This window comes from Trachemys scripta, chromosome 11 (assembly GCF_013100865.1).
Source record: "Trachemys scripta elegans isolate TJP31775 chromosome 11, CAS_Tse_1.0, whole genome shotgun sequence".
Lineage (NCBI taxonomy): Eukaryota > Metazoa > Chordata > Testudines > Emydidae > Trachemys > Trachemys scripta.
Window position 1 is genome coordinate 15,096,505 of NC_048308.1, and position 144,179 is coordinate 15,240,683.

The following is a 144,179-nucleotide window of genomic DNA, read 5'->3' on the forward strand; positions in this document are numbered from 1 at the left end:
ATTAGCCCTGTTGAAATAGTGGGATTGGGGAGGAGGGCTGCAGGCACCACCAGACTCAAGTCCCAGTAATTAGGATCTTTTTAAATGGCAGGATCAGTTTCCATATAAATATGGATTAAGCATTAAATGCAGAAGTGGATACTGCTTGGTTCTGTTTTTGAAGCGTCCAAATGCAAGAGCAGACAGAAGTAGCTGTCTCATAGCAGTACATTTTGTGAATCATGTACTCATTGTGGTAGCTAAGTAGATGCATTTTTTCCACTGGTAAAAAGCAAGTAGCTCTTCTTACAATAAAAAAATCCCCTAAAATAAGTAGGAAAATAATAACAATAAGACCTGTTTTAAAAAGTTTGGCAGTGTCCTTTTATTAATTATTTATAGCACTGAGCAATGTGCCATATGCTTCACATTAGACATAGAAAGACAATTTCCCTACCCCCTACACCCAAAAAAACTGTACAGTCTAAGAGGTCAGGGGGTCAATTATGGCAGCTTTGCCATAAGCCCCGTGTTTTATCACCACCATCCGCAAATCTCAAAGTGTTGTGGCCTCCTTGCAAATTGAGCACCACCTTGATTGATCTCTGGCAAAGTGCTAAGGTGGCCTAGTTGTATATTCAGTTTATATCCATCACTGGCAATTTTCTCACACCACCAAAGCTTTTGACACCCACATGATTGCCAGCCATGCAGGCACATTTCTCGGTACACATGCTTTGAAATTAATTGAGCTGTTATTCTAATAATATGTCCATCCCAAGAAAACCCCTAAAACCAAACCAGTGCTGATGAAGGCAGTTGCTGGGTTCGGTTTTGAATATCCTAATTTCTAATCCTGTCCTGCCACTTGATATGGAGCAGCCGATGAAAATGACAAGAATCATCCATCTGATGTTCCTCAGACCTCCTCTGTGCCCACATTTTACTTTTGTACATTAGAGTTGGTGCAACTATGGTTCTACACATCTACAGCTTCATAGCAAGCTTGATGTCCCTCCATGGGGGAGGAATGGTTACTGGGTTCAGATAACAGTTCTAGGGAGGATTTGGAGGTGGGAGAGAGCCTGGCCTGGTTTCTGTCTCATTCAGGGCCTCCTGAAGGTATGGTTCAATGGGACCATGTGCAATGGCTTGGGGATGGGGAACCTATGCCAAGTGTCTTTCCTACCTCACTGCTACAGCTGCTTTTGTAGTTCCCATGTGTTCTCAGGACAACGTCTGCTGCTGCTTCTTTAGCAGCATTGTGAGTTCGGCCTTAGAACATTTGGGTGCTGCCAACATTTTCCGGAAGAAGGCAAGTAAAGGGAAGGTAAAATTGAAGTTTTTAATGGTTAATATCTCAGCAAAAGCAGAATGGAATTTCATGGGACAAAGAAAAGACACTTCTATAGCCTGAGGGCTGTCCTCCTTTCAAATATCATAGAAGACCGTGCCTCAGGGAGCAAAACAGAATCCCTTGCAGTACTTACTTGATCACATTTTGCTGTAGGGACTTTTGTCCAGGAAAAACAGTGAAAGCATGATAACTGACTAATAGCTCTATAGCATCCAATATCCTAACATAATGCCTCTGATTAGTCTACATAAGCCATTTTAGCTGAAATGGAGAAGAAATAATCAAAAAGCTGCTATAAGAGTATATTGATTATTTATTTTCAATAGTAGTGCCATTTACTAGTAAATGTAAAATCAAACCCATAAGCACTTACTTTAATGCAGTCTATGGAAAATGTCCAGTAGTTTTCTTCTGTTGGTCTAAGCATTCTCTGTGGGTTGACAGCACAAAGACTAGAAAAAAGTATAGTAGCTTATGTGGAAAGTGATACAAATGTAGCAAATAATTCCATTGCAGTCCTTTTCTATCAGTTTATGTGTTGTTTCTCTGGTCTGAGTCTATATTAAAAATGACATTGCAGAAGAGCAATGATATTGCATTTTCTGTTTTACTAAATTACAATGGAATTTACATGCAAAAAGCCAAACGCACAGATTTTATCTTTATACTGAGATGTTTACAAATAGAATATGTGTAATTTGCAGCATTTTCCTTAGTACCTTGTGATATACTGTAGGTTCCTCTTTTTGGAATACACTGCAAAGTAAGGGTTGGAATCCTGCAGCTCTTGCTCAGGCAAAACCTCCATTAAAGCCAATGAGAGTTTTTCTAGGGAAAAGCCTGCAGAATTAGCCCCTTCAGCTGTGAGTTGAGTTCTCATTTTTTCTTTAATCAATTCTTCAAAGTTTTGAGCACTCTTGCCCCAATACAGCAAAGAATATAAGCATGTGCCCACCTTTTCAGCTTTAAGTCCCATATGATTGTATAGTAACAGCATGATTTTGGTGTTCAGTGCCAAAACCCAGATGGACCAAGCTGGACATAGTTGCTGGATATGTGTTTTTGTGGTACTGTTGCACCATGATACAGTGGTATCTAGACTATTTTGGTGGACAGGGAGAAGTTACATATATACTAACTTTAGATGGTAAAAATGGATGGTATATATACAAAAATTATATAGATTCAGAAGGTATTGGTGCCAAATTAGAGATTTTGTATACCGGATGTGTTCCAGACCAGATTTTTTTGCTTTGATCTGCCGGAGTGCGCAGCCCCACCCCGCCGGAGCACTGCTTTACCGCGTTATATCCGAATTCATGTTATATCAGGTCGCGTTATATAGGGGCAGAAGTGTACATACAAAATTTTTACCACTCACAAATTAACCTTGGTGCAGGGATATGTTCCCAAAAGAATAAATTCCCTTGCTAATCTACAGCTTTTCTGTTTGTATTATTCTTCTGCAATCTCAATTATTTGCAATAGGGGAAAACTCCTGGGGATCTGTTTGACTCTGTATGTGCCTGAGATCTCCAGACAGAATGTGTAGTTTGTGATCACTGAAATCAAAGGAACAATGGAAATGGATTCAAATGCAGTCCTAAAGCCAGGAATATTTCACAGCACCAGCAAAGCAGATGTTCTTTTGCTGGAACATTTGAAAATAAAATACCTTCCTTTTTATTATTAGTTTACAAAAAAACATGTATATACAGCTAAATATTTACACAGTGCCATTTGCATTTTGTCTTTCTAAAACAAAATTTGATGAAGCCAATAGAATAATTCTTCCAAAATATTTAAAATTAGAAATGCTTAATGTGTGTGCATACATTGGAGAGCAGGAAGGGTGTCTGATCAAATTTTACTGAAATTCAGACTATTTAAAAAAAATTGAATCTCATCTTAATATATTTATGTCCATAGTTGTTTGTCTTTAGTGACTGTGATTGGACTCTTTAGAAATCCCCATTAGTTTTCTGATCATAATCCACTTTGAACTAAAATTCCAAATGCCCAGATCCTCAAAAGTATACAGGCATCTGACTCCAATTGAAAACAATGGAAGTTAAACGTCTAAATAAAGAATCTGGGGCAGATTTCCTATATGATGCAAGCAAAGTCACTTAATCCAAACTTTTTACAGGTGGTCACTAACTGAGTATTCCTGATTTTCCTGGGTGCGTGACTAAGATACACTGGGGTCAGATTGGCAGGAGTGCTGAGCGTTCACAACTGTAAGTGAAGTAAACAGAAGCTGTGGTTTGAACATATAAAGGACTAATGCTAAGTCCTATGAAAAATCAGGTCCTATACATCTCAGATTGAGCACCCAATATTAGGTGGATACTTTTGACCTTAATCTTTCTCTATCTCAGTTCCCCTAATCTTGCAGGGGCATTGTGAAAATGAATGCATTAATACTGTATTTGTAAAGCAATCATATACTATAGTACTGAGCATCACAGAAAAGCCCATAAAGTAAATTAATAATTGTGTCTTCAGAGCAGCGTTTGAACAGTAAATAAGGCACTGGGCCACACATTGCCCAGTTCGGAGAAAACAAAATATTGGATTGCTGATCATTAAGTGAGCACTGTCCACTCTTCACACTGAATGAGGCAGAGGTTTGTAGGGAAAAAAAACAATATGTGATCATGTAATTAAAGACTGTATCATAATACACGTGTGCAAGGGAGGGGCAAATTAAGGTTGCACAGGCAACCTTAACTCTGGCATTTCTTAATTTTTGAGTACTTGACTTTGCAGCCTTAATAATGTTATTTTAACATAGTTTTGTGTATGTATGTGTATATAACTGCATATAATCTGGACATTCTGAATATAGGAACATAACTGCTTCTAGCCCATGAGTGGTAAATCATGCCATATATCACTCAAAAGATAATTTCACCTACATTTACAATAAAGTCTCAGTCCTAAATTTGTCCTGATGTCACAATTATTTTCTCTTTCTTATTCTGCTCTCTCTAATCTGTGAGTAAAAACACTTTATTAACAAAGCTTATTGGTAATTAGGCAATCTGTAATATCATGAAGAAGCAGAAAAAAAAGCAGCAACAACAGCTAGAGGTTCAAGCCAGCCAACATAGGAATGTTAGCAGCTAGAGGAAGGTGAGAAAAGGGCCCAAGACCTTGTCAGAACTGCTGGCAAAGGAGAATCTAGTGCATTGGACATTATCATTGCTATTGTATCAAAAATTGTATAGTTTAAACCAGGGGTCCCCAACGCAGTGCCCGCGGGGCATCTAAGTGCGCCCACGTACTGGCCGGTGGACGAGCATCTGCCGAAATGCCGCCGAGAAGCAGTGTCATTGCCAAAATGCTGCCGATTTTTTGGCAGCATTGTGGCAGCACCGCCTCTGGATGCTGCTGCTTCTAGGCGGCATTTCAGCAGCGACACCTATTGACGTTGCCGCTTGTCGGCAACATTTCGGCAGATGCTCGTCCGCCGCCACGGTCCCCGTGGCTCATCGTCTGGCACCCACTGGATGAAAAAGTTGGGGACCACTGCTTTAAAAGACGATCAATTATGTGCAGCCTGGAATTTCAAATGTGATTGCTTCCTTAGGTGGCAAGAGCCTAAAATATAATATGCAAGGTTTATGTTACATTTTGCTGCATAGGCTACATGCAGGACAGCTAGACATCCAATTGTGAGTTTTGGAAGAAGGCTATAAAAGTCCCAGACTCCAAATAGGGAAGTGGCGAAAAAGAAGAAGAAGTTGATGACACACTTAATCATGCAAACTGAGAAAAACTACATGTGAAGAGAATTTTCTTTTCACTTTATTCCTCATGCAATCTTCTCTCCAGTACATTTTACATAATATTTAAATAGCAAAGTTTTAATGACACTATACTCAGAATTCACCTGTGTGTTTGTTGAGACAGAAGGAATCTGCATGCCATTATATCGTTATTCCTTTAGCAATGTTGTCAGGTAACAGATAAGCCTGGCCAATTGGGATGTCCCAAAATGGCTATTAGTTCTTCTCCCTATCTCTGCAATTTTGCAGGCTGTCATGTGGTATCTTTATGGACCCTATGTGAAGCTCTTTGTTCTGTACATGGAGTTCCTTATGTGTCAGCTGCTCAGACTTGCAAGGGAGAAGACAGAAGTTCTGTCTTCCCTGATCACCTCCTCAGCTGCACAGACCTAATGCTACTCTCTTATCTCCTTGGCCTGCAATTCCTACCCTGTCACTTGATTGTTCACAAATATGTCTAATTCATAGAATTCCACAATCACAAGTACGAATTAATAAGGCTGTATGTACATAGAAGTACAATAGTAAACATAATTACAGATAACTGAACACGTTCAGGAGCTGTAACTTACAGCGACCTGTGTAATCAGAATATCAATTTCAGGGTTTGAAATTCATTGCTAGACCCTGCCACTTTCAGTGGAGCAATGGAAAATAATATGCCATTTTGAGTCCTTAGACATCACAGCAACTAAACATACATCATTACAGCATGGAGAATGAGAGACACAATGGTACACATAGCCCCTTGCACAACCTCCCTCAATTATGCTCCACTCCTAAATTTCAAAGCTGGAAAACCCACAAAACCTTGTTTCTTCCCCAATCTTGGCATAACACCACTGGACTCAATATTGTTCCACAATTAATTCCTTTTTTAAAGTAAATCTTTCTCTTTCCAATGCTAGGAAACTAGTTGTGAATGAGCTGATACTCTATCCCAGGGGTCAGCAACCTTTGGCACATGGCCCATCAGGGTATCATAGAAACATAGAATATCCCCAATATATCCCCATAGAATATCCCCAATATATCCCCATAGAATATCCCCAATATATCCCCATAGAATCATAGAATATCTCCAATGGGAGCTGTGGGAAGCGGCAGTCAGCATGTCCTGCAGCCCACACCTCTTCCTGCAGCTCCCATTGGCCGGGAACAGCGAATCATGGCCACTGGGAGCTGTGGAGGCCGTGCCTGCGGACAGTCAATATAAACAAAACGTCTCACGGCCCGCCAGCAGATCACCCTGATGGGCTGTGTGCTGAAGGTTGCGACCCTGCTCTATCCCATCCGCAACAAAGAACAGAGACTCTGAATTAGTGTCCAAGCATGCCCCTTTCCTGAGATTGGCCTTTATTGATAACGGAAAAAAATAATAATACGATATAACCCCAGCGTAAGGTTCCTCCACAAACTTGTTTTACTGTGAAAAAGAAAGGAGTATCTATCGCTACTGTTATGGTGCGAATTTGAAAATTACGTAAGTCAGAGCTGCATTGGGTCAGCTTTGACTTTCATAGCTGATATTTATGTGACATTTGCTGATTTTTTTCAAGAAGAATGCACATGCGAAATTCTGAAATGCTACTGGTTGATCTGGGAATAGCTATAGCAGCAGTCACAGAGGAGGTATATGGTTTAAAGGAGTTGTGGGTGGTAAAACAGCGGGGGATCCTCGGACCTCATTCAGTATGGTCATGTTCAAAGTGCTCATGTTTAGAGCAACAGTGCAACAAATAATGAACACAAAGATAACTAGAATCCTCTCTGTCGTGTTCTTACAAAGGGTAAAATTCACCCCTATGCAGAAAGCCAGCACAAACGCTATGTAGCACTTAAGACCTCAAATTTTCATTCAAATTAATTAAATGTAGTGCTTTTACTTTTATGCTGCCACCATGTGATTGCTCATAGCAAATATTCTGTTTGTTGCTCATGTATAAAGTTACTGTCAGTGAATAAACAGAGATGCTGCTGGAATGCTCCCAGCACAGCAGAAGGGTGCATGATTCTTTGCTTTTGGCTGTCTCCTATTTATAAAAAATAAACCCCACTCTGTCCATACTGGGAGCAGACTCATATTAGTAACAACCATGTTTCCAGTTTGGCTAGGATCAGACAATCAACATCTTCTTATGCAGCAGAATGGCTCCTTGTGAGTATTCTGAATTATGTCTTCCTATTTCACTGGCAAAAATAAGCTTGCACTACTACTTGCTTGGTTAGTCTTGCAGAGCCTAAACAGCTACGAAAGTCTGAGCTAGAGACTATTGCCACCCATGCATCAACAGAATTGCAGAATCTTTATTACTACCGTAGTTATGATGCACAAGCAAGCAAGACTCCATCTTGACTTTCAAGATACTTTCAAGTTTCCAGGTAGAGCTTCCAGTCAGAAAAAAAGTGATTTGGCTTGTAAAGTGAGCAAAACTGACATAGGCTCATTAAAGGACTAGTAATATACAACCTTATGATCACGGCCAGATTTACACCTTACGCGCTCTAGGCACAGCATTTTCAGCACCCAACCGGCCTACAGCAATCTTTGTGTTTTCCATAAAAAATTAAACTCTCCCCTGTCTCTGCCCCCGCAGCCCCAGAACTGGCTCTGTTCCTCCCCGCCGTAGCCCCTCAAAGCAGGGATGCCCACCCCTAGCCCCCCTCTCCTGGGGCGGAGCAGCCGGGGTGGCCAGAGCACAGCCTCCCCAGGAAGGCACAAGACCCTCTGCCACATACGGTGCTCCCAGCCCGAGTGCAACCTACCTGCCTCAGGCAAGGCGCAAGGGGGAGACTGTACCTCTCCCCACGGCAAGTGGTCCATGGGTGTCTTCCGTCCCTCCTGCAGCCCGGCACGGCAGCTGCGCTCCGGTTCTGCCTCTGCAAGTGAATGGGGCATTGGCTACGTCCCTCCCTCTACCTCCCCAGCATGGGGCAGAGGCAGTGGGGCGGCCGAGATTGGGAAGGGACTGGGACGCTCCTAGCACCTTCAGCAGCTACTCCACCCAGCTGCGACTCACAGTGCCCCCAGGCGGGCTGACTCGGATGCTTACCCTGCTCCAGCCCCACACGCTGGGCAGCCACCAACCCATATCAGGACCCTGGCCACCCACTGTAAGGCAGGATGAAGGGACGTAGCAGGATGAAGGGAGCATCTCTTTCCTAGGGAAAGTCACTTTTAACTGCATATGTATTAACTTTTTAATTTTTAACCTACTTTTAACTTTTAGGCGCCCCTAGAACGCCAGTGCCCCTAGGCACGTGCCGACTGTGCCTAATTGGAAATCCGGCCCTGCTTTTGATGGTATTTTTAGTGTCAATTTTAAGAATATAATGTCAGCGTTAGCACACATGTTCCTGAAGGATTCTAGGTGATTTCTTTGAACAGTGTTCCCAAAGCTATTTTGGTGATTAACTGTGTAAGAATATTTCATAAAATCATACTACGGAGTACTTAGAAGGAGGTAGCCTATGTCATAGTTGGGCTAGGACAGTTCTCAGAACAAAATTTCTGGTGGAATTTTTTTTTTCAGGGAAATTGTGCTAATACCCTCCTAGCAATAATTATATTTACATATGGTTGAGGCTAGAATAGTGTTGCTCCCAATCTTAACAAGATCTTAGAAGTTCCTTTTTTATTTTGGTATGATGATGAGAAAAGAAAGGAAGATACATTTCAAGGCTGTGTCTGCACTACAAAATCTAACCATATTTGGCAATGGGTGTCAAACATGGCTTCCCATTAGCCACACCCTAATTCCCTTCAATTAATGTTGACAGTACTGTAATTGTACTGTGAAAAGGGTCAATCAAGTTCAACATCCATTGTAAGAAATCATGGTTAACCCCTGATAGAAATGTTTTGTCAAAACAGGAGTTGAACTCAGTTTATCCTGTCTACATCAACTGGAAAACTGTTTTCACCACTGTCTGAGTGGGTAGAAACAGCCATATTTGATACTAGTTGTGAAACATAGCAGTATTTTCTAATGTAGACTCAGCCATATCGCTGAGGCCTTTTAAAAATTAGATATTCTAAATCATATTCTTACATGCTGCATAGTAAAAATAACGTTAAATATGGTAAAATACCCACAACAGAAAGGGTTTGCATCCCCACTTGTACCAAAAATAAATACAAAAATGAAAGGAAATCTGGCCCACAGACTGCAGGTAGCCCTATTTTATGCTCATTCCCACAAACTGTGGTTTTTATAGATAGCTTGGTAAATTTTGGATTCAAAGTATTGTGAATGTCTGATTCATTTTTAGTTTTGCATGGTTACGCTTTTGGTTGGTTTTTAAAGTTCTTTTTATTATCATTCTTTATATATTGAAAATAATTGGATGGCAGCAATTTCACTATATTTTCAGTCGTGGAAAATCTATTACCAGTTAGGATACTTGTTTTTCTTACATACTGTAAATCAAGAGAGTAAGGCGACCCAGGCGACAAGTGTGAGTCACTTTGTAATAATACTATTGGCTAATGTTTGTTAACTGTGTTCCATAGCATACACAGCAAACTCTCAATCTTAGTTTCAGTTTCTACAGCTTTGAAGATTGAATATCAAGAAAGCTAATTTTGATTTCTAATACCCGTGCTTTATGCCTCGGAGAAAGCTACATAGCCAAAATTGTTTGTGTTGTCTGCTTCTTGTATGTATTGTAACATTTTTCTTGGTTGCATTTCATGGTGAGCAGTGGTTGTTAGCACATATTTAAGTGCTTTACTGAACACAGATGGAATTATTCACATGCTTAGTGCTTTGCTGTATTGTGGCCTATAGCATCGTGGCCTATACCATTGCTGAACATGCTGACCACACCTCCTTCCTTCTTCCAGCCAGGGAAGAAGTTAGATGATCAAAACTTAATCTTAGACAGTAGCACTGTCATCAGTATTCTCCTTCCCCTGTCATTTCTCCCTTCTTATTCTTTAAGGACTAGATCCACAGCCTATTGAAAAGAATGGGAGTATTTTTCTACATGGATGAAATTCAGAGGACAAGTAGGAGGCCTATGTACAGGGGTAAATTTCACTCACAGGATATGGCTTCATTGCAAGTTAACCTGGGCTCTTACCCATGTTTTAGCCCAAATCCCCCTTCCATACACACAGAAAACCCTGACCCAGGGCTGGAGGTGCTGTAAGTCTGGGCTAGCTTACCTGGCTGGGGCTAGAACTCTGGCTGGAACCTGTCCACTTTGCAGTGAGGACCATCCAATGCCTTTTCCACAATTTCCTGCAAAGGACAGAAAATTGACAGGGAAAGAATCCTGGAGTGCATCAGCAGAAAGAATCATGGGATATGTCCCCAGACATACATGGACAAGTGCAGAAACAGCGAGGACACAGGAACGGCTTTGCTGTGGGGATTCTTACATCTGGGCTACGCTAATCTGGGTGCTCAGACCTGACTGCCAATCACCCAGATTAACTGTGCAGTGAAGATATACCCTAATGGCCTGATCCAACTCCCACCGAAGACAACTGCAGAACTCTCATGAATAGAATCTACAGGAATAAAACCCATCGTTTTTTATTAAGATAATTTTTTTGTCATTCCAGTTTCTAAAACTCACTATTTATAAGGTGTTTCCATTCATACAAAGATTATAGTGTTGTGATATAGAAATACTTTTACCTTGGCTGGATATGGAGTACTGTTTTTGTTTTTATATGTTTATATCTCTAAAATGTAATCAAATGTTATTCACAATTAAATATGAAGTACACAAAAATGCAGTACAGAAAATACTTGGAATGTACATGAAAAGAAGGCAATTTCACCACTACAAAGAATGATATTTCCCACTCTTTAATTCATACTCAGCTAAAACTGAAATAATTTTCTAAAGAAGAAATGAAGCATTCAAACAAATTTTAATGCAGTTTAGACATAAGATCATCATGTGAGATTTTATGATGGGAAGCAAATAAGTTCACTACCAGCTAAAAATGCAGTCAAAGTCCTGTGACATCTCTAAGGTGCAAAAAAATACAATAACCCTTTAAAAAAATTATAGGCTTCTTCCCACATTGATCTATTTTTTTCAGACCCCTGAAGAACCACAACTTAAGTGTCTCATCCTGTGAAGGGGAAAAGTTTGGCACTGCAACTCAAAAACTGTAGTTTTCTACTCTTTGCATGCCTCAGACAGAATTTTTTAAAACAAAACATTCACAGGTTTGTTTTACCCCTGTTCCTGCTGCTGCAAGGTGGTGCAAATTGCATACTCTTGTGAAACCCTGACAAGGGAACACACATCTGTGGAAGGACAGGTGTTCTCATCATTGATGCCTCCGCTGGGGTTTCTGTCATGAGAAGGGCAGCTTTAATTTATGGCTGAGGTTCTGTACGGTGGCTACTCAGAAGATGCTGAGAAAACGCTAGAGCAACGTTATCTCCAGATGCCTGGCTATGCCCTCATACTTGCCAATGCCACTCACTTTAGCCACTGTATTCCACCAGCTACAGGGCACCTAGCAGAATAGGACCTGTGGGTATCTTATGCCCTACCTTTCCACCACCAAGGTCCAGGACACCAGGGGCCTTCCACCACTAGTGGTCAGCTATGGGAGCTTCAAAACAGTGATACAAAGCTACTACAGTGCAGCTATTTGGTCCCCTACTCTTTTTCCTTAGAGTGTATGCAGCTTGATTGTGATATAGTTGGAATATTCATCTATTGTTTTAATATATATTATCAGTAATAAATTTCAAATGATCTATAGTATGAAATAGTAACGATGACATTAAGCATCACTATCAACAGACAGTATGTCTAGTGATTAGATCAGGGACTATGACTCTTAACTCCTAGGCTCTATTCCTGGCTATGCTACTTATTGACCTTAGGTGAGTCACACATGCTTCCTGAACCTGAGTTTTTCCTTCTGTAAAAAAATGTAGTAAGGATCTATGCAAAACTGGGAAAAATGCTTTATTAAAGTAGATGCACATTTTTTGTCAGATCATTTTACATTGTTTTCATGTTCTCACAGTTTCACAAAAAGCACCTTTTCAGGAGTCCAAATTTTTTCCAGATTGCCTTGGGAAATTCACTTCTAACTCACAGTGTGCATTCAAAATTTTGAGCAGTCAAAATTTCATGTGAAAGTACCATCCCAGTCATTTTTTGTAATTTTGTCTTGAAGGAAGAACACAGTGGAGGATGGAGCAACACACAAATCATTCAGCCACACATTTTAACTACTTAGATTATAATTATTGTGGATGTAACTGAGAACATAATTTGTTGCATTCATCTGTATTATTCAGATTGTAATCAGATCAGGGACTGTCTCTTACTATGTGTCTATATAGCACCTACTGCAATTGGGCTCTATCTTGTTTGGCACCTGTTGGTGCCACTCTAGTACAAATTAATAATAATAAGTACAGAAGTTTTACCTAAGTAGGAAGTAAAGGATCAGGTGAATAAAATGACAGTTTGACTGATATTGAAACTTTCTTAAAATGTCATTTCTTTTTCTTTTTTCTTTCTACAAAGCGGTTTTATTTTGTATATAGGAAATAATTCAAGGTGCACAATAACATTAATCCAGGAGGCTATTTTGATCAAATGGTTACTTTACAGCTTTTAATTTAAAATGTATATAATTGTAATCATTAAACTGTAGGAAAGACAGAATAGATTACTGTTTCAATAGCTTGTGAAGTGTGGATGATCCTGACGTTCACTTTTACCAGCATGCAATATGCATGAAATATTAATTAGGCTTTTGAAAAATTGTCAGTAGCAATTCCTCCCACCCATGTGCAAAATTTGAAATGATTTCCTAGAAGATTTTACAATTGCCTTTGCCTTCCCACTCAATTTGCTATAGTTGAATTTCTTAATAAATTACGTTTATATGTTACTGTTTTTTTAATCATGTACAAGATGTTAGTTTCCATTAGTCACTTTCCAATTCAACTGTGTGAGGTTATTATCACAGTGTTCATGCTATAAGCCCAGGTCCTTTCTACAGTACACCAGTATTAATCTGGAGTGACTAGAATGAGTTATCTATTGAGAAAAGAATCTGGCTCTATATCTAACTCTATGCAGGTGTACTTTTTAAAAAAGGACAGACACTTTGTATTTTTAATAGTTTTTGATGTTTCCTTTGTGTTTTGTCTAGAAGGTGCGTTGGCTAGTGGACAACCTATATATTTGAAAGCTAAACTTTAGGTATCAGGCACACTGGCATTTGTACTGATAATTAAACAGATGAGTCTTGTAATATTTTGAGGGGGGAGTTGTTTCTTTGGTTTTTACGTGCAATTACTTTAAATGTGTGGTGACTTGCAGCTCCTGTGAGATTTTGCATCAGAGCCTATAGGAGTGTAAATAAGATAACCATAATTGCAAAGAAAATATTCACACCATACACTTCTGAAAGGATTATGAAAAGGGCCTATGTACTGGTTCCCGTCTCTTTTTCTCTCTTCCATCAAAGTTACTTGGTTCATTCTTTTGCTGAAAGGTGGTCAAAGCAGACTAAAGAGCCAGTCAGAGCTTCTACTGGGAGCCAGAGGTATTGAGTGCTGCTCCGTGGGAGTTCATAACACAACAGTGCCAACAGTGCTACGGTAGCACAGGCAGCTAATCAAATATCTCAGAGTTCAAGTGAAACCAGGACAAAAACCTGGGTTCACTAGAACTGGTAGGAATTAAAAAACTTTCCCTCCAAAGCAGGACTCCTGATAGATTCAGGGTATATGGTGTCATCCTAATTACATTTCACAAATACAGAGGGCAGATTCTCTGGTCCACTAAAGCCCCCTTTTGCCATGTAAACATTGTAAACCAGCAGTACAATGAATGGATAGCCAATGGAGAATTCTCCCAGCACAGGGGAATTCTTAGATTCATAGATTCCAAGGCCAGAAGGGATCATTGTGATCATCTAGTTTGACCTCCTATGTAACATAGGCCATAGAACTACCCCAAAATAATTCCTAGACCAAATTTTTAAAAAACATATCCAATCTTGATTTTAAAATGGTCAGTGATGAAGAATCCACCTCAACCCTTGGTAAATTGTTCCAGTTCATTACTGGTTAATTACTTTTACTTTTAAAAATGTACACCTTACTTCCTGTCAGAATTTGTCTAGCTTCTACCATCTGCCATTGGATTGTGTTATACCTTTCTCTGCTTGATTAAAGAACCATTATTCAATATTTGTTCCCATGTAGGTACCTACAAGTCTATAATCAAGTCACCCCTTAACCTTCTCTTTATTAAGGTAAATAGACTGAACTCCTTGAGTGTATGGATGTAAAACATGTTTTCTAATCTCCAATTTATCAACATCCTTCTTGAATTGTGGACACCAGAACTAGACACAGTATTCTAGCAGCAGCTGCACTAGTGCCAAATACAGAGGTAAAATAACCTCTCTACTCCTGTTTATATGTCCGAGGATTGCATTAGCTCTTTTGGCCACAGCATCACACTAGGAGCAATGGGAACTTTGCCAGCAGAAGCAACTCTGTTGCTTCTTGTGCTCGCCATCCCCCTAGCTGGCTTAAAGATTGTGTCAGAGGGAAAGCGTTGACAAGACTGGTCGTAGGGGATGAGGCATGGTGGATTAGAACTCCACTATACCTAATCCAGCATGTCAGGGCTGATTCTGTGAAGTCCACTTATGCTAGGCAGCTCTGAATCAGGGAACTACAACTGTTCCTCTATGGCCCTCCCATTCAATTCTGTCTGGAGTTTGGAGAGGAAAGAAGAGGCTACATCCTCTAGTGTCTGAACTCTTGGAACTATTCTTCCGATGGATAAAACTGCTGTTTGCTACTGTCTACTTCCCATTCTTTCAGGATCGTCTAGAATTTAGGCTCATTCTCATTGTTAACATTTTAGTATAGTACTGAAACAGGGCGTAGAACTGCTTGTTGACATGACAGCTTTCAGAGAAGATATTAAGGCATTGTTCCTTTTGCCTATCTTAGTTGGTATCCAAGTAGAAATCATGGATCATATGAAACTTGAGTAGGAGATAAGACTAATGTCCTAGCCAACTTTCCATCTCACAATAAGAAAGGTTCTAATGTTCCTTGCTTGCATGAGCTATTGCTGAGTACATGAAGACTGCTCCCCTTAGCTGTTGCAGTTCTAGTATTTAAAGCATTGAAATATCTTGATTACAAAAAGTGCTATATCAGTGTGTCAGAAAAACAGACTTCAGTTTTAAATCTCTCTTTATGACATTATGTTATTGTTTCTGCTCTCCCTACATCTCTGTTAATACTCTATTTGCTTCCTTGTACTTAGAAGTCCTCTGACCAAGCATTGTTCACCTTCGCTAGTTTAACTGGAACATTTTTATTAGGGGATTCTCTTTCAATGTGCTAATGGCCCAGGTCTGCAAACTCTTTAATACCAATTAGGTCTTAAGTACATTGAAATCATCAGGACCACTCAGTCGCAAACACTATCCCTGATAAGTATTTTCAGCAAGTTTGTAAAGCACATTATTTTATGGTATCAGGAATACTGACTCAGTAAATGTTTTAAAGGCAAAACTTTTATTTATTTAACTTTATAAAGCACCTATTTTATAAATCTAATAAAGTTATATTGCTGAACCTTTGTTTTCAGCTAAGATTGTAAAGTCTTCCATTTCTTTTAGCATAAATCATAGACTGTAAGCTTTTCAGGGTAAGGACTGAGTTTGTGTTTGTACAGCATCTAGAATAATGGGACTACAGCAACAAAATTAATAATAATAATAATAATGGAATGTAGAGACTGAAAAAAAATTATTAGGTCATCTAGTCTATCTCCCACATATGGGAAGGAAGTGTATAAAAGCATACGAACTGAAGTTGTACTGTATCTCAATTTTATTTTTATTAGACTTTGGGTTATACTTTAATTATTTTTACATTTATGTATTATTTGTTAAGCTACTCCACCTCAAAAGCAATGGACAATGCCAATTGGATTATAAAACTACAAAATGCACAAAGAAATGGGCAAGTTTTAAACAATAAAATACAGTTCTTCCATATATCAGGCTATAAATGAAATCTCTGACATCAAATTGCAAAATATCAGTATACTTGTTTGTAGTATATCAGTTTGACCCTGTTATAGCTAGTCTTTGTAACATACACTACCCGTCGCAACAAACTTTCTGTCTACAGTGGACATATTTTCTTAAAATTTCCCACCATTGTCACCATATGTTCAACTTTCCTGGAGTTAGCAACAGTGGGAGAACTAGCTTTTATTGCAGAGCAGCACACAATAGCAGCTCAGACCATTTCTGAGCTGACAGATGACATGGTGACTTTAATGCAGGTGATCAGACATGCCATTGCTAGCATCAGTGCAACACCAAAGATGGTAACAACGGTGAAGAACTATCAGGAAAAAGCCTACTGCAGATGACCAAAATATCTCTCGGTGTAGTCATCTTCACAAGAAAAAGGTAATGGCATGATCACACAGCAAGGTAAACTGTAAATACTATCTTTTAGAGGGGTAGCCGTGTTAGTCTGTATCAGCAAAAAAAACGAAGAGTCCTTGTGGCACCTTAGAGACTAACAAATTTATTTGGGCATAAGCTCTGAAGTGGGTTTTAGCTAGGGTTACCATATTTAAACATGAAAAAAAGAGGACACTTCACAGGGCCTTGGCCCCGCCCCTTCTCCAAAGTCCCCGCCCCAACTCCGCCCCCTCCCCTGAGCACCCCACATTCCCCCTCCTCTCTCCCAGCCACGCGAAACAGCTGCCCGAGCAGTACCAGCTTCACGGTTTGCTGGGCAGCCCCCAGACCTTGTGCCTCTGGCCGGGCGTTTCCTCTCCCGGGCTCCGGTTGCACTGGGGAAGCGACCGGCCGAGGGCGCAGGGTCTAGAGGTCTTGGGGCTGCCCAGCAAACCGTGAAGCCGGTAGCGCTTGGGTAGCTCGGCTCCTCAGCTACACAAAGCTGCGGTGTCTGGGGGGAGCCATAGCAGCCGCAGCAGCTGCCGCCGCCACGGGGGAATCCGCCTGCTGCTCACAGCCTGCCGGAGCCGTTCTAAGATAAGCAGGGGACTGGGGCAGGGATGCTGGCAAAACAAAGCTGGGAGTATTTTTCTGGACATGTTCGGCTTTTTGGCAATTGTCCCCCCCCCCCCCCCCCCAACAGGGATTTGATGACCAAAAAGCCAGACATATCTGTGAAAATCCGGATGTATGGTAACCCTATTTTAGCCCACGAAAGCTTATGCCCAAATAAATGTGTTAGTCTCAAAGATACCACAAGGTATTGTTGTTTTTGTAAATAATATGTGCCAAACAAGTAGCTGAATGAAAAAGGATTGGATTTAGTTGGCAAAAAATTAAACAATTGTTAACATTAAAAAATGATGATTAAAATCTTTTTTTCAAAGGGATTTTTCTTTCAGCTCTCAGGGGCTGTCCATAAATGACAGAACTTTTATGGGGAGCAGGGGATTTTCAAGACTGGCGCCGACTTTTGCAACAGGGCCTAACCTTGAAACTAGCACACAAAACTGGCGGACTCCCGGCCCAATGCCTTATATACTTTACAGCCACCTAAGCGCAAATCTCGGCGGTGCTCTCCATGGGGCAGGGCCTCCATCCCCACCGAGTCACTCGCACCCTCCCACATCCTCCTCCGCCCCCTTTTCCCCTCCCACTCCTCCTCCCCCCCACTCCCGCCCAACCACGCCGCTCCCTCTCTCGGAGCGCCCCTGGCGCATAACCCTTCCCACCCCCTCCCACTCCCACCGTTCAATCGCCAGCCGCGCCCCTTCCGCCTTCTCCTCCCCCCACTTCCGCTTCCGCCCCACCAGTCACCAACCCCTGCTTTCGCCGCCGCGTCTGCGTCTCTGGGAGCGGCAGCAGGACGGCGAGTGGCTCTCCGAGCAGATCGATGGAGGCCCGGCGCGGCTGGCCGGTGGGGGGCGCTGGCTCTCGCTCGCTGGCTCTGGGATGGATTTTCCGCGGCCTAGCCTGGACTCCGGACCAGCCACCATCTTAGAGGAGAGGAGCGGGCTGTGCAGCGGGACGGAGGGGCTTTGAGGTCGGGCCCTGCCGCAGACAGGTACCGGCGAGACCGACCAAGGGCTTCCGGCCCTGAACCTAACGGGGAACCGATGCCCCGTCTCCGGGGCGCCCCCACTAAACCCTGGTCTGGAGTGTCCGTGGGGAAGGGACCAGCCTCGCCGTCCTCTCGCCCCCCCGTCCATGAGTGAGTGGGGGCGGTGCCCAGCATGCCCCGTGGTTGTATGGAGAGTTCGCCGCCTTCCCCTGACCGGCCTCCCTTTCCGGGGGGAGACTCGCCGCCACCGCCTCCCCCCACTGTCACCTGCGTGGGAGGGGGGAACCCCTTCCTTCTGCCCCGGGATCCACTGGGTGGGGGCTTAGCTTCCCCTGCACATCCACTTTTCGGGGGGGGGCTGTCTCCTCTCCCTCATCACCAGGGTGGGGTGGGAAATGGGGGCCCGTCTCTTTCTATTTCGGGGGGGGGTGCGCGCGAGGGAAGGGAGGCCATCTCCCCTCCCTCCATCCCCAGAGTAGCGAGTTGTGTGTGTGTGGGGGGGTGCTGTCTCTTCCGTTGCCTCCCGACTGTGGAGTGGGGGGTTGTGTGTGGGGGGGGGGGAGGGTCTCCTGCTTGTTTCCCCCCATCCCTAGAGTGAGTGAGTGGAGAGGGAAGGGAACAGAACCCAGCCCCTACTCTCGAAGCCTCTCTCTAGAAATGCAGCATTGTGCCTGTTCCCGAATGTACTGTAAGGCTTCCCCAGTTATGAGGGTGAGGGTACTTCTGGAGAGTACTTCTGGAGAGTGGGCTGGATTTGATCTCACCATTGCTCTATAGTTGTCTACCCCACTTCAAGCTGATTTCTTTTGATCTCTTATTAAGCAGGATTGGACAGGTGATATCCAAGAAATGATTACATACTTCTGATAATTCAGTAGTTGATATTCTTCCTTATGTGTGTGTATTAAATACATGATCCAGCATGTTATTAGGGGACAACATTGCTCAGATGAGAGGTAAAAGTGAGGTCCTGAGCAGTTATTAAAGATTCCCTAGTACTTTTCACAAGTATGGGTGAAAACAACAAAGAGTCTGGTGGCACCTTAAAGACTAACAGATTTATTTGGGCATAAGCTTTCGTGAGTAAAAACCTCACTTCTTCGGTATGGGTGAGAGCGCCTGATGTTTGGGCCAAATTCCATTTGGGTAATTTATGTTCTTCCTAACTAAAATTCCTCTATATTAATTTTACATTGTACATATCATATCCAGAATTGTTGTGTAATGTTATCAGTTGTCTGTTTTGCCACAAAGGTGTCTGCCCTTCAGTGGTGGGTGAAGTTAAATGTGTGTGAGGTTTGTCAGTTAAAGACAGTAAAGTTTTAGGATTCTTCCAGATGGAAGATGCTACCTAGACACAAGTTTTCTGTGTGATCTCTTTCTAATGCTTAAACTTGTGGAGTTCATGGTAATTGTCAGTTAATGGTGTGTTTAACTATGTAATATACCATTTCTGTTCACACTTGCAAATTACAATATAGCTGAAAATTTATGTTTCTGACACTTGTATGAGAATTTAGTATTCCTCTTATTCTTTAGATACTGGGAACCAGCTCTACTATTATTTATATACTGAACATTTTGATGTCATGGAGGTACTGTTTTCAAGTGAGTATGACCTGTTGGTGGACTCCAGGTGTTTCATGAGATAAAATAATTGAGTTTATTTTAACTAATTCAAAACAAAGTGTTTCCTGTGTGTATTTTGGTCTTCTATTTTTTAATTAATTTTTATTTGGGCAGGTGTGGTAGACTAGTGGCAATACTCAGCACCAGCACGTGAGACTTGGGTTCAGTTACCTGTGCTTTGCTTCATGATATGGGGATTTTTGCAGAGGAGTCTACTCTTTTTTATGGAGTTTTCTTTGAGTAAGGACTGTGGGATTAGGCCTTTAGTGATTGCAGTATCTCTCAGAAACTGTCCCACCCAGTCTGATTTAAATCTGATTTAAAGATTGCCATTGTCTTGCTTTGAAGGAAGTCCTCCCCACCCGCTATTCCTCTGTAGTATGGTGATCAACTGTTATGGAAGTGAATTTTTAGAGTAATAGAAACAAAGAGAGAACAACAAAGAGAGCCTGTATGTTTTTAAAATTATTTGCACAAAATGCACCGGTTTGTTTTGCTTTTGACTTTGTGCCATTGAGTTAGTCAATACAAAGACTGACCATTTCTATATAACCTTCCTGAGGTTGGTACCCTCATATTTTCTTATACGTCTGTCCTGGCTGTCTAATAGGTATTTCTAGAATTGGAAGGATGGCAGTAAAATGATTAGTCAGTCCACTTCTATTCATTGTCCGATTGTAGCTAAAACATAATTTCTGTGTCTTCATCCTACCATATGACCCACATACTTCACAGGTGTGAGTGAAATAAGAATCCACTGAGGCCAATATATTTCAAGTCTCTTTTGGCACTTGGCCTTATGAGAACAGGCAGTGTTCAATTAGTAGGTACATTTTTTTTGTTGTTTTCATATTGGCCCACATTGTGGTGTTGGTGCAAAACTGTGAAGACTGAAAAAAATTCAATCTGTTGTGATTGAGCTGCTAGACTAGCTTTTACATAGAATGCCTGCAGTATATACACTGGTTTACCATTTTTTGTGTTCATAAAGAGGCTTCTCTTATGATCAGCAAGCTATTTGATTACTTCATATTCTCACAGATCTCATATTGTTCTGTCTTCACTATTAAATTGTATTATAAATTTAGAATGGTGATAATCTGTAGAGAAACATGGTGCTAATGCGGCTTTGCTGTCAGAGATGATGGGACTTCTTGCAAATGAAATGACACTTGCAGGATTACACATACTACTCTTCTAAATACACTTTTGGCATATGTATCTTAGTAAAAATGGTGTTCTTTTGTGAATTAGCGGAAGGCCATTCCAGCCCAATGATCCAAATGTAGGTAGCCAAGTGAAAATACATTTGAGACAATTTTAAATGTCCAGGGGATGGGGTAGTATCTTTTATTGGACCAACTTCTGCTTGAAAGTTTGTTTCTCTCAGCAACAGAAGATGGTCCAATAAAAGATACTTCACCCACCTTTTCTCTCTAAGGGCTTGGCTACATGAGCGCTTTACAGCGCTGCGACTTTCTTGCTCAGGGTGTGAAAAAACACTCCCCTGAGCGCAGCAAGTTACAGCACTGTAAAGCACCAGGGTAAACAGTGCCCCAGCACTGTAAGCTAATCCCCTCGTGGAGGTGGAGTACCTGCAGCTCTGGGAGACCTCTTCCAGCGCTGGTGCACGACCACACTTGCACTTCAAAGCACTGCCATGGGAGCACTACCACGGCAGCGCTTTGAAGTTTCGAGTGTAGCCACGGCCTAATATCCTGGGACTGATGTGGCTACAACAATACTGCATACAATAAGGGCATTTATGTCTGGGAATATCAACTGTTCATGCGGAGTGTCTCTACCTAAAATTAAATGATCTAGAATATAGAATAGTTTAGTGTGTGTGTGTGGGGGGGGGGGGGGGGGGGGGGGGGGGGGCCCTGGGGGGGGGGGGGAGGAGCGAAGGCACCATTGAGTTGGGATTTTCATTCTTCACAAGGTATTGGAAAGGGGTGTTTTTAAGTTTTCATTCCTTTTTGGCTCTCTGTAGAAGGCCTGCACGTAACTGGCTGAAAAAAATGGCTCCACAAGATGACAATCTCAGCCCTAATATGGTCTAAATGGTAAGGAAAACTATTTTGTGTCTAGGCTACTATCAACCTCTCTTGAAAAGTGTTTATTAACAAAGGTGGTTCTGAAGCATATTTAACTCTTACCGTAAAGATGACATATAAAGGAATTCTGATTTTTGTTGTTGCTGTTGCAGAGAAAGGTATAAATGATCCAATGTCTGGAAGTTGAAGCTAGACAAATTCACACTGGAAATAAGGCGTACATTTTTAACAGTGAGAATAATTGAACTACTTACCAAGAGTCATGGTGTATTCTCTGTCACTGGAAGTTTTAAAATTGAGATTGGATGTTTTTCCAAAAGATATGCTCCAGGAATTAATTTGGGGAAGCTCAGTGGCCTGTGTTATACACAGCTGTTATACGTAGATGATCACAGTGGTCCCTTCTGGTCTTGGAATCTATAAATATGTCTTAGACAAGCAGTACGTTTTGTCCCAAATAACTAAGACAAGAGGGACATTCAGCACAATTTTGAAGTATATCTTTTGTTTAATTGCTTTCAGGTTTAAAAAAACAAACAAACAAACAAAAACTGTATGATCTGTTGCATGCTGCCACCTCCATCTCACAACATGCATACACCACAGGAGCCTGCACATAGTAGGGCAGGAGTTTGACACATTCTGTGAGAGCGCTGCACTACATATTTAATCTTTGTTCTTGGCCCTGATGTCAAAAGGTAGGATGCTAAATTGTCCTCGTTCCTCAGTGGGTTTCTCACTGATGATAATAGGCACTGAATGGAATTGTAAGTGCTCAGAACCTTGTAGGAATCCAGCCCAAAGGCAGGTTTGCGCAGTGATAGAGGATAGAATATGGTCCTTATGCAGTAACTACATTGTTAGCCCAAATTCTGCACTGTATTACATGGGGTACAACTCCTATGCACTTAAATGAGAGCTAAAGCTGTATAACTGTGAACAGAATCTAGGCTTAGATTTGTAAACTGTTGCATTCAAGTTCAGTGGGTTGTGGATGGAAATGGAGGGCAGTTTTGGGACCAGTGTCTGTTCTCCCCCTCTATTTGGTCACTGGTGTGGTCAGTTACAATTACTGCTATTGTGTGCGTAAATCAGATAAGCATAAAACTGCACCTAAATTATTTAGCTTTAAAGTAGTAGAGTTATCATCCTAGCTGTATGAGGCAGTTCGCACCTCTCAAATTTATTTAAGGGGTCCATCTACCATGCAGCTCAGAGGTGAATTCTCATCTTGGGTAGACGTACATGCACTAGTGTTGCAGCGATGGCATGGGTGGTGACTCGGGATAGCTGCTTGGTTGGCTAGCTAGAACTACCACCTCTGCCATTATGGCCTCACTGCTATTTTTAGCATGCCAGCTCAAGCAGAGCTGGGGCGTTTACATTTGCCTGAACTGGGAATTATACCTCCCAGCTGCAGTGTAGACATAGACTTAGACAGTATGTCAAGTCATGGTCTGCAGAGTCTGACTTTGTTATCCATCTGAAAAAATACTTAAGGTGGGCAAGATGTTTGATACCACTAGCATAGGTTAAGGTAGTTCCTGTGTATGTGTATAATTTTTTTTAACCTTTTTAAAAAGATTTTGCTTTCTGAAGTGCTAGCCCGTCTGCAACAGGGTTGCATAGTAAATGTAAAGTGACCAGTGGGTATAGTGTCCATGCTAGGTCACTGTGGGTAGCAGCCTACAGTGGATCTGGACTCTCTGACCTCCAGAATGGATAAACAAATGATGAGCTTTTCATCTTCAAAGTATGCTGAAAGTGCCTCTGAGTCTGGCTTATTAGTCATTCAGCATGTGTTCCATATCTTATTTCTGGGGGAATTCTGTGCCAAAAAATTATTCTGTGCACAATATTTTAAAATTCTGCATATTTTATTTATCAAAATTACACAATATAATCACAACAGCTTCAATTATTTTGGCAAAAAGAACAGGAGTACTTGTGGCACCTTAGAGACTAACAAATTTATTAGAGCATAAGCTTTCGTGGACTACAGCCCACTTCTTCGGATGCATACAGAGTGGAATAAATATTGAGGAGATATATATACACACATACAGAGAGCATAAACAGGTGGGAGTTGTCTTACCAACTCTGAGAGGCCAATTAAGTAAGAGGAAAAAAAAAAACTTTTGAAGTGATAATCAAGATAGCCCAGTACAGACAGTTTGATAAGAAGTGTGAGAATACTTACAAGGGGAGATAGATTCAATGTTTGTAATGGCTCAGCCATTCCCAGTCCTTATTCAGTCCTTTGTTGATTGTGTCTAGTTTGCATATCAATTCCAGCTCAGCAGTCTCATTGGAATCTGTTTTTGAAGTTTTTCTGTTGTAAGATAGCCACCCGCAGGTCTGTCATTGAATGACCAGACAGGTTAAAGTGTTCTCCCACTGGTTTTTGAGTATTATGATTCCTGATGTCAGATTTGTGTCCATTAATTCTTTTGCGTAGAGACTGTCCGGTTTGGCCAGTGTACATGGCAGAGGGGCATTGCTGGCACATGATGGCATATATCACATTGGTAGATGTGCAGGTGAACGAGCCCCTGATAGTATGGCTGATGTGATTAGGTCCTATGATGATGTCACTTGAATAGATATGTGGACAGAGTTGGCATCGGGCTTTGTTACAAGGATAGGTTTTTGTATTTTGGTATTTTCTTTCAAAATACCTGTCAGCAAGTGTGTCTGTAACAATACACACAACAACAAAGATTCAGGAAATGTTTCTGACAAATAGATTTCTTACTGGACATATTAATACAGAACTTTGAGTAATAATTAGGGCTGTCAAGCCATTAAAAAAAGTAATTGCGTTTAATCGTGCGATTTAAAAAAAGTAATGGAATACCATTTATTTAAATATCTTTGGATGTTTTCAAATATATTGATTTCATTTACAACAGAGAATACAAAGTGTACAGTGCTCACTTTATACTTATTTTTATTACAAGAATTTACACTGGAAAAAGCAAAAGAAATAGTATTTTTCAATCCACCTAATACAAGTACTGTAGTGCAGTCTCTTTATCATCAAAGTTGAACTTACAAATGTAGAATTATGTACAAAAAAACCCCTGCACTCAAAAACAAAACAATGTAAAATTTCAGAGCGTACAAGTCCACTCAGTCTTACTTCTTGTTCAGCCAATCACTAAGACAAACAAGTTTATTTCAAGGAGCTGACTGAGTGATTATCTTTGAGAAGTCATGGAAGACAGAAAAGATTCCAGAAGACTGGAAAAGGGCAAATATAGTGCCCATCTGTAAAAAGGGAAATAAGGACAACCCAGGGAATTTACAGACCAGTCAGCTTAATTTCTGTACTGGGAAAGATAATGGAGAAAATAATTAAGCAATCAATTTGCAAACATCTAGAAGATAATAAGGTGATAAGTAACAGTTAGCATGGATTTGTAAGAAACAAATCGTGTCAAACCAACCTTAAAGCTTTCTTTGACAGAGAACAAGCCTTGTGGATAGCGGGGAAGCAGTAGACGTGGTATATCTTGATTTTTAGTAAAGCTTTTGATGCTGTCCCACATTGAATTTCCCTAGTTTATTTATGAGAAGGTCATCTAGATGGAGCTACTATAAGGTGGGTGCAAAACTGGTTGGAAAACCGTTCCCCGAGAGTAGTTATCAGTGGTTCAGAGTCATGCTGTAAGGGCATAATGAGTGGTGTCCCGCAGGGATCAGTTCTGGGTCTGCTTCTGTTCAGTATCTTCATCAATGATTTAGATAATGGCATAGAGAGTACACTTATAAAGTTTGCAGACGATATGAAGCTGGGAGGGGTTGCAAGTACTTTGAAGGATAGGATTAAAATTCAGACCATTTCTCCAGTTTGTCCAGATCATTTTGAAGTAAATAGGATGAAATTTAATAAAGACAAATGCAAAGTACTCCATTTAGGAAGGAACAATCAGTTGCACACATACAAAATGGGAAATGACTGCCCAGGAAGGAGTACTGTGGAAAGGGATCTGGGGTCTTAGTGGACCACAAGCTAAATATGAGTCAACAGAGTAATGCTGTTGCAAAAAAAAGCGAACATCATTCTCAGATGTATTAGCAGGAGTGTTGTAAGCAAGACATGAGAAGTAATTCTACTCCGCTCTGATTAGGCCTCAGCTGGAGTATTGTGTCCAGTTCTGGGCGCCACATTTCAGGAAGGATGTGGACAAATTGGTGAGAGTCCAGAGAAGAGTGACAAAAATGATGAAAGGTCTAGAAAACATGACCTATGAGGAAAGATTGAAAAAATTGGTGTCAAGTATCAGGGGGTAGCCGTGTTAGTCTGTATCTACAAAAACAACAAGGAGTCTGGTGGCACCTTAAAGACTAACAGAGTTATTAGGGCATAAGCTTTCGTGAGTAAAAACCTCACTTCTTCGGATGCATCCGAAGAAGTGAGGTTTTTACTCACGAAAGCTTATGCCCTAATAACTCTGTTAGTCTTTAAGGTGCCACCAGACTCCTTGTTGTTTTTGTAGATACAGACTAACACGGCTACCCCCTGATACTTGACACCATTCTAGGCACTGATTTTTAGAGGAGCTGAGTACCACTGAATTCTGTGGGAGCTGTGTGTGCTCAAATCAGGCCAGTAAACATGCCTAACACTAGGTATCCAAGTTTGAAAACTTTGGTCTTTGAGTGCATGAGGTACATAGGATCAGGCCTGAACTGTCACACTATATAATATCCTCTCATTGTATATTCCATTATTTCATCATCCACATTTATGAATATGCTTGAATAAATCATGCTACTTACATCNGCATCCGAAGAAGTGAGGTTTTTACTCACGAAAGCTTATGCCCTAATAAATCTGTTAGTCTTTAAGGTGCCACCAGACTCCTTGTTGTTTTTGAAAAAATTGGGTTTGTTTAGTCTGGAAAAGAGAAGACTGAGAGGGGACATACCTTTTCAAGTAGGTAAAAGGTTGTTACAAGGAGAGGGAGAAGAAATTGTTTTTCTTAATCTCTGAGGATAGAACAAGAAGCAACAGGCTTAAATTGGAGCAAAGAAGGTTTAGGTTGGACATTAGGAAAAACTTCCTAACTGTCAGGGTGGCTAAGCACTGGAATAAATCGCCTAGGGAGGTTGTGGAATCTCCATCATTGGAATGTCAGGAATGGTCTAAATAATTCTTAGTCCTGCCACGAGTGCAAGGGACTGGATTAGATGACCTCTTGAGGTCCCTTCCAGTTCTATGATTCACATTTGCAGGAGATAATGCTGCCCCCTTCTTGTTTACAATGTCATTTGAAAGTTGTAGCCGGCGTCACAAGATATTTACGCTACAGATGCTCTAAAGATTCTTATGTCCCTTCATGCTTCAACCACCATTCCAGAGGACATGCGTCCATGCTGATGACGGGTTCTGCTCAATAAAAATCCAAAGAAGTGCAGACTGACGTCTGTTCATTTTCATTATCTGAGTCAGATGCCACCAGCAGAGGGTTGATTTTCTTTTTTGGTGGTTCAGGTTCTGTAGTTTCTGCATTGGAGTGTTGCTCTTTTCAGACTTCTGAAAGCATGCTCCACACCCGTCCCTCTCAGATTTTGGAAGGCACTTCAGATTCTTAAACCTTGGGTCGAGTGCTATAGCTATCTTTAGAAATGTCACATCAGTACCTACTTTGTGTTTTGTCAAATCTGCAGTGATTGTTCTTAAAATGAACAACATGTGCTGGGTCATCATCCAAGACTGCTAAAACATGAAATATATGGCAGAATTTGGGTAAAACATTGCAGGGGACATACCATTCTCCCCCACGGAGTTCAGTCACCAATTTTATTAACATTTTTTTAACGAGCAAAATCAGCATGGGGGGTAGGGGAGGGATTGTTAGGGAGTTGGGGACCCTCCCCCATGCTGATCCCTAGCCTCTCCCATTCAGTCCTTGTGTGTCCCTGCATCCCCACTCAACCACTCTTCTTCCCCCTGACCCTATGTGTCCCTGTATCCTCTCTCAGCCATCCTCTGTCATCATGTGACCCACTCCCATTCAGCCCCCACCCCAATCTTCCCACTAGCCCTTCTGAACCCCAGTCGACCCCCCATGTGACTCCCATTCAGCCCCTTTGTCATCCCTCCCCTCCCCCCAATCTTCTGTGCCTCCTCACCTGGATTCGCAGTCATGGCACTGTAGGGAACGCAGCCTCTCCTCTCTGTTGGCTGCTATAGTGAGCCAGTTGCCGGTCTGCTCTAGTGCCACAATAGTCCCTGGTGGGCAAAAGGCAGTGCCTCTCCAACAGAACGTATTTTCTGTGGGGGAAAAGAAACCCTGCAGGTCTGAGAGTCTGAACTTGCACGGTGCTGGGCAGCCAACTTTGATGGAGTTAAGTGGGAATTAAGGGTGTTGCTTGCAGGATCGAGCCCTGCATTTGTGTTGATTCTTCTTTGATTCACTTTTTCAATGTAACTTAGAGTAGTTGGAGAGCATCAGTTAAACTGTGAACAAGAAAGAACAAAAGCTCGTAGGCCTTGCTAGCTAGAGGGTACACCCGTGGCAGGTATTAAAGATGAAATGTAGAGTTGGGGGGAAAAAAAGTTTGCCCTTCACTGCTCCCTCTTTTTAACACACAATCTGTGACACTCATTGACACAAGGTATCATTAAAGCCAAGAACTTAATCGGATTCTAAAAAGGATTATGCACTTACGTGGATAAGGAGAGCATTAGGTAGGACAGAAAAAAAAATGGAGAGAGAATTCTCTATCTTTTAAAGTATAAGATGTCTGAAGTTAAAATGAAACTTTCTCTATGGACTGTTTACTCAGACTCATCAATTACAGGATTTTTCACCTTTGAAAGCATCTTCTGTCTAGCCACTGTCTGAGATAGGATGCCGGATTAGATGGACCGGTGATTGATCTAGTGTAGCAATTCCTATCATCTATGATGTGAAAAGACTCCCCAAATACAATAAACTGTTTTTTTGTTGAATATTTTTGGAGAACCTGAACCATGATGTGGAGAGAGAATGATTGTCTTTCATCAAAAAGGAACTATAAAGAGGAAAAACTTTGTTTTTGCTACAGTTTAGCCTTAAAATAGTAAACTTTAAAAATGTTTACATGCTCTTCCAAATCGTGTTTGAATCTGAAACATTTTTTAGTAAGGACATTTCAGTTATACTTAAGAATGAAGGTCTTCCCCTTCATTCATGCAATTACATATCTTTCTATAATGTAATTTAAATATTACTATTAAGCCCAAGCACAAGACACTGATATCAATACAGTCTTTGCACCAAATGTAAGACCCATAAAACAAACTCCACTGGGAGAACTAGAGGAAGGAGCCAGTGTAATTAAACTTTTTGAGAAAACTGTTTCCATTTGTGGATTATTAAGAGGGATTTAAATGAGAAGGGTTGTTCTCCCACACCTGACACTATTCTTTCACCTTCATGCTCTATATTACTAATGATTTTCAAACCTTCAAATATGGACTGAATTGTTAAGATTGTTTATATTTGTATCTGTAAGATTTAGGGCTTGGGAGTTTTGATATTGCAATTTAATTTATTGTTTTCTGTTTAGAAAACTTATTGAATGAACATGTATATGTTAAAAAGTATTTAAAATTTTATTTTTTTATTTTAGGAGACAGCTTTCATCTTGACAGTGGCAGCTTGAAGTCTATTAAAGTCCAAGCATTTATTTTGTTTTTAAAAATTATTGTGCAGGTATGTCAAATATAAATATCAGTAATTATTTTCTCAACGTTTTTTTATTTCAGCATGTTTTTCTCAATGTGGGGAAACAAAATACTGCATATTTTCACTTCCTTTTTACAAATAGTCATGGTTTAAAATCTATTTGCATATTGTGAAAGAATTGAAATAGTACAACAGTTTAAGATAGCCAAAATATCTTCTCTTCACACACTTTGCATTCGATATTAAATTTTACAGACTTTAATAATGCTTAAATACATAGTGCTATAAGGTGTCTTGTATCGAAGCTTTAGAGAAGAATCATGGGTTTGATATTGAGAATCAGAATAGATACACAGGACTCCGTCAACTTTCAGTCTAGTCAGTACTACACCTGTCTTGAGTGCAAACTGAGATTTCTCAATCACATTTTCCTATTAAGCTTTTTTTTTTTTTTCTTGTTGCAGTGTGAAACACAGAAAACAAGAAACTGGCTATATAGGGGAAGTGGAGATGCTAAATACACACATTGCAGTCAAATGCAAAAGAAAACTGAAAAGATAAATATTTTTTCTCTAATTTCTTAGAGTTATGGTGATCTTGGCTGTTACTTTTAATAAGTATTGAAAAAACCCTTCAGACAAAAGTGGTTTTGTAGTTGGTGTCACTTAAAATGACTAACCATGAGTAGAAAGCAGTATAATATGTATTAGTATATCTATAAAATATAAACCAATCGAGAGAACTTGTGATCTCCTCTGAAATATTAAAAGAGTAACTTTAGGGGGATATCCTGCCCTCCACTATTCTCTCCAGCAGATTTCAGAACAGAAGTGGGGTAGGTCTGATACAGAAGAGTAGGTCAAGAGACTCGGATGATCTGTACCAGCTGTGTGCTTTGGAGCAGCAGGGGGATCTGGGATGTGACTAGGCCGTGTGATGGCTGAGGGTCAGTGGCTCCACCGTTTAGTGGATTTACTGGTTGTTCCTAACCTAAGCAAAGCAGGCATGCAGGAGCCTTAGGCTACAGTAGCCTTCAGGCTGCAATACAAGCTTGAGAGCCACTCTTTTTTACCTGTCAACAGCCTGGGTGTGGGAGAAAATTCCTTCCCTCTGGCTTCCTTGAATTCCTCCACACACAAGTCCTGTTTGGCCTATGCATTGTGCAAAGGGCTTGGCCCTAGAATATTATTTAAGATCATCTTCCTGGCCCAATGTTTTCAACATGTATTGTCTTCACCTCTTCAGATTCCTCAATTATTTTTTCCTTCACCACCACGTTACATAAAAATTTCTGGCCCTCATCAGGTCCTTTGTAAGTGGATTCCTATCTGCTTTATCCACATTTTCTCTTTTATGTCAAGCCCTCCCTTCCATCATCCATTCCAGTCTTTATTGTCTTCCAGTCTGCTTCCATCACAAACAACTGCATGCTTTTTCCAACCTTCCTTTTTGTAGAGAACACCTATCTGATCTTCCCTGGAAATTCATTGGATTCTTCTTCAAGGGTCACTATTTATGGGGAAATTGCCAATGAATAATGGCTGCATGGATTGCCATCAGGGACTTCTGATATTTATCTTAATTAATTGTCTGTTTAAATCAACAAAAACATAACTGTCTGGCTGTGCACATATCGGGCCTATTTAAAAGCATGTTGTTTTACTGCACTTCCTTATTCTTCTTATTTGTTACACCCATTTTTTGCATATTAATTAGATTTTAAGCTCTTTGAGGCTGGGAGAGCCCTTTATTCTCTTCAGCACCTAGTGTGATGAGGCTCCCAATCCTGACAGGAGCTTCTAGGCATTATTGTAATACAAATGCATGTTAATTATTTCTGGTAGCACTAACAGTTTGCTTTCCAAACAGGTGAAGGAATGATCCATGTCTTGCTCATAATCTAAAGACAGACATACAAACAGAGGGTAGGGGAAAGGTATACAACATGTGCTGGCAACAGTATAAGTGGGGCAGGTAGCACTGCTTGTTGTTTAAGTTACCCAGCACTTCCCATTATTAGACACTGGTTTCAGTTGCTAGGTCTAGGAGCCGGCGGAGGAAGAACAGGGTGCGAAAACAGGGGATTGGGAGAACTGAGATTGGATGAGGATTGGGATGGGGGAGACCGAGACTGGCAGGACAAGAGTGGAACTGGGAACCAGTGGGGTGGAGGCAATATATGGAGGTGAGGGAAGACAGATGTGGCAAGGAGCTGAGGTGCACGGGAGAACTGGAACTGACTAAGCAAAGGGACTTGCATAAGTAATCAAGGGAGTTGAGGACACTGAGGCTGGGTGAGAAGCCTGGAGAGAGGGAGCCAGCAGGTTTGGGGAATGTGGGCAGGTGATGGGAGGTCAGAGGCAAGGGAGAGAGCCAGATCAGGGAGTGGGGGATGAAACTGGCCTGGCTGGGCAAGAAGACTGGTAACAAGGAATTGGGGTGGGGGGAGATTGGAAATGCCTTGACAAGGAGACCAGGAGTTAGAAGAGGTGGGACTAGATTTACTGGGCAAGGCAATTAATATCAGAAACCTGAGGAGCGGAGACTCAGTATAGCTTTAGTGTCTCTCACCACACCTGAGCCCCCAGCCTCTCTAGCTGGGGTCTTTTTGCCCTGCTTCATTCTCAGCTAGCCCTCACCTGGAGACATCAACAGGGTCACAACTCCATCACTCCCCAGTCTTTAGCCCTCTTTGGCTCTTCAGCTCAAAGAGCAGGAGACATCTCCCTTGGCTAGTGTCAACCTTCAGCCCTCTCTGGTCATGGCTCTCTGGCCTGCGGAAGTTTTGTAGGTGAACACCCAACTGCCTTCCTGCTTTCTACTATCAACAGCCTTATCTGGGTCCACTGCATAGCTTGGGAACTCTCTCTAATCCCTCTTTCAGGGATATTCCCTCCCTCCTTCAGTTTAGCTTTGCTTTTCTCCTGAGTGCTCTCTCTAGAATTTGGATTCTGAACTCTTCTCTTTGGCTGTCACTTTTTTAAAGCTTCCCGGGGCAACCCTGCCCTCCACATCACACCAAATTAGGGCACATAACTGGACTGAAACTGGAGAGGGGCCAGCTATTTTGTTACACTATTTCTTTCAGCAAAGGTTGTCTTGGTTTATTCCAGAGTCAGGATTTGCTACGTAAAAGTTAATGAGTTAGTAGTTCAGCTCATTAAGGAATCCTTACTAGTATAGCTTTTTATTCTAATAAATAGAAAGAAATTTTCCATGACTAAATCTCTTACACATATTCTGAGAATACATTTATTTATTTAGAAGTGCAGTTAAAAGCATAAAGCTTGCTAAATCAATATCTCTTACCAAGGTCCACTGGCGAGTACTTAACTTCTTTCTGGCAATAATAGTCCCAGGTATGAGACTTCTAACTTCCTGTTCAGAGTCTAAAGAAAATATTTTGTCATTCTAAACTAATACTTTTTTAAAATCATAAAACTTAAGGTCTTGCCGAATTTCAGGTCTACTGATGGGCAGTCTTAGTGCCTCATAAAACTGTAGATTTAGTTGTATAATAAACTTGAGTCCCCTTCTCTCACCTTGGTGAATGTACAAATGTATGTGTATTGCTGGCATGGTCAAGATAAGACTTTGTTTGGAGTAAGGCTAATGCAGCTTGTGATTTCAAAGGCATCTGTAGCAAGATATAGAAAAGATGGGTTGATTTCACTCTCTCTGCACTTTAAAAGACCTGTATGATATTTTACAATATACCTTCTTCAACTTCAGAAAAACTGTTAAAAGAATGTTTCAAGCGCTTGACTGTGAAAGCTAAAGTTAAGAATTTGCAGTGACTGCCTGGGGTTGGCCATGCAGTATTTACTCTGTTGCCATGTATATCCATCCTGTGCACTGAATGAGGCAGAGGTACTGTGGGGAAAAAATAGTATGTGATCATATAATTAAAGATGTTACGATGATGCATATGCCCAGGGCAGCAGAAATAATTTGTGTGGACAGCTGTATGTCTAGGATTTTCTGACTGGATTTTGCAGCCTAGACAATATTTTTAATGCCCTTATTTGATCAGTATGCTCCTTCCTGTGCATATAAGCAAGTATTACCATAGTTAAACATTTAAACCCTTTTATACTCTTGGTATTCTAGTAATTTGCTCATCTCTTCCTTATCCTTAAGTCCTGATAAAGTAGATCTTGTCAGTACCAACTTGGGTAGGGACTTTTTAAAATTGCCAAAGGTCCTCTGTGTGTTAACCTAAACTTGTTTGTCTTGAAATTTGTAGTAGACATGTCTGCTTGCTCTCCTGTTGATTTTTATTTTGTTTTAAATACATCTGTACATAAGTCTTCTTAATTTCCTTTTATATTACACATCTAGTTGAAAGCTAGGACAGGTTTATACTACCACTGAAGTTATTTAACTTATGTCACTCAGATGTGAAAAAGACACCCTTCTGAGCAATGCAAATTACAGTGACCTAAGCGCTGCCCATACCAGTGCTATGTTGGTATGGAGTGTCTTCACCAAACATGCAGCTGTGCCACTGTCGTACTTCTAGTGTAGACCTGCCCCTAGTCTACAGTGGTTGTTTTGATAGCTAGGTACTCAGTATTCATGCGGTATGAATAACTGATTTTTTTTATTTTATTTGTTTGATTCTGGGGAAAAAAAATAATTTCAGGTCAACCCAAACTGGAATTTTTGCTGAATTGAAAAGTTGGGGGAAAAAAAATACATTTTGGGTCAATTGAAACATTTTGTTTAGATTTGGGGCATTTTCAGCTTTTTTGTCTTATTAAAAGCAAAGGATATTTAAAAACAAAGGGTCTAGATTCACAAAACCATCGAGATTGTGGGGTCCCTCTTATACCTTTATAGCCTAGGACACTAACCTGGGATCTGGGAAACCTGTGTCAAGTCCCTGCTTCGGAACAGTGACTGTAACCTGGGTCTCTCAATAGCATATTACACAGACGTAATGTCTGTTAAATGCTACTGATGGCTTTTTTCTTACTTTCCTTTATATTTATATATACTATATTTATAGTCACTATCTATAAATCTGTATTTTGTTCTGTATTGATGTTCAATAGGTTACAAATGGTGTGGGTTTTTATCATGAACCGAATGAGCTCCCAGTGCAGTTCCTCCACTCAGCGTAAGCGAATGGCTCTTGGAATTGTCATTCTTCTACTTGTTGATGTGATATGGGTTGCCTCCTCAGAACTCACTTCAGTAAGCATTTTTTCATGCTTCTTATTTTTAAATAAGGGGGGAGAATACTATTACATAGACATTTTTGAAGCTCTGATCACATTTTTACAGAGTTTTACTTGACACATTTTTTAATCTTAAAAAAGGGTGAAAAAAAATCAGAATTCTCCAGGTAGCTAAACAGTGCTATGAGCCAGCACAATGTAAGAGCTATTGTTTTAACTATGGAGGGTATTGTTTAATCTAGAAATTGTCAGTATCTTGAACCAACAAGTATTTTTATTTTTTAGTTAGGGAGTCAAAACCTGATTTACTTATTATTATATCTGTTTAAAAAATGCCACTATTGCCACAGGGAACAGGTAATCTAATTATATCCTTAAAAATTAGTCTATATAATGAACCTGTCATTCTAGCTTTACATTTCAGATTTTATGAAACTACTGCCAGTAGCCTGTTAGGGAAAATTATTATGGCCATATTGGTTCCCATACTGAAAAATAAGCAATGTTGCTGTTAATAGACTAAACTTAAAGATCACTGTTGCTCAACTGTAGTTTTTAAACAATTCCAGCTTGTTTACAAATAAACATTGACTTAATACAGCTTTGAAACTTTATTATGAGGAAGAAAAATGCTGCTTTTAACCATCTTAATTTAAATGAAACAATCACAGAAACAGTTTCCTTACCTTGTAAAATCTTTTTTTTTTTAACTTTTCCTTTAATGTTTTAGTAGTTTAACTCAGTAATGTACTGTATTTGTGGGGTTGTTTGTTTGTTTTTGTTTCCTCTGCTGCTGCCTGATTGTGTATTTCCAGTTCCAAATGAGGTGTGTGGTTGACTAGTCAGTTTGTAGCTCTGGTGTTCGTAATTCTGAGATTCTATTGTATGTGTTTTGACTTCAAGAAAACCTGCTGGGCTGATTTGGACTTGAAAAGCACTGATTAATTGAGAAGTCACATGACTCCTCAGTAATTATGAAGACTATAACTATTTTATTTTCATTCCGCAGTATGTTTTTTCGAAGTACGAGAAGCCTTTTTTCAGTACCTTTGCAAAAACGTCCATGTTTGTTCTATACCTCTTGGGATTTATTGTTTGGAAACCATGGAGGCAACAGTGTACACGTGGATTTCGTGGAAGGCATGCAGCTTTTGTAAGTATTTTTCAATTTAATGACCTAAAGATACGCAATAATTCGAAGTTTTAAGGGGGGGGGAAATTGAGGGTTAGCGTATATTACTTTGCTGATAGATCTGTTGGCAAGGCCCCCTACTGAAGATGCCCATTATGCCAGCAAAAATTCTTTACGCAGCATAGTTAAGCCACCACCCTGAACATTGGTTCTACTGGCAAAAATAATTTTGACATTATAAGCTTCATCTACATAAGGGTTTTTTTTTTTTTTTTTTTTTGCTGTCATATCTGTCAGTTAAAGTTTTGGTTTGTTTGCTTTTTCCTCTCCTCCGTGTCTTCCCTGCCAACATAGCTATGTTGGCAAAACTTTGTCTGTAGACCTGGCCTTACAATAACATAAGCTAAACTTCAGATGTTAAGTGAATCAAATACTGATTTCATTAAAGTACCATTACAAACTGAACAGACGGAAATGGTAATTGCAGGTTGTACAATTGAGTCTATACCTGGAATTAGTACTCTAACATTATGATTTGTCATTTTTTATATCCAGTTTCTTAAGATTAATTCTGAATAGCATGTTTAGAGAGACTAAAATCAGACACTTTTTTTTTGAGATCACGTTCAGGAACTTGGTAGAAGTATGGGTAGGGTTTTATGTTGTTAAACAACTTTGTAGACAAAGACTCTGCTCACATTATGGTGGGCATATTCTACACTCAAATTTGGTGTTTGGTATTAAATTCAGTGTCTAAAGACTCTAAACTGTCATGAGAGGCCTGGTACTATGGTTACCATACGTCCGGATTTTCCCGGACATGTCCGGCATTTTGGTCCTCAAATTCATGTCCGGGGGGAATTGCCAAAAAGCCGAACATGTCCGGGAAAATGCCGGCATCCCTGCCCCAGTCCCCTGCTTACCTGAGCAGTTCCGGCAGGCTGCAAGCTGCAGGCGGATTCCCCCGCGGCGGTGGTTGCTGCTGCTGCTCCCCCCCAGACACCTCAGCTCTGTGTAGCTGAAGAGTAGAGCTGCCGGAGCGCTACCGGCTTCACGGTTTGCCGGGCAGCCTCCAGACCCTGCGCCCCCGGCCAGGCGCTTCCACAGTGTAGCCAGAGCCCGGGAGGGGAAGCGCCCGGCCAGGGGCGCAGGGTCTGGAGGTCTGAGGGCTGCCTGGCAAACCGTGAAGCCAGTAGTGCTCGGGCAGCTGTTTCGCATGGCTGGGAGAGAGGAGGGGGAATGCGGGGTGCTCAGGGGAGGGGGCGGAGTGGGGCTGGGGAAGGGGCAGGGCTAGGGCCCCGTGGAATGTCCCCCTTTTTTAAAACCTTAAATATGGTAACCCTACCTGGAACTAACATCATATGTAGAGGCATAGAAGCAATTCCAGGAGAAATTTCCAAACTAAACAAACCCAATTCTTTCAGCATTCCTTCATAGATCATGTTCTCAAGACCTTTAACCATAGTCAAGTTACCTCTCAATCTTCCTCTCAATAAACTAAATAGATTGAGATTTTTAAGGAAGGCACTTCTTCTAGCTCTCATTGCACTTTTGTGGCTCGTTTCTGAGCATTCTCTAGTTTTTCAACATGTTAAAATGTTGACACAAGAATGGTATGCAGTAGTCCTGTTTAGGAGTCACCAACACTGTATACAGAGGTAAAGTCACTTCACTGTTCCTACAGCCACAGATCTGGCAAAAAGATCTAATGTGAATGGTGTATGGAGCACACATTCAGTTGCTTGTCCACTATGTCCCCTAAATCCTTTTCAGAATCACTGTTTTCCAAGACACCATTCCCCATTGTGTAGGTTATGGACTGTGTTCCTTGCATAATTTTGCCTCTGGCCATATTAAAATACATTTGTTTGGAACAGGCCCAGGTTACCAACCCATCCAGATCAATAGGTATGACTGCTTTGTCCTCCTCATTATCCTTAGAGGCTAAGATGAACAACTTTTCTCCCTCCTCCTTATAACATCCTTTTAGATACCTGAAAACTGATATGTATTTTGGATTTTTTTTTCTTCAACAGCAAACATACAATATTTTAACAAAATAAGCATATGAATTTAATTAAACATTTTAAGTTTTTTAAAATCAGGTGTTTTTTTGTTAAAATTGTTTTTAACTAAAACAGTTAAATGAAAAAATTAAAAGAAAAAACAAATTGAATCGACTATGTCAGTGAGGTTAACACGAGAAATTTAAAATATTGGCTTCTGCAGCTAATTCAGTCATCTTCACCTTCATTTTCCTGTTTGTTCATAATCTGGAAAAGAAAAACAAGCTTTCCTGCTTTTTCAGGTCCCAAACCATTTCTCAGTTTGGAATGGATTAGTCCAAAGGAAGAAAATATTCTTTCTACACCAGCAGAAGAAGCTACTGTTGTTCAAAGTGATATTATCACTTCAACCGTCTCTGAATTCAAGTGCTTAAGTGACTTCCACCAGTTCACTGGTGTGACTTTCTTTAAAACATCATCAGCAAACACATATTTCTTGAATATGTTCATGCTCTCTCTATGTGTGTGTGTATATATATCTCCTCAATATATGTTCCATTCTATATGGATCCGAAGAAGTGGGCTGTAGCCCACGAAAGCTTATGCTCTAATAAATTTGTTAGTCTCTAAGGTGCCACAAGTGCTCCTGTTCTTTTTGCGGATACAGACTAACATGGCTGCTACTCTGAAACCTGTCATTTCTTGAATGGTTCACCCTTAGCTCTGAATTTTATTATAGTTAGCGTTATGGAGGGATGATTGCTGTTTGTCCATGTCATATCCAACTCCTCTTCTTCAGCAGTTAAGGTTTGAACCTGGTACCGAGTATTGAGAATATTTGCAAGAAAATGAACTGGAGATAGTGCTTGTCCCATTTGTTTTTTTTAATGCTTGTAATTTAACTCTGTCACTGCATATTTCTCTCTTTAAGATCTCACTCAGTTCCTTCCAAATTCCAACAGCGTCAGCAATAAAACAACTATTTCCCCGGAATTTTGTTCAAGGCTACAGAAACAGGCTTCAGGGTACTCAGCATGTGTTCAACATTTCTCTTAAGCCCAATGTTGAGAACTTTGGCTGTGACAGTGCCATCTATTTTTTCATGATTTTGTTCATCAACAGTCATCAGATTAGGTCAGTTCTTGATATAGTGCTCAAAACAGTCTGCTACTGAATTCTATCGCACGTCTTGTGGGAGCATTAGCTTGGTTCCTCCCACTTTTTTCAGAGCAGCTGCTGCAAAGTGGTTGTTATGGAAGCATTTTGCAATTTCAACAACATTAGCTTTTGTTTCTGGAACACTGAAGTCTTTGGCTAGGAGGTGCATCAAATGAGCACTGCAACCGCATGTTATTAGTTTGGGACTCTCTTCTAAATAATTTCTTCTCATCTTGGATACATTTGCAGCATTGTCTGTGTCCAAGATGCGTACTAGACATTTGATTTTTTTTTTTCAGTTTGTTATAACTTTTACTGCTACTTCTTGTAAGTATTCTGCTGTGTGTGCATTTCCTGATGTATCAGTTGTTTCTGTAAAGAAGACATTCCCTTTTTCTGTTGTCACACAAGCACATACAACAGGATCATTGTGGACATTGCTCCACCCATCAAGACTCAGGTTAACAATTTCACCCTCTAGACCTTTTGCACACTGCTCAATTTCTCTTTCATACACTTTATCCAGCAATTTGCCTGTGACATCTGCTCTGTTGGGTGGACTGTATCTTGGTCTTAATGACTGAACCATGTTAATGAAGTGTGGGTTCTCAATCATGCGGAAAGGAGAGTTTGTTCCATAAATAAACTGGGCAATTTTTTCATCAATTACCTCTTTTTGTAATCTGCTGGTTCTTATCACAAACTTATCTATGGTTGTTTCTGGATGATGGAGATTATTATTATTATTATTATTTCCTTTTTGCTACAGGTCATATACTGTGGCTATGTGATATAGATGATGTAGCTGAAACACTATCATTGGCAGATAACTTTGAAACTTTTGAAAATGATGGTGATCTTGAAGGTGGATAGTCTTCAGAATTCTGTATGTTGAGGAGGGATTCTCCTAAACAAAATAAGTCAATGCAGTTATTTAATTACTATTACCACACTGCTCATTTAGTATTATTCATTGCATTCACTGACACAGTACTACTTTAAAGATGAAATTGTAAAAGGAAGATCTGCCTATTTCAGCTATTTATTTTTTATCATCACTGCATCTAAAATGATAGTACTATAGAGTAACCACTATATATTTTGCTCAAACATGAGAATTCAAGAATAGTCCAGAAGGAAAACAGGCAGTCTTTAAGAAAGAAGTATGAAATAAAGTTTACTAACCTGAAGATCCTGCATGTTCAGACATGTTTCTTTCATCATCTTCATCACAGCTTCCTGCTGAGAAGGGACGCTTCTCATGATGTCGTTTCATTCGGGCAACCAGACCTTGCATTTCTTTGTTGCACTGTTTGCATTTTGCACTCATGCCTGTCTTACCCACAGGTAGAGGAACTTCATTAAAATATTCCTGAACTGGGTCTCTTTTATGGCCTGCTGCCATTTTAGGTTTTCCCTTCTAGTGAGAGAATGGTATGGCAGATCTCAAATCAATGAAGGCTACACTCAGAAAGACCTCAAGACTTCTGGAATATGTTGCTCAAACAGTTTCACTTTTGTTTCTACTGCCTGTCCCTCCCTTCTCACATTTATCTCCAGACTTCTTCTCCTTGTCCAGATCTATTTTGCTCCCAACAATCTTCTATTCATTGAACTTTTTGAAACTTTGCACTTTTAGAGAGAGGTAAGGGATTGAATCTGTGTACATAAATTTTCAGAGGGACAATAGGGTTGAGGTCTGTTATTTCTCACCTCCATATATTATTTATTTTTTTAAAAACATTTTTGTTGTTAACAAGCATGTTCTCTCTGGAGACACAAATCCAGTTTGAGAACTGCAAATCTAAGCATCTCTGATGGTATCTTGAATCTAGACTGAGCACTGAGTCCCATTGGGTAGATAGAAAGATTAACCTAAATAATCTATATAGAAGCCCCTGGAACCCCATAAAATTGGGTTCCTAATCCATGAACTATTGGAACTCATTTACAAAATTTTTCTTAAACATTACATTAATATATTGTCTCATACTATAGAATTAGAATTTATAACCCCTATTCCATGATGAGATATCTTTGAGCTATAACGTATCTTAGTTAAAACTATCTTTAGATAGGTTTTTCTCTCAAAAAGCATTTTATCAAAAAAATCTGATTTAAATAAAAATCCAACACTTTTTATTTTTTAAAAAATCATTGATTTTTATCTACCCTGCTTGTTACTGAAAGCTGTACTATTAGACATTTGACTGTTTTAAAACAATGCTTTGTGCACCAACCTTAACCAACCTACAAAAACAACAAAGAGTCTGGTGGCACCTTAAAGACTAACAGATTTATTTGGGCATAAGCTTTCATGAGTAAAAACCTCACTTCTTCGGATGCATAGAGTGAAAGCTACAGATGCAGGCATTATATACTGACACATGGAGAGCAGGGAGTTACTTCACAAGTGGAGAACCAGTGTTGACAAGGCCAATTCAATCAGGGTGGATGTAGTCCACTCCCAATAATAGATGAGGAGGTGTCAATTCCAGGAGAGGAAAAGCTGCTTCTGTAGTGAGCCAGCCACTCCCAATCCCTATTCAAGCCCAGATTAATGGTGTTGAATTTGCAAATGAATTTTAGTTCTGCTGTTTCTCTTTGAAGTCTGTTCCTGAAGTTTTTTTGTTCAATGACAGTGACTTTTAAATCTGTGATAGAATGACCAGGGAGATTGAAGTGTTCACTTACTGGCTTGTGTATGTTACCATTCCTGATGTCCGATTTGTGTCCATTTATTCTTTTGCGGAGGGACTGTCCGGTTTGGCCAATGTACATGGCAGAGGGGCATTGCTGGCACATGATGGCATATATGACATTAGTGGATGTGCAGGTGAATGAGCCCCTGATGGTGTGGCTGATGTGGTTGGGTCCTCTGATGCTGTTGCCAGAGTAGATATGGGGACAGAGTAGGCAACGAGGTTTGCTACAGGGATAGGTTCTTGGGTTGGTGTTTCTGTGGTGTGGTGTGTAGTTGCTGGTGAGTATTTGCTTCAGGTTGGGGGGTTGTCTGTAAGCGAGGACTGGCCTGCCTCCCAAGGTCTGTGAGAGTGTGGGATCATTTTCCAGGATAGGTTGTAGATCGTGGATAATGCGCTGGAGAGGTTTTAGCTGGGGGCTGTATGTGATGGCCAGTGGTGTTCTGTTATTGTCCTTGTTGGGCCTGTCCTGTAGTAGGTGATTTCTGGGTACCCGTCTTGCTCTGTCAATCTGTTTCCTCACTTCCCCAGGTGGGTATTGTAGTTTTACGAATGCTTGATAAAGATCTTGTAGGTGTTTGTCTCTGTCTGAGGGGTTGGAGCAAATTCGGTTGTATCTTAGGGCTTGGCTGTAGACAATGGATCGTATGATGTGTCTTGGATGGAAGCTGGAGGCATGAAGTGAGGTTTTTACTCACGAAAGCTTATGCCCAAATAAATCTGTTAGTCTTTAAGGTGCCACCAGACTCTTTGTTGTTTTTGTAGATACAGACTAACACGGCTACCCCCTGATACTTAACCAACCTAATATATTTATAGACATTAAATTCAATAATTCCTTCAGCATTTCTGATAAGAAACAGTTATATATAGATTATGTGTTAAGCCAGTAGGGAATTGCTTTTATAGAGTTCTTTGCAGAACAAGTCCTAGTTTTGCTGTTGCCGATCTTCTCTGTTGGCTTGTAAAATATTAATCAACTTTATAGTTTTTTCCTTTTCAGTATTTTGTGACTAAACTATGGTAGACTACAATGTAAACATTTTTTTACTTAGCATTTTATATTAAAATTTTATGACTTCTTAGAATTTTAAATGTAAAATCTCTAATTAGTTTGCAGATGCTGAAGGTTATTTTGCTGCTTGTACAACAGATAACACTGTAAACAGTTCTTTGGTAAGTCCCTTAATTTTTTTGTATGATTAAGACACCACTGTGTTTGTCCATTATTTCCAACCTATTTTAAAAATTGTACACTTAAATTTGCAGGCATTCAGGAAATAAGATTAGTTACATTTCTTCTTTAATCAAAATGACTGAAAAGCATTTAGTTAAAATGGCAGTAATGTGTCATGCAAGAAATAGTGCTACTCATAGTGGGAGATGTGGGATCTCTCTGAAATAAAACATTAATTGAATTTAGATTGGACTATGAAAGAAATATCAGTGTGTCATACAAGGGATGCATTCCCAGGTTCAGCTCAATTTTTGCAAAGCAAAATGTGGAGAGCCAGTGATAAATCCAAACAGCTTTCAAATCCAAAGCCGTGCAACTGTGATTCAGCTGGAGGTGAACACATTAACATTTCATGATCCCATCTTACAACTTGAAAGAGAAATGGACAGTCATTTTTTATCCTCTGAAATAAACTACAGCCAGGTTTACTATTTAGGTGATTTTTGTCAGTCTTCATTTTTAAATCTTGTTGGGACCTGCCTGCTAGCTGCTATATTTGGACTGGTCTAAAATATTAACTTAAAAAAAAAAAAGTTTACTTAGTGGATTTAAAATATATTCTAAAATAGATTGATCATGTATTTTTATATATGTACTAGAAGGTGAAATATCTTAGTAGTAGTGAAGAGACTTGGTAGAGAGATGGTGATACTGCTTAAAAATTCTGACTGTCTTGCTATTTTATGGAACTTGTTTTTCCTTCAGTATTTTGTTTCCAGGTATCCTAAGATAAGTTTGGCTAACAGTTTCAATGTCTGTTTAACTGCATATGCTACTTGTCCTGCTGCATTTCAGAGTGAACCTTTGTATGTTCCTGTAAAGTTTCATGACTTACCAAGTGAAAAGAGTGGCAGTGCTAATAGTGATACTGAAAAAAGTGAGTAAAGACTTCAGAATTTCGAAATGCTCTCTGGTACAGGGCCTATTTTTGTGTCTGTATTGCCCCTGTTGTGGTTGCAGAGCTAGCTCCACCACTATCCTGTTCCTGGTCTCTGTGAGCAAATCCCCTTAGGTGTCCGGCCTCATTCCTTTGCCTTTCCTGGGGTGGAATTTTGGGATTCTCCTCCCCCCACATACACACTTTTAGAGTTGGTCTAAACTTAAAAGTTAGGTTAACAGCTACGTTGGTCAGGGTTTAAAAAAATTTTTTTTAATGGATAGCTGTGCATATTGTCAGCTACAACAGTAATAGGTGCTATAGAAAAACCTGAGACACTGTTGTAATTAGTATTGTTTATTAAATGAAAACAAAAACAATAACTCTTGTTCGTATATAAAAGTTGCCTGTCTGATGTAACTATTAGATTCTTTGACCCATTCTCCAAACCTGGAAAGTCCTCCAGATTCCTACTGAAACTTCAAGGATCTGTGTAACGCTCCTACCCTCAGAATGGTATATTGCAACCATCCTTTTCTTACAGTTTAGCATAATTGTATGGGGTACTTTTTTGCTGAGAGACACTAGCCAGACTCTTCAACAACACAAGATAGTGTCTCTTGCCTAGGGCCTGGTTTTGTTGCCTCTGTAGCCCTGCTTGTCTAAAGAACAAGAAATCAGGTGAAATCCTGGCCCCAGGATGAAGTTATTGACTTCAGAGGGGCCAGGGCACCATCACAGGACTAGAAAATGGAAGTTCAAATCATTATCACTCTGTCACTGAGCTAATTCTTTTATTGTTAACTTAACCACTACTTGTGTCATGGAATCTTTTTATCAGTTTAATTTGGTATAGGCAACATTGTAAGATCAAAAACATAACTTTAATTTTGCCATGCATGCAAATTCATGCAGCTTTTAACATCTGATGTTAATTTCTTTAAAACAAAATTATTAGAACTTAAACTATTGTGCATTTTTAAAAATACAATGTGCATACAAAGTAGAGGGGAAAATAAAGTAACAGGCTTCATTGTCGCGTTTCAAAGGAGTTACTCTGAACAGACCATAATAATTTTTAAAACAATTATGAGATCCTTTTTCATTAGTACCCTATCAAGTGGTATAAATACTATTTTGTTAAAAAAAGAATTAAAGCAAATCTTTTGTTGGAGGGAGAAGCTTCATGTCATGATTTGTGAACTGCTGTAATCAATGGGATCAAACATCCCTTTTTTTCTTTTCTTTTCTGTGTAATAGAGTGAAAAGTTGAATGATCATGTGCCACTTTGTTTTTTCCTTAAGCTCCCAAAAAGCCTCGTGTAAGGTTCAGTAATGTTATGGAGATTCGACAACTCCCATCGAGCCATGCATTGGAAGCAAAGTTGTCTCGCATGTCATATCCAACTGTTAAGGAGCAGGAATCAATATTAAAAACTGTAGGGAAACTCACTGCAACTCAAGTAGCAAAAATCAGCTTTTTCTTTTGCTTTGTGGTATGTCCTTTGTTCTTTAAGAAAATTATTAAGTATAGCTACAAATATCGAACTGTTTTACATAGTAATGAAAATGAACTTGTATTTAACGTTGGATTGTGGTCTATTTTTTTTCAGTGTTTTTCTTATTTTATATTTATATATATATATATATGCTAAATGCAGCATAACCTTTCTTATTTGCACTTCCCTAAAATGCAATTCTGAACAGTACAGTGGGTTTTCAGGCTTGCATTTAATTGTAGCACAGGTTCTACTGCTAGGCCATTGTAAATTATGTCTTACTCCACTCTTCGGAATGGGTGTGGCAAGTCACTCACTAGTCTGGCCCGGGCAGAAATCCAGGGTTACTTAAACACCAGTTTGTTCCTTGTATAGGGGAGTGGGGCCGAGCCCTGACTGTACCCACAACTTCATGGATATAGCATGTAGAACTGCCTTTCAGTTTGGGGGTGGAGAAGGAGAAAGGACCTATAAATACAGCTGTTGCCCTGCTCTCTTTCTGTGGAACCTCTTGAAAGCTGCCACCATTTTGTCTGTCTCATCCTGTGGCATTATACACCACCATGCAGTGATGTGAAGATGTTTGGCTTGGGGCAGAGGATATCCTCAACTCTCCCCAATGAGAATAGGTAGGGCTGCAAGATGTCTTTATCCTCATCAGCAGACTGGTCAGCTTCACATACACCTCTATCCCGATATAAAGCTGTCCTCGGGAGCCAAAAAATCTTACCGCATTATAGGTGAAACCGTGGTATATTGAACTTGCTTTGATCCGCTGGAGTGCACAGCCCTGCCCCCCCGGAGCACTGCTTTACCGTGTTATATCAAAATTCGTGTTATATTGGGTCGCATTGTATCTGGGTAGAGGTGTACTTCTGCAGCAGTTCTCAGTGTCATGGAAACACAGAGGTGAGAGTGGCATGTTTCCTAAGAGTCAACACTGAAGAGGAGGGTAACAAAGCAGTGGTGGCCCTTCTAACAGTGGCCCCACTGTGCTGCTAGAGACATTTTATTTAAAATACGGTTAAGAGCAAGCCACACATAGCTCTTTGGACAGCAGGAGATACTTCACGGTATAGCAGTTCAGGAGGTGGCTTTAACTGGTGTACTGACCAGAGGACAGTGATACGACAACTGGAATTTCTTGAGATGGATGCATATATTGAGAGGATGTCCATAGAATTTAAAGGAAAACTAGTTTCATATTTCATGTATATGAAGGAGATTATAAAGTAACTATCTTTTTAAGATTTATTTTCTATTTATGCATATATATTTAAAAACTGTCTGGAATAAAATTATTCTTTTTTGTTTACAAACAAATTAAATGATACTGCTCTTGCTTTTGCAGTTGCTTCTAAAAGGTACCTCGGCTGTATCTACTGCTGTATTTTTCTTGGTCATCATTCAAAAAGTAAAATCTTTTTGAAATAATTTTTGGGAGAACTAAGAACATCTTTGGTATAACATTATTAATGAGCTCTTGCCCACTACATGATCTAATATTTACTGTTTTACAAAGTATTTTACAAACATTTAATCCTCACAGAATACCTGTTAAATAATTGATCTGTACACTGTATTATCTCTATTTTGGAGATGCTTGTTTGTTTGTGTACTTAAGATGTTATAGGACCCCAGTATATGAATCCATTTAAATGGGATGATAGTTAATTTAACCTTTTGAGATTTATGGAAATAAGTAGTTTCTCTCTGTTTTTGCAAACAGTTTGAAAATGATGACTTCAGACTAAGTTGTTTGCTTTTTGGTTGTTGCTGACTTGCAGTTGCTATTTTCACTGATTAAAAAAAATAGATGCTGGAGATAAAGTCTGCAATAATTACTTTCTTGTAGATGCCACTGAAACTGTTCATGTTGCCTGTTTTCACCTCTGCTACTTAATGCCTCTGCCTCTTCTTAATAACAATTAGAAATTGATATTGTTATTTATAAGACAAAAGGACTTGTGTGAAAGTCTTGTTCTGATTGATTTTTGTGTAAACTGGTTCAAGTGATAACTCTGGTAAATATAAAAAAATCTAAAAATTGCAGGAGTTAATACACAGGCAAAAAAGACTGTTTTAATACCTTTTGTGATTATCCATTTATTCATTAAACTACTTTCCTTGTTCTGCAGTGGTTTTTGGCAAACTTCTCTTATCAAGAAGCACTCTTACATGCACAAGTTGCCATAGTTAATATCGTATCTTCAACCTCTGGTAAGATACCAAATGTGCATTATAAGAACTACTGAAATAGCGGTTTATAAATTAGAGCTCTTTTTTTGTTATGCCAGCACTATTTCATTAAATTGACTATTATGTGTATCTTTGAGAAGCGTAAAGTTTAAAAAAACAAACATGATAGCTTAGAAGCATTCCGTATATTTTTGCAAATTATTTTACTATCTTTATGTCTTACCACTTTGCAACTTGCATTCTTTTGTCTTTATATAGCTCTGCAAGTACATTAAATTTTTATAGTTAGGATACTATTTGGACTGTAGTAGTTGCACGGAAAGCTGACCTTTTAGGTGGCTGCAACTTATTCTTTTTAAAAAAAAAAAAAAAAAAAAAAAAGAAAATCCTTCATGTACAGAAGAAATTTCAGTTTTAAAACTGAGCTACTTTTCTTGGACACGGAGCCACACCTGAAATCGATGTGCAAAATTTCCTTGGTTTTTTGTCTTTAAGCTGATCACTATTGCAGTTTCTATACACTTTTAAGTTTTAATTGGTATGAGAACAATAATAAAATTTACAGTGTAATTTTTTTTTTAAATGGGGAGGGGGAAAGCAGTATACTCCCGTAGACTATATGTAGGCCTTGGCTACCCTTGCAGCTGTACAGCACTGTGAGGTAAACCTGTCTTCGTACAGCTGTGTAGGGAAAAGCGCTGCAGTCTGTCCACACTGCCAGCTGCCAGCGCAGTGGTGTGGCCACACTTGCACCATTTGCAGCTGTGTTGGGAGCAGTGCATTATGTAGGGTTACCATATTTTAGTTTTAAAAAAGGACACTCCACGGGGCCCCGGCCCCGCCCCAACTCCGCCCCTTCCCCAAAGTCCCCGCCCCCAGCCCTGCCCCCTCCCCTGAACGTTCCACCCCCTGCTCCTCCCCTGCTTCCCGCGAATCAATGTTCACGGGAAGCCTGAAACAGGGAGGCAGCAGGTAAGCTGGGGCTGGGGCGAGGCACAGCCCAGTCCGGCCCCCTGGCCGAGCGGCTCCTGGCAGTCAGCCGGCCCAGGCCAAGAGGCTCTGGCCCCGGCGTCTCCTGCATGGCTCGGGCCCTGGGGCCCCGGCCCTCAGCCGAGCACCCCCGGCCCAGCGCCGCCGAGCACCCCCAGCCGAGCAGCCCCGGCCCTGGCCGAGCACCGCCGGGCCCTCCCTCCCTATTTTCCCAGACATGTCCAGCTTTTGGGGATTTCCTCCCGGACGGGGATTTGAGGCCCAAAAAGCCAGACATGTCCGGGAAAATCCGGACGTATGGTAACCCTACATTATGGGCAGCTATCCCAGCACTCATGTGGCTGCAACGTGCTTTTCAAAACGGGGAGGGTGGGGTGAATTGTGACAGGGAGTGTGGGGGGAGAGAGAGTGCTTTTTGGAGCGTGTCAGCTCTCTATTTTGCAAGTTCCGAACTCCTGGCCCCCTGCTCATTCATTTATTTACTCAAAGCAAGCTGCAAACTCTTTGCTTTTCTCTGTGGTATGAGCTTTGAAACCGGCACTTCCGCATTCCTGCAGTCGGTCACAACAATGGAGAGGATTGGCCAGTTGACAAGGTGATTAGTACAGCGTTTACACTCACACCCGTGAGTCGTAGCCACTCCGCTGCAGCTGTTATTCCTCTCGGAGATGTGGAGTACCTGCAGCGGTGTACCCAGGGAGATACAGCACTGTAAGTGCCCTGCCAGTGTGGACAGGGAGTGAGTTACAGCGCTGGGGGAGGCTTTACAGCGCTGTAACTTGCAAGTGTAGCCAAGGCCAAAGTGAGTATTGTGTATGTGATCTGAACTAAATGGCACAGCTGCTGTGTTGCAAAGAGCTGGTGACAGGTCTGGGCTACAATAACCCAAAGAAGGGTGGGAATGAGAGTAATTTCAATGGAGGCTCTGCTGTATACCCTGACGCTGGTCACTGGAGGCATTAAGGACATAATTCTAATTTTAGTTTTGTGAATTTTACACTTGCAGATCTCCTTTAAGGAAAAAAAATCTGCTTTTGAACTGAAAACAAAACAAAAATCTAGCACCCTTTCAAGTTTGCAACATAAAAACAAAGGTTTATTTTGCAGGGGATTCATAATTAGAACCAGTCAATTCCACTGTTTGGAGGGGTGAGAAGTAGTACCAGGCTACAGTGTTTTTAGGAAATGGTTACTCCTGCCATTGAAGTGTCTTAATTTAAAACTATATGAGCTCTTTTTTTGTATCTTTCCTATTTCTGTTGACCCAGAAACCATAATCTGTTCCTACTATGGACATCAACAAGTTCTCTAAATAGGTTTTTTTTACATGTTCAGTGAGACTGTCTAATTTTATCATAGTATGACAGACACTAATTGCTCCACAGTTTTGCTTTAACGTGTAATTAGACTGTCTTTCAAAGCTGATATTTACATTTATCACAACCCAAGAATAGTGCACCGCTTTAGTTATTGCTATTTAAAAAGTGTAATTCCAATATACACTGGTTTTGACATGGGCTGATATTTTTTTTTAAAGACTTAACTGAGTTTATTTCCTTTGCATGTTTAAATTTCAATCTTCATTTTTGTTAAATGTATTTTTACTTATCTGGGGCATAGATTTTGAGTTTCAATTTAGACACTGTAAACATGTAGCATTACAAGAAAATTAGAGACAAACTGACATACTAATTCTGTTGCAAAAATTCAGATTAAAAGTATGGAAACTAATCTGAAGTGATTAGACAACATTTAAAATAAATTTGAGATAGTGGTAGTACAGTTTATTGAACAGGTTAGTAATAAAGCTTGAAAAGATGTTACACCTTTTTATTTTCTCTTACAGGACTTTTTACCTTAATCTTAGCTGCAGTGTTTCCAAGTAACAGTGGAGATCGGTTTACCCTTTCCAAACTGTTAGCTGTCGTTTTAAGGTAGGAATATGAACTCTTAATTTCCAACACCCCTTCTCTGACTCTATCCCTAAACAAGCTGGTACTGTTTTAAGCTGTTTGAGATAGTTCAGTTTATTTGGTGAAGAATGTTATTTCAAGAGTAGCAGATCTTGGCAAGTTTTTTAAAGAAAATAAAATGTCGAAGAGTGCCTGTTTAAAATTTCACTTTTTTTGACAACTGCTCTGACCAGGAATCTCCTCCCTCTAAATATAAACCTTTCTTTAATAGAATTCCCTATATGCTAGGTGCTGAAGACTAGACACTGCTGGAACCTTGTGATGTTACTAGTCTGCTCTGGAATGACTTGTTTTTTGCTATATATTTTCACTTGAACTCATGTTTTGGGTCAGATGACTTTGGTGTGCAGCATTAGGGAGCTAATTTGAAGTTCACCTAATTTTGACTTTTTTAATGTTTGTGTCTGAAAGTTGTGTGCATGATACTTAAGTAATTTCTAAATATTTAGATGGGTTAGGAGAAATGATGCTGTGATATATGGGTAATCTGGATAGTTTCACAGTTTTGTTCCGCTATCATTCAAAACTCTCAGCTGTCAGATTTTACAGATCTGCTCTGAACTATTTTTTTTTTTTTTCTTCTCCACTCTGGGTCAGTGGAGTTTTGGCCAAGTATATAGTGTGTATACGAAAATGGTGATATGCTTCAGATTCTTTCGTTTTATTAGTCAGTTAAAGTGAATGTAGTGCTCAACTGTAATGGGCAGGACATCTTTAAGCAATTATGTTTTAGTGGTCATTTAACCTAATTTAAGATATAACCATAGGATTTGGTTATAAAATTATTAGATAATAAAAGCTAACACATTTGTCTGATAGTTAATTTTAGATTTTGTTTTAATGCAGATGGAAAGCATTAGATGTTTAATGAAACTTAATATCGTGTGGAAGCAGTAAAAGAAAGAGGGTTTAAGTGCAGCCATTTAAGTGTCAGACAGAGCAACTGTTCTGTCAAGTCTTAGCCTGATATCGCGAGACCTGTAGAAGCAGGGCTCACGTCAGAAGCGCGTGGAAAACAGCAGAATAGTCAGTGTGACCTCGCCTTGAGATAATGATGTTTGTGAAGAGAAAGTGAGAAAATACTGGAATAGATAGTAAATACCCTAAATAAAATGCAGATGTTTTTAATTAATGCACATCATTTGTGACGTGTCAGCGTTGTTCTCAAAGGCCTGATCCATAGTTCAGGGAAGTCAGTGCAAAGAATCATATTGATTTAATTGAGCTCTGGAGTAGGCCTTAAAGCACAGGTTCACCAAAAGCTGGGTTCAATCTAATTACAGATATCTAAAAACTGGTGTCTTTATTTGTTGCTGTGCGTGTGTGAGACAGATTTAAAAAAAAAAAAAAACACAAAACTGTGGTATGCCTAATAGTTGATGATGTTTTTTCCTAGCATTGGCGGTGTAGTACTTGTTAATTTCTCTGGGTCTGAGAAATCTCCAGGAAGAGGTACAATAGGTATATTAAATATTTTTTAAATTTTATACTGTAAATTGTAATACCAAGATAAATGTAACAGGTTTTTTTTTAAACTGCTCAAAACTACAGGGTGGGAGAAGGAAATGCAGTGTAAATCTATCATGTATTAGACTCTGGAAGATTGACTGCTGAAAGTGGCTTGTTTTAAGGAATGTTTTTTATTAAATACCCTTTCAATATATGCATGTAGAGGGTCATATCTTCATAAGTTTAATTCATTTTATATAGTAATGGATTCTATAATAAACTATTACAATTAGAAAATTGCCCAGTAGAGGGATTTAAGTATGATAGTCAGATTCATAACACTATGCCTAACCCATTTGTCTTAAAATAATATTTTTCAACTTTTACAGGTTCCCTATGGTCTCTTGTAGGAGCAATGCTGTATGCTGTCTATATAGTTATGATAAAAAGAAAAGTAGACAGAGAAGATAAGCTTGATATACCAATGTTCTTTGGTAAGAACAGCAATATTTTAATATAGCAATGACAATATTGAAAACAAAACTTTCGTTTATAGAATAACTGAGTCCCTTGCTCTTCAGTCCCCAATCTTATAAACACTTAAACGTGCATGTAAAGTTAAGCATATATGTGTTTACAGGTTTAGGGCCTTAATCTTTGAGTATTCTCAGTACTAGTCAGTTCTTAGGGCCTGATCCTGAGGAGTGTTGAGCAGTAGCTCTCACTGTAGTCAGTGGGAATCTCAGGTGCTTGACACATCTCTGTGTAAGGCCATCAGTGATAAAGTGAGTATACCTCTGTTGCTAATTCCTGTGATGTATTTTTATATTGAATAAAAACTGGATTGGTATGCTGAACTTTTTGTTGTAGTGCAGGTTTTGTAGTGAGCAGTTCAATATGGTCACTTCACTTTGCAATGCCATAATTTCTGAAGTCCAAATTGCAAACCAGAAGCCATATATGGTGCCATAGAGTCTTACTAACCTGCAAAAATGTAGTGTTCTGTCCCTGCCTCTGAGCAGACTTAATAGCAAAATGCTATTGTGAGTTTTCATGTTAGTAAAATTTCAAATGTACTAGTATATCATGAAATATAAATAAAAACTAAATGATGAAATAAATGACCATAGTACATTTGTGTTCAGTTGCTTGCTAATTCACAGAAATCAGTAATTTGCAATGAGTCTCCCAGTCTTTGTGCTAATTAGTGAGACTTTAAGGAACTATCTGCAAAATTAGTAATCTGCAAAAATATCTACAAAAAGTGGAAACATGGATGAATTGCTAAGGAGGCATACAAAAGAATGTTATAAGCATGTAGGGACAAAATTAGAAAAGGTAAGGCACAAAATGAGTTACACCTAGCAAAGGACATGTGGCAATAAGAGGAGGTTCTTTCAGTATGTTAGGCTCAAGAGAAAGGTGGAGAGTGTAGGTCCACTACTTAGAGGGGAAGGAGAGCTAACTAATGCCATCAACAAGGCTGAAGTTTTATGCCTCTTTTGCTCAGTCTTCATTAAAATGGTTAGTTGTGACCAGATACTCAATACAATCAATATTAACAACAAGGGGGAAGGAACGCAAGCCAAAATAGGGAAAGAACAGATTAAAGAATATTTAGATAAATTGGCAGGCCCTGATGAAATTTATGATAGGGTACTTAAGGATCTCTGGGAAATTACAGACCAGTCAGTCTAACTTTGATACCTGGAAAGATAGTAGAACAAATTATTAAACAATCAGTTTGTAAGCACCTAGAGCAAGGGTAGTCAAGACATTTGGACCTTGACAGAATATAGGCTACTCTTGACCTAGAGAATAAGAGGGTTATAAGGAATAGCCAGTATGAATATATCAAGAACAAATCATCCCAAGCCAACCTGATTTCCCTTTTTTGATAGTGTTACTGGCACAGTGGATAAGGGGAAGCAGTAGATGTGATATATCAGGATTTTTAGTAAAGCTTTTGAAATAATCCCACATGACTTTCTCATAAGCAAACAAGGGAAAAGCATTTTAGATGAAATTACTGTAAGGTGAGTACATTTAGTGGGGTTCCAGAGTCTGCTACTCTGCTACAGTTCTGAGTCTGCTACTGTTTAATATTTGCATTAATTACTTGGATAATGGAGTGGAAAGTATGTTAATAAAATTTGTGGATGACACCAAACTGGGAGGGGTTGCAAGCACTTTCGAGACCAGGCTTAGAATTCAAAACTACCTTGACAAATTGGAGAATTTGTATGAAATTCAATAAAGACAAGTGCAAAGTACTTCACTTTGGAAGGAAAACTCAAATGCACAACTATGAAAGAGGAATAGCTGGCTAAAAGGTGGTACTGCTGAAAGGGATCTAAAGTTTATAGTGAATCACAAATTGAATGAGTAAGCAATGTGTTGCATTTGTTAAAAAGACTTGTATCATTCTAGAGTGTATATATAGCAGTGTCATATGTAAGACATGGGAGGTAATTATATTATTGTGTTCAACACTCGCAAGACTTCAGTTGGAGCATTGTGTCCATTTCTGGGTGCCACACTTTTGGAAGTTGTGGATAAATTGGAGAGTCCAGAGGAGAGCAAAAAAGTTGACGAAAGCTTTAGAAAATGTGACCTATGAGGAAAGGTTTAAAAAATTGGTCATGTTTAGGCTTGAGAAAAGAAGATTGAGATGGGGGCCTGATAACGGTCTTCAAATATGTCAAGGACTATTATAAAGAGGACAGTGATCAATTGTTCTCCATGTCCACTGAAGATAGGACAAGAAGTAATGGGCTTAATCTGCAGCAAGGGAGATCTGGATAGGCAATAGAGAAAAACTTTCTATTTATATGGGTAGTTAAACTCTGAAGTAGACTTCCAAGGGAGGTGAAATCTCCATTAGAGGTTTTGGAGAACAGGTTGGACAAACACCTGTCTGGGATGGTCTAGGTTTAGTTGGTCCTGCTGTAGCACAGGGGGCTGGATTTGATGAGCTTTTGAGGTACCTTCCAGCATTACATATCTATGATTCTGTTATTTCACTTGAGAAACAGAACTGTTGTCCCAATAGATAAAGAATTTGCTGATCCTCGTGAGGTAGACCATATCTTTTATACCATCACCTTTTTCATTGGCAATACTATTAGCATTCCTGTGGCAACTCCTGCAGTTACTTTTATCAAAAAGTTAAGGTATTGAATATATATTTTAGTTGTCCTGTTTAAAGTAATTTTAACAGTTGGAAACAAGTAAAACCAGCACCATGTAGTCAGCTAGTTTTTCCAGACCTATGAGTAAGTTGTTCATTGACCACCAGTGGTTCATGCACCAAGCTTTGAAACCCAAAGTAGTAGTCATTAACTTGGAATTAAATTCCCAACCTTTTTTTCCAAAGTTTGATCTTTTAGTTCTCTTTTCACATGTAGGCACTGACAACCTATTTTCTCAGACCATATTTTATTCTTATGACCCTTGTGTAACTGTCCAAAGCACCCCTGTTTCAAATGAACAGTTGGATTCAGTCAGGAGCGCTTACTGACCAGCACCACTTTTTAAAAGTCCATGGTAGAGCTTTGTTGTTGTTTTTTTAAACTGTTTTATGCCTTGTTACTAGACCAGCTGTCATACTGTGACCCTGTGTTGGAATTGAAAAAAAGCTTCAGGAGTCCTTCTCAATAGTTATGGGACCATCTCCCATTTAGCCATTAAAAAATGATGGTGGTCGTGACACCCTAGATTCCCCATGCTCTAGATCATCCCTGTTGCTAGTGTAAATTCTTTCTTGTTGGAATCTTTAAAATGGAAGATTGCTTTACTTATGGAAAGCCAAATACGCATTCTGAACTTGGGAAACTACTAAAAGTATCGCATATTGTAAATATTTAAATATTGCTTACCATTTTCAGTTAAAGATTCCTGTATTCCTTTTCCCAGGAATAGGAATAACCTATTAAGATAGTTTTTCTGCAGCTCTTGCCAGACATTTGGACTGTAAGGGAAGCCAAGTAAGGGGAGAAGGAGGTAAATAAATAATTATGATGAAACTGAAAGGAAACTAACATTAATTTGATTTTTATTTTCAGGTTTTGTAGGCCTCTTCAATCTGCTGCTGCTATGGCCAGGTTTCTTCCTACTTCATTATACTGGATTCGAGGCCTTTGAGTTTCCCAATAAATTGGTATTGATGTGCATTGTCATTAATGGCCTTATTGGAACAGTTCTGTCAGAATTCCTCTGGCTGTGGTATGTACTGTTTACTTCATGTAAGTTGTCCTCTGATACATTACTTAAAAACTGTGAGCTGCTCCGGTGTCAGAATGATTAGGCTGTGTTTTTGTTTTCCAGTGAACGGTAAAGGCAGTCTGACTTAGAGGAAGTCATCTGATACATCATAAAGTACGGTTTAAGAGCCGTTAGCCTGATAATTGTAAAGAGAAAATGGCTTGAGATTATAGAAAGAAACTAGTGTACATATTATTTAGAACTAAGAAGAATAAACCCAGTAGTTTAATAGTTTTATAATTGGCAAACAATATAAAAATGTTATGAGGAAAGATGAAGAAATTTTGAGGATCCTGTTTATACTGAAATTGTAGTGTTCTTGTGTTGATTTCTGCTGAAACAATATACTTACGGAAAAAAAGGTGGGCATTAATCATCTTGGATTATCTGAGTTTACGTTATAACTATTATTTAAATTCCAGGCTCTTGCAATATACTGGTAATGCAAGAATCATACCCAGTAAATTAAGTACTTTCATAGTTTAAAAGTTTAACTAAATTAGATCTTTGAAAAATGATTCTACTGGTATCTTATTAGCTTGCATTAATCACTAGGAGATGAATTGTGAATCAGCAAGTCAGTAAACAAAGGAAATCTAGGATAATGTGTAATGCGGACGGGTCAGTAACAGTAGGAATTGAACCTGAGACTTCTGGGTTTAAGACCATAGTCCTCTACAGCATGAGCAGAAGAACTAGGATCAGAGGTTCTTCTTTGAGTACTTGTTCATGTCCATTCCAATCAGGTGTGGTAGACCTCAGAGAGCTGAGAGTGGTATGCCTGGCATGCCAGACTTTCCAAGCCCACCTAACAGGTAGATGTGTATCAGTCACGACAGACAACACCCCGGCGATGTTTTATATCAACAAATGAGGGGGCATGCTCCTCTCCCCTTTGCCAGGAAGCCCTCATGCTGTGGGATTCTGTGTAGAGCACTTGATACAGCTGCAAGCATCGTACCTCCCTGGAGTACAGAACGAGTTGGCGGACTATCTTAGCAGGTCATTCCACGGCCACGAGTGGTTCCTTCGCCCAGACGTCGTGAACTCAATCTTCCATCAGTGGGGCTTTCTCCAGATAGACCTGTTCGCCACGCAATGCAACAGGAAGTGTCAGCAGTTTTGCCCTTCCTGAATCACAGCCCAGGCTCCATCACAGATGCATTCCTCCTCCCCTGGGGAGGCCATCTCCTATATGCGTTCCCGCCCGTCCCTCTTGTTCACAAGGTGCTCCTCGAGATACAGGGGGAAGAAGCTTCAGTGATATTGATAGCTCCAGCTTGGTCCCACCAGCACTGGTACACATCACTCCTGGAAATGTCCGTGGAAGCCCCAGTTACCTTGCTACTCTTTCCAGACATACTAACTCAAGATCATGGCCGTCTCCAACATCCGAACCTCAAGTAAGTCCACCTCACAACATGGAAGCACCATGGCTGAACCCAATGGAGCTTTCTTGCTCTGATCAAGTCAAACAAGTTCTCCTTGGCAGCAGGAAACCCGCCACGAGAGCTACCTACCTTGCCAAGTGGAAGAAATTTTCAATCTGGTCGGCGCAGCACCATTAGTCTCCGACGCTCGCCTTGATGATACTTATACTGGACTATCTTCTCCACCTCAAGCAGCAGGGACTGACTGTGTTGTCAATTAGGGTTCACTTGGCTGCCATCTCTGCCTTCCATCCACACGCAGAAGGATGCTCAGTCTTTACCAACCCATTGGTCAGCCGTTTCCTTAAAGGTCTTGACAGGCTATACCCACAGGTCCGACAGCCTGTTCCAGCTTGGGACCTCAATTTGGTCTTATCCAGACCTTTGGAGCCGCCATTTGAGACTTTAGCAATGTGCTCCCTGCGCGCACGCTCTCTCTCATGTACAAGGTGGCATTTCTGGTAGCAATAACCTCAGCTAGGCGGGTGTCTGAGCTCAGAACCCTAACATCAAAGCCTCCTTACATGGTATTCCATAAGGACAAGGTTCAGCTCAGGCCTCACCCAGCTTTTCTCCCAAAGGTTGTCTCCCAGTTCCACATCAACCGGGACATCTTCCTCCTGGTGTTCTATCCTAAGCTGCACTTGAGTGGCAGGGAGCAAAGGCTTCACTCATTGGATGTCCGCAGAGCGCTAGCTTTCTACATCGAGAGAACTAAACCATTCCAAAAGTCTATCCAGTCATTCGTGGCAGTGGTGTACAGAATGAAAGGTCTTCATGTCTTTTCTCAATGGATTTTGTTGAGGATCACATCCTGCATCCGTGAGTGCTACAACCTGGCAGGGGAGCCTGCTCCTTCGATCACTGCGCACTCCACCAGGGCTCAGGCCTCTTCAACGGCATTCCTGGCGCAGGTCCCCACCCAGGAAATGTGCAGAGCAGTGACATGGTCCTCCATATACACTTTCACCACGTGCTACACAATCACCCAGCAGGCCACAGACAATGCATTCTTTGGAAGAGCAGTGTTCCAATGAGCGGACGACTCTGCTCCACCTCCTCAACTTGGGCTTGAGAGTCATCTGATTGGAATTGACATGAACAAGCACTTGAAGAAGAAAGAACGGTTACTTACCTTCTTGTAACTGTTGTTCTTCGAGATGTGTTCATGTCTATTCCAATACCCATCCTCCTACCCCTCTGTCGGAGTAGTCGGCAAGAAGGAACTGAGGTCGGTAGGGCCCTATATTGGGAACCATGAAGTCGCAACTCCAGGGGGTGCCCAAGCCGACCCTACGGATGCTGCTAGGGGAAAAATCTTCCTGCTGTTGTGCACGCAGTGCGAACCCACCTGATTGGAATGGTCATGAACGCATCTCGAAGAACAGTTACGAGAAGGTGAATAACCGTTTTTTGTGTAAGGGTTCTGAATTGAGTGGCCTAGTCACTGGGGGGTGACTGAGCCACACTGCAAAGGTTACACATGCACCACAGAGTATAGGCTCTTAGTATTTTGATAAGTTTTATTTTAATTATTTGACAGGATATTTTGAAATATTATACACCATCTTGCTAATAAGAGACATCTCTCTAGTGATGGTATTAAATCATTGCTGAAAAATGATGCAAGGTTGCTAAATTGGAAAAAAAAAAATAATTGCCAAAGTGTAGATTAGAAAAATATTCTTTTGTTGTAACACTAGTTTGAGCTGAAACCATTTAAATGTTGAGATCCCAGCTCCTAAATTTAAGCTAGTGATTTTGTGGCAATGCAGTGAATGAGAAATCTCATTTTGTCCCCAAACTCTCTCTAAAATATTTCTAAATCCATTTGAGTTAACATCAAACGTCCTTTTACTCATGCAAATAGTCCCAACAAGACCAGTTTTTTGTTTTTGCTTGTTTAATTACACTTTTCTGTACGTACAACGGCATAAATGCATAAGCTGAAGAGCCAAGTGGCAGATTTTGAGTCTTAATTATTTGTTTCTTCACATTTGTAGGTTTGAATTAAACTTTGTACGACTTAATTTCTGTGTGGTTGAATTACTTCTGTATTTGGAATAACTTAAAGTTGGGTCATAGAAAGTACCTACCAGTTAAGCGTTGTGAACGGGAACTGGAAATTTAGATTTGTGCATTTAATTCTGGGGGAGTGGAGAGTGCTTTTTGCTGCTTTATGCTCTATAAACAAGGCCTAAAATTTGTTTGCTTCCCCTCACTCCCCCCGTTACCCCTCTCAAGTATTTTTTCTGCCCTTTTTTTTTTTTAACTTTACAAATATCATGTCCAGTCTGTTGGTCTTTGTTTTGCTGGAAGTCGCTCTGAAAAGGACCCAGTGGCTTGGAATGGGGGTTCTCTCATTCCTTAATTGAAGAGCCAGGTGCATTAAATCTTTACCCAAAAGACTTTTCCAACTGTTTGATCAAACTGTTTGAGTTTAATAGGTGTTAACAAAAATAAAACAATTTTGTGATGTGAATAAAAATCACATCCTCTTTCAATTAACTAGGTTTCATGTGCATGGCTTCTGTGATGTCACTCCTGCTAGGGCCAGCGTACCAGCTTACCAAGCAGGTGCTTGGGGCGGCCACTTTGGAGAGGGGCGTCACGTCCAGAGCGAAGGACCTCCCACCTAATTGCCGCTGCAGATCGCGATCGCGGCTTTTTTTTTTGTTTGGCTGCTTGGGGCGGCCAAAACCCTGGAGCTGGCCCTGACTCCTGCTCATTCTCTAGTTATCCATATAATTACACGGGAAAGACTTAGTTGAATTTTTAAAAATAAAATAGATTGATATTCTTAAAGTTAAGGTCTTGTTTAAAGTTGGTAATTAGTACTGGTCAGATAACCAGGGGAGAAGGGGTTGTTTTCTGTGGGAAAACTTCAACATTTTGGCCAAAAAACTGAAAACTTTCAGTGGAAAACAGAAAATTTTGATTTGGTAATGTCACTACGGTACATCATAAGAGATGTAGTCTGTCTGGTAATTTGGCCCACAGGGAGTGGGGTGTTGAGGCACCTGGAGTACATCTCTGTTGAGGCAATGTGGTGGCATTTCTGAATAAAATCCTGGCATTTTTCAACCAGAAACTTTATTGGTGTGGGGATTGTTTGGTAGTGAGGTTTTATTTGGGGTGGGTAGGAGGGTAGGGTTTTTGGTTTTTAACAGGAGGTCAGTCTGTCGAAAGTTATTGTGGGTTTTTTGTTTGATTTTTAGTAGAAAGATCAATTTTCTGTTGAAACAGTTTTGATGGAAAATTTTGACCAGCCCTAGTAATTAGGAAGTTAAATTAAAATAGAAAAAATATATCTGGTGCCTTCTTTGTTTCTTGATGATGGAGATAAAGAAACAAAAAAGGGTAGAAGTTATTTTTTTTTCCAGATTACCCATAAAACTTCCTAATTACTGATTTTGATAGTCCGCAAGCATCCAATACCATTAGACTAATGACTAAATAGGTAGTTTAAGTTTAATGAACAGTATTGACTGAAGTGGGAAAATAAGCATTTACAGAGTTATTAAATCAGTGATTCTTTACATGACAAAGCAGAATACCTCTTATAAAGATATCTGTTGTCAAGCCTGGTTTTACATTTGGGATCATTGACTTGATGGATCATAGTGTCTAACTTACAGCCTTTCTTAATATCTTGGGTGCTGTTAACTTGATACCAAAATGGTTCAAACTAGGCAAGCCTTACTCTAGATCTTTTGTTGGGCCAATAATTCGTGAAAGAATACTTCAAATTCACAGTAATTCCATGAAATGTCTTATTTAAAATATATATAATGAATGTATATATATATATATATATATATATATATATATATATATATATATAAAAACATTCATTCATATTTTATGGCTCAGTCACTTTCACATTGAAGGTGTCCTGCAAAGGACTTTTGAAAACAAACCTTATGGCTTTACACTTAAAACAAACCTTAACTAACAGATAACCTTGATTAAATCTCTTCTGCACTTTAAAGTATTTGTCTTAATTTTTAAATAAGACTTTTATATTTTTTTAGGGGCTGCTTTCTTACCTCATCACTGATAGGCACACTTGCGCTAAGCCTTACAATACCTCTGTCCATAATAGCTGACATGTGCATGCAGAAGGTAATGTACACTTGATTACTGATAAGATTTGGGCATTATTAACAGGTCTAAGTAGGTGTCTTTTAATGCAATGCCAGTGTTAAAGCTGAATGTACACAATGTACAGTATTTTCCTATTACTGTTAATTATCAAGACTGAATTGTCTGTCATCCTTGCTGTATGTATCTTAATCTTGTTTGTTACTGCATACTTAATTTGCCTTGCTGAAATACAACTTCAATGAAAAGTAATTTAAATCACCAAACTCTCTCACTTCAGTTCCCTTCCCTGGTCTAATCATTTAACTAAACCTGTAGATCAGCATGTAACAACATCCTTAAACAGCAACTTAATAGTGTAAAATCCTTTCTGTGCCCTGTATATCTTGAAAATATTCAGTTAGTGATGTAAAAAACCTGTAGGTTAATGTCTGCAGAAGATAGACAATTTAAAGCTTAATCCTAGATTTTATGAATACGGTAAACATTAAATTAAATTTGTAAATGAAGAGGTCCCAATTAAAAAAACAAACACCTTATTTCCATGGGTATTGTGTCATATAAGTTAATAACTGTGAGAGAACACTGCATGTGATTAAAATAAATATCCAAAAATAGTGTGTTTAGAACAGAAATGAGCCACAATTTTTCATTTATATTCCCCCTCAAACTAAATTGTCTAAATTTTTGTTGACTATCCTATTACAATTAAATCATTTTTGTCATGATTTTCATATAAACTGGCTCTAGCTGGGGGTGCGGGTTCTGGGGTGGGGCTGAGGATGAGGGGTTGGGAGCACAGGAGAGTGCTCCGGGCTGGGACCAAGGGGCTCGGAGGGCAAGAGGGGGATCAGGGCTGGGGAAGGGGGTTAGGGTGCAGGAGGGGGTGAGGGTGAGCTTACCTCAAGCAGTTCCCAGAGGCAGTGGCATGTCGACCCCTCCGGCTCCTATGCGGAGGGGCAGCCAGGCCACGGTTCCTGGACAACGGGAGCTGCGGGCGCAGCGTGCGGAGCCCCTTGGCTGCCCCTATGCATAGGAGCCGGAGGGCAGACATGCCACTGCTTCTGAGAGACCCTGACCCCACTCCCCAGCTGGAGCGCGGAGCAGGGCAAGCCCTGGACCCCACTCAAGGACCAGATTGAAACGTCTGGAGGGCCGGATGCGGGCCCCAGACCGTAATCCCTCCTCCCCCCTCCTCCCCCCCCCCCGTTCTATTCAGTTGAAACTGCACAAGGAATATAGGTAGGCACAGTCACCCAAATTGTACATTGGGCAGCTCTTTGAGGGTGTACTCAATATGATGTCAATATATTTAGTTCCGGAAACCTGTGGATTTTAATATTCCAAATGTCCTGTATTAACTCAGTTTGCCAATTGCTGATCACTCCCACCACTCTCAGTGGAATGTATTTTCTTCTGAAGTGGGGTAGTTTGTAAAATCTCAAAAGGTCAAAGCTCAACCACAAACATGATAATAAAAGTACACTAAAAATTCCTTATGTACCCCACAAGAAAAATTACTTGGATCAATGTCTTGAGTGAACACACAGGTTTCAGGTAAAAATAACAGGAGTACTTGTGGCACCTTAGAGATTAACTTAGTCTCTTAGGCCTTGGCTACACTTGGGACTTCACAGCGCTGCCGTGAGTGTAGTCGCGCCACCAGCGCTGCAAGAGAGCTCTCGCAGCACTGTATGTACTCCACCTCTCCGAGGGGAATAGCTTGCAGCGCTGCAAGCGAGTGTGCAGCGCTGCAGGCTCTGATTACCCTGGTGCTTTACAGCGCTGCACTCGCTGCGCTCAGGGGGGTGTTTTTCACACCCCTGAGCGCAGCAAGTTGCAGCGCTGTACACTGCCAGTGTAGCCAAGGCCTAAGGTGCCACAAGTACTCCTGTTCTTTTTGTGGATACAGACTAACACGGCTGCTATTCTGAAACAGGTTTCAGGTGTTACTTGTGGTTGTTCAGTTTACACCACATTTTTAGCCCAGGCATTATTTTAAAAAGTAATGCATTAGCTCATTAGATAACTTATTACAATAGCTCATTAAATTGCAGTTTTTTACATTCCTTTTGAGATATTCTTTTATTTGCTTGCAGAGGGTCTGTCCCCATTCTGATACTTAAATGTGGGGAGAATAAAGCTGATCACAAAATTTTCACAGGGATGAACAATTTTGATCTTTTTCTGTGTGTATTTTTTGTCCATATTTTTGTTTCATGTTGACTTAATGTCTCTTTGGGATTTTTTAATAAACTGAAAAGCTTTGTGTTTCTTTTTTTTTTTTTTTGAACTTTAAGGGTTTCCCCCCCATCTTCTCACTTTTCCCCTCTACTGGAAAAAAGGGGTAGGAGTGTGTTGGTGGAGCGTGAGCCAACTTTACCTGACTGTGTTTGAACACTTTTCCCACTCTTTCCAATTGGAAAACCAAGTGGAGTTGTGGTGAGAAGCAGGTGTCTTTTCCTGCTGAGACTTTAGAACTCTTTCCTCCTAATCCTGCCACAGCCATTGCTCTGTGTGAAGGGGGGTGACTCTCAACTCTGCTCTTTCTAAGCTCTTTGGCACTTAGAGGCCCAAGTGTCAAAAGTCTGGAAGATGTTCCCCTTTCCAAGAGCTGCATGTCCCATGATATACATTCATTTAGTGACATAGAGAAGAATCTCCTCCTCAACAAGAGTGGACGTTATAAGGGCAACGTTAAACTCACCATGATCATGCAGCCAGATAAAAGCCCTGATTTAGAAAAGGAGCATTTACGCTTGTCGCTAAGACCATCCCCATCTGAAATGTCACTATAGTCTTGGAAAACCATTCAGATGCACAAGGATATCAATGCGTTCCTCACAATGTGTGGACAATATGATTTGCATAATAAAACTTGAAAATATAGTCTGTTTCAGTGACGTGTACTTCTGACCAACGTTCCTTGTAAACTGAATGCACATGAGGCTGTGTGTGTCACAAGTGATGCCACTCACAAATTCCTCTGTTCCTGGGGTGGGCATTGTGAAAGCTGAAGTGGTGACTAAGGGCTCCCCAGCTGTAGGGGGTGGAGGTGACAGTGGGACCCAAAGGGGCTGGAGCAGCTGCCATGGTACCCAGGAATGGACCAGGGCTGGGAGCAGTTACCCTAGGCAAGAGAGATGCAAACCCCCTCTTCCCTGTCTGGAGCCAGCTGCCTCTACCGCTGTTCTGAGTCTCCTTAGCTCCTCTCGCTCCCTAGGGAGAGCACTCACTTCTCTCCCCCTCCTATCCCTGGCACTCTAACCCCCCACTCTGTCCCACTGCCCCACATCTCTCCTGTGCCTCACTGCCTCTGACACCCTCACTCCCCCTATCTCTGACTCCCTCATTTCCCTGGTCTTCATACAGAGCACTCACCCTGCCCCCCCCCCCCCCCCCCCAACATGCTGACTTCCTTCCACTCCACAGGCAGAGCACTCCCTCCTGTGCCTGAAAGCATGAGAATAATCTTGCCCAAGGACAACAATGAACTTCTCAGTGAAGCTTGTTGTTTGCTCAGTACAAAGAAAACTTAGAGGAAACATTTCTATGGTCATGTGTCTCGTTAAAATGCAGGTCTTCCTCTAGCTTTGTTTATTGCCTTATTTTTATGCAATTACATGACATTTTTAATGGCTATTTCCCAAAATACAGTATCTTCTGGAAGCTGCGGAGCACTCTGAAGACTGGAATCAGTTTTTATTTTGTTGTTTTCCGTTATATTAGGCTGACTTTTCCCAAATCTTATTTTTTGGACATTGGGTTCAGCAACATCTGTATGTGTTGTGAAGTCTGTTGTAGTGACATTTTAGGTGGGCCAATGTTTTTGTGGTAGGTTATTTTAAAAAGGCCTTTCTTCATGTGAAATGCCAGTTGCCACAAGAAAGAAAATGACAAGCATTAAAATGTCTGAATTCAAACCTGAATAATAGTAGTGGAAGCAGACATGAAGTAAATCCTTTCTATTTGGAAGAAAGTGAAAATGTTTTCAACTTTAGGGTGCAGCTTTAGGATGTTTTCAACTTTAAGTGTACAGAAACTCCAACTAAAATAAATTATTTCATGTGAATAAGCTAAAGCCTAGGCAAAACAAGCCTAATTGTCTTGGTCTTGAAACTTAAGCAATTCATATGAAGGACACAAACAAACATTGTACCAAGAATATAAAAGTAAATGAAAAGTTCTTCAGTAAATCAAAGCAACTCTTCTCCACAAAAACAAGAAGAATTTCAGTTCAGTGCATGTAGGCTATATTTATATCTTTGAAGTGTAAAAGGCTCACAAGCTTTTTATTATTTTTCATATTCTGAGGCAATTTGTTTAAATTTAGTCGCGGCAATGGTTGAATGAACAGGAATCCTCTTTCGTAATTCCCAGAAAACTGGAACAGTTTCTTCTCTGAAGTATAAACCCAAATAGATTCTCAGCCCAGTCATTTAAATAAATAGAATTTATTCTGTATAAGTACAAAATACACAAAACCACTGCAGCATCTGAAATGGAAGAGACAGCATTAAAGCAATGTTGCATGACAGATGCGAGGCACACTAATGCAGTAGCAACAGATAGTTTCTTTTAACTTTCTAATTATTTTTATGGCACTCATCACTTAATCTGAACACTTGAACTGAATCTGTTTGGCATTTATAATATTAATAAGCCCAAAACATTTAATAACAAATCTCATTTCTTTTACTCTCAGCTCACTTGCTCTTTCTTCTTTTCCTTATCTTAATAAATCTTTTTCTACCTCTGCTTTCTCCGTCTATCTGCTGGCAACATCTGTCTTAATCCTACTCCTTTGCACATATCCACTCCTTTCCTCCCTACCTTCCCTAACCCTTTCCATCCTTCAGGCACAACACCCTCTGACCTTTTTCTTGCTCTTCTTTTCCTGCTCCTTGTGGATTTTCCTGTTGCTTTTATTTCTGACTATTCTCTCTTCACCCTCACTGAAAACTGCTGCTGCCTCTGGAGTCTGCCTTTGGATACCCTTTTATTAGCAATCTGTTGCCTCCTTCACCTCCCCATAGACATTGCCACCAAGAAAGGTGGTAATGGTGTACGGGTCTTTCCCTCTTCTGTCTTACTTTCTTTTCAGCTTCAAATTGCACACTTTCTAGTTCATTTTCTCCTCACGTGGCTGTCATCTACCATCCAGGTTTCTGTCTGCCTGTCTGACCTTGTCTGCCTGTCTCTTTCTCACACCTAATTAACATCATCCTGATTTGACCTAGGCAGGCTATGTCTGTCTTTGGTTTTAACTTGTGGCTAGATGAGTGCTGAATTCTTCCCTTCCTTACCCTTCAGTGCCTTCTGTAATTGAGCTGTTCTGGATAGAACTAGCTCAAGGGAGCATTCCCTCTGAAACTGGGTCTTCAGGTTGGCTGTGTTCCCTGGGAGGCATAAGATTTGCCTCTCTCCTAAACACAGAAGCTCTGAGGAAAAGGGGAAAAAAAGGGGAAAAGTACTAACATATAAAACACTTGCATGCTTTAGACATTACAAGTCAAACTTGTTGCAGCTATTAATAATACTAGTTATTATAAAGCACTTTTCATCCATAGAGCTCAACATGCTTTACAAAGGAAGTTGGTATCATAATCCCCATTTAACAGATGGAGAAACTGAGGCACGGAGAGTGAATTGACTTGCACAAGGTCAACCAGCAAATTAGTGGCAGTGCCAGAAATTGAACCCAGGTCCTCTTAGTCCTAGTCCAGTGGCCTATTCACCAGGTCACGCTGTCCCCCATGTTTTTAATGTACCTTTTAAGCTCGTTTATTTCAATTGTTTGAAGCTAGTCTCAGTTAGAAATTAATGTGGACACTAATCAATTCTAATAACTGCAGATATAGATTCCTAAGAATGAGGTGGTGTCCATACTCTGTCATTAAAACCCCAAGATTTCTTATCACTGTATAAGACTTTATTTTTTTCCACAAGGGGGAGCCTCGTCTATAGTTAATCAGCTTTTTCCAGCTAAAAAGAAGCTTTAAAGGGAGTAGTTCTGCTTTTTATTTTATTTTTCTTAAAAGCAACAGACCTTGTAATTTCTGTTTTGAAGCTTTACATATGTAATAGACATTCCAGATGCTCAGGCTAACTATTACTACCCTGGAGTCAGGTAAAACCTTGTTCATCTAATTTATGGCTCACTTTCAAAACAGGTGAGCAAATAACTTAATAAAATGTGCTGTATTTCCCCCACACACACACACTCAGGAAGAACAAATTCTTGTTACTTCCAAAATTATTAGTTTCTGACATGCTTTATTTGGCAGACACAAATCAGAATTTCTTTGCTAGGACCACTTCCAAGGATTTTTCTCTTCAGTTGTTGTTGTTGTTTGTTTTTTATTTCTTTAATGCACACATCTCTGTCTCTTTAAATGGGCATTTGGGGGCACAAATTGCCCTGAAATATTTGGTTTTTTTTCCAGCTAAACTGTTGGTCAGAAATTCAAATCTAGGTGGAGTAGGTACACCTCTACCTCGATATAATGCTGTCCTCGGGAGCCAAAAAATCTTACTGCGTTATAGGTGAAACCGTGTTATATTCCCCCCTCCCTCCACCCCGGAGCACTGCTGTACCGTGCTATATCCGAATTCGTGGTCTATCGGGTCGCGTTATATCGGGGTAGAGGTGTATGTTGTTTTGTAACGTTTCACTTGGGCTGTCCATACAGTTGTTTCAGGGCTTGGAAAATTCAGTTGCCCGCTCATCTTTGGCAATTAAACTTTCATGGATTAGTGCCATCAAACTTGTACAGGTTGGTGGAGAAACAAAGAGAGTGCTTCCATTTTTTCAGCATCCAGACATAATTTAGGAGAGGGGAGATGCACACCTATTTTCCAGAGGCTGATATGGAAGATGGAGTCCCCAAAAGAAGGTTTAAGGGCAGTACCCTAGTATGAATCCCAGCACATCTCTTTCCATGCCTGCGAGGAGTGTTGGCTTCTCACCTGAATGTGGATCCACATCAGCTTTTAGCTAGAAGATGTAGTTCTCTTGATATTCTGTACCTAGTACAGTTTCTAAGGCTCATGAGTGAATGAGTAAGGGTGAGATCATTTGAGAAACTAGAAAAGAGAACCATGTTACCAGGAGGAGAAGGGGAGGAAAAATGTAGGTGAAGAACCCAATGTAAGGAGGTAAGGAAAAAAGGGAATTGAACACAGTGGGTGACTGAGGACATGAACCAAGAGATCTTATAGAAAATGTTAAAATGCAAAAATTGTAACATTGGTCAGCATTCAAAGGAACTGAGACCCAACATGGTTTACAAATAGATTTTATTTTTTTTCTCCAGGTTGAAATGTCTTACACATATGCTGACACTATTGTAGCAACAATAGGAGCTAATAAATTACTAATGTAGTTGTCTTTACAATCTCGATGCAAGTTAGACACTTTTAACAATAACAATAGTAGACACTTCTCAATTTTATGGCAGTTGTCACAAATGAAAAAAATCAAATGTTAAAAGAAACTACTATTGTGCTTTGTTGGATAAATTATATTCATGCTCTAATTCCAGGTGCAGTTTTCCTGGTTATTTTTTGCAGGGGCAATCCCTGTATTTTTCTCATTTTTCATTGCAACTTTCTTATGCCATTATAACAACTGGGATCCAGTGATGGTAGGAATCAGAAGAATTTTTGCCTTTATCTGCAGAAAGCATCGAATTCAGAGGTATGATCACCTATTGTAACTTCCCTAACTTTTCTTTTCACCTTCCCTATGTATCCTACCTCTTTCAGAAGCCTCAGAACTCTCACCCTGGGCTTTTTTGCCCCCTCCCCTTCTTCCCCTCCTTTAAGAGGACCTCGTTGACTGTTTGATTAGTTACCAGTGTAATTCTTTATCTCCGTTCTTTGCCCTAATATCCAGTGAGGGCAGAGACAAAATTATAAAAATCCCTGTGACACGGTTGTCTGTCCTTTAAGGGCCAGAGGTCTGGGTCCTGCCAACCCTATTCATTAATCAGGCGCAGCTGAAGGGCGGACATGTGTTCCGTATAAAGAGCTGGTCTGTCAGGAAGGAAAGATCGGCAGAGGCTGCAGGGAGTCCATTAAAGGGGTGGCAGTGGGGAAAAAGAGCTTCCTGGGAGAAGCCCTGGGAAGAGGAACAAGGAGGAATCCTGCAACAGGCCTTGAAACAGGATGGAACGAGAGAGGCAAAGGGGAAAATCCCCTAGTACTTGTAGCCCAGTGGGGGTGGAAGAACTGTTGTTTGTTTGTTTGTTTTTGTGTTCTGTTTTTTTATCTATGTTTGGAAAATAAAACTGTGCCTGGAAAGAGATTTTGGGTATGGCAGTGGAGTTTTCATGGGCTGGGGACAAGCCACCATCTTAAAATCCCATTGTACTAAAAGAAATTTTTCTGCAGTGAATATTCTTTACAGTTTTGCTTTTGCCTAATTATTGTTACCATAGTATTTGCTATATTTCTGAGGCACCAAATGGCTATCTATAGATCTTAATTATGACCACTCTAGTACAGTATATGTAATCCACCGAAGTATTTAGTTTTTTTAATGAACACAACTCAAGATAATACGTAACTCTCCTATAGCATTACCATCCTTACTATTCATGTCTCCCTGTCACAATATAACCAGGTTAAGATTTTTCTATAATTACAAAATGAATTTGATATCTCTTTAAGAATGCCAGAGGAAAGTGAGCAGTGTGAAAGCCTCATCCCTATGCATAGTGTTTCTCAAGAAGGAGAAAACTGCTGTTCATAGGCAATAGGTATGTTTAACAAGTAAACTTCAAAAGGTATAGTGAATACATTCAAACTCTTAAGTCAATTTTTTTCCTCTTGAGGTTGTTAGCACCTTACAATGGACTTGCTAATTATTCCATTAGCTTCAGTAGTTTTACCTGTTTTATTAACTCTCATTTGCATGAATTAAAGAAGGAGCTCGTGTATGTTACCAGTCTGTCAAACAGTCATGGAAATTAACCTGTGCAGGCACAAAATTTACTCACTCGCTCTTTATCATGATTGATACTCTTCCTTGAAATACATAAATAAAGCTGCTCTCCCTGACAAGTGAGTATGTAGAATTTTGCAAAGCTAATATAACTAGAAATGCAAGATTTAGAAAAATGTGGTCATTTTTTTCCATATTCTAATAATTCCTGTTTGGCCTCAAAACAAAATGTATCCCAGCTGTACAATATATTTGCAATCTATTTTTCACCATTCCGCTTGCACAATTTCAAATACGTTTAATACTATGACTGGAAAAGGTATAGAAAATGGGAACTATAGGTCAAAATCAATACAATTCATCCCTAATGCATAGCATTAATAATTCTGTTTTCATTTTTTTCAGTTTCAAGATGGTTTCATACTCAGCGAAGAGACAATCTCCTGTAAAGTCCATAAGGAACCATATTTCAGTGCCTATTCTACATTTGGGAAAAAAAGTTTCAATTCTTTTGAAACTAAACTTTTATTTTCCTATAATTGCCTGTCTTCATCTAACTCTATCAACGAACAATTTCACTATGTGCATATCACTACAACTATAGGAAATCCCAGTCCATCTAAACAACCAACCTGCCTTATAAAACTCAACTTGAAATTACTTGATATAATCAAGAAAGCAAATGCTGGTCTGGTGATTTATTTTTTGTTTTCACATTTTTGTTAAATGCTGGACAACAAGTTGTTCAAAAATTACTTTAAAAATGAATACGTTAATAAGTCTGCAGGTCGTCATTTCTTACAGGCTCAGATGAAAAAAGCTAAATATGTAGCTTACTTGTAATAGGTACGGATTAACATTTTTGTATAAAGTCTATTTGAATATTAACACATGAAATTAGAAAAAATATCTTAATTTATTAAATAAGTACATTTTTGCAACTGTTAGAGCAGGATGTATGCAAGTTTCTGGAACATTACGTATATTGCTTTATCCCATTTTAAAAATCCTTGTAATAGGAAAGGGTGCTTTGTGTTTAAAAATCTGCTATGACCTAACAATCTGAAACTTTTAAAGACGTGTTAGTATAAAAAGGTTATGTATTTTTAAAGGCGGTAATTACCATAAATTTGGCTGGACAAGCACTTGATGTAAAAGTTCATAATTCAGGGTCAGTCTCTTTTTGAAAACTTAATAGTCAAAATTATTTAATATGCAAAATTGTAAATAATTCCAAGATGCCATGTGCACAGCTGCTTATTTGAGGGGAAAAAACCATCAAGTAAACTTCTAAATTTTGTAGTTACTCTCTTAATCTCAACTCAAATCTTCCAAGCAATTTTAAAGCTAGAGATAATCATGTTGACTTCGTTTTCCTAATGAAATTATTGTGTAATGGCTAACTTTCACTGTGACCTGAGTTTTCTTCCCTACTGCAATGCTGCTGTTCTGTTTGGTGCTGAAAGGTAACGAATTAATAAATATATTCACAAGAATCCTGAAGACAGTCATTGCCCTCTTCAAAAAGTAAAATTTGGTAACTTTGGCCAAGGGGTATTTACTAATTTATTTTGTCTTTTAGTGAATTGTCATGCTTATAAAGAGTACAGATGGACTTTCAGTCAAGGTGACTGAATCCTCCAGATAACTACAAAACCTACACTGACAGTGCAAGCTTTCTCATGCTGCTCTGCCATTTTGTCTCAACCCTGTTCTGGAGGAAGTGAGGTTTTTCTAGGGATAAATGTCCATTCAGTCTTTGATCTCTATATTACTTCCACCAAGAAGGATACTAATTGTGGAAATGGTGGTGGTGATTTGGTGATGTAAAGAAAAAAACTAGTCTAACTGGACTGCATTAAGACCACAGACTTGGAAGAATGTTTAGAAGATTAGTTTTTAATTTATTCAACCCCAAAATCAATAGCTGTAGGGAGAAGACTATTGTTAATTGAAATGTATAGGGTAAGTTAAAACATAGGCGATTACACTTGCAGGCAGATATTTATTTCTTTGTTCATTTTTATCAAATACAAATATTTTTCTGAATTTTATATCAATGGTTGGTCACTAAACTATGAACAAAACTTATCTGAGGCCAACCTTTTTCAAAGTAGGAACATGACGATAGGACCTGAGGTTGGGATTTTCAAAAGATTTACAAGCACAGTCCCATTTGAAGTCACTTAGATACTTTCAAAAATTCCATTTTTGGTCCCAATATTTAGTCACCTATCCTTTATACTCCTACTTTTGAACACTTAAGCCAGAGTTCCTGATCTCTTGCAGAAATGGAGGTCAATAAAAATTGGAAAGAAATACTGATGTACATCAAACTGAATAAAAAATAACCTTCAGTACTACTGAACTGGATTAGTTTTAAACAGTGCAACTAAAAGTGAATGTCTCTGTCTGTCAGTTACTCAAGTACCCATGAGAAGACAGGAACTTTAAATGCCGCAGTTGAACTATTTTTATATTTGATCTTGGTTAGAATTTTGGATGTTTGGCAAGAGGAGAATTTTCCTGATAAGGTTAAAAATGGTTTTTAGGAAACAAGATAACTCCAGAGAATTTAAGCGGAATCCTTACTAAGAAAAGCCATTAATTAAGGCATAGTGGCAGTGGAATGCAAATAGTTGTTCCCTTAAATAATGATTACATCTTCAGTTAATATTTGGCTTCTGTCAAGTTTGCCTAGTTAATGCTCAGCACTAAATCATGTCCTCTATAGCAGCGAGAAGGATAAGGATTGTGGCATCTGCAGAGATAAGCCAGGCAAGGCTACTTTTGCTTTCCAACAGGTGTGTTGCTCTGTTTTCAGAAGAAAACTACGGTTCCCTTTTAAATCAATTGCCCATGACCCATAGTTGTTCTGGGCTGTGACATATAACTGTGAACCAGAATCCTTATTTAACATAACAAAACATGACAAAGATGTGGAATCTATCATCAAATTCTTGGTTAGTTTATAGAGTTTTACATAGCAGTTTTAAATTGTGTAGAGAAATACATTGTGCTGGAAAAAATGAACATAAGATGAAAAAAAAATGAACATAAGAGAAAATCTTCTCTCTCTGCCTCCTAAGAACATTCAAATAACGTTATATGTTTAAACAATTCAGATGCTGGGGCCTCCTCACTAATTTTTCCAAGAAAAGGAAGAAAAAAAAAAAAGTTTTGAGAAATCAGATTTGTTTAGTATCATAAAGTGTTACATACCATAAATGACTTCAGCAGTCTTTTTATTAAAGTGTAGCATTCTGGGGAGTAGAATGTAAAATACAAAACAAATTATCTCCCTGAAAGGCCTTAGATTTTTAAACAATTGTGCCCCAGTATTACAAGAGATGTATGTATTACAGTATTAATTACTAAAGTTATATATTGTGTTACATTGTGCCTGCATTTAATAAGAGGTAATGAGATTTTCTATACCAACTTGTGATTTTTAGTATAAGAACATCTTTTGTAAGTAACTGTCTTTTTTGTTAGATAAGTGATTCATGGAGCTTTCTGTAATGGTTGCTTGGTAAAGGCACAAGAGATTTAGCTTTTGAATCTCAGGTATCTGTGCAATAGTGGCGACATGTTGAATATAATACTCTTGGTTTGTTTTTGTTTAACATGACATGGCATGCAACTGGAATCAGTTTCTTGTTACAGTAATGTGAAGAAGCTATCTCTCCTGGTAGAATTCTCTTTATCAATATGGACTACCATAACTTGTTTTTTTACTGTTTAATTGGAATGTCTTGATTTTGATTTATTTCCTGTAGGAAGTGTATACACTTAAAAAAAAAAAAAATCTTCTCATATTTTAAATTAATCATACTTTGAATGTTGCATATTTAAAGAGCAGTGATTTCCCACATATGCCTACATTATTGAAAAACAATGCCATATATATAGTGCTGTCCAAAAATTAACTCATTTATCGCAGCATCCTTATGAGGCAGCTAAATAATTATCTTCATTTTTACATATGGAGAAACTGATACAGAGCAAAGTTAAGTGATTTTTCTGACTGCCCCAAAATAAGTCTTGGAACTCAAGAGTTGAATGGGAGTAACAATTAGTCTGCTGCACTACACTGTGCAGTCCAGTAGAGGGTAAATAAGGGTTCAGTTCTCCTGGCTACATTCAGCTGGATCTGTTAATTACACAAAACTGCATTAACCCTTTTACTGCTAGTGGCTGCTGCAAACTTTAGCCTAACTCCAGAAAAGCACTTAAGCACTTACGTAACCGCTAGCACTTGAGTAAACCCATGATGGTTACATACAGATTTAGGTGCTTTACTGAACTGGGGCCTTCAGCAGTATTTTCCTTTGAAATACTAAATGCCCTTCAAAGGACAGTTAAAACCAGGGTATTGCATGTGGTACATGACATACTGTGTGTGCTGTTATGTGCATCACATACCTATTACACAGCAGACGAGAAGTTTAAAATAGTAAGAGCCTGAATACTGAGTTTCCTTGCCTTATGCAATTGCCATTCTTCCTGTTTAATTATCCCCACTGTGCCTAGGTACTGCTGTTTACTGTTGTGATTGGTTTCTGCAGACAAATGGCCTCAGTGAATAATTATTTTTGCTAGGCACTTAGTTTCATTTAGATGTAATGAAGTAGTGGCTATTTGAAAATGCCCTTTAAAAAATGCACAGTAGGGGAAAAAAAAACATCCTGGATCTTACGTAGCTACACACCTGAGCAGGCTGTAAGCATAGGTGGCAAGTTTATGTGGGCCTGTATTGCCTGTGCGCCGCTCCACCAATATTCAGGAACATGGATCCAGCTCCACCAATGTTTGGGCTTATATTTTCAGAACCGTCCTGTCCATAGGATGAACAGGGGCACCGTGCTTCGGAGGGACGTGGAGTCCAGGGCAGCCTGAGAGATTAGCAGGGAACCTGGAGCTGGCAGCAGTGAGCAACCAGTCCCCAGCCTGTCCTGCTCCGCTCTGCCCTGCCTCTTTCCACCCCTGCTCCACTCCAACCCTTCCCCCAAGCTCCTACCCCGCCTCTTCCCGCCCCTGCTCTGTCCCTGCCTCTGCTCCGCCCTCTGGTTGGACCCGTTCTGAGCACCACCAAAAATTATGCAAACCTGGCACCCATGGCTGTAAGTGCACGGCATGCATCTGTGCACATCTGATAAGTGTACAGTTTTCATTAACAAGCATTGCTAGTCACAGACCGACTAGTGTCTCTTAACTAGTGATCTGGAAACTTTTCTGTTTTCTGAATTTAACACGAAGAAGACAGGCAAATGCAGTGCAGTTCCACCCCCTCATCATTAACGCAATGCTAGTACTGAGAAATAAGCTACACAAAAATCAGAAAATAGCTGAAGTTAAGGTTTCTTTTGCACAACTGAGTTATATGACCATATTGTGGTCCTATTACTTTTTATCTCCTTTCTAGTGTAAATCCTTACTATATTATCAGTTCTGTTGAGTACTGCATAACTGTATATATAGTCTGTGCAACTTGATAAGAGTTATTGATGCAGTGAAAACCTTACCTTTTGATATTTCTCTGGGAGGTTTTTTGCCTGTTTGTTGTATTTTGTTGTTGGTTTTGGTTTGTTTTTTCCAACATTGTGTTGCAATAACACTAGTTCTTTGCACTTTATATAATATCATAGCATGATTTCTCAGGGAAATGTGGATGATCTTAAACAGCTTGTATCCAAGGATGTGATTTGAAAATGAAGCAGCAGCCCTTTGTAGGTTTTATTTGAACATTGAATATAGTTAATATTTTGTTTCCTTTGACTTAGCTCCCTCATCCTGGTTCTTTGGATAAGGCTGATATTAAAAGTATACTTTCCCATTGCTCTGATTTTTCAGAAATGTAATTCTGTTAAACTTACCCAGTTTTTCCTACATAGTTGTACTGTGCATCATCTTTACTGTATGAAATTGCATTGAAGTTAATAGGACTCTTGCTCTGATTTCAAAGCTGCTCCTCTATCCATGGTAGTATGTTGATGCCTATGCTAGGCATTCAGGGTTAAACAGCTCTGCTGTATCACATATCTAGTTGAGGTTTGTACTCTGATTTCAGCACACAGTATAACAGTGTTACCATGAATATGTTCCCTACATTCAGTGGGGTTTTGGGGGGTTGGACTAGATGATCTCCTGAGGTCCCTTCCAACCTTGATATTCTATGAAAGTCAGGTTGTCCTTCAAATTTTTTCCTCAGCGAAGTTGCTTCCCCGACTAATTTAAGCCCTCTGATGTAAATGGCAGTCTTTCCATTGTTTTCCAGTGGGTTTTGAGTCAGAATTTTATTGAAATAAGGCTCCCACAAGCAGCTTGATCTTTCTTCTTACACAGTATTTCCATGTGTAATATACCTCTGGAATATTCTTACTTTAATAGGATTTTGCATAGTATCAGCCAATGGGACTTGATGCAATAAAAAATGTAGTGACCCTAGCATTCTAACAGTTCACTCAAGCCATTATTCTCTTATACCCAAGACAATAGCAACTTTATTAGAGTCTTAGGTGTCTTTGGCTCCAATTGTTATAATGTTGGGCTCTAAATCAGTGGTGTAAGGGATCCTATCCATTTCAGTAGGATTTATCATCAGTATCAACATCAATATGCGTGCGCTCATGGACTTGAGCCTCAAGTCCCTCTTCACAGATTTCTCAGTATGGCTGCTCTGTTTGCACTTGGTTCAGTATGCAGCAGGAAATTTGCTTATTGGTTTATGCTACTGAGGTTGTATTGTGCCTGCAACTGTTTTCTTTACATTGACTGCCTATAGCCATGTGACTGACACTACTGGGGTTCTTTTAGATTTTAATAGTGTGACCCTGGTTGCATTTGGCCTTGGCCAGATGAACATCTGCACTTGCACTACCTGCAGTTTAAGGGTCCCATCTTTGCATCTGATGTTGGTCCGGCACCATGTTTTTCTTGTGATGGAAAGGTTCTTACAGAATGGCAAATGTTAGTCCTACATTTATTACTTTCCTTACCAATCCTTTTATTTCCCTTTTTAAAATTACTCAGTATATTCTTTTAGTGCCTTAAGCCTATTGGCAAGGAGTGTGGTATGAAGTCATTGCTGAATATTCTATAGAGTAAATATGGTTGTCCATTATAATAGAATGGTCTCTGATACTAGAATTCAGGGATGTTTGTACAGTTACCGATCCACAAACCTACAGTTATTTCTCAATTATACAAATACCTATTCTCAGCCTGAGGGGAATTAGCCAGTCACCATAGTGTTACATGTACACTATGCAATCCTTGTGTTCTCATTGACATAGCTCTCAACATTTTACAGCTTTAGCCAACCACCATGGCCACTTCCTTTTCCAATCCCCTCCATTCTTTTATCCTACACACTGCTACTCTATTCATTATAACCCTAACCCGCTGCCTATTGCTTTGGAGACAGGCTTGACACCCTTGCACAATAAGTAATTGAATAAAAATATTAAATGAGGTTTAAAAGCTTCCTTTCCTTCAGCTTGAGAAACAGCTGTACTAGTGGAAAGTATCTTCCAGGAAGTTACAAAATGGGAGAGGAGGAAGGAAGATCAGACATTAAAATAATGTAAAAACAGCAGATTCATTGGAAGGAGCAAAAAACCTTGTTGAGCAGCTGGAGAGTTAGGGCTGGAAATTTCATTTAACTAGAAAATGTACAAGGGAAGTTTTTTGTTTTTATCTGAATATGAAATGACTAGGATATAAAACTGTGATCTAGTTGCTAGTAAATGCCATGCATATTAAATTTAGAAGTTAATTGCTAGTTGTGATGCAATCTAGACAAAGCTATATTAAAAGTAGCCATTTTTTGGTCACAGCGTTTCGTTGACTTCAAAGTAGCATATATTGAGTTCAGTGGGGAGTTGCGCTATAATGTGTGAATTTTAAAATCACAATGAGTCTTGGAAGAGATACTTTGATACCTGAGGCTTTCGGGGTGGAGGTTTATAAGGTGGTCTTTAAACAAAAATATATTTTTGTGGAAATCATTATTTTGTCTATAGAGGTTGGTAGGTTTTAGAAGTTTAGCCATTTAGCATTTAAAGATGAGGAAAACCCATGAAATTAACTGTAACATAGAATGTTAATGCTCATTTAGAGCATTAACATTTTGTACTAAATTTCAACACTCTTCCTCATGAAATGAATTCAGAAACCAGGATGCTAAGGCAGACAGCCCTGCAAAACTATAGTGAAACCACTCGGTGTAACTGATGAAAATAGTGTTTGCTTGTACAAAAGTGCTTAAAGCTTCCAGACTCTTTCTAATAATTCAAACCACAGCAAGTTCCAGGTATACATCTTGTATGAAATATGTATGTGCTGCAAAAATTTTTAACCTATTTTCCTTTGATGAGACCAGAGCCTCAATTGCTGATCACTGATGCATATTGCATTTGCACCTAAATAAATCCTGGTTTCAAAGGGTTTTAAATCTTGATCTATTTTTGATAAATAGAAGTGTAGCATTTTATCTGATTTCCATTTAATAACAAAAATATGCATGCGAACAAGAACATGTAATCATGGTTTCCTGAGTGATTATAAACCCAAGAAAACAGCAGGATGGCTGTAGTAATTCTGAAATGAAGACGCATGCCTCCTTAGGAACTGGAAGGTAGTCCCCTACTTTAGCACCAACTTGTGCTTTCCATTTCACTGGTATAAATCTGGAGAAGGAAAGACCAGAACTCAGTCATTAGTTCATTGCAAGCAAATATTAGCTTTAACATGGAATTCCATCATCTGACACTTTATTAATTTTCTTAGGGGTTTTGGTGAAGTAAAAAGTATAGCATAGTATTTTTTAATCCACAAGAATTAAAAACAGATTAAACAAATGAAATATTTTAGAACTTGTACAGGCCTAAACCACAGAAATTATAGGCATATATTTGGAATTTCAGACACTGCTTATATATTTTTTTTTAAAAATCAGTACATGTATGATTATTTGAAATATATATTATGATGAAAATGGCAGAAAATTGTATTGATAGAGATTTACATTTGGATTCTTTTTAATATCCAGTACCAAACTTTATAAAAGGGCTAATAAAAAAGAAAACATCATGTATTCTAATGAATTGCTTGTGTAATACAATCAATTGGTGTGAAATTTTTGTCTTGTATATTTCATATTTATTGTATGTCCGTAAAAACAAATAAATTGTCTTGTTTTCTTAACAGAAATAAGCATTTGGTTGTAATTTGTCTTTAAATCCAGGGTTCCCAAACTGTCATGGAGATCTGGCTAGTCATATGATGCTAGCTCTGCTTTTTTCCCCCCCAAGATGGCAAATCTCATTACAAGATTTTCCATATAAACAATTGCTATGGGTAGCACAGGTTGTTTGATCGTTACGGGAAAGGAGGTGGTTTACACAGTGATAAATTGGAGGGAGAAAGTGAAGAGGTCTGAAGTGTGTTCCAAGCCTTGAATAAGCTTAATCTCTGGATGAAATTTACATTGCTGAATTAGACCCTTTTGTGGCAGTTATTCCTTAGACCAGGGCTGAATTTGACACATCTTGGTTAAAGTTTTATAATATGGAAAATTGGCACCCATCTTAATTATCTATATACCATAGTCTGGGTTCCAATATAAATGATTTCTCAAGCTTGATAACACCCTTATCTCTAGAACTCAATATGACCTTTCAAACAACAATTGACAGTATTTACCAGCAGTAAATTAATAAGATTCCAGAGTCCATTATGAGTTTTAATGAGTCTTCTTTGGAGGAATAATGTAGTAGTGAAAAGTTGGGGGGCGAACTACATATGTCCACTTAATGACTTTTCTTCTTTAAAAAACAAAAGTGAATCAGAATGTTTTGATTTGCTCTGAGTCAATCAGGATCCTATATGCTTCTAATTGGGTCTCAAACTGGACTGATAAATCAGGTAGCAGCTCAATTGTTACTTTCTCAAAATTTTAGCCAGTTTTCTGTTTATATCCTGAGATGGAATTGCCCCCTATACTTTCTTCAGTATCATAGTTGGTCAGCAGGGGGAGCTACTGTACTATTCCAGTTTACTGAAAGTCACCTACATAAGAAATTAGACAAGGTGGGTGAGGTAATATCTCTTATTGGACCAACTACTACAGCGCATACTACAAAAATGACATTAGCAGTACAAAGTTCATAACTCATCTGTTTCTGACCCTTCGTTTTGAAATTAATCAGCACTACATGCTGAGCTTCGTCCACGGAGTTGAGCTTTCAGGGCTAGGTTTTAATTATTAAATCTTTTGTAAATTGCAGGCTTTTACCTAAACATACTAGAAAAATTGTTAAAAATGTTTGCTTTTTCTAAATTTACTGAAATACTCGGGGTTGAATTCAGCCTTCTGATATACCTATACCTGCACTCTAATATACCTGAAGTCAATTTTGTTGCAGATTTTGGCATCAAGATTAAACCAGGGGTGCTGGAACGGGAGACCAACAGGCCATGGCTCTCCTACTTTTTGCCACAGGCCCATCCCTCTGCCCCTCCTTTTCCCCTTAGGCCCCGCTCCCCTAGCCAGGCCAGAAGCTGGAGCCCAGCCCAGGTAAGAGTGGCTTGGGGGGGCCTGGGCAGCGGTGGGAAGCCGCAGACCTTCCATCTGCCTTGAGAGGGCTGAGAGCAGCCCCCGGCTTATGTCCCCACTTCCGAAGTCTCCCACCCAGGGCAGAGGGAAGGTCTGCAGCTGGGGTAAGAACCTTGCGGGCAGCTGTGGGGAGCTGCAGACCCTCCACCTGCCCTGGGTGGGTCTGCAGGGGGCCAGGGACACAGGCTAGGAGCTGCTTGTGATGGGTTGGTCACAGAGACCCCCTTGGGACTGTCACCTGATGTGCTGAAACTACCGCTGAGCCTGTTTTCTTCGCCAGCTTGGGACTCCAGAACCCTGTTCTGTTAAGCCAGACACGCAAGCCAACTGTAACACAGACCCAGGGTCTGAACCATGCCCCAAGGCTGCAGACTTAACTGAAAACAGCACAGCAAGTAGTCCTGTCTCCAGCACCCAGACATCCAGTTCCCAATGGGATCCAAAACCAAATGAATCCATTTTACTGTGCATAAATCTTATACAAGATAAACTCATAAATTGTCCACCCTCTATAACACTGATAGATATGCACAGCTATTTGCTCCCCCACGTATTAATCACTTACACTAGGTTAATCAATAAACACTCTTTATACTTTTATTAAGTATAAAGAGTAGGATTTAAGTGACTTCAAGTAATAACAGACAGAACAAAGTAAGTTACCAAGCAAAATAAAACAAAACATGCAAGTCTAAGCCTAAAACATTAAGAAACTGAATACAGGTAAATCTCAGATGTTCCAAATAAGCTTTTGCAGACTAGACTCCTTCCTAGTCTGGGCCCAATCCTTTCCCCAGTACAGTTCTTGTTTGTTACAGCTCAGGTGGTAACTAGGGGATTTCTCATGACTGGCAGCCCCTTTTGTTCTGTTTTACCCCCTTTTATAGCTTTGGCACATGGCGGGAATCTTTTATCTCGCTGGATCTCCACCCCTCCTTCTAAATGGAAAAGCACCAGATTTAAGATGGATTCCAGTATCCGGTGACATGGTCACATGTCACTGTAAGAGCTTCTTCAGTACCTAATAGCTGGAAGACACTACACAGGAAGGCTTGCAGGTAAACAAACCCATTCACAGTTCATTGATTCTGAAGTACCTTTAATAGCTTCCACTTAACATGTTTACATCAGTAACACAAGTTTATATCTTCTTCTCCTAACTCCAGACATAGAAATAATACATGCAAATAGGATGAACACACTCGATAGATCATAAGCTTTGTAATGATACCGTACAAGAGAACTTTTGCATGAAGCATGTTCCAGTTACATCATATTCACACTTATAAACATATTTCCATAAAACATATGGAGTGTAATGTAACACTGCTCTTGAGGGCCCCTCCACCCCAGGCAGGTGGAGGGGTCCAAGCTCTCTGGCCCAGCTCACGCTTCCAGCTTGGCAGGAGGGTGGGGCCTCAGGGGGAAGAGGAGGGGCAAGGGTGGGGGCACAGAGGGGATGGGGCCTCATGCTTCCCCCACTTTGAGGAAGAATCTGTCACCCCTAGATTAAACTATACTTGCTGTGCCATAAGTGCGTAAGTATGCATTGCCAAAATTCAATATAGACGGCACAGATAGCAATAGTCAATGCCAATAGTAAGGGCCTGACATCTTCCATTATAAGACCCTACTGTCAATTGTTTATCTTTCTACAAAACTTAAATGGTTCCGGCTGAAATTTTCCAAACCGGGTGTTTGTTACTGGTGCTTTAGGGTGAAAAGGTGTGTATTTTCACACTTAGTCTAGAAGGGTAAATTGGCTAAAGACTTAGGCCCCTGTTCTGAAAGTGGTTTTGTGCAGGAGCACTCTGGCACTCACATGGAGCCAGTTGCAGAATCATGACCTTAAGTAACTAAAATGCCTTTAATATGCCTGCTATTGCTGTATACCAATATCTGTAGCAGAAACCTACATCTACCTATTGTGTGGTCAGAAAGTTAATGCAGCCAAACTAGAAATGTTTCATAATGACATCCATTATCGTCACTAAACTTTCCTGTCATATGTGGCTGGGAGCTGGGTCAACTATTAAAATTAGAGAATAAGAGGCAAATACCATAAACTATAAGAGACTAATCAATTGTGGTGAGAAAGCTGCTTTCTTATCTAAAAACTGTCTTGTAACGCTATACAATTCTTTAAAGAGGTATGAGACTGCTTAAATTGTCACTTTCCACAAGTTAAATTTGTTGCCAAAGAGCTGAAATTAGCAATTCTTCTTCAAGTAGTGTCCCTATGGATAGTCTGCTCTAGGTGTGCTTGCCCTTTCTGTGCCTTTGATCGAAGATTTCTCATAGCAGTATCTGTTCAGCCTGTGCATGTATGTTATAAGTCTTGTGCTCTGTGCTGTTGTGATATAGCACTGTGTGGGTGAACTGCCCTCTGTTCCTTCTCAACCACCTCAGCCCGAGACAGAGCCTTGGCAGTTGTCGTCACTGAGTTTTATCTTAGCTATGTCCCCTTAGCTCTTTTAGTGTTTAATTATAGTTGTTCTAAGTACTAGTTTCAGCTGTAGTAGCTTAAAAAAAATCAGTACAAGCAAGTACAAGCTTTCTTAATACCTTTTAGATCGTTTCTCCTCTTCTGGGAGTTTTACTCTACAGGGAGGGCATGCCCAGTTCTTCTGGTTTCAAACCTAGCCAGCAGGCAAATCCAGGGAATGACAAACTCTCCTGTGCATCCGTTGCCTCAGGGAATCTCATTTCCCAAAAGAGCAACTTCTGTCTGGGATTAAAGTCTAGAGCCAGAAAAAACAGGGAGATCAAACTTTGACTTCTTATGAAGGAGAGCTTACTGTGCCTAGCCTCTGACCCTGGCTAGGGAACCTCTCCCACCATATACCGAATAAGTCTGCTGCAGCATTTGTCTCCAAACTTCACTCTTCAAGGGCAACTAAGAGAAAGACCCAAGATTCCTCTCATAAGACTCCCAAAGACCGTATCTGGAGTTCTCCAGGTGAAGGAATCCACCTCAAAGAAGTCAGTCTCCGATGACTCCAGCCACTTTGGCACACACTGCTCTCTGACTTCGTACCCATGAGGCTGCTGGTTCCTCATGGGTACCAAGTCAGAGAGGCACTGTCTGAGGGCACTGTCAAACCTAAAGATTGTAAAGTCCCAGGTTCCAAGAGGTCATCCGTACCATCAACAGAGCGAGGCAGCAAGAAGAGCACTCTCTCGTCTCACTCAGTACTGAAGAAGCCCATTCTGGTTCCATCTAGACTCCCCTTGGAGTGGTTGAGATTCTGTTAACTCCCTCAACCACTATCACTTTGGTGCAGGCCATGGAAATGGTACTGACAACACACTTGGCACTGCAGGAGTTTTGCTTTCCTCGAGACCTTGCTGTGTCCAAGACGCCCAACTCACCATTGCTTAGCTCTGATATATTCCTGGTACTGAGGACTTCCAGGTCTCCGGGTGTTTGTCCGGTACCGATGGTTTCACCTCATGTTTCTTTTGGTGCTACAGAGTGATTTGGAAGAGAAGGATTCTGATGAAGATCTCGCCTCAATCTCCCAGATATTTGTGCTAGGCTCTCCTCTCCATTCCTATAGAAGCTTTTTTCCAGATGTGTCTGAGGAGATTGGTATCACTCATGAGAGACTGCCAGAACCACCATCTCACTGGTATGAACACCCATGGATGACTCCACCCATGCCATATGAGTCACCTCCTTCGCCATACTGGGACCTAGTGGCAGCCTATGGTCTGCAATTTTCTAGGGCCTTGAGCACCATGCATCACACAGATGATAGACAGCCTTCATCACCCTCCCTCTCAGGAAGACCAAAACCTCAGGAAGATACCTTTGAGTAACAGGAAGCTAGGGTTGGTGGAGACACTTCTCCATCAGCCAATATCTCTTCTTTATCCCTGGATGAAGCAGTTATGCATCCTCCTCCATCCCTGTTGGATGATTTCAAGCAGTTTCAGGACCTTATCAAGAGAATTGCAGATTTTTTGCAGATCCCTCTTGAGGTTAAAGAATCACATCATAAGCTGCTTGACATCCTGCATACAGCTTCATCTTCCTGCATTACCCTGCCTGTTAACATTTGCAGAGTTCACTAGGGCCTTGTTATGTGGCACACTCTGGCCACAATTTGGCCTATGCGCAAGAGAATGGCTAATAAATATTATGTTCCATTAGAATTTTTTATACTCTCCTCTCTCCTAACTCTTTGGTGTAACGAATATGGGAGGCATCACCAAGCTAAATCCATGCCCTACCACAAGGATCATAAGCATCTTGGCCTGTTTGGTAGAAAATCATATTTGTCAGCTACTTTACAATTCAGAATTGCCAACTACCAGGCATTAATGGCAAACTACAATCATATCAATTAGACTAAGCTGAACTCATTTATTGAGCATCTACCAGCAGAAAGAGAGAGCAATTCAAGGCAATTATTGCAGAAGGCCAACTGTTTGCCAGAAAATCTCTTCAGGCCTCCCGGACACTGCTGATACTGATTTCTACAGCGGTAATTATGAGGAGGGCCTCCTAGCTCCAGCTCTCAGCATTTCCAAAGGAGGTCCAAAATACGGTTGAAGACCTCCCTTTTGATTATATTAAACTGGTCCCTGACAAGATGGACAAATCTCTGCACACACTGAAAACCTCTGGGTTTACTTTGCATTCTCTCAGGATCTGTATATCTGCCCACAGGAGAAAGTTTAGTAAATCCTGGATGGTGTAGAGATCCTGTCCTGCCCAGTTCTTGAGCTCCCAGAGATCATACAAATCTCAAAGCAAGAGACAGAGAAGAAAACCATCCACTACTTAATCTTCAACCTTGCAGCCTTCCACCTTTAAGCACTAATTTTGACAGGGTGATTGAGGTCCTGAATTGTAACCAGGGTGGACCGGCAGCCCCCCTATCAGTTCCCCGCTCCCCTAAGTTCCCTGTGCTGCAGCCGCCCAGCAGGCTAGCAATTGCCGACTGTTCAGCTGTCCCTTCCCCCACTGCCATGTGCTGCTCCTGCCCTCTGCCTTGGAGCTGCTCCCAGAGACTCCTGCTTGCTGTGCAGGGAGGGAGGGAGGAAGGGTAATGTCAGGGTGTCCTCTTTCCCCCTGCTCCTGCACCCCACTTCTCCCTGCTCTATATGGAGAAGGGGTGGGACACGGACGGAGAGAGAGCCAGGGGCAGCAGCTGCTGTCTGAACTTCCTGATCCACTTAAAAAGACAATGCACTTAAAAGTGGGTCAGCTTACTTAAAGGGGCAGTGTGCATCTCTCTCTCTCTCTCCCACACACAAGGTGTGTGTCTGTCTCTGTCTGCTATGCTGTCTCCCCTCCCTCCTGTTTGTGCTGCCTTGATGAGAGGCTACATTAACAACGTGTTAACCCTTGAGGGCTCAGCCGAGTGCTAGTTCATCATTTAGCAGCAAGGCATTCCCTGGGAAACATCCCTTCCTCTTCCACCCTCTAACTTCACCACCTCAACCAAGCTTCACAATCATCATAGCTGTGAACAGTATTAAATTGTTTGTTAAAATGTGTACTGTGTGTATATCTACATAATATATAGTTTTTTGTCTGGTGAAAAAAATTTCCCTGGAACCTAACTCCCCCTATTTACATTAATTCTTATGGGGAAATTGGATTTGCGTAACATCATTTTGCTTAGTCGCATTTTTCAGGAACATAACTACAACCTTAAGCGAGGAGTTACTGTAACCGACCCATTCACCTCCCAATCTTTCACCCTAAACCTCACCTTAAGAGAGCCCCACCTTCTATCTTGACAGGACTAAACCTTTTAGAAAGACTCCCAAATTATTTGTCTCAATCGCAGGCCGATCAAAAGGATCTACACTCTCTAACAAAGACTTTCCAAGTGGATAGCCGACAGGTAGCAACAACTAATGTGATCTTGTAACTCCAAGCACCCTTGGACATACAAACTCATTCTGTGAGGTCTATTTTCACCACTACAGCCTTTCCAAAAAATGTTCCCATCATTGAAATATGTAGAGCTGCAGCTTGGACCTCTATACGTACATTTGCTGAGCACTATGCAATAACTCAGACTCCTGTTCCGACGCTCCATTTGGCTATGCTTTTCTTGATATTGGACTCAACTCCGAAGCCCCCTCCTACTTAAGGGGAACTGCTCAGTAGTCACCTAGATGGGAGCATCTATAGGGATACTCCTCGAAGAAGAATAAATGGTTACTCACCTTGTGCAGTAACTGTGCTTCTTCAAGATGTGTCCCTATGAGTGTTCCACTACTTGTGCTTCCTTCCCCTCTGCTATGGAGCTTCACAACAGAAAAGGAAATGAGTACAGTTTGCCCCCTCTGTGCTATATAAGAACAGCATGGAGCATGAGACTTAGTAGCACACATGTGCAGGCCAAATGGACACTGTTATGAGAAATCTCTGATCAAAGGTGCAAAGGGTGCAAGCGAACCTGAAGTGGAGCATGCATAGGACTACACATCTCAAAGAACCACTGTTATTGCACAGGGTGAGTCACCATTTAATATAGTTTCTGTATTATGATGTGGCCCTGATATATTTTTTCAACATTTGGGGAAGAGTTGGTGATGTGATAACTTCAAAATATGACAATCTGATCCAACACTGAACCACATTTCAGTGTTTATAAATAATTTGAATGCTACTGCGGAGTCTAATTTATGATTATAGGTAATTTCTCATTATTTCTGGGCAAACTAACTCCCGGAAAGGGAATCTTCTCTAATGCATTCATACTTGGATTAAAGTAATTCTTCTCAAAAAGGCCCTATGTGCTTCCAGAGAAAGCTCAGCGATAATTTATCTGGTCATTCCTGCTTTGCTCTGTAATGATTAGGGATCCCCTTTTGTTTCACATGTACCTTCCATTTGCAAGTTTCCCAAATATCAGAAATCATAGAATCATAGAATATCAGGGTTGGAAGGGACCTCAAGAGGTCATCTAGTCCAACCCCCTGCTCAAAGCAGGACCAATTCCCAACTAAATCATCCCAGCCAGGGCTTTGTCAAGCCGGGCCTTAAAAACCTCCAAAGAAGGAGACTCCACCACCTCCCTAGGTAACGCATTCCAGTGCTTCACCACCCTCCTAGGGAAATAGTGTTTCCTAACATCCAACCTGGACCTCCCCCACTGCAACTTGAGACCATTGCTCCTTGTTCTGTCATCTGCCACTACTGAGAACAGCCGAGCTCCATCCTCTTTGGAACCCCCTTCAGATAGTTGAAAATCCTCTTCCAGTCATTGGTTGATTCTCTTCCTGTAATACAAAGGGTCTAATAAATAGTAAACCAAACTATTATTAACCAAGGGTAATTTAACACTTGGCATTTCTTGGGCTAGACTGTTAGTGTGGAAGTGAGAAACTCCTGAGCTATAATCTTGCCTCTGCCATTGATGCCTTTGCAAGTCAGTTCTCAGTAGCCTATGGCAGTGTTCTCCAAACTTTTTTGATAGCACACCCCATCAGTAAAAAATTTTTGAGCACGCACCCTCTGCTCCCGGCCGGACTGTCGAAGCAAAATAAATAAATAAATAAAAAAAGCCGCTTGGACTCCCAGACGAACTGCCGAAGGGGAAAAAAAAACAGGAAAAAAAAACCCTCCCGGCGCTCCTCCTCCGTACACCCCGAAGGATCCTCTTGCGCACCCCACTTTGGAGGCCTATGGGACCTAAAATGTGTTTCCAGTGTCCTCTTGTGAAATCACTTGTAGTTGTCGGCACCCTAGTATTTACCATAGTAAACATATTTGTTTAAAGAGACAAGGTGGGTGAGGTAATAACTTTTATTGAGCCAACTTCTGTTGGTGAAAGACACAAACTTTCAACCTACATGTTTAGACACATTTTAAAAGTTTATCTCCAGTCTGTTGACTCTTACAAGATGTGCATAAAGACTAGCAACTGGTTACCCAGGCCTGCGTCTGTTTCTCTGAGGTATCTTCTATCTCCCTGTTGGAATGATGAGGGTTCTCTCATCTTTTCACTTATCCTCCACCTCTGTGAACCACATTTCATCTCTGACACTACTTCATCTGCAGGAGTCAAATGGTCTTTGTTCATAGGTGAAGTTTTCTCAGAAACATTCAAACCTTTAAAAATATATAGGGATTCTAGAAGAGAGAATATGTATAGAAGACATTCTTGTCAATTTTAGCTATATTTATAACCCAATAATGTCACATTATATTGATTAAAAAACTTGGCAACTCTTAACATTTCTAAAATAACTGGTTTATTGCCTCAGAATAAGCTGATTTTTTTCTTATTAGAAGCTTCTACTTAGAGTAAAAAATCTAGAGCTCTGTTTAAAATTAATTTAAAATTTCTTTTTTGTAATTTTATCTAGTACATTACAATTTTGCTGTGACATTAAGATGGTTATACCATAAAGACTAGTTAATTACTTAAATTGGCTATACTTTGTGGGAAATGTGCTGCATCATTTGCTGGGATTATTTGGCTTAATTACTAGAATTATACTGTTAACAGTGATGAGTAAACTCCATTATTAAACTGTGCAAGTGTAATGTGTTTGTTTACACAATGCAAGGGAAGCATTGCATGTTTACTTCATAATACTTGTTTACTTCATAATATGCTAATGTGTACTCTTCCTCCCTGTAACATTCAGCGTTCTGACCCACAAGGCTTACCAGAACTCAGGTACAAGTCTGCCAGAGATGACTGGTGAGAGTGGGGGGACACAATTTAAAGGTTTGCCCCTCCCCCCAACAGCTTGAGTCATCCTCCCCCTCCCTCCCCCCGCATGCCCACCCTTACCCTCAGAGGTCCCTCCTTGCATTATCCAGCAGTATGTGCAGTACCTGCAAAACCGGGTGAGGAAGCGACGACAGTGCGATTACTATACTGATGAGGACATGGACAGATGTTCCTAGAAGCACGGCATATGGCGATTGGGAGATCATGGTGGTATTGGGTCAGGTTCATGCTGTGGAACGCCGATTCTGGGCCCGGGAATCAAGCACAGACTGGTGAGACCACATAGTGTTGCAGGTCTGGGCTGATTCCCAGTGGCTGTGAAACTTTCGTATGCGCAGGGCCACTTCCATGGAACTTTGAGACTTGCTGTCCCCTGCCCTGAAGAACAAAGACACCAAGATGAGAGCAGCCCTCACAGTTGAGAAGCAAGTGGCCATAGCACTGTGGAAGCTGGCAACTCCCGGCAACTACCGGTCAGTCGGGAATCAGCTTGGAATGGGCTAATCTACTGTGGGGGCTGCTGTGCTGCAAGTAGCCAATGCAATCATTGACCAGCTGCTGTCAAGGGTAGTGACTTTGGGAAATGTGCACACCATTGTGGATGGCTTTAAGGCGCTGCGGTAGGGCGATAGACAAAATGCATATCCCTATCTTGGCCCTGGCACACCGGGGCAGCCAGTACGTAAACCGCAAGGGGTATATTTCCATGGTGCTGCAAGCACTGGTGGATCACAAGGGACATTTCACAGACATCAACGTGGGATGGCCGGGAAAGGTGCATGACACTCGAATCTTCAGGAACTCTGGTCTGTTTGAACAGCTGCAGGAAGGGACCAGAAAATTACTGTTGGGGATGTTGAAATGCCTATAGTTATCCTAGGGGGGACCCAGCCTACCCCTTAATGCCATGGCTCATGAAGCCGTACACAGGCACCCTGGACAGTAGTAAGGAGCAGTTCAACTATAGGCTGAGCAAGTGCAGGTTGGTGGTAGAATGTGCTTTTGGACGTTTGAAAGCTCGCTGGCACAATTTACTGACTCTGTTAGATCTCAGCACAACCAATATACCAATTATAATTGCTGCTTGTTGTGTGCTCCACAATATCTGTGAGAGTAAGGGGGAGACGTTTATGGCGGGGTGGGAGGTTGAGGTAACTCGCCTGGCGGCCAAGTTCACACAGCCAGACAACAGGGCGATTAGAAGAGCGCAGCAGGGCGCGCTGAGCATCAGAGAAGCTTTGAAAGCCAGTTTCATGACTGGCCAGGCTACAGTGTGACAATTGTGTTTGTTTCTCTTGAAGTTACCCACCCCCTATATATATGAAAGGAATCAGAAGGTAGACCGAGGGGGGGGGGGGACGGTATTGGGTTAGGGGGGTGGAGGAGGAGGGAAGTCCAGAAACCAAATCAAAAGTTGACATATGCCAACTTTCTGTTGCTCGAGCCATCCTCTGGGGTTGAGTGTGTGGGTCCCCATAGCCTCCCCCCTTGTGTTCTTGGGCATCTGGGTGAGGAGGCTATGGAACTTGGGGAGAAGGGAGAGCGGTTAGACAGGGGACTGGCTCAGTATTTTGAATGTTTTGGGTTAGTGCTCCTGAGATTCTTTCTGCGTGAAGCAGTGTCAGCAGTGGCATGTCTCTCTGCTAGAGTAACTGCTAGAGATGGTAACTTGATGCCTTCTATATTTCCTTCTTCGTGTCTTGCAGGTGCTTTATAAAAATGTCTCATGTTTCCTTTTATAAACGTTTATTTTTGTTTTTTCTGCTCCGTGTAAATAATATTGTTTCAGTTCTGATTATGTGCTTATGCTAAGCACTGTACAAGTTCACAGACCGCCCCTTCTCCAAAGAACTTACAATCTGAAATACAGACACACATAAGACAAACAACACTGGGAGATCTAGAGAAAGGGATTCATTTTGAATATTTCTCTTTCTCTTGTCCCCGCACGCAGTTTTAGGGTAGAGGGAGCAGTTAACTGATTTGGGTTGGTGTTTGGGCCTTCAAGAAGAAGGGAATCTTCTTTTAACAAGACAGATCCCTCTTGTTTTCATGATCTGGCTGGATCTGTGCTGCTCTATGTAAAACTGGAGACCCACTATACTAGTCTTGATTGCCTAGCTCTAGTTCCAGACTTGGGCTGCTATGTGGCTGCTTGGAAGAGAAAAAGGACTCTGGGGAAGAAGTAGAGTCTTAGAGCAAATATTCTGGTATTGCCAGTGAAAAGGACACAGACCAAAGGCCAGATACAGAAACATTTTTACACTGACGTTGCTGATGCCCCTTACCTGCACAGTGTCAATGGGCAAGTCACTTCACCTTCGTGTGCCTCAGTTTCTCTAGCTGTACAATGAGGATAATGATCACATTCCTTTGTAAAGTGCTTTCAGCTCTGAAGAGGAAAAATACTATAGAAAAACTAATTACTGCTACTTACTATTAGAAGGACCACTGTTAATGAAGCATTTGGGTCAGTTTTCAGCCTACACTGCCGTAACCCGTGCTGATCTCTGGTTGTCTTGCTCCCTGGATTTTTCTCCTGCACCCTGCTATTCCTCTTCTCCGATCCCACCCGCATTTCTTGGGCAATGAGCCCAGTTCCCAAAGTTTTTAATGAGTGCCTACTGGAAAGGCCAACAGTATTACATCTTTGCTGTAGCTGCTTTCACTGCTCAGCCAGGCCCTTTAATATTGATGTCTCTCTGGTGGCAACGATGAAGATAAACTGCCAGTTGTTGCTTTTAAAAAGTAAGTCTTCTAGCGACGGAGAGTCAGAGTGGCATTGTTCCAAATAGCTAAATGACTTATTTTTTTTAATATAACAAATGGGCAGTTTATCTTCATTGGTGCCACCACAGAACCATGTCAGTATCAAAGGGCCTGGCCCAGCAGCAGAGATGTGTTTAGGGCTAGGTCTCAAAGTGCTTGGGGAATTGGGCTGTTTGCCCAAAAAATGCAGGTGGAGGAGACCAGAACAAGGAGTGGAAAGTGCAATAGCAAAGGCAGAGAGAGTATAGTGATGAGCAGGAGGTGGTCAGGGCTGACCGTGGACACAATTAAAAAGTTAATGCAGGCCCCATCCATCCTCCACCCTGGTCTTGCTTCTCAGGGAAAGGCAGTAGCAGCACAGCACAGCAGTCCTGGAATTTAGGAAAAGATGAACAAATGTCTACTTGCTTTGAACGTACAGCTGTTCAATTTAAAATACAGCAGCACAGAGCCTGATCTACAGCCTGAGGACCACTTTGCAGCTCACGGTCTGTGTACAAAGACAGTCCTTAAGCAAGGCACTGCCCATTTGACCATGATCTAATATACAGCACTTGCCTATTGCCCTAAGAAGCCATTCAAGCACCTGGGGATGTTAACCTGCAAAGAAATATTAGCCACAAATCTTTTTCTCCAGTCATGTCCCTAATGCCAATGACCTAGAACCTGTAATGGCAGTTCTATGACAGTGAGACTGCATGGGGAACCCTTAAATGTCTGGATCTGCCAACCTCAGGGTAGCAATGCAAAGCTGTACATACAAATGAACTGGACCCAGCACTCACACAAGAGGCTTAAATCATCCATTCCTTCTAAAAATGAACCATTTCTTTTTAAGTCTTTTTTTTTTTTTTTTAAACTTCAGTGGCATCCTCATCTGCTGCATCAGCACACTCAAGTTTTGCCTATATATTTTTCTGACTTATAAAATACACTCATCCTAAATCCTTGGTGCACACACTGTAAAAACCGGATAGGTACAGAACCAATCCACAACAATTATAACATTGCATCACCCTCCCAATCTACCAAGGCCAGCAATTCTCCTCCCACTTAGCCACCTATACCCTCCTAAACACATCCATCTGCTTCTCAAAAGGCCTTGTAGCATCGCCCTAGAAGTAATCAAATCCGGGATTGGTCCAACAGAGTCTCTCTCAGTAAATGTCACCCTGTTTTGTATTATTTAAATCACATGGTGCCTGTTGCAATCTCTTTCCACTCCTCCCCCCCTTCCCCCACACATACATACATATACATACCCACCCACCCACCCAGGCCCTTAGAGAGAGATCCCTGGGGCTTTTTTTTTCTGGTCTCCAAGAGTTGAGTCTGCTGGAATGCATGTCTCCTGAGAAGAGATAATTACTTTCTTGTAATTGCTGTTCTCTGAAGATAGGCATCTCAAAGGATTACCTCTTGCCCACCCCCTCACCTCCCTATGGAGCTGAGATTTTTGTAAATCGTGTGTGTGTTTTTTTTTAATGGTTTTCTCCTTTTAATTTGCTGTGATGTAGGGAGGATTTTCATCTTCCACTACAAAAGGAATGGATGCTTGGAGAGTAGAGGACAGCTGAAGCTTCTCAGCAGGAGTGGCATTAAATGACTCCTGCTATGAACAATGGCTTACAAGTTTGAGATGAGAGAGGTCCCACTGAAACTGTTTACAGGTGCACAAATCCCTTCTCCTTCCCAGAATGGTACAGGCCAGATTGTCATCCGATGTAAATAGGCATGGTTCTGTTCACTGTAATGGAGCTATGACAACTTTCATCAGATGAGAATCTGGCCCTCTGGGTAATCTTCAATTAAACGCAATTACGGGTAAGTAATTTCCTCTAGTATTGCCTTTTTTATTTCCTATCAACTTCATCTCTTAACAAACCTTTGCTCAGCACATCGGAAGGTGTTTCGGCATTCTGATCAGTCCAAAAGTTAAGTAAATCAGCAAGAGGCATATGGACTGTGGTTTCTGGTGCATCAACAATTTTTACATCCGGTTTAGCTTCTTTATCCATGAAAAAGACACTCATATTGAAAATTATACCTTTTGAATATCTGTATATTTAAATTAGTGCCTCAACTCTGTTGTGTTTTGTATTTGGAATCTTCTCTTTCAATACTTATGTAAGAAAATTGTTTGTTTTGTCAACCAGTTTCTTTAATAATTTAGTAACTAAATTATACTGCTCCTTGTTCTTAGGAATATTGTAGTCTATATACTTGTTATAAATTGTAAAATGTACCGGGAGAACAGAAGGGCAGATTACGCTTCACCTCTATTAGTATCATTGTCAGTTTTTCCTGTAGGGGCTTAGACTTAAAAGCCATCCTCTTGATCCTTTTGTAAAATAAGTGGACATGTGCTGCTATTTTTGACTTTCCTATCAGCACAACCTTCTTTCAGGAAGATTTACTCAGAATCAGAAAGTTCTATTTGAAACAGTGTTTACTCTTAATTAAATGTGCTAACTTAGTCAGGGCTATTACTAATGATCCCTTTCTTGATAGTCTACTCTTTAAATTCAAATCCAAGGTTGGCAGGATTTCTTTGCCTGTGGTTATTTGAGACAAAGGTATATAACTAATTGATCCCCATGGCTCTAGTCAGTGACCTATAAATTTTCTATCTTACTCAAACACAGCAGTATAGGATTTTCTGCTGCTAATAGCCTTGTCCAATATTTAGATTCAATCAACTCATTTACTGTTAGTCTTAAATACAGGAAAGATGAAGGCAACACCTTGTAAGAAATTATGTCACAAGATTAAGGATTCTGATGTATTGGGTATTAAATTACATTTTAGTTTGACTCTTCCACAGCCTGATATTTCAGGTTTAGTGTCTAGGTTTCAGCCACAGATTATACGATCAAGCATACACTATTTGGGGCCGATATATTTAAACAGAAATTAGTATGTGCCGTATACACTAATATTAAAATGTTTGATAACCACACAAAAGCAACAAAGTTTGAATTTAAGGCTAGAATCCAGCTCCATTGTCCTTCTGGACTTTTTACAATAGAGAATATGAGCCTCTCTTACAACAGAGAGACGTTGCATACATTATGTGAACATAATCTGTCATACTGAAGTGCAGTTGATAAATAAACTGTTCATAGATATTTATGTAATGGTATATTAGCAAAATAAATATTTTCCTAATGGCATGTGATATTGGTCAGTGCTGTAGGATTAAATGGTTTAAGGTATAACTAGGGCTCCATGATTTCTGCGGTGGCCAGTGTGGCTGATCCAAGGGCTCCCAAGCAGATGGCTCTGGGGCCAGCTGCTCAAGTGGCCCCAGGAACAGCCACGCCAGCCACTGCTGGAGCGGCTCTGCAGCCAGATGCTCGGGCGGCCCCACAGCCAGCTGCACCTGCCTGGGAACTGCCTGAGCAGCAGCTGGTGTGCCTGAGAAGGGTCCCAGGGACAGCCAGAGCAACCACTGCCAGCAGACCCCGGCAGCGGTCCCCTGGAGCAGCCACTGTTAGCAGCCCCCAGCAGCAGTTCCGGGATGGGCGGAGCAGCTGCTGCTCAGCGGCCCCCGACAGCTGGAACCACTGTCCCCCGCTCAGCAGTGGCCCCCCTCCAGCAGAGCTGCCTCCCCTTAGTCGAGGGTATAGTATAAATCATGGACAGGTCACAGGCCATGAATTTTTGTTTATTGCCCGTGACCTGTCCATGACTTTTACTAAAAATACTTGTGACTAAATCGTAGCCTTAGTGTACGGGGTGGTCACCCGCTCCTGCCTGGAAGGGCTTAAGACAGCCCTGGAGAGGGCTGGGGCAGGGGCAAAAGCTGGGCTGGTTGGGGAAACAGCCTCAGCTGTGGCCGTGCCCCAAACAGACCCAGCTGGCCCTATAAAAGCCAGGGAAGCCAGAGGCAGAGACAGTCTCTCTCTGCCTTCAGAGAGAGGGGCCTGGCTGCTGGGAAGCTCAGGGTGCCTAGAGTGAGGCAGGGCTGGAAAAGGCCAGAGGGGCTGGGGAGCTCCAGGCTGGCAACTCCCCAGGCTGCAGGGCCTTGTCCAAGGCCTCTAGAGGCACTGGGTTGCAGCGAGAGGCAGCAAGTCCAGACCCAACTTTGCCTATGATGAGTGGTTGACACTGCAGTCTGCCCCAGGGCGTGGGGGCTAGTTGGTGACTGGCAGTAGCCTACGACTGAGGCAAGGTGGGGATAGGGGGTGGAGGTTTCCCGGGGAGGGGAGACCCTGAGACTGGGGGGTGTACTGCTAGAGGGCAGCACCCCAGATAAAGGGACACCGGAGTCCAGGGAGGGACACGGGGGCCAATCATCAGTGGGACACCGGCCTGCAGAGGGTGCTCTGGAGGCTGGAAAGCTAATTCCCGAGACGACCAGCAGGAGGCGCCGCAGGGGTGAGTCCCGCACCGTTAAACTTAGGTATAACACATGTGATTGTGCTGTGTTAAATGTGCTATAGCAAGTTCAAAAATATCTTTCCTATTGTTAGTGTATGTATACATCTTCCTTCCAGGAACACACTCCTATTATATCCCTTTCAACAGCCATGTTGTCCTATGACCCTGCAATCACAGCTGTGTAGCCGCAACATGCATTGTGACATGTTTGACTATCACCTTGACATCCTAAAATGGTTCCCAATGACTTGCCAAGACATCAGTTTTCCTTGACCTTTCTATCATAATCTTATTAACATAAGTGCATAATGACACTGTTTTATTTTGATCCACTTTGTGGTCTCCACAGACTTGCTTTGACATTGTATTGCCCTCATTTGGATGTTGTAATATAGGCCCTTAATGAAATTATTTTACCATTAACTTGAGTGTAGTGCCAGCAACATACAACAGGCATCAGAAAATCATTTTTGATAATCCATAGTCCCATGCAAACAAATGGGAACCAGCCTGGTTGGAAAAGTATTATAAAATGATTTGTTCCATTTACTGTGCATCTCTCTTTATAGATAAGGAGCTATACTCCATCCACACACTTGGCAGTGAATGGTTTTGTTACAGTGGGGAATGTGTAGACTGTCCATGCCTTGCCAAGAACTTTCAAGACCTAGCTGTCAGTGGGCTCTTTAGCACCTATCCTCAGAGTGTCTCTGGCACATCACTTCTTGACCATTGTGCAATTTGTTTAATTATTTAAATGTTATTAGGCTAGGAGCTGCTGAAGGAGATGAGTCTGGCAGTGTGCTCCAAAGGTTTTAAGCCTCAGCCTGATCAGAGAGAGCATTCAGCTACTGAGAATGCCTCATCCCCAAGCCCTATGAGTCTGAATCTGGGCTTAGTTGGTCAGAGCATAGCTATTAAATGAAGCTTCTATAGTGGCATAGGAAAAGGCAGTCCCTGAGGTAGATAGCTGAGGTAGACACAACTGCAATTGGATTGTTAGGGTGTCCTCTGTTTACTCTGCCTAGTAGGCAGGTGGCTACTTGCTGAATCATTTGTAGTTGCCAGATGACTGGATTAAAAAAAATAGGATTGGGAGGAAGGGGGGTGTTGTTTGTTTATTTACTTATTTTTGCAAATTTTTGTTAGAATGTCAAAATCTGAAAATTTTACTTTGTAATTTGGAGGGAAAACAGAAGGAAACATAATAGAAAATGCAAAAACCTTCAACCAGCTCTACTTCTGGGTCACTCAGTATGTCGCAGCAGTCTAGCCCTGACGTGAGCAAAGCAGGTGGTCAGTTAGCATCCGAGAGAGAGAGGCTAAGGGTAAAATCCCAGACCCACTGAAGTCAAAGGCAAAACTCCCATTAACTATAAACGGGCCGGGAGTTCACATCAAGTTTCCTGACAAACTGGAGATGAAAGAAGGAATTTCTGAACATCCGTAAGTAGGAACGAGTCCATAAGTCTCTGTGGTTGTTCATCTCCTTGACAACTGAAAAACATGCAATTGAATTCAATTTCTGCTAGTTCCTTGGAGGACTTCCCCTTTCCAACTTACATTAAGTGCCTGTTACATGGTTTTGGAGTGGAATTAAACATCATATTCTTTAGAAATTCTGTACTGTTTTGTAAAGGGACCCATGTTTAGCTGACCTTTTAAAACTATATATTATAGTTAGGTTAGCCCAGCCTAATGTGTAGGTTAGTCTTTTTTACACTAGTTGTTCTGGCAGTGATTAACCACCTTATACTTAGCAGTTGCTGTGGTTTTCATATAAAGCAATGAGCATGCACGTTTCATTATCATACAGCATGAGCACAGCTTTCCTTATTTATAAGACCTTTACTAAGTGCCATAATTGTGTTTGTAATTATTCAGTCCCTCACTATGTACCATTTAAACAAAAGAACCCAAGAAGGGTGGAATCAGAAGCACATTTGCTAAACACTGAGCATGGAAACGTCCTCCTAAGCTGTTTTAATGTCAATTCTGGTCCCCTTATTTAGTTCTTAGGCTTTAAGCATCACAACCATGAAAAGAAAGAAGGAACACAATTAGAAAATGTACAGGAACCATGGAGATGAAATTGTGAATTGGCATTTAATCATGGAAAGGGATTCTGTAACAGGGCCTTTTCGTTTTTTTAAATTGGTGTGAGTCAATGAGTTTTTATGGTAGCAAAATTGCCCAGTAGGCTTTAATTGTGCATAATTATTGCACTGCATGGTGCACAGTAATATATTCAACTGAATTCCATTAAGTATTTGAACTCCAGAAAGATGTATACCTGACAGGGTTGGAATACACTTGTTTAATCTGCTGGTCCTTCCTTGTCTTAGAAAAAAGAAAATAAATTTAGGAGGTTTTTTTCCATTTCTCCAATCTCTATATGATAAATATCCTCCAGGGGCTGCCACTTTATCCTCCTGAAATTAACTTGCGTTTTGCTTCTGACTTCAGCCAGAGCACAAGCAGACACATTATAATATAATTCTTACATGGCTAGGAGCTGGTTTAGGTGTGTAACTTTAAGTTCCTAGGTTTGAAAATTTGACAAATGGCTCATCCAAGGTCACAGAATGGGTAAGTTGGAGAACTGGTACTAGACCCTTGGTTCGCAGACTCCCAGTCACCCAAATATTAATAATTAGACCAGAGACCTAAACAATGTTTACAATTATTTGAATATATAATAAAGATGTTCTCTACTATAAATTTCAGCTTAAAGTGGTGGAGTGCGTCTCTGAAGCTTGGTGACAAAATGCTCTTTAGTGGTCTTCCACAACCTTCTCACTTGATTGATTTACAGCCATTTCCAACTTGCTGCATGATTCATTCCTGCTGATTCAATCACTTTATCTTGCAGTCAATACTGTAGAAACACCCAGCTTCTGATCCAAGACTAAGAGAACTTGACTTCCTCTGCTGTAATTATGTAAAGAATGTACATCATTGTAGCCTTAGCATTTGAAGCCACCCCAGTGTTCTGGTGTTTGTTTGGTGTGTTCAGTTCTTTCTTTTTTCCTTTCCTTCTTCAGACAAAGCCTACCGCTATGCTTTCAAATCTTCAAGAATGATCTGATTGTTTCCCGTCTTTTCACCAGTAAAGGAGCCAATGCCAGCTTCCTATTGATCTCCTGTTCAGTATCACAGCTCTCATTCATCATGAAGCCCAATTATGATGATTGTGGGATGTGACACTTCCATAGCAGAACAGCTTTGGGTTTGGAGTATTTTGGGGGGGATGAATTAATTGAGGCTGAAATTATTGTCATTACTTTTTCCACAACATTCTGTAGTCCTTTCACTCTCCCAGAGATAAGAGTACAGTGTAACGAACAAGAGCTCGAGCAAAGCTTTTTCCTGTTTGTTTTGATGACCTTGCCATCATTATAATGTAGACCGCAAACCTTACAATCCTCCTCTTTTTTCCTTTTTCCTCAACATCTTCCAGCGTGTAAGCGTCTGTATGTAACCTCAAAGCACACACCAAAGGAAGAATGAGTTTTGATTACTCCAGAGCAAGGGTTTTTTTTGTGTGTGTGTGTGTGTGTTGTAACCATACAGCAGCAGGAAGAATAAGCAGAAAGAGAGAAAGTCTGTATTGTTCCAAAATGCTCAGAAAATGATTGCCGGAGGAGATGTAGCTGAAGTTAGCCCAGGCAGGATGTTTTTATCTCTTCACCCAGTACAGAACCAGCAACACTTTTATTCAGAGGGAGCAGGTAATAATTCTGTGATTACTTTGCAGTTTTTCCCATGGACATTTGAACAGGCACAAACAATACTGTGGGAACCTACTGCCACTCATCCCACCCCAGTCTGAACCACTGTATTCTGCCACTAAGAAAACCAGTCTCTTTAGCTATGGTGATTTCTGCTCTGCTACTTATAGCTATGGGAAGTAACTGTAGAGACACAAAGTCTTATCTAAAGCCTCACTTTCTGTCATGCTTTCAGAGGATAGTGCAGACAGAATAGGAGAATCCTTGGAGGGGGAAATAACTACATTGTAAACTTAAAAACAGGAAATGTAAAGGGAAAAAATTAAACACTATGTAGATGCTCTTGTTGACTGGCATTTAACTGAACAATTTGGGGCTGGTTCTGACTTACATTAAGGCCCCTTTACACAAGGTTGTGAAGAAGCTTATCTACTTTCTTGCACTTCTAGCGTGTTGTGAAGGGGTCTTACTGTAAGTGAGAATCAGACCATTTCATTGTATGCTACAGAATTAAATCAACCGTGAATTTTTTCTGTATAAAAATGTGAAGAATAAATTACATATTTCTTCCTGCTTTATGTTTTTAATAGATCACTGCTACCAGCACAATCAGAAGAAAAAAAAAACACAAAAAACCCCTCCATTGAGTGCCTCACTTTTTTAGAATCTGGATATGTTCCCAGATTATACATCTGCCCCTGAATTTCTGACTGAAATAATGTAAATACCAAATAGGACAGCTGTGTGCCAGATATTTACAGTGGCATGCATGTGTGCTACTTCTGCTGATGTATTTGCAGAAACCAGCATGAACTTGCTTCTCTACTTAGCTTGGCAAGGGACGCCTCTTAGAAAGAACAGGCTCCAAGCATAATTAAGGAAGCATGTGCTTTTTCCTTTCTTGAGATTTTTAACTTCTCTAGTTCCTGGCTTTAATTTTTTCTCATTCACATTGTAGCAGCAATGGTGAAAAGTAATTCATGTATGTCGCAACCAGTCAAGTTATAATTTGGTACTATGTGGGTAGCAAATTAATACTGGCTAATATCCATTCCAGACACCTCTTCTTAACCATTTATTTTTCTCCCTTTTAGTGTTTCTTTTAAGATAGTGGTAAGGAGCTGAGTTTATTTGAATAGAGGTAATGCAGAAATGCTCTGGTGTGACATTTCTTTCATAAAACTGAGTCTCTGACCAAGTAGATTCTTAAGAGGACGTGGCATCGTTCACCTTGAGAAGTATGTCTACACTGCAGGGTAAGCCCAGGGTTAGTGGGACTCGAGTCAGCAGACCCTGGGATAGAGGACCCAGGGCTTGAGCTTCTACACTGATTGTAATCTCTAGGCTGAGAATTTTCTAGCCCAGGCTTGAACCCAGGGCTCCAGTGTCCACACTGCAGCACACAGACCAACCAACTCGATCTCAGACTTCCTAGTACCCTCCCCAAATGTGGTCGCTCTCTTACCCTTTGACTGTGGGGCAGTGTGGAAAATCTTGACTGTCCACCCTACATGTTACAGGCCGTTTGAACAGCCCACCAATGCAGCCTGCCAAGCACTCATTTTGGTCTGTGTGCTCCCAGCAACAAAGAGGAGGTGATTTTTTAAGAACTTCTCTTGCTTGTGCTTTCACTCCTGTATCAGGAAATGGGCAGAGCTGCTGTGAGATGCTGGTGGACATTTTAGTGGTGTTTTCTGACCCACCGAAGGCACCTGACAGAGCTACTGACAGGACCAGGAGGAGAACACAGACATGGCCAACCTGAACTGGCTGCTCATTACATTCGGTATAGCTGCTGATGCCCCCTTCATAGAGTAGCACTTCAGGAGCAGGGCCAAAAGCACAGACTGGTGGGATCATGCAGGCCTGGGATGGCCAGCAGTGGGTCCAAAACTTTTGCATGAAGAAAGCTACATTTCTGGAGCTTTGTGAGCAGCTTGCACCCAAACTCCAGTGCAAAGATGCGTGCATGAAGGTGGCCATCCTGGTACAGAAGCAGTTGCTATAGTCATCTGGAAGCTGGCTACCCTTGACTGCTACAAGTCCGCTGCCAACCAGTTTGGTGTTGGAAAGTTGACTGTGGCTAAAGTGGAGGCGGAGTTTTCTAAGGCAATCAAGCATGTGGTTTACCCTAAGGCGGCAGACTTAAAAGGTATTCCTGAAGTAAATGCTGGCTTTGAGAGAATGGAGTTCCCAAACTGTGCCGGGGTCATTGATGGAACTCATGTGTCCATAGTTTGCCCTCCTCAAGGAGCACATAGGTACTGCAAAGGGTAGTACCCCATTGTTATGCAGGCCCTCATGAACTGCAGAGACTGATCTATGAATGTCAACATGGGCTGCCCTGGAAAAGTTCATGTCAGGGTTTTTCACCAATCAGAAGTCTACATTCATGGACAGGCTTGGACACTATTCCCACCAAATGCCATTGTTATAAATGGAGTTACCGTTCCCACTGTTGTTCTGAGGGGCTCAGGTATCCCCTTTTATATTGGTTTATGAAACCATATTCTGATTTCAGAAGCCCTAGCAAAAGTCAGTTTAATTACACTCTCAGCAGGTGTAGAATGGTGGTTGAATGTTCTTTTGGCAGATTGAAATCCTGTTGGAAAGTCTACAGATCAATTTGGATTGCAGTGTTATCAATGGCTATTAGCCAGGATGGCAGGGATGGTGTCCCTAGCCTCTGTTTGCCAGAAGCTGGGAATGGAAATGACAAGGGGATGGATCACTTAATGCTTCTCTGTTCTGTTCATTCCCTCTGGGGCACCTGGCATTGGCCAATGTCGGAAGACAGGATACTGGGCTAGATGGACCTTTGGTCTGACCTAGTATGGCCGTTCTTATGTTATCAAGGCTGTCTGCACTATTGTGGCTTGCTGTGCTCTTCACAATCTTTGTGAAGCCAGAGGTGCACCATTTCCCCCTGAATGGACCTATGACAGCGAGTGGCCACTGAATTGGTACACTCAGCCAGAGAGTCTGCCTACCACTGCTGGAGCTGGATACATCTGGGCAACACGAGTCGGGAATGCTTTGTGCTCCCACACTTTGGACTTGCATGGCCCAATGGAAGAGGGAGGAATAATACCTTTCTGAATATGCTTGTGGGTGGGTGGGGGAGGGATGCAGGTAGGGTGACCAGAGAGCAAATGTGAAAAATCGGGATAGGGGGTGGGGGGTAATAGGAGCCTATATAAGAAAAAGACTCAAAAATCGGGACTGTTCCTATAAAATCCTAGATGCAGGGGTATGAATGACCTGACCGCTTAACAAATGGGGGGAGAGGAGTTGATTCACAATATGGATTGATGTAAGGAAGTGATTGATGTAGCTAACTGTAATGAGGAATAGTGTTTGCATACAAATTCCCCATTGTCCCTGATCATGTGTTTACCTTTACTATTTGAAATACACACTGTATGACGGGAATCAGTGATTATAAATAATCTTTTATCCAGAAAGTTGATTGCTGACATTTATTAGAAAACTACACCATTAACCCATTGCCAGACAAGCCAGCAGCCATTACCACAAGAGAACCTAAAAAAAAAAAGTGCATGAAGAAGTGCAAACAGGGAAACCATGTACAAGACAGACACCCCCTACTTTTGCACGTCCCCTGCCTTCCCATTCTCCTTTCCCTTTTTTCCACGTTTGCTGAGCACTTGGCACTGGGGCACAGGGACGGAGACAATACGGAAGACTGCATGGGGGCAAAGTTGCCTTACCCAGCCGCTCATGGGCCTGATTGCATGGGCCACCCAGCCATAGAGTCAGGCCGTGTTGCGGGTTCAGCAGGAGCCAGTACTCTTGTGGACATTAGAAATAGCAGGTGCTCAAACAGTTCTTTCTGCTGAGCTCTGTGCTCCTCCCTTAGCTGCTGTTTCTGTTCCAGGAACTGCGACTCAAGTGCCTGCTCCAGCGTTGAAACCCTGTCCTCATGCTGTGCAGCCAGTTGGAGCCTTTCCTCTTTCTTTCGTCTAGCCATAAATCCATCTGTCTTTGGTACTGGACCAGCTGGTTGGCTCTGTCCAGAACTTCAACCATAAGTTCATTATGGAAACGCTTCCTCTTGGAATGGTCCGTTGGCCCAGGATTCTACTACAGTGTGGGTGAGCTGTGAAAGGTACTGCAACCTTTAGAGGACAAGGGGCCTGGAACAGGACAAGACAGAGGGTTAGTCTCTCAAATAGCTTATTGCAGGAGTACAGAAAAAATCTTTGTAGAATTTCAAGGACATCGAATTTTACTTTTCCAAACTGAACTTATTTTGAAAAGAATGTTTCAGACCCCAGACGCTTGCTGGACACAGCAGGATTAACTGCAGTAAAAGAAGTGCAAAGACAATGGTAAGTTTAAAAAAAAAATCACAACTGCTTTTCCTCCCTCACCCCTAAAATTTGCAGAAGTTGGGCGTGGAGGAGCAATAAGTAGCTATGCTACAAAAAGCTTTCTCTGTCATTTCAGGCCTTCCACATTGTGGACATAACCATTCTTGGCAGGGCCGGTTCCAGGCACCAGCCTGGCAAGCAGGTGCTTGGACTGGCCGCTCCAGAGGGGGGCGACACATCCAGCTATTCGGCGGACGGTCCCTCACTCCTGCTCGGAGCGAAGGACCTCCCGCCGCCACAGATCGTGATCGCGGCTTTTTTTTTTTTTTTTTTTGGCTGCTTCAGGCAGCCAAAACTCTGGAGCCGGCCCTGGTTCTTGGGGTGACTGATTGGCAAGGGGAAATGTTATTCCAAGCTGCTCATGGGAAACCTGCAGTGTATGCAACTGAAGTATTCAAACATATAGTGACTGAACAGCACATCTGTGAGTGGAGTGAGCTGGTCAGCTACCATGGTGGCCTTGGAAAATACGCCCATCCCTGAAATCTGACTCCTATCTGGAGTTCCTGCTATGAGGAAAATTTGAAACTATCAGCACCCATGGTTGGGTTAGAATTCACAAGGGAAGTAACAGAATGCTGCTCTAGCATCCCTACAGTTTAGCCTGTTATGACTGTCTGCAAGCACCCAGAATACCATTGCTATCCTCCTTATATGGTCCCAGGCACATTGCAGGACAAAATTTCAAATCCCTGTCATATTTGTGACAAATGATTTTGTCACCTATGGACTACGAGTAAGCCTGTGTGTCTGTCATGTAAGTCATGGATTCCGTGACTTCTGCAGCGGCTAGCAGGAGCAGTTTGGGTGTGTGGGAGGGGGCTCAGAACTAGGGCAGGGGGTTGGAGTCCAGGGTGGTACTTACCTTGGGGTGGGGGACTCCTCAGCTCCCACCGGCATGTCCCTGCAGTCCTAGGTGGAGGTCCCAGGGATTCCATACATTGCCCGTGCCCGCAGGCCCCACCACTGTAGCTCCCATTGGCTGTAGTTCCCAGCCAATGGGACTGCAGAGCTGGCACTTGTGGCCCTCCTGGCCACCCCTCCTCCTAGGAGCTGCAAGGACACGCGGAGCTGGGTAGGGAGCCTGCCAACCTTCCCCACCCCAACACCAATGGGGGTCCCAGGCCACGTGCCACCCGCCTCCCCCTCAGCACCAGTAGGGTCCCGAGTCACCCTGCCAGCACCTGCGGTGCCCCTGGAGCACCCTCCCCCACAGACCACCCGCTGTCCCCTGCCCAAGTTTTAGTTAGGGGTATATAGTAAAAGTCATGGACAAGTTACAGGCTGTGAATTTTTGTTTACTGCCTGTGACTTGTCCATGACTTTTTTTTTTTTTTACTAAAAATACCCATGACTAAAACATAGCCTTAACTACGAGTGACTGAAATGGACTACATGTGTAAATGGAGTGTATTTCCTCCTGCTTGCTCACTCCCCAGTTCACTGTTTCCAGGTGGCTCGTTACACCGCTGAGTGGTTACATGGCAGCGTACTTACAGCGATGGCTATGTAAGGTTGTTGTTTTTAAGAAACAGGAATGCCCTAAAAAAATCAGCACCTTTCCCATAAATAGTTGCTTTCCAAAGAGCTTTTTTACTGTCTGCATTTCTCAGTTGCCATTTTGAACTTCACTCCACGTGCATGGGGCGGGGAGGAGCAGGACATCATGGTGCTGGCATATAATCCGCCATTAGTGGATGCATACTGCTAGCCAGGGCTTCTAATAACTTTTGCATTGGTTCATAGAATGGAAATCACTCCCATTCCTATATTAATGAACATTAAAATGGATCCAGAAACTCACCAATCTCTGGGGCACTTGTGTGCCTTCCATTTCTGCTGCCAATTCCGTGGTGGGCTGTTCCAGAGGGGTATCAAAAAACTCCTCCAAGTACGCCCCACAATGTGCTGCTCTGGCTCCAAAGCCGCCTCTGGGACCAGTGTCTTCTGTCAGTGTCTTCTGTCAGATCTCATGCTGGACTCTGGGGCCAGCAGGTGCTATTTCAGCTGACCAGATCATCATGCACCATCGTTGGCTCCATGCTCAGTGCAGTACCCAGCACTTGGTCAAACTCCTCATAAAATGGGCATGATGCTGGTGAGTTGCCTGAGGTGAGGTTCTGGTCCCTGGTTTTCCTGTACTTAAGCTGCTTAAGCCATTCCCTACACTGGTCACCAGTCTGGTAAATTTTGAGGGCTACCATCTTCTTCATTATTTGCTGGAATGCATGGTCATTCCTGATTCTTTGATTTGATAAAATCTTCATTGGACAGATGAACCCAATTTCAGATACACACAGGAAGTATTTTGGTAGCAGATTATTAAATTGAATCTGCATATTCTTACTCAAGGTCACTCTGCTACTCAAAAAGTAAATCATACTCTTGAGCTGCTTCAGGAAAAACAAGCGTACAAAGGAAGCTCTGAAAAGGAAACCTGTAAATAGGACTATTGTCAAACTATTATCTGCTGCTGAATCTTCTCTTTCTGGGTTAATAATTAACTCTGCTGCATGAACTGTCCCTTTAATATTCAAAGGTGGGAAAGCGTCATTGAGCCAGGGTATTTCCTTAAGTGGTGCAACTTTTGTGGGCTGGGGGATGCTCTGTTTTTATAAAAAGAACAAAGAGTACTTGTGGCACCTTCGAGACTAACACATTTATTTCAGCATAAGCTTTTGTGGGCTAAAATCCACAGTTTTGCTGGCCTTTGTAAAGGACTTCTTCTGGTACGTCTCCACTAGAAATGCTCAAGGTTCTCCAAAGGCATGTTTGCAGCTAGCTGGTCAGAAAACAGTGGAAGGGTTAAACTCTCACTTGCCGCGTTGCTGGGCTACAAGGGAAGTTACTTCCATTTTCCTGGAGTTGATTAGTGATTCATGGGATAGAGAGGACAAAAGAAGTTAAGCCATGGGATCATGGGATAGTTTTGGTGAAATCCCAGGACCCAAGTCTGGGTGGGGCTGCGTCTACACTGCAAAGCAATAGGGCTTGAACCCTGGGTCCCAGCTTGACCTGGGCTCGAGCAATGGGAAGTAACCACTCAAACACAAAGTCCTACCTAAAGCCTTACTTCCTGTGCAGGGCTGTCCCTAGCCATTTTGGTGCCCTATGCAGCCTCCCTGGTCTCTGCAGGGTGGGGGGCTGGCCCCAGGCCTCCACTGGGGTGCAGGAGCAGCCTTGTGGGGCAGCCATCCCCCAGCATGAGGTGGTGGAGCACAGCAGGTTGGGGCCGGATTGCTCCACTTCCTACCGCCCAATGAGTGCAGGGCAGGCCTGACCCCACACTCACAGGACGGTGGGAAGTGGAGTGACCTGGCCCCAGCCCGCTCTGTTCTGCTCCCCTGGCTCAGGGGGCAGGGGGAAATCATCCCCCAGCACTCACCGGAGGTGTGGCTGGGAGCCGACGGCATGGAGGGGACTGGGGCCGGGTTGCTCCTCCACTTATTGCCACCCAGTGAGTGCAGGGCACCCGACCCCTGCTGCAGTCCTCAAGGGAAGGGCTGGGGTGGGGGCAGGGGCTTTGGGGAAGGGATGGAGTCGAGGAGCAGCTGGGGCAGAGCAGCTCGGAGCCATGGGGAAGAGGTGGAGCAGGGGCTGGAGCAGCATGCAGCTGTGCGCTTTACGTATGGGTAGGGTCGGACCTGTTCCTGTGGTACAGCTGTCAAAATCCTGTGGCTGTTTAGTGATCTTGAGAAAATTATTTGGTGGTCTAAAGTCCATTGTTATGGGCTGAGTACATAACATCACCACAATTAGCGCCCTCTGTACTACTGCAGGAAAAGTCAGATAGGAGGCCTGAACTACTATGGTCATTGAACTGCTATGGCTGGTCTTCACTGCACAGATAACTCATGGGATAGCTCAGTTGATCCTGTTGACTTGCCCCTGTCTGCACACACACCCCTCACTCAAGTGCAAGTGTAGTAGTAACACAAGTTGGCTGGCACAACCAGGGCTATAGGTGAAGGCCTGTGGGAACATCAATCATCAGCTGCTAACATGACCATGCTGTAGGGTGGACAAAGACTAGTAACGTTTGAGTGCTGCTAGGTTTCCAGTGCCATCCACAATTCCCCCTAGGCTGTCTCATCTTGTCATCTACCAGTTCCCTGCTTGCTGGACTGGAAGTCCTCTAGCAATTCATACAGGCCAGTTTGGCATTTGAACCTAATGTTTACACTCAGCTTCCAAGACCAGCAACAACATTCTCCAACTCTGCCACAGAGCTCTGTCTGATTCTGTTTAAGAAGGAAGACCAGGAAAAGAGATCTCAGCACACTGGCCTGAGGCTGACACCAAAGTTCTGACAGGTCTCTGGTGTGAGGCCATCAGGGACCACGATTTTGGGACCAAGTCCTGCAATGCCAACCTCTGTGATCACTCCAGAGCAGGCTTGAGTCACGTAGGTGAGGTATGAAATAGAGAAGCTTGCACTGCCGCTGCCTATTCTGTCTTCATTTTCCCAGAATTGTCAGGTTAGCTCTTGTACTACTTTTAATAAGCACTGAATTCACTGAAGGAAGAGACAAAATATTGTTAGTCCCGTTAAAGAGAAGCGAAGCTCCCTAGCAATTAGTGAGAGTTGGCAGGATTGAGAGAATGTTTGTAACCATTTTAATTATATATGGATTTTACTAACTTTTCTGACTACAGAAAAATTCCAGAGGGGGAAAGCCATTTATATTCAACAGATCATTCAACAAATAATCTCTTTTACAATGGAAAGAGAACACTGTGGAAGACATTCAATAGGTTCATCCTTTTCCAAAACAGTTCATTTATAGGTTGCCAGGTAACCAGAAGTCTTTGACTTTAAATAATTACTTCATTGGGATACAAAATACCAGATCTCTCAGGAGCGGAAATGGCAGGAGCTATCTAAAATGAACAGCAGTCTTGCCAAATGCCCGCTGAGTTGATCATCAGTACGCTCCTCCACAAAAGTGAAAGAAGTGATTTGATAAAATCTTCATTGGACAGATGAACCCAATTTCAGATACACACAGGAAGTATTTTGGTAGCAGATTATTAAATTGAATCTGCATATTCTTACTCAAGGTCACTCTGCTGCTCAAAAAGTAAATCATACTCTTGAGCTGCTTCAGGAAAAACAAGCGTACAAAGGAAGCTCTGAAAAGGAAACCTGTAAATAGGACTATTGTCAAACTATTATCTGCTGCTGAATCTTCTCTTTCTGGGTTAATAATTAACTCTGCTGCATGAACTGTCCCTTTAATATTCAAAGGTGTGAAAGTGTCATTGGGCCATGATATTTCCCTAAGTGGTGCAACTTTTGTGGGCTGGGGATGCAGTTTTTATAAAAAGAATGAGGAGTGTTATACCAATAGAATAAAAAACAGCAGGATCTTATTAAGAGGGGTAAGGCAAAGATGCCACATTTATTGTAAATATAATGATAAAGCAAAAGATAAAAGTAAACAACGTTGTTTGAATACTTATTCCTATTACTACTTATTCCTTATACACACACACACACACATATATATATTCATTCACACAATCATTCATTCAAGTTCTGTATAGGTGTTATAGTTACCAGCCTAGAAGTTGCTCATGCCAAGTTACTGGCCAGGTATCTTGGTCATGAGGTTATGGAGCCAAGTCTGTGTCAGGTGCACCTGATGCTCCTGGAGGTTGGCAGCAGAACCAGAGACTCAAAATCCTTAGTCTTGAGACTCCATTCTTATAGGAATTAATTCCTATGTTAGTCTATGGGAGCTGTTTCATTCTGCTGTTGCTGACTCAATCAGCAGATGGCACATTCCTGGGCACGTTCCTGGTGGCTCCAAACTGTCCAAAGTTTGTGTTTCTCATCCTTGCAGGTGATGGGGTGGATCCAGTTTACCCTCCGGGGGTTGCCTGGTCATCCACTTGACACATTCTTCGGCTGATGGATACTCCTTTTCTAGGCTGGCACCTCCCTAACCATTCATGTACATCAAACATTCATCAACATACATTCCATATCTTAGCCATATTTTAATTTACTGTCTCCACCACTTTCGGGGTGTGTGCTAATTCATTTAAGACTCACGGCCCTTTTAATCACAGAGGGTGGGGGTCTGTTCCTAGGACCCATTGTTGTTACAATGAAGTGAAAGTCACTTAACGGCTTATAGTGTTTGTTTACATTGTATCAATTACTTCAAGAACAAAGTCAATTAACTTGTTTGTAAGTTTTACATAGTAATAAAGTATCTTTCACAGGATAGATACAATCAGTGGTTTCTACAGACAGTAGCTTACAAGTTTTAACAGTGAAACTGTTGGATTTTAAAGTGTGGGGGACAAATTATGAGGGGGTCACTGTCACTTGGGGGAAATCACTGTTAGTACCTTCTTTAATATCCCTACAGGAGTACTTGTGGCACCTTAGAGACTAACACATTTATTTGAGCATAAGCTTTCGTGGGCTAAAACCCACCTCATTGGATGCTCTGATGAAGTGGGTTTTAGCCCACGAAAGCTTATGCTCAAATAAATGTGTTAGTCTCTAAGGTACCCCAAGCACTTCTTGTTCTTTCTGCTGATATAGACGAACATGGCTACCACTCTGAAATCTGTTTTTATAGTGCCTGATTCTCTTCTCACTTATATATAGAGAATCAGGAGGATTCACAAAGTAGGTATCCTCCCCACCACTGTCTCCTGCCTGCCTGCAGGGCTTGATCCAGTAGGTGTGCTCAGATTATGCCAACTCTGCATGGAAGACAATTGAGGAGGAACTGATAATGATGGAGGTGCCCCTATTAAACACAAATAGCTCGGTAGTTTGCACACTCACTTAGGATGTAGGCACCCCAAATCCAAATCCCTGTTCTGAATCAGGTAGAGTATTTTCCCAGCCAGAAAACACAGAAACTAGCACAATGGGGTCCTGGTCAATGACAAGGGCCTCTTGGGGTTACTGTAATGGAAATAATAAACTAAATGTAATGTTATACCCATGTTTTCAGATGATGAGGACAAGAACTAAGGGGGCAGATTCCCCAAGGAGCCAGAGCAGAGCTTGGCACACTTGGAGAAATGGACCAGCACAGATGTCACCTGTCTGACCCAAGATTCTGGGGACTGACAAAGACTGAACCAGCCCCTGATACCATTTAGAACAGGCTCAAGGCTGCTTTGACTTGCACTGGTGGATAGAAGCTCCCAACGAGCTGCTCCACAAACCAAGCTTACCCCCAAACACTGCCTAGACTGATGTGGGGCAGCTGACTATGCCAGCCTTGCACCTGCTGAATCCTCCAAGACTACCATTTTCAGTCCACATTTTGCTGCTGCAGTGGTGCTAGGGGGGCAGACCCAGGACAAAGGATCTGGTTCAAGATTACTGCTCCTAAGATGTTTGATCAACAAGTCTGGAGTTCTTGGTAGTAAGTTCTCTAATCACAGGACAGGGACAGTTTGGGCAGGGTCAGGGCAAACTGCTAGGTCTGTTGGTGTGCCTTTAATCTTGACTCACAGGGACCAATCTAAGGGAGCGATAGTAGCTCAGTCTCCTTGCCCATTCAATTCTTGGCCCCTCCTGCCATTTACGAACTAGGGTGTCCATTGCAAAGCAGAGCCCTGCCAGCTAGGGACTGGGCTCAGACCAATGATTTACTTCATAGAGCCTCCGCTGCAATCCTCACTGGGAGCAACTTTCGATCACTACTGGACTAGGCTTGTATTTTTATTTCAGACCTTTCCTACCACAATCATAGTTTTACATGTTCTTTTCAATTGAACAATATTTTTGCTGCCATGACTTTTCCAGCATCAGTATCTGCCTTTTCTAGCCAAAATGCTCAAACACAATCAGCTTTGTTTCCAGAGTTTTGTCACATCACCTTAGCACTGTGTTATACTCAATAACACCTTGATAAAAAGGTCAATATCAATGTCTAGAGTTCACAGTAATCTGACTGTTTGCAACAGTATCTATAGGAAAAGTCTTATCTACAACCCTGCACTGAAAGATGACCATAGTACAAAGTATACTGTCTGGAATTCTGCTACACAATTTGAAATCCCATTTTGTTATTGCCTCAGAATTTGCATTAGCAACTTCATTAGCATCAGTATGAGAGACTCTTGTTTGTCATGCTTTGAGCATTCCAGTTCCAGTGGTTCAAGATCAAAATTGATACGGAATACACAAGGTCTTGCATACCACCAAGACAACATTAATGCTTATAGTAAAAGCTTGATAGGATGGCAAATTGTAGTGATTCAGTTCTTGGAGGTAACAGCTCTGTACTTGGAATTACCTGCAAAAATATGCAAAAAGAACAGGAGTACTTGTGGCACCTTAGAGACTAACAAATTTATTAGAGCATAAACTTTCGCAGACTACAGCCCACTTCTTCGGATGAAGTGGGCTGTAGTCCACGAAAGCTTATGCTCTAATAAATTTCAGAGTAACAGCCGTGTTAGTCTGTATCCGCAAAAAGAAGAACAGGAGTACTTGTGGCACCTTAGAGACTAACAAATTTATGCATCCGAAGAAGTGGGCTGTAGTCCACGAAAGCTTATGCTCTAATAAATTTGTTAGTCTCTAAGGTGCCACAAGTACTCCTGTTCTTCTTTCTAATAAATTTGTTAGTCTCTAAGGTGCCACAAGTGCTCCTGTTCTTTTTGCGGATACAGACTAACACGGCTGCTACTCTGAAACCTGCAAAAATATGGATCAGATGCCTATTTATTGGGGTGATTTGTCCTCCTTAATTAATGACTTTAGAAGAGTGGTGAAGGTAGGAGCAGCTGAAAAAGTGCCTCAGGGTAATCCGTAATTCAACGGGGTGTCAGATCCAAAGCCCAGTGAAGACTATGGAAAGATTCTCATTAACTTCAATGATTGTCGATCAAATTCATACTATACACAATTGCTATAGAGATGAAGAAAAAGGAACATAGAAATGTAACACTGATCTATTTGATAGCAATTAATTTTCCAGTCAAAGCATGGACTAAAGCTTACAGCTCTTATTCAAGCATTAGCCCCATTACTAGGGAGATGGTAAAATTCTTAATAATAATGCAGAAAAGTTAAAAGTGTTCGATAAATACTTCTGTTCTGTATTTGGAAAGAAGCAGGATGCTGTACTCATATCACATGAACATGATGAAGTACTTTCCAGTCCCACTTGCACCTGAGGAGGATGTTAGACAACATCTACTAGGGATAAATATTTTTAAATCAGTAGGTCTGACCGTTCCATAGGAAATGCCCTTGACGTTTTTTTTTAAAGTGAAGTTTTTTTTAAGTAGGACAATGTTAGCTAACAAAAAGATTCCTAAAAGTGTTGAGGAGCTCCATGGCCTGTTAATGTTGTGCCAATATTCAAAAAAGGTATGTGTATTCACGCAGGTAGCTACTGGCTGGTTAGCCTGACATCTGTCCCAGGCAAAATAATGAAAAAGCTGACATGGAATTCAGCTGATAAGGATAGGGATATAATTGATGCCAGTCCGCATGGTTTTATGGAAAATAGCTCTTGTCGGAAACACCTGATTTCATTCTTTGACGAGATTAGATGTGTGGCTGACGAAGGTAACTGCATACATGTAACATTCTTAATTTTTATGAGATGTTTGATTTAGTATCACAGGATATTTTAATTAAAAAAAAACAGGACTATACAATATCAAAGGATTTTTGGGGACAAGCAACTGAACTTCCAGTTGAACTTGATGCTGTGTCAAAAAGGGCCAAAGTGATTCCTGAATGTATAAACAAAGGAGTAGGAGTAAGAAGCAGATTTTAACCTCTGTGTACGGCATTGGTGAGATACCAGTACTAGAATGCTGCACCTCTTTCTGGTGTCAACATTTTCAAAAAGGCTGTTGAAAAATTGGGAGCATTCCTGAAGAGCTACAAAAAAATGACTGGAGGACATGCCTTACAGTGAGAGGCTTAAGGAGCTCAATTTGTTTATTTTATTGAAAAGAAGATTGGGAGGTTAGTTGATTACAATGTATAAGTACCTTCATGAAGAAAAAATACCAAGTACCAGGTACTTTAATCTAGTGGAGAAAGGTATAAGAAGAATCAGATGTTGAAAACTGAAGGCAGACAAATTGAAAGTGTACGCCTAATTTCTAACGTGAACAGTGAGGGTGATTAACCATTAGGACAAACTACCAAGGGAAGTTGTGGATCCTTCATTTTTTAATGTTTTCAAATCAAGACTGTTTTAGCTGTAACAGTCCCTTCTAGCCTTAAATCCTATGAATCTGTTGTGGAAAATTGACCACACGGTTGATTTTGGATCAGACAGCCTGAGGCTCCTGTTTGATTGATCAATAACGGAGCCTCAGGCTGTCTGATCCAAAATCAACTGTGTGGTCAATTTTCCACAACAAATCTCTGAATGAAAAAGTAAAATGCCCTTTAAAGATGGTTTAGGGACTGCTTGAGTGAGATCTGCAGCATTTGGCCCTGTGTATGTAACAGGATATACATTGTTCTTGCTTTCTGATACAAATCCTGCCCTCAGGTGTTGCTGTGTACATGCATCATATAATTCTCAAGCTATTTAATCCTTATTAGTGCAGTATTTCACATTATCAAACCACAATATGGGAGAAAGAGAGAGATAATTAGAAAGAATTATGGGAAGAATCTTATAGAATTTAATAGGCAATTACATTCATGCTATAGAACGTCAAAACACCATGTGGAATTCTGTGACAGGTGTATAGGTCTCTGTTAAATTCCATCGGTTTAAAACTCTACAAAAGGATTTCAATCTCTATTTTCTGCAATAGGTTTTTAGAGTAATTTCCATGGAAATGCATGCCATTTCTAATCCTGGTGTATTGGTTTCATCCATTTATGTTCCACAGGGGATTCTAGTAGGGACAATTTTTGAGAATCGTTGAGCTATTCAGCACTCACTGTATGCGGGGAAGAAGTTTTTCTCTCCTCACCGGAGTGTCACCTGCAACATTAAATCTTTATTAGAGTATAAAATAGTAAACACTGAAGACAGAACTGGTGCTACAAAAGTTTTTGATTTAAACAAGAGAAGGGCAAATTTGTGAGAAGAATCCCATTTGTAGAAGTGAGCAGTAATTTCCAACGTTTGAATGTTTTCCACAGTAAATGACCCTTGAGTTTTTTTTGTTTTGTTTTTTAAAAGAGAGACTATGTTAGCTAACAAAAAGCACAAGCACGTGGGGCCCTTCTTGCACAGGGACTCCTTTGAGGTACAATCCTGCTCTGATGGAAGTCCTTGGCAAAGCTCCCATTGACTTCAATGGGGGCAGGAGTATGCTATCTAAAGCAGCCACTGGGAAGGTGACTGCTCATCATTCGCAGCTCGGTCACTCTGGTTTTACAGCTTAGAACAAAAGGCTCAAAGGTTGTGGGGGATGGTAAGCTCATGAGCACTGCAGCAATCAAAAGAGAAATGAAACAATGCTGCTTTGCACGCTGTGGTAATGGAGAAGGGTAGAGTCACAATACCGTATTCTGAAACGTTTCCATGTGGGAGGCATGTTACCTCAGTCACCGCAAAGTGAGCAAGTGAAACCTTCATAATTTCACTTTGCAAGAGGAATTGGCTGCTCTGACCACATTCAATCACCGTTCACAATCTTCCACTGGCTTTTTACTGTGGTGTTCTTCTCCGTAAGGCACAAAGAGCTTATGTTTAACACTTAACATTTATTTTTACTTAAACGTTGCATAACGCTGACACAGCAACCAAAGCTTGATGTTAACTGCAGCCTGTAGCTCCCTGCTGTCTTGAGCCCCCCTCCTTGCCAAATTGGAGGATGACTGTTGGTCTTAGCAACCATATCCCAGGACCTACCCAACCTCATTCCTGCCTCTTCTTACATTCCATTTCCCCTTCTACTTATTTTGCTTTGCCCAAGCTGCATGAGTCACTGCCCCCATGTTAGTGTCCTTCTCCCACTTCTCCATTGTAGCACCTATGCCTGACTGAAGCTTCCATGTCCCTTCTTAAAACACACTTTCAGCCTTGGCTGTGCTTCCCCTTTTGGATGATCATCATGTTGCTGCATTTAGATTCAACTGCCAGATTCCATGTGCTCTTAGGTTTGCTGGGTTTGGTTATAGTCCATGCAATGTCTCTGGTTTTGGGACTTGACGCACACTGCCTAGGCCCTGAAACTAGTGCCAGCTCTCCCAAGCCTCCCCAATAGCTACTGCATGCTTCCCAGAGTTCCACCAAAGTTGTGGACCCTCTGGATACTATTTCCCCCTTCATGGACCTTGTGACAGTTAAAGCAAGTAACAGAGACTTTGCAAAGGAATTTCTAAACACATTACTCACTGACAAAACACAAAAAATATACCATTTTATGAAAAATTATAAGCAGCTGCATGTGAAACCCTTCCACCAGAGTTCTCACCAACCCAAGAGCCTTTTGGTTTTGGTGAGTCCTTGCAAGGTCCCAAGTCCCTCCTCTCTTCTTTCTTCTCCTACTCAGTCTTGCCTTATTGGTCTGGTCAGTAAGAGAAGCCCTGCTAAGAGGGGATCTTGTCCTTTTATAAAGTTCCACTCCCATCTGTCAGGTGACCCTCCTGAGTGGCTTCAGATCCCTGGTCAGGTGATTCATTGCTCGGTTAGAGCCTTCCTGACATCTAACCTGGAAATACTGGTTCTCCTTAGTTGCAGCCAGCTAATAGTTCTAGGGTGCTTTCATTTGAATGGAAGTCCATCCAGGTTAATCACACTTGATTGTTCCCATTTTTAGTCCCTTGCTATGTGCAAGGATTCCTCCTAATACCTCTTGGGTGTTACAGCTCAAAATGGAGACTACAGTGCCAGTGAGAAGGCACAGTACATTTTTACAATCAAAATGGTGTACACAAAACACCCTGGAATATGTGGACTGCTATCGATTTACAGGCATACACTACTCCATCACATGCATCTTTTCCCAAATACCTCTGATTCCTCCCTTGCTTTTTAACTCGTCAGTGGAAATGACAAGATGTCAGAGACCACTTTCCAAGCAATAAAACGTGTTACAAACAAAACATGGTGCTTACGAGACGTGCTAAGTCTCACTGGTCAAATGCACAGCTCCTCCCTGTGTTTTTAGCTCGTGCATATTTAGATGATGTTGACTTTCAACAGAATTATTATTATTATTATTAGTGTTGTCACGTCTCACGATTTTCTTGTGAGTAACAGAATTTTGACTGGGCTGGAGCCAGTCTTATAATGATGCAAGAAGCTCTCCCCTCATAGGAATCTGAGCCCTGTCAGGGGAAGAACTCCCTCTGTTTGGCTGCTTGCCCCACAAGCCTACCACCCAGGGCTGAGCAACCAATCAGAGCTGCTGTATGAAGAGCTCTCTCCCTTTTCCTCTCCCCTCAGCAACCTGAAGCCATTCTTACAGGACGGGAGAGGAGAGGAGGGAGCAGCATAGGTGGCGGGTATAATAGGCCAGGGGAGACTAAGCCTCCCCTGGAGCAGCCACCACCGCCAGAAACCTGGGCCGTGGTGGCCCTGCCTGCACTCTGCCTCTTCCTGTCCCTGTTCTGCCCCTTCCCTGAACCTCCACTGCCTGCCGCTGCCTGGCTGAGTCCCTCCTCTCCTCCACTCCGCATCCCCATTTTTGGAGGTCCTCGCTGCTCACCGCATACCTCCTCTCCTCCACCTCCTCCCCCACAAGGCCCCTCCCGCCCACTGCTCACTATGTCCCTACGGGCGGTGGGGGTGTCATGGGGGGGGGCTGGAGGAGAGAAGGGACGCAGAGAGCAGAAGCGGCCGGGGCCTCAGGGGAAGGGGTGTGTGGTGGAAAGGAGGGACATGGGGAGCGGTGGGCAGTGGGGGCCTCGTGGGGGAAGGGAGGAGTAGAGGAGGGATGCGGGGAGCGGCAGCAGGGGGGTGAGTGGGGAGGGGGCCAAACCGGAGTAGGGGTGGGTCCAGGGGCGGAGCAAGAGTGGAGTGTGGGCAGAGCCACGGGCAGAAGAAGCAGGACAGGATGCTAGCCTCCCCTAGGGGAAGTTTCAGCTGCCGCCCATGGTGGGAAGAACCCAGCAGTTCCGGGAGGCTCCATTTCCCCTCCCCACCTAGGAGCAATGGGGACAGCTCCTCTGCTCCTCTCCTTCCCTTCCTGCAGCACTTAACTTGGGAAGGGGGAGAGGGGCCCCAGCCCCACTCCAGGCTTGGGTGTGGTGAAGAACCCAAGGAGAAGCAGAGGTGAGGCTGGGGTTGAGCTTGAACTGGGGGGGGGGGGTTGGTCAAATTGATGCAGGAACTGAAGGGACAGGATAGATTTGGAGTTTGGGGGGTGGAATTCATTGCCGGAAAGGGGATGGGCAGATGTGGAGGTGAGAGCTCCATCAACAGGGGCCAAAATCACCAGACCCAATACATTTGGGAGAGTGGACAACATGAATTCTCTTTCTTTCACACACACACCCCATCACACACACACAGGATGGCCTGGGGGAGGTCAACCATCAAAAAGGCAAGCAATGTGCTTCCCCTATAATCTTTTTAAAATATCTCATGATTTTTTTATCTCTTATTATTGCAGCACCTAGAAGCCCCAGTCAAGAACCAGGACTCCTTTGTGCTGAGTGCTGTACAAACATAGAACAAAAAGACAGTCCCTGCCCCAAAGCCTTAACCTACTTAAGTGCTTGTGGAAATCCCCTTCAGCACTTTAGGCATCTTTATGGCATGTAAATGCCTTTGTAAATCTCACCGTAAGTTCCTAGGAGCAGTGACCTTGTCCTTACAGCTGTCTAAAGCATATAGTATACTGTTGGATTGTCACTATACAAACAATAAATAACAAAGACAGAAACAATTGAGAGAAAGCAAGAGGAGCAGAGAGCGAGAACAGAGATAACATAAAGCATTTCCACATGAACCTTGTGCAATTTATCCTACAGAAGTTATGCAATACTAATGGTTTCACTACAGCTGGTGACTGTTTCCGTATCATTACTACACTCTGCCAATCACAGAATCTGCCCCAACAGCAAGAGAGTGCTATTTTATTACAATAACCCTACCAGGACTGGAAATGATATCAAATATAAGCATGTTGTAGCAGACCCAGACCAGTGGGATACAGGAGTCTGGTAGAGGGCAAATATACTGGTCACTGGATGAGTAGTTTTCTTTAACCTGAGTGACCAGAGGAGGGGCTGCACTAGAGTAATCAGGAACCTGCTAGAACCAGTTAAGGCAGGCAGGCTAATTAGGACACCTGGAGCCAATTTAGAAGAAACGGCTAGAATCAATTAAGGCAGGCTAATCAGGGCACCTGGGTTTTAAAAGGAGCTCACTTCAGTTTGTGGTGTGAGTGTGAGGAGCTGGGAGCAAGAAGTTGAGGGTGTGTTGCTGGAGGACTGAGGAGCACAAGCGTTATCAGACACCAGGAGGAAGGTCCTGTGGTGAGAATAAGGAAGGTGTTTGGAGGAATCTATGAGGAAGTAGCCTAGGGAGCTGTAGCTGTCATGCAGCTGTTACAGGAGGCACTATAGACAGCTGCAGTCCACAGGGCCCTGGGCTGGAACCTGGAGTAGAGGGTGGGCCCAGGATCCCCCCCAAACCTCCCAATTGACCTGGACTGTGGGTTCTTCCAGAGGGGAAGGTCCCTGGGCTGTTCCCCAATCCACATGGTGAATCTCTGAGGCAAGAAAATCTGCCAATAAGTGCAGGGCCTATGAAGATAGAGGAGGAACTTTGTCAAAAGTAATGTAGGGTAACATACCCATTCACTGTTTGTGTGGGGCTTCAGCTTATTCAAGTGTCAGTGTAGTAGTCTAGTACAGTAAACAGCTTACTGAATCAACATTTAGGGGGAGATTTTCAAAGGCATAAATGCCTGTTAAGCACCTAAGGTCTCTGCAGGCAGAGAAAGTGTGATTAGCCACGAGTCAGAAGCAGAGGCTTTCCAGGGATATATGGCATAACTACACCAAACATCTTAAGTGCCAGCTCCTAGATAATGAAGGCACACAGTGCTCTGAGTATAGACTGGCTTACTTACATGTCTGCCTGCTATTAATTTACCAGTACTGACTTGACTCCCAATTACCTGTCACTTTCCATTAATAACATTTGCCTCTACAACTACATGTATAGTCCATGTTAATGTTTGCATCATTTACCTGAATAACCTTAAATATAGGCTATGTATTCAACTGCCTTCTTAACTGTGGACCTTCCTAAACTATAGTTTTACAACACACACAAATAGTGGGATTTTTTTTTTTTTTTAAAGCTGCTTATGATGGGGCCTGTGACCATTCTCCTTTTTGTACTATGATTCTAACAAGCTAGTCAGGCTTCTCTGAGAAATCTCCATGCAACACTTGGGTGTTGCAAAGAAGTAAAGGGCACTACTCCTGTTTCACCAGAACTGAACCAATGTTCCAGTATGACATCTTCAATGCGGAGTTAACTCAGGTTCTTACTCGGGTGTTATCCCTAACTCCCCTCCCATCCACACACGCAAAATCTTTCACCCAAGTTTAGTGATGCTTTCAGACCAGGCTATCTGGCTTGTCTGGGACTGTGTGTCTAATAGGCAGCAGGTTTAAAACAAACAAAAGGAAGTATTTTTTTTTCACACAACACAGTCAACCTGTGCAACTCCTTGCCAGAGGATGTTATGAAGGCCAAGACTACAACAGGATTAAAAAAAGAACTAAAGTTCATGGAGGATAGATCCATCAATGGCTATTAGCTAGAATGGGCAGGGATGGTATCCCTAGCCTCTGTTTGCCAGAAGCTGGGAATGGGCAAAAGGGGATGGATCACTTGATTATCTGTTTTGTTCATTCCCTCTAGGGCACATGGCATTCGCCATTGTCAGAAGACAGGATACTGAGGGACCTTGGGTCTGACCCAGTATGGCCGTTCTTATGTTGTAGACTAAAGCTTGGGTGCAGCTTTCACTCAGGCTGGCACCCTCCCTGCCCCACTTTGCACAGAGGACACAGGCTAAGCCATTTGAGCGCTGATAGTCCTCCAGTGTCTTCCCACAATTCCCCCTGTGTTCCCAAAAGGAGAGACAAGTTTCCCCACAACTCACTGGGAAAGAATCATAGTGTGGCTCAACTTATTGCAGCCCAATGAGCTATGGGTTATGTATTCAGAAGTTCTAGCAACATATGTGGGTGAGTATAGCATCAGTAAAGATACAATAAGTAGGGCAAGGCTTTGCAATGTGGTTGTTAATACCCAGGCTACGCTAACCTGAGTGCTCAGACCTGGGTGCTGAGCACCAGGATTAAGTCTGCATATAGTATACTGGTGACAGACCAAGACATCATCAATAATCCCATTGTGCTTTTTAAAAGAAGGGTTGAACCTTGTTTGTTCTGGCCAAATTTATATTCTGGTATTTACATTCTTCTTCTTAGATTTCCCCTGCAGTTAGGTTGGATATGGTATCCTCTACATGTGTAGAATTGCTGAGTTAAACAGCTGCTGTATTATATTCCAAAGGTGGCTACACTATTTCTGCAGCAGGTGAAGCAGTCCCTATACATCCCTTTCTTATTTCATAGGTGAATTTAATGTTTGAATTAGTTAATGGTTGTTAAACCTCTTGAAAGGAAAGGTGCTATAAAACTGTAACTCATTTCATGTAAATGAGTGGCAGAGTATTTTGAGTGTAGAGATCTGATATTTATTGTAAATGAGAAACAGGTAAGAGGAAATGTCCCCATTAAAGTGACACCGCTGACATGGTTTGCTCTCAAGTGGGCTAAAGAGCATCTTCCAGCATAAACCTTATCAGCTGAGTATTGAAATGTATGCAAAATGGCGGTATAACTACTCAGATGGGCACATGAATTCAATTACTGAAGATGACAAGAGGACAACTACGAGATGGGCACTAGCAAGGATTTCATTTCTTCCTCTGGCAGGAAACAAATTTACCATTGCAGCCATTATTTCCCCCCAAAAAGGCAGAGTTCAAAGTGGACATTTCCAGAAGTTCCGCAGTCATTTCACTAAAAACTAGAACCAATGGCAATTGTATGAATTGCAGCATTTTGGCAGCATGGCTGGGATTCTTGTAGCCATGGATCTTCCAAGGAATTGGAACATTAATCCTGTAGTTTCATAAATCCAAGCTGTGGAGATGCTAGGTCCTGCAATGATGCATTTTTGCAATGGTTCTATTATGTCTTGTAAGCTGAAGCCAGTCAAGGGGAAAAAATTCTGAAGTCCTGTATAGAGCTACATGCAAAAGGATGAAACTCTGTTATAAATACTGGCCAAAACCAGTATTTTAATGCAAGACCTTCCCTATGCTCAGATAGGGGATGTTACAGGCACAGCTAACTGATGGGTTAAAAAAATGACAAAAAGTCTTGGCTTGAGCAGGTGGTTTGACGTGTATTTGAAAGCCATTAAATATTCATCTTGACAAACAGTTCAGAAAACAGGCAAGTGATAAATGTGTCCTGCATGGGTGTGCCTAAGCTTGTGTTCCAAGGCTAAAAGTGGTAATTTTTCGTGCTCTTATGACGCTGTGTTTAAAGACACTTGGGATTCCATACAGATGATTTCAGAACAAACACTTTCTGGGCGGCCAGCTCACAGTTATATGAGATTACTGGGGGTGGGGGTAGCATTGTTTTTCAGTTATAAATATTTCCTTTATCCTGAGGAAGGATATAAACAAAATTGGTCCCTTGATTTTAGGGGGTAAAAAGTCCTCTCTAGTCCAATAGTCCTTCTTGCCTGTCTCAACCACCAAACCCAAGCCATCTTGTTTCAGGTTTTCTCTTTAATAAGTCATAGCTGAATGCCCTTCCTTCTATACATAACAGCTACTGCAGTTTCTGCGAAATGAGGCAATTCTCTTTCCTTGCTCCAGTGAAGGCACTTAACCCTTTTACACACTGAGGGGAAGGCACACCCAACCTGTCACAATGATGCCTAACTCACTCCTCATGTCAGAGATAAACACACTGGGTGTGCCCCGGGCAACACTGGCTATGAAAAAGAAGGCTGTGTATAGAACAAGCATATTTAATGTTATCGCATGTGGTCACAGAACAGGATTTGCTTTTTTAAAAACATAATTCCAGACAGATATGAGTCAGAGTAAAATGTGAATGTTTTTTGCAGCCATAATTGTATTTTAACTATTAATTAATAAGAAATATAACCGTCAAGACAGCTTCTGTGGAGGGGTGAGCTTGTTGCTCTTGAGTTTGTAAAGCTATAGGTTATTCTGTTGCTAATGTGAGCATAGGAGAAAGAATAATCTTATAGGCAAGGCAGCTGGCTGGAACTCAGAAGATCTGTGTTCAGTTCTCAGGTCTTCCATAGATTTCCTATGTGACCTTGTGTAAATCTATTACTGCCCAATCTATAAAATTGGTTGGGAGAAAAGAAGTATTGTTGTTCCCTTGTCTGTCTTGTCTATTTAGACTAAGTAATTTGGGGCAGGTGTTGTCTTTTATTATGCAACATACAATCTTGAATGGGTTCTCCTGATAAGAAAAACATGAAATAATAAGGCATTCTCGAGATTGATATTCTTGCATGTGATTCTCTGACCTGACGCACCACCCCAGAAAACACTGAGTAATTTGGTTATATTGTGCATCCCATGTCTAGCCTATTTCCAGAAAAAAAATCATCTAGTAGTCAATGGCAGAGCAGTTGTAATATATTCTGGAAGACCTAGCCAAAAGGGTATTGAAAAAGCAAACATACAGTTTTAATTTTGGGGGAGGGGGGGAAGGAATCTTATTGATTTATTAAAGATCTATTTTATATTTTACTATACTTTTTTTTAATTGACACAATTAAGGAGGACTAAATAAACAAATAATAGAATACCAGTTGAAAATTATGAAATATTTTGGATGTTTTTCTACATTTTCATATATATATTCTGTGTTGTAATTGAAATCAAAATGTATATTTTTTATTAATGTTTGCACTGTAAAAATGATAAATAAAAGAAATAGTATTTTTCAATTCACCTCATACAAGTACTGTAGTGCAATCTTTGTCATGAAAGTGCAGCTTACAAATGTAGGTTTTTGTTACATAACTGCATTCAAAAACAAAACAATGTAAAACTTCAGAGCCTACAAGTCCACTCAGTCCTCCTTCTTGTTCATCCAATTGCTAAGAGAAACAAGTTTGTTTACATTTCTGGGAGATAATGCTGCCTGTTTATTTACAATGTCATCTGAAAATGAGAACAGGCATTCACATGGTACTTTTGTAGCTGGCATTTCAAGGTATTTACATGCCAGATATGCTAAACATTCGTATGCCCCTTCATGGTTTAGCCAGCATTCCAGAGGACATGCGTCCATGCTGATGACGCTCGTTTAAAAAAAAATGCATTAATTAAATTTGTGACTGAACTCCGTGGGGGAGAATGGTATGTCCCCTGCTCTGTTTTCCCCGCATTCTACCATATATTTCATGTTATAGGAGTCTCTGATGATGACCCAGCACATGTTGTTCATTTTAAGAACACTTTCACTGCAGATTTCACAAAACGCAAAGAAGGTACCAGTGTGGGATTTCTAAAGATAGCTACAGCACTCGACCCAAGGTTTAAGAATCTGAAGTGCCTTCCAAAATCTGAGAGGGATGAGGTGTGGAGCATGCTTTTAGAAGTATTAAAAGAGAGAGAGCAACACTCCGATGCGGAAACTATAGAACCCGAACCACCAAAAAAGAAAATCAACCTTCTGCTAGTGGCATTTGATTCAGATAATGCAAATGAACCTGCATCAGTCTGTACTGCTTTGGATTGTTATCAAGTAGAACCTATCGTCAGCATGGACGCATGTCCCCTGGAATGGTGTTTGAAGCATGAAAGGACATGCGAATCTTTAGCGCATCTGGCACATACAGTGCTATGCGAATGCCTGTTCTCACTTTCAGGTGACATTATAAACAAGAAGCAGGCAGCATTATCTCCTGCAAATGTAAACAAACCTGTTTGAGCGATTCGCTGAACAAGAAGTAGGACTGAGTGGACTTGTAGGCTCTAAAATTTTACATTGTTTTGAATGCAGTTTTTTTTATATAATTCTACATTTGTAAGATCAACTTTCATGATAAAGAGAGAGCACTACAGTACTTATATTAGGTGGATTGAAAAATACTATTTTTTTTACAGTGCAAATACTTTTAATAAAAAATAAATATAAAGTGAGCACTGTAAACTTTGTACTGTGTTGTAATTGAAATCAATATATTTGAAAATGTGGAAAACATCCATGAAATTTAAATAAATGGCATTCTGTTGTTTAACAGTGCAATTAATTGCGATTAATTTTTTTAATTGCTTGACAGCCCTTCTTTTCTTGCAGTTTTTTCTCATTATGCTGGGCACTATCGTGGCTTGTGTGGGTTGCCACAGTGTGCACAGCTCCATGTACTGTTTTTGCTGGACTCTGACTTTGAGCTCTGCATACCTTTCTGCCTCACATCTCTTTTCTTGTAGTATGCTGGATTCTCAAACATGGCTACTGTGTCAGAGCACTGTTCACCATCCAGAAGCTTTATTTTGGAATGGATGGGTTTTATTGGCAAATTATAAATGCTTTGCTAAGGGTTAATTTTGGGTCTTCCAGTAGTCTCCCTCTAATTTTGTTTTTGTTCTAGAATCTAGTCATGAGCTAGTCTCTTATCAGTGACTCAGTTAACCCTCTCCCTCCCAGTACAAGATTTTTTTTTTTTTCCACCCCCCAGATCAGTCACATGCCGTACTATAGTTTCACCTTCCTGTGGTACCCTGTGATTAAAAATTCTTTCACGTCTCATTTTTTAATACACCTCACATTTCTGTACTACAGGTCCATCCTCTGCCTGAATTAACTGATAACCATTTAAACACAACAAATACTTCAGAACCAGTCACTGTCAATAAGACGACTCCCTTCTGAATGTCTTCCTTTTTCTGGCACCCGTGGTTTGCAGATACAAAGTGAAGCACTGTTTGAACTTTCTCCAATTGTCTTCCATATGTCCTGAGCTCTGTTGGAGCTTTTAACTACTCAATTTTTTTGCTCAGAGTATTTTCTTAATTTTTTTTTTTTTTTTACTCCTAGTACCATGTAGGCAGTAATTACTCCGCGCTTAAGGTATTTGCAAGAGAGATTTTAGTTTATTCTGTGTCTGGCTCCAACTGGCTGTGCATAACAACAGGAGCTTTATAGCACCCCGTCCAGACTCTCTCTTGGGAACCTTAGCCCTTAAAGGCACAGGCCCCAATACCACACCCCCTTTCCTGCCTAGACAAGCCACTAAGACTTTGGTCTGGTCTATACTACCCGCCTGAATCGGCGGGTAGAAATCGACCTCTCGGGGATCGATTTATCGCGTCCCCTTGGGACGCGACAATCGATCCCCGAATCGGCGCTCTAACTCCACCAGCAGAGGTAGTAGTAAGCGCCGCCGACAAAAAGCCGCAGAAGTCGATTTTGCCACCGTCCTCACAACGGGGTAAGTCGGCTGCAATACGTCGAATTCAGCTATGGTATTCACGTAGCTGAATTTGCATATCTTAAATCGACTCCCTCCTGTAGTGTAGATGTACCCTTTGTCTACACTTAAAACTTAGGTTAACATAGTGCTCATGGGTATAAAAAAATCCACGTACTTGAGTGCTGTAGTTAAGGAAAGACAGTCTAATCCCCACAGTGTAGATGCAGCAAGTTCAATGGAAGAATGATTCTGTCAACCTAGCTATCATTGCTCAGGGAAGTGATGTTCTACCAGGGCCGGCTCTAGGTATGCTGCTATAGTCCTCTTAATGTAGACATGGCCTATGACTCTTGCCTTCAGATTAACTGTAGTATCAATTTGTTCACCTTCTGTTGCAAAGGTGAATTGGGGAAGGTTGAGATTCTGCCTCTGCAAACAAATGAGAGACAAATGCATGACAACTATACTGGAAGATAAGAGGCTTGCTGTGATGTGGAGAGAAAACGTGTGGTGGGAGAGAGACGTGGGTCAGAAATATTTCGAACTTAAGTCATCAAAAAGCCTTTCACATCCTTGCTTTCTTTGCTTTTGAGATTTCATTCAAGTTTTGGAGTTTTTCAGCCAGATGAAGTGAGGAGATGAGGTGTTTCTGTCAAGCACCTTGAACATCGGAGCCAATCACAGCAGAGTTATTAGAGTCAATTAGGACAGATTTGCATATTCACAACATGGCTATTGAGAAACTCTACAGAGAGATTGCAAATATAATAATGGCTGTCAGCCATTCAGAACACAGTAATTAGCATAGTGTATGGTAATTGAGAAATAACCATATAATTATTATGCAAATTGGGCACCCATAACCAATCAGTGTGCCTGGAATTACACAGCTGGGAAAAAACGTACTTATGAGCCAGTAACTATATCATATCCCTGCACACTGAAAGAGGTTAGTCTACAAATAATTTACATAAAATGTGATGGCATCTGTCAGATGAGTTTGTTGTTCCTAGATCAGTTCCCATTTACAATTTTTACCAACTACCACACTCAGAGGTCTGATCCTGTGAACATTTTGCAGGACTGGCCCATTAACAAGAGAGCAGATTGGCCAAAAACTGAATGGCATGGAAAATGCTCTGTCCTTTCACTTCCTAGATGCGTTGCCAAGGCAGCCTGGGGGAAAGGTTGCACTGCAACTACCTGTGCAATACCTATTATGTGGGAGAGAAGACTTTGCTTACCTGAGCTATCAATCAAGCAACTTTCTCCAGAACTAAGCGCTGCTCTACACGACAGAGGTTGACTTAAAGCAGTTTATGTTGACCTAACTCATTAAGCGTCTACACTGAAATGTAGCTCCCACTGATGTACCTCACCCACTATGACACGTCATGTGAGATATCATTAAAAAGGTTATGATCTACTGAATATAATTATCCTATTTGTATGCATGTAGCATTTTGGTATCTGGAGTTAGGAATATTGTCTGTGCATCTATTACAAATGTGCTTACACCTGGGGAATGCCCACTAGGCAGAATTCAATAAGTCTAGACGGCTGGCTGGGAAGGGCCATTAGAGAAAACAATAGGCCTTCGAAGAAGTTTATCTCCCACCGAGGAGCCTTTCTGAGGATGCTACAAACAGCCTCTGAGTCATGGCTGCTATGATACCACAGGGGCATGTGTCCAGATCTCCTCGTACTGGATTCCATCTTGGAACACCAGTGGTTTTTTCCTAGGGGAGGAAGTAACTTAAAGTACTTACCGGTATGCTGGAGTTCTGAGCAGGGTGTGTGGTCTCAACCAGAAGAGCCGGGCCCTTTAAATCAAGATGTAAAGGCCCCGGGGCCTTTAAATCACCCCTGGAGCTCCCAGCTGCAGAGGCGATTTAAAGGGTCTGGGGCTCCCTGCAGTGGCCGGAGCCTCAGGTCCTTTAAGTCTCTGCCCGAGCCCCGGGGTAGTGGCAGCAGGGTTCCGGCAGTGATTTAAAGGGCCAGGGGCTCTGCTGCAGTAGCGGTAGCCAGAGCCCCGGGCCCTTTAAATCATCTCCTGAGCCCTGCTGCCAGAGCCCCAGGGCTCTGGTGGTGATTTAAAAGGCCCGGGGCTCCCTGCAGCGGCTGGAGCCCTGGGCCCTTTAAATCACCAGCCTGGGGAAGCTGGTCTGGTCCAGCACAGCGTGCTGGGTCTTGCCAGTACGCTGTACCAGACCGTACCGGCTTACTTCCACCCCTGTTTTTTCCACTGAAAGGTGTGGGAACCAACTTGGAGACAAAGGGTGCCCGCCATATGCAAAAGTTATTTAAGGCAGGGGAGTGACATCACTGAGGTTCTTCACTGACTCCCCGTCCAAAGGAGACTCTTGGAAACACATGAGGAACAAGGACTGAACTGGAGGAAAGTGCTGGACCCAGGCTAGAGGGGTTTCTAGCCTGTGAGAGGAATACCTGGGGTTTTTAAGCTTCAAGCAAGGGCAGCTGGACCCTTTAAAATCTCTGCAACCCGCTTAAATCATCATTTAGGATGAGAAGATGCTACTCATATCCAATCTCTTTAGTATATTAAGCTTAGATTGAGTTTTGTTTATTTGCTAGGTAATCTGCTTTCATCTGTTTGCGATTTCTTATAATCACTTAATCTATCTTTTGTAGCTAATAAATTTGTTTTTGCTTTATCACAACCCAGTGTGTGGGAGTTATAACTTGGGGCAGAAAGCTGCTGTATATTTCTCTTCACATTGAGGGAGGGGGCAAATTTCATGAGCTTATACTGTACAGTTCCCTGTGCAGTGCAAGAGGGTGTAATTTTGGGTTTACACTCCAGAGGGGGGTGAGTGCCTAAGTGGCTGGGAATTTCCTTAGCTGAAGCCTTTCCATGCAGAGCTGATCTCAGCGTCTGTATACAGCTGCAGCTGGGTGTGTCCCTACCTGTATGTGTGCTGGAGAAGGTGCGGACTGGAGCCTACAAGAGGGCTTGGCTGGCTGCTCACAGTAGTAGTGTAAAGGGAGCCCAGGCTGGTGGGTCAGGCAGGCTCAGTGGTACCCCAGTTCCAGGTGGCACCCCGGGGGAAACCCATAACACCCACTACACCAACTTGATAATTTCATCTCAACAAGAAGTGTAGCACTTAGGTCGGTGCAGTGTCAGCGTAAACATTGCGTTGTTTACATTGACTGTTGCTGCCTTTTAGAAGCCGTCCCACAATGCCCCACACTGACAGTTAAATTGGTGCAAGCACTCCTGGTGAAGATGCACGCCACCAATACAAGGAGCATAGTGTGGATATGCAAAAGCGATGTAGTTACTGTGGTGGTGGTACATTGATGTAACCTAGGTCGACTTAATTATGTAGTGTAGACTTGCCCTAAAGTCACACAGGGATTAAAGCAGAAAGCTAACTATAGAAGAATTATTTACATAAGCATTACTCCAGCCACAATAATCTGTATTACCTATCTATGTATTTGTATGCCTTCCCCCCACATTACTGGTAGTATCTTATCAAACAAATCCACAATAGATGACTGGTGTCTCCCCATAGTGTGGGGAGGCACAATCTAAAGGGGAGGACATGTGACCACCCCATATGTCTCCCCTACCCAATGACACCCCCTCTCCTGCTCCCAGCCCAGGGCTACCATGCTGTCCCTACCCCACATTGCCTGGGGGGGGGCAGGGGGTACTCTGTCCTTCTCTCCCTGTACCTCCCCCACCCCCTGGCACATTCAGCTATTCTCCCCGGCAGCCAGGCAGTGAGTGGGATGGAGCCACTTCTGCCTCCCAGACTGGGAGACAGCGGTGGCCCACTCTCTGCCTGGGCTTGGCTGCCAATGGGAGCAGGGGGGCTCTGGCTCACTCGGTCCCTGTCCCTGCAGCAGGGCCCAGGTAGGGGGCAGCCTGCTGCTGCCTCAGTTCCTGCCATGTTTTTGGCTTTCTTGGCCCCTGTCCCCAGCAGCTGGGCCAGCAGCAGGATGCCCCCCTCCTGGGCCCTGCTTCTGGGACAGGGATGGAATGAGCCGGAGAGCCCCTATCCCAGCAGCCAAGCCCAGGCAGGGAGTGGGCTGCCACTGCCTCCTAGCCAGGCTCTCTCAGGAAGAAGTGGCTTCATCCAATTCCCCGCCGGGCTGCCAGAGAGAGTGGCCGAAGGGGGAAGGAGGGAGTGCAGGGAGAGAAGGACAGAACCCCTCTTCCTCCATGCCCCTGGCAGGCAAGTCGATGGGGGGCACTTGACCCCCTCTGCCCACGCGTCACCTCTGAACATTGCAGGAGTTAATGTTACCTGGCCTATGGAGAGAGCAGGCTGCAGGTAGAATGTCAGATCTGCATCTACATTGCACGCACATAATCATTTTTTTGGAGCTTCCCACATTACTCTCGTTCTCTGGTTGATAAAGTGCTGACTGCAGCCTTCTAGCACTGCTGTGTGCTAACAATGGAAAGAAATGCTATCTTACACATGGGGGCTTCTGCACAAGACTGATGACTGACGACCAGTATTGTCAACCTCAAGACATCAAAAATCACGAATAAGACCCTCAAAAATAATCAGATTGGGGGAGGTGGCAGCCAATTTCTTTATTAAGGACAGCCTCACTTCCCCTTGCAGAGAGACTGTAAAGAAATGGTGACCCTCTTGCTGGCTTCAGTCCCATTGATAGTAATAGGGGATTGTGGCCATTTTGGGTAAAGGAAGATTCATGAGTTTCAGCCTTTCATCATGTTTTCATTAGACAGGTGGAAAAAAAAAACCCAACTCCCATGCCCCAAAAGCATAAGAGTTGTAATAAAATTGCAAGAGTTGGCAATACTGTTGGGCATGTTAGGCAAGTTGGGCAAAACCCAATGAGCAGCACATAGATCAACTGCTGTAAAAACCATTTCTTCTTATACAAGAACAAGGGTCCATCCATGTAAATTAATTGAAAAATAATAAAAGAAAGTTTGGAATACAATACAAAATTGACTGGTGGAACTCATTGCCACAAGATATTTGTAAGGCAAAGAGCTTAATAAGATCCCCAAAAGATTAGACATTCATATGAATAATAATAATAATATCTATTGCTACGCTAACTAGGATAAAATATATGAGAGCTATCAACCTTCATACTGCAGTCAACCATTAACTATCTGTGGTTAGGAAGAATCTTCCCCTATAGATATATTATTGCATAATTATCCATGTTGGGTATTTCAGACCTTCATGAGAGGATCCTGAACTAGATGGACAATTGTTCTGATCTAATATGGCAGTTCCTGTATACCATCTTTTTTATGGTCTCACTTTATGGGCACTGAAATATTCTCTTTCCACTCCTATTCCCTCTGTGGTACTACAACTCTAATAAAGGGAGTTAATAAACATTGTGTATATTCTAAAGATAATATTGAAAACTGCAAAATTGCATATGCATTTTATAATTGGTGTGGAAAAAGGGGGAGATCTAATCCTATTGGACCCCCCCCTCTCTCTTTACTCCCTTTGATGGTAAGCAGCAAATTTTAATTAGCTTCATTTCCATGATTCAGTCATGCATATGTAATCTTTGTTCACACTTTTATAAAGTAAAATTAAGTGAAAGAAATTGGGTAATAATAGAAAGCTTGTCTGAGCAGAACAAATTTGAATTATCAAACATAAGGAAAGATGACTGGGACTACAGGGCTTGAAGTTCTGCAAGATTTGAGGTGGTTTCTCTGAAACAGGACGGCATAAATAATCCATTGAAACAGGTGCTGATTATCTAGTTATTGGCATCCTTTGTTCATTATGTACTTGGGCTGCCTAGGTGTAGAGATAACCACTGAATATGAGGAGGCTGCTTAATAATATTTTTCTAATGCTCCTATTTTATCTTGAGATAAAATGTGACCTGAACTTGACTAGTTAATAAAAATTACTGTTTGAACCCACTTTTCTTGGATTTAGCATTAGAACAGCCCATCATACAGGACCTTACATGATTACAACTGCTAAAGTTATTCTGTCATTTTGGGAAAAACAACTTGCATGGTACTGTGAAGTTCTCCTAACCCATACAGCCCCCCTAAATCAATGGGTCCAGGGATTACTTCAGGAGCCTTTAGTGTCCTGGTGTGAAACTAAAACTAAAGAGTGTATTAAATTCAGTCCCTCTGGGACGAGGCAGGGAAGAGGGAAATACAGTCTAATCCCTGCCAGTCATGATTATTGGAAGGAATGAGCGTGATTAGGATTGCTATCTGTATTATTTTTATCTAGCAGAGGGAAAAAACTGGCAATGTAAAGAGATACTATTAATCTGTTTATGCCCAGAGTTTGACTTACTTTAAAACTTGTAGAACACCCTTTACATTCTAAATAGGTATTTTCTAAATCCATCAGCTCATCACCAGTAATTTAGTTATTTACATTAAGAAAACTATTTGTTTATATAGGGCTGTAACCAAAATATTGGACTGGCTCCTCAGCTAGCATAAATCAAGCCAGCCCCATTGAAGTCAATCAAATTATACCTGAAGCGAGGCTTAGGCCAACTTTATTTTACTCTGCTGCATCATAACCACCCACAAAGAATGTTTTTATATTCCCTTTAATCAGCACAGAGCAACAAAGGAGGTTAAAATCAGCATAGAGCAAAAGCCTGAATCCTGCTCAAAGGGAAGCTAGTGAATGAATCTGCTCTCTCCAGCGTACGCCTCCCACAGCAACCCCACCTTTGTTTGTCTCCTGGCTGGTAGGTTCAGGGTAAAGTCCTCTTACAACAGCAGGTATTGGATTTCAGGAAGTGGAGCCTGCTTGTTTTAAAAGGCTGTCTCTGCCTTAGCCACAGGTTAATGTTAAACGAGAGCAGCCGCACAAACTCTTATGTTATCCCCAAGTTTTCAGTAGTAGAAGCCTGGGTGCAAGGTGTGCTCTGCAAGGCAGCGGATAACAGCAGTGAATGGAAGAGGTACAGCTCTGCAGTTCATTGTCTGGAGTGTTTGAGAAAACAGAACTGATTTCAGCAGAGAAGAGAGAAGGAACAACGAAAAGAAATTTGTTTCATCCATCATAAGAAAAGGGGAATGCATGCTGAGAACTACCCTATCTCCTCCCCACCACGCCTGTGCTGGATTATTGACACAGTCTCTGTAACTAACAAACCAGCTTTGATTCAGGTCAGGTGTGGCTTCTAGAGTCCCTTTCACTGCAGCCTGCTTGTACCAGCTTGTGAATGTGAAGGAAGGAATAGGGATTGATTTACTGCTTTACTTTGAACATTGGAGGGAGTTGGTGAGCAGAGTTCCCTCCCCCCCTTTTTTTCCTTGTATTTTCCTGGACTTGGTCATGGCTCAGCAAAGTGGTCAGGCAAATTGCTCTCATGTGATTGATGACAGTCATGTCCCAGAGTTCGAGGTTGCGCTGTGGATCAAGATCTCTCTTGCCTTCATCTACATCTTTATCTTTGTCGCGGGGATCCTGGGCAACAGTATCACCATCCAGACCACCAAAGTGCTGCAGAGGAAAGGCTATCTGCTGAAAGAGGTCACTGACCATATGGTGAGCTTGGCCTGTTCCGACTTGCTGGTCATCCTGCTGGGGATGCCTGTGGAGTTCTTCAGCATTATCTGGAGTCCCTTCTCCACCCCAAATGGCAACGTGGCCTGCAAGCTCTACTGCTTCCTCTTTGAGGCCTGCAGCTATGCCACCATACTGCACGTGGCCACCCTCAGCTTCGAGAGGTACGTTGCCATCTGCCACCCTTTCAAGTTCAAGGCTGCCTCTGGACCCCATAAGGCCAAGATACTCATTGCCTTTGTCTGGGTCATCTCCATCCTGGTGGCCCTGCCCCTTCTCTTTGCAATGGGCACTGAATACCCCCTAGAAGTTGTCCAGGGTCACCGAAGGGTGACTGCCTGTAATACGCCTACCTCCAGACACAACTGGCCTAACCTGATGCGCAATGTCACTATATGTACAAATCTTTCTTCCAAATGGACTGTCTTCCAGTCCAGCATCTTCAGCGCCTTCATTGTGTACATTGTGGTGCTGATATCGGTGGCCTTCATGTGCCGCAGCATGATGAAAACTCTGATGATTCTCAAGAATGGGACTGTGATGGTTCAGGGGGTACAGAGTCACCAGGAGCAGTATCTAAGGAAAAATGAAAGCATCGAGGGCAAGAACTCCAGGAAACAGACCATCCTCTTCCTAGGTAAGGGCATGTTTTATTTCTAGGGGTCAGGAAGAAACTTAGAGGTATCTCTCTCATGCTGCCAAGGTCCAAATGTGTATTGAAGTATGGGATGCAGGTCCAAAATGACGGAGGCCCCAGAATTTAAGAAAATTATTCATACAGCTAAATAAATCACTCTATTTCCTCACTTTTGTGTTTTTTCATTCTTGATGAAAATAACTTTAACAATTAAAGTGATGGGACCCCAACCTGGTATAGAATGTGGGACTGAAAATGAATAGCGTCTCTCAAATGGCACAGCTGAGGGTCATGCCCCGAGGAACAGTTCTCATACCATCTGCAACCCTTGGCTTTCTACACAAAGTCCAAGGCTTGGTGTGTTTCTCTTTTTTTTTAAGGGACCCTTTACATTTTAAACAATATATTTTAATAAACCTGATTCCCTGGGCTGTGTCTTATTAACATTCTACTACGTTAAAGCAATGGGGAGGGAGGTAGGTCACTAAGTAAAATCCAATTTACATTTTGTTATTTATGTTGCCTGGTTACACTCTGTGTTTCTTTCCCTTTGGACAGATGAAGCTGGCCTCACTGTGGCATGCAGTGTTAGTGTGGTAGGCAGGGCAGAGGGATCATGACTTGGTGTCAAACTGTTCCTGCTGGCATTTTTTTTTTTCTTAAATCCCTGAATATATGCTTGTTGCAAAAATTTGTTGTCTCACAAGATCTAAATTTCAGCCAATTCTGATGCATGTCCTTCTATTCAGAATGCTACCTAGCAAGTGTCCTGTGCTGAACTTTGTCAATTGTTGCTATATTTAAGTTGAATGTTGATTGATTGAAACTGGGCTGGAGAGTTCATTTGGTCTCACAGGTTGCTGTTGCCCTTGTTTGTTTGCTTTTATTCCTCTGGTCTTATTTGAAGGCCCATAACCTTGGAATTATGTCTGATTCTGATCTCTCTCGCCACATTTGTCAGACTAAAACTAATCAAGTTGTCATTTCACCAACTTGGAATCTTTCCAGGCTGTGATCCATGTAGCCTCCACCTCCAGTTGAGGGTCTTAGAGGTGCTCTTAATCATGTCCTGCTTGAATTACAGCAAATCCTTGTTTTGCTGGCTCGCTTAATACAATAGTGGCTAAGGTAAATGGACAAGCTAGTGGATGAATGCACAGACAAAGCAGGATTTCAGTGCAGCTTTTTGGCACTCTGATATCTCAGGGAGGGGGTTGACGTAAATGGGTTCTTCCACTTAGAAAACCTTGCAGAGATTAACACTGAGCCATATTCTCGCTATTATCCGCAGCCCACCAAGCCTTTTCTAGAGGTCTATGGAATGCGGGGAAAGAAATGGATAACCAGGAATTCTAGCTATAGTGGAAGGAGACCCGGTCTCTCTCTGGCCCCTTCTGTATTATGTCTGGGTCAGAATTGCAGACCCAATTAAAAGATACCATGGAGACAAGATCTATCCTTACTCCTGTAATTACATCTCAGTAACCAGATTAAAAGTATTGGATAACAGATGTGGCCAAATACATGCATGAAGTGTTCTGCAGGATTCATATGTGAGAAATGAAGCTTCAGGCCACATGCTTTATTTTGTCAAAACACTTGTCTGGTCCTTGTGTCTAAAGTGCATTTTTTTGAGAAGAAACACTCTGGTTACTGTGGTTCTCAAATGATACTGCAAACTATTTTGGGATCATTTGGAATGAAAGGCACTGTATAAACATGATAAAGCAACTTACATTTTACACCTCCGCGGGAGGTGAAGTGCCTGGCCGGCATTTTCCCGGACATGTTCGGCTTTTTGGCAATTCCCCCCGGACGGGGGTTTGAGTGCCGAAAAGCCGGACATGTCCGGGAAAAAACGGACGTATGGTAACCCTACCTGAGTGCCAACCTCAGGGCAGACACCCCAAACAGGTGGTATGTTCTATTATTAGATTTCACCAACTCAGTAACAAGTATGGCGCTTTAGGAGGACACAACAGCTTTACCATGGAGTCACAGACAGTCCCATTGGACACTCCAGTCTATCTTGCCATCCAGGCAAGCTGGATTTAGCAATGGTTGGTTGGTATACACCAAAGATCACACACTATTCAGGTTGCTGCCAGTCCTAAGAGACCAGTCACTCACCCCCATGTCAAATTGTACCTCTGATCTCACACCAAAGACAACACATGTAGCCAATCCTTAATCCTAAGGATTAAGAAAAGAAATGAGAACTTTATTACAGGTTAAAGCAGGCAAACCTATATACACAAATGAGTTAGTCTGTAGTGCCAAAAGATGACAGAGGTGTAGTAATCTATCAGCACTGAATGTCTTTTAGGGCTAACCCAGGTCGACCTTGGGGATCTCTGCTTCTGTTTCATAGCTCTAGCCCTCTGAGTGTCTCAACAGCAAAAGATGGACAAATTTTCTCGTCAGCTATTTTTATTTCCTTCTTTCAGAATTCAAACTGCTGGGATGAGCTCTTTTGTACGGAGCCTCTTCATGGTTGTGAAGGGGCAATTAACAAAATCTTTGTATTGTAATGTCCCACAATGGCCCATTTAGTTCTGGTAGCCTTGATGAACAGAAGACAATCCCTGCTGACAGGGCTCACGGTTACATAGCAAACACTTTTTTTTTTTTTTTTTTTAAAACAGATATTCTAAGTGAGATTAATGCATGCAGCAATTTACAATTTCATAAAGTCTAAACACTAAACCCATGGTTATAAGTTCAATACCCATCTTAACCATGCTGATACACAGGTGAAACAGACAGTATTCCAGCAATGAATCTGTCAGTGATTGGCCGAGGCCTAAAGCCTTGGTTAGCGCTGGCATGTGATTTGCCAGCCTCACAGTCCCTACCTCCACTTCTTAATTTTTCTTTTGACTGTCCAGTTGGAAATGGGTCAGGACCAATGCTAAAAGCTAAATGAAAGCAATTGGCTGGTGCTTAATATTAAAGGAATTTGCCACTGATATCTAACATTTTCTGTATGCAACCAGCTTGCTGACGGTGTCGGAAAATGCTTTCATGAATTTCCTCAAACGATTTCTACAATGTATTTCAAATGGCTCTTAAAAATATGAGTCTCACTAATTAACTTGGGTTAGGAAATAAATTAATGAACTGAAGAGGAAAAAATCATGGCCTGGATCCATGAGAATAATACAAGGCAATTTAATATGCGGCTTTCATAAGAATTATGCTTGAAGGCAATTTTAACCAAGAAGAAACAAACATATAAATTGTTTACAAGTTGCTGAATTTAAATATGTTGATTTAGCAGCCCTCTTTGTATTTCATTTAACAGATGGGTCAAATTAAAACAAATATTTGCTCATTTCCAACATATTTCACATTAAATGTGAAATGTAAATGACAGCGTATAGCAAGATGTCTTTGAGCATCTAACAGCAATAAAAACAATCTAGCATTTTCTTCCTCTAGTTGTTAAAAGTGATACTTTCTTCTCATCTTTGGTAGATTTATGAATTTCTGTTTTGTAGAAGTTAAGTAGAAAAACACAGAAATAGAAACGGATGCTTTTTTTTTTTTTTTTTTTTTTAGTGCCATATTATTGTGCCATGTTTGGGAATAATGAAAACAAATTGGGAATGTTGACAGTGAGAAAATATTTCCTGTATCACTTCAGAATCTAGTAGATAGTTTGCAGGAAGGAATCAAGATGCAGATGGGAATGGACAGCCATAGCCCTGGCCCCGCGCCGCTCCCAGAAATGGCTGGCACCACGTCCCTGCGGCCCCTGGGGGAGGTGGCGGGGGGCAGAGTGCTCCTTGTGCTACCCTGGCCTGCAGGCACTGTCCCCCCCGCAGCTCTCATTGGCTAGGAATGGGGAACCACGCCCAATGGGAGCATCGGGGGTTGTACCACAGGCGAGGGCAGCACGCAGCAGAGCCACCTGCCCCGCCCCATCCCTAGCAGCCACTGCTGGACTTGCTGGCCACTTCCAGGAGCGGCACGGGACCAGGAAGGCAGGGAGCCTGCCTTAGCCCCGCTGCATGCCGCTGCCACCCCAGAACCACTCGAGGTAAGCAGGGGCTGGAACCTGCACCCCAACCCCCTGCCGTGAGCCCCCAACCCCCTGCCCTGAGCCCCCTCCTGCACACCGCACCTTCCCCATACCCCAACCTCTTGCCCGAGCCCCTTCCTGCACAGTGCACCCCTTCCCGCACCCCTTCCCGCACCCCTTCCCACACCCCACACTCCCCCCTGCATCCCAACCCCCTACCCCAGTCCTACATTCATAGCCCTGCATACAATATCCCCACCCAGATGTGGCCTTTGGGCCCAAAAGTTTGCCCACCCCTGGTCTATAATATAGTCACGAAATGGTTCAGATTCTGGACTGTGACTGAGGAACACTTGATACAGCTCTGGTGGTAGATGGTATAAAGGTGGATTTAAACCACTTTTGCCTTCCCCAGTTCTTGTGGTGCTGGTCTAGTCCCTAGCTGACCTAGTCTGAACCCCAGGCCTACAGACTGCTTTAATTTACTCCCAAGATCTAAAGGGGCTGCTCAGGCATTTGGAAATTTCTGGGGTGCCAGGATATCTGGCCACACTCCTCTTCCTCCAGACCCAAGAACTAGGCTGGCAGTCTGGAGGGGAGAGGTGTGGGAACCACAACAGCAATGTTGGGCACATAGTCCTGGTGGAATTCATTCATATCTGGGCAAGCTGGATTTACGGTAGCTTTACACCAGTGGAGCTGTGCGAAGTGGCCCCGGTGTGTCAGGGTATTGACTTGAAACTGTTAAGTGGCACAGTGCTGTTCCTTTGGGCCCTGTTCAGATGTCACAGTGGATATAAGCGCTGTAGTACCTCACTGCTTACACAGCTCAAATTAAGTGTTGTGCACTTCAGATAGGCATACTTTAGGTTTTTTTGCAAGCAACTTTTCTTGTCCTTGCCTGTCTGTGTGGTAATCACTTGGAAACTAAATCTTCTCTTCTTAGTCATATGAGAAACTCCATTTCCTCCAATGAGACTACTTGTGTGAGTAAAGCAAGAAGAATTTGATATTGTATGGGCTTTGCTTAAATGACTCATAATTGACCGTGCTTCCTTGTTCATTGCAAACATCACTATAAAGTGTATCTCTATTGGACGGTTATCTTGGTCCTGGTGTTATGAGTGAGGAAATCTATCTATTGCCTGTCAATGTCATTTTGTATGATTCCCGCTTGTGCAGTATTTTATGTTTAAACTTGCTTCATCTATAGCAGCAGAAGTTAGTTAGTTAGTTACATTTTCAGGCCTGTGCCCAGGAAAAGTGCTGGACTGGTAGAACTTGAATAAATGGAGGATAAGCCTAGGCAACAGCAGTGCAAGCTTCCCCACAACACTCAGTCCATCTGTGATCAGATGGGATTGACCCTAAAGGTGGGGATGTAGCTTGTTCAGCTCCTGGCCTTTCTGCCAAAAGCTAAAATGATGATCAAAGACCCAGCTAGATGCCAAGGGTGGTTTTGCACTGCGTGGACTTGTCTGGGCATTTATTGTACACTTCTCAGTATAGACTCTATCTTTCTTGGTCCTGAAAATGTTGAGATCTGTGGTCATCATAACCTCTTTTCTGCTGTGGAAAGGAGTATCAAAGTGATGGGCCAGCTGATGGGAAATCTGTATCCCCTACTTGAAGCATGAAGCAGCTATGTAGCTTTTCAGGGTATGTCTACATTGCAGTTAGCTGGCATGGGCCAGCAGCAGATGTCTGACTCAGGCAGGCCGGGCTCGGGCTAAGGGGCTGTTTAATTGCAGTGTAGATATTCAGGCTCCACCTGGAACCTGAGCTCTAGGATCCTATGAGGTAAGAGGGTCACAGAGCCCTGACTTCAGCCCACACCTGGACATTTCATTTACACTGCATTTAAACAGCCCTGCAGACTGAACCCCCGTGAGCCCAAGTCAGCTGGCATAGTTGAGCAGCAGGTGTATAATTGCAGTGTGGACATACAACTGGGAGCAGCAGCTACTGAGGGTTTGGCTGGAGTAGGGGCTGCAGCTCGCGCTCTCTCTCTCTTCGCCCCTCCCCCACCCCCCGACTGGAAAAGGATCTGTGCAAACACAGATCTACTGACCCTGACCCTTTCCCAACCCAACAGAGCCAGTTCTGCTGTACGCACAGGATACAGGGCCCCTGGCATGCCAACAGCTCAGTCGTCCCCTGCTACTGCAGAAGAACCATACTGTCAAATATCCCCCGGGGTCTTTAACAAGCAGGAATAGGACCTTTTCATACAAGCTTTGTGCAGCTTCTTCATTAGAAGCTGTTACACTTGGGTGGTGTTTTTAGGGTTAATTTGGCATAGTGCTGACGTTAAGTGCATTAGACAAATGTGGAGAGATCTCTCCACCAAGGAGTTTACAATGTACCAGATTTAGTGTTCCGCCAAAAGATAGGGTTCATTTTGATCTTATTTGTATTCCAGTAGCACTGAGATTGTGCAATATGCTGTATAGGACATGACAATCTCTTCCCCAAAGAGCTTACAGTCCATATACACCAGACAGGGAAAGGGGTGGGAGAAGAAACAGGCACTGAGAGCTGAGGCAACTTACCAAACGTCACCCAAATCAGTGGCAGAGCCAGGAATTAATTGAACACAAGTCTCCTGACTATCACACCAGTGTCCTATCCACTGGAAAACACTGCCTCTTTGATACCTATTGTGTCACCACTTAGCATTGACTTTTACAATAGCCGCCTAACCCCAGTGTGCTATTTAGAATGATCACAAAACAGACTGCTGCCCACGTTCACTACTCATTAGCTTGGCAGTGGTTAATCTTTTAAATCTACACAATGCCAGTTTTAAATGAACAGGCATGTGATCTGACCTAAACAGTCACTTAAAGCTAAATATAACTAGAGTGACCAATGCTAGCACTTTTCTTTAAATCAGAAATTTAAAAAAAAGTCCCCTGATCCTCCCCTGCCCCCATTATGAACAATCTAGTGTTGGCAGATTAATGTGTAGCTCAAAATAAAGATATTGTGTATAGAAATAGCCTTTCAAAAGATCACCAAGGAAATATATTTTGTAAGGCACTTGGCAAATGGATTTTCAGGAGAACAGATTACTTCAAGTACTCTGCTAAAAATATGTGGTTGTCATCTAAAGATGACTCAGGTGCTGCAAAACTTGACAATGGTAGGACTCCTGTTACAGGAAAATTAGACATTTCCTCATAGGCTGGAAATTGTCTGTCTGCTTTTTTTCCTTACAGAAAAAGGTACAGCTTGGAGACTGAACAAAAATTGAAAGAACAACTTGGTTGATTAGTTTCCAGACTATAACTCCACCCCATGTACTTAAACCCAGTTCCACTGACTCCCTTTGGTACATTTCTTTAATCATTCCACTCAAGTTCCCCATAGACTTTATTGGACATGTGCCTGAAGATGCATATGTTGTAGGCTGGTTATTATTTTCATCTGTGCATGTTATACAGTTCCCCTTAACCATGTATTTCCTGATGGGGACGCCTTTGGAGAGGAACTCTGTTACACAAGTCAATAAACTATATGTATCAATATCACCTGGTGCTTAGATATTGTCAGATCTCATAAATTTAGCAGGGGCAGTTGGATTAGTGTTTGGCTGGAGAATTTAAGGGAACACCTGGATAATCCAGGAAGTTGTGCTGGTGGCATCCACTCGGAGTCAGTATTGAGTCAATGCCCCAGCGTTGTATTGGTGCTGTCTTTTGAATAAGACATAAAAACAAAGGTCTTGCCTGCTTGTTGTCCCTAAAAATGCCTTCATTCATTCCACAAGAATAGGGGGTGTTAACCCTGGTGTTTTGCCCAAATCTGGGTAATTGCATTCTGATTATTGAAAACTCCCCCATGTGTTCAGATGGAAACGGTTCCTTTACTTCTGTCCCAAATGGTTCCGTAGCACTGCCGTGTTCTGTCACACAGATATTGGATTTCACCCCAGAGGTAGCTGCATTTCACTGGAGGGTGATCGACTCCTACTAAACAGTTCCTGAGGGACACTGTGGTCATTTTAGGTGAAAGTCTTTAGATAAAATATTAAAGGAACCATCAATCACCCTCCACTGAAATACAGTTACCTCTGGGTTGGAACGTGTCATCCATTCTGTATCATCAGAGCTCCACATTAATGATGGGAAGTGATTTAACATCTCCAAACAAAACTACTGCATGAACTCTACATTCTATCCAGCAAGTTTCCCAGGGTTGAATTTGGGT

The 144,179-nt window shown here is 41.7% G+C and overlaps 2 protein-coding genes and 1 long non-coding RNA gene across 10 annotated transcripts in view; 2 read left to right on the forward strand and 1 right to left on the reverse strand.

Moving 5' to 3' along the window:
• Positions 1-1,708: 1,708 nt before the first annotated feature.
• On the reverse strand, positions 1,709-18,073 carry LOC117885156. The gene is made up of 3 exons (XR_004647730.1): positions 17,967-18,073; positions 10,301-10,376; positions 1,709-1,788 (listed from the first exon to the last, which is right to left on the reverse strand). It is a non-coding gene; the product is annotated as an uncharacterized LOC117885156 (long non-coding RNA).
• On the forward strand, positions 18,065-72,220 carry SLC35F5 (solute carrier family 35 member F5). Of its 8 annotated transcripts, none has more exons than XM_034786356.1 (19): positions 18,069-18,209; positions 19,746-19,814; positions 21,829-21,901; positions 29,519-29,601; positions 30,039-30,131; positions 34,629-34,773; positions 35,767-35,910; positions 42,869-42,931; positions 43,788-43,869; positions 45,175-45,365; positions 47,507-47,588; positions 50,404-50,491; positions 51,927-51,982; positions 52,369-52,473; positions 56,044-56,203; positions 61,707-61,797; positions 69,321-69,475; positions 70,450-70,538; positions 71,129-72,220. In XM_034786356.1, the coding sequence occupies exons 5-18, from the start codon at positions 30,085-30,087 to the stop codon at positions 70,529-70,531; spliced, it is 1,491 nt and encodes a 496-aa protein (XP_034642247.1). In that variant the 5' UTR covers positions 18,069-18,209; positions 19,746-19,814; positions 21,829-21,901; positions 29,519-29,601; positions 30,039-30,084; the 3' UTR covers positions 70,532-70,538; positions 71,129-72,220. The 8 variants fall into 8 exon arrangements, 7 of the variants coding, with proteins under 7 accessions (XP_034642249.1, XP_034642247.1, XP_034642243.1 ...); XM_034786352.1 differs by having other exon boundaries at positions 18,070-18,209; positions 51,927-51,991; XM_034786353.1 differs by lacking the exon at positions 18,069-18,209 and adding an exon at positions 18,242-18,356 and having other exon boundaries at positions 51,927-51,991.
• A 62,347-nt stretch (positions 72,221-134,567) lies between these two features.
• The window catches only part of GPR39 (G protein-coupled receptor 39), a 117,107-nt gene continuing 107,495 nt past the window's right edge, over positions 134,568-144,179 (forward strand). Inside the window, exon 1 of the mRNA XM_034786120.1 lies at positions 134,568-135,943. Coding sequence (XP_034642011.1) covers positions 135,076-135,943 — 868 coding nt within the window. The 5' untranslated portion in view covers positions 134,568-135,075. The remainder of the gene's footprint in view (positions 135,944-144,179) is intronic.

Coding starts and splice junctions, on each gene's coding strand:
- SLC35F5 (XM_034786352.1), top strand. CDS start 30,085: ATGCTAAATACACACATTGCAGTCAAATGCAAAAGAAAACTGAAAAG. Junction 42,932..43,787: donor ACACTGTAAACAGTTCTTTG/GTAAGTCCCTTA, acceptor GCTGCATTTCAG/AGTGAACCTTTGTATGTTCC. Junction 69,476..70,449: donor AGAAAGCATCGAATTCAGAG/GTATGATCACCT, acceptor TATCTCTTTAAG/AATGCCAGAGGAAAGTGAGC.